The sequence below is a fragment of the Molothrus aeneus genome, chromosome 11 (assembly GCF_037042795.1).
Source record: "Molothrus aeneus isolate 106 chromosome 11, BPBGC_Maene_1.0, whole genome shotgun sequence".
Taxonomy (NCBI): Eukaryota; Metazoa; Chordata; class Aves; order Passeriformes; family Icteridae; genus Molothrus; species Molothrus aeneus.
Window position 1 is genome coordinate 3,371,037 of NC_089656.1, and position 118,662 is coordinate 3,489,698.

Sequence of the window (118,662 nt, forward strand, 5' to 3'; positions counted from 1 at the left end):
GCATAGTTTCTATTTTAACTTTATGTTATAACCTAAAACTATATTTAACACACTACTTAAGAAAATTAATACAGCATTACTTTCGAACACAACACATATAATATTCATTTGAATATTTGCAAAAAGCCAATCATAAAATACACATTTTCCACACCAGCTACTCTCCAGAGCTGGGAGCTGCAGATGGTGAGTGTGGCCAAAGTGTACGACCAGGCACTTGGTCCTGTTTAACCTCCTGCCAGTGCTCTCAGCCCATGGATGCAGCCTCTTTAACCTCACACCAGTGCTCTCAGCCCATGGATGCAGTCTCTTTAACCTCACACCAGTGCTCTCAGCCCATGGATGCAGTCTCTTTAACCTCACACCAGTGCTCTCAGCCCATGGATGCAGTCTCTTTAACCTCACACCAGTGCTCTCAGCCCATGGATGCAGCCTCTTTAACCTCACACCAATGCTCTCAGCCCATGGATGCAGCCTCTTTAACCTCACACCAGTGTTCTCAGCCCATGGATCCAGCCTGTCCAGGGCCCTCTGCAGCCTTCCTGCCCTCCAGCAGATCCATCCTCTGACCAGCTTGGCATCAACCATGGGTGCACTCAATTCCCTCATCCACATCATCAATAAAGACATTAAAGAGCACTGCCCCCATCCTGAGCCCTGGGGGACTCCAGTATGGAGCAGCTGCCACCTGGATTTGACTCCATCCACCAGCACTCCATCAGCCAGGTTTAACCTGGTGAAGATGCCCAAGCCATGAGCTGCCAGCTTCTCCAGGAGAATGCAGTGAGACAGTACCAAAGGCTTTGCTGAAGTCTGTACAGCCTCTCTCTCCTCTATTAGCAGGTGCCCTGGTCACAAAAGAAGATCAGGTTGGTCAGGAGGGACCTTTGCCCTCCCTAAACCTGTGCCAGCTGTTCCTGATCCCCTGTGGGTTCTGTGTGATGGCACTCAGGACGAGCTGTTCCATAACCTTGCCAGGCACTGAGGCCAGGCTGGCAGACCTGGAGTTTCCCAGAGCCTCCTTTCAGCCCTTCTTGTTGGATTGGCATCACACTGGCACCTCTGGGACCTCCCTGCTGAGCCAGGGCTGATAGATAATGGAGAGCATTCTAAGCTTCCATTTGAGGGAGGCAATCATAATGGGAACATAAATTGGGTATTCACCTACCTTCTTACAGACTGTGGCCATCTGGTTTACATTTGGCATCAATAAATGTTGCAACTGGAAAGATTCTAAAGTGTTTCTTAAATACTCATCATAACCTACATATTACACTTAACCCTTCTCAGGTAATATCAATCATGTACTGATATCATAATCACACACTTTCATGTAAAATGTTGCAATATTTTGAGAGATTAAGGTAGAAGTAGCTTGTCAGAAAAATACTGGCCTGTAAAAACTTGTATAATAATAATAATAGTAATACAAATAATAGTAATACCAATAATAATAATACCAATAATAATAGTAATATCAATCATATACTGATATCACAATCACATACCTTCATGTAAAATGTTGCAATATTTTGAGAGATTAAGGTAGAAGTATCTTGTCAGAAAAATATGGCCTGTAAAAACATGTATTACATATATTTCTGTGGATAAACATAAAATAATCTTAACAGTTAATAAGCACCTTCAACAAGAAGGCTAAAACAGTCCTACATGCTAAATTTTAAATGAACTCCCCAATTTAATAGTTTCAAAAGTTTTATTTGCAAGTTGTTTTTCTGTCTCATCAATGGATGAAGTCAGTCAGGCCTCTTTTCTCAGAAACAATCTAAATGCATCTGTGAATGCTGCCAGCATTATTGAAAAGGCTTGGTCCCAGCATGACCTGAACTCAGGGAGGAAGAAAAACAAAAACATGATTTTAATAACATTGATCTTATCTGAGAGCTCAGAGTGCTTCATACTACATTCATTAACTCTGTGGGAGCAGAAGGTATTGTGGTCATTCTGCAGATGGCAGAAGAGATGAAAAGTTCAGAGCAGTGTGTGCAGAGCCAAAGAGCAGCTGAGGGACAAGGACAGGTCTTGATGCACTGGGCTACTCTGACCAGGTGCTCCTGCTCACTGGAGATTAAATAGATCACATATGAGCAATATATGGGCTATATATATATATATATATATGTATATATATATATATAGAGAGAGAGAGAGAGAGCATATATGGATATATGGATATATATATATATATATATATAATATATATAGAGCATATATGGATTTTCACATACAGCCTTGCAAATACCAGCAGCATAAGGGCCAGGGGGCCTATATAAGCACAACATGCTGTATTTTAGAGCAGTTGATAATATAATTATACACAGAGTTCAACTGCTTTACCTCTCTGGATAATGATGTGATGACAAAGCATTTGGGTGAAGAGTGGGAGAAGGAAGCTTATTCAGCTCACATTACAAATAAAAAAGCAAATATTTATGCAAAGACAGCTGTTACTGCCTGCTACCTGGCACACCACGAATAAGCTTTAATGCAATTTTAACAACATTTACAAATTTGTTACGACAATTCTACTCTACAGTTAAGCAGCCTTCTTCTGGTCTATTTCCACAAATAAATGCAAAAGAAAAAAAATCCCCATACACACCCAACATATGCATTTAGCTTAGGAGTTAGTGATTAGTTTAGCAGTTTTAAACTACCTTAAAGAACTTTGGAGAAAGTCCAATGATAAACAGCACTGAATCTTTTTGGCATGATTAGTATTTAGATGTTTTAACAGAGGCTTTTTTAATCAAATGCATTAAAGCTCTTTACACAATCCCCATTGGTGAGTGTTTTCCTTAGGTTGTTCCCCCTACTCTCATCTTAGGAACTAAATATTACTGTAACAGAGGGAGGACACTTGAAGCCTTAATCCTGAGGAAAAAGAAAAACAATTGTCAAGGAATAGTTTCACTGAGGTTGGCTGGATTGACTGAATAGTCCAGTTGCCCACTTTGGCAAGGAAAACAAGTGAGTGATGTAGTGCTCAGCCAAAATCAAGACCAAGTTCAACAAGCATAGACACCCTTTCCATTTGCAAATTGAAATCTGCCCATATTCCCCATTTCAGGATACTCAAAAAAACCTTTTTGGAGAAAATGGAATTTTGCCATTCGTTGGACAGCACCTACCCTTCCTCCTTGCAATATGCACAGAGGTAGTGTAAAACATTGGGGAAAATGAATGAAAAAAGCAGATGGACTTGCACCTTTTTAGATGGACTTACACCTTTTTAGGCTGAAATATTGCAGTTTAAAAGGATTGGTTACAAACTTGGAAATAACTGCACACTGAGATGTTGTTACAGCAGAACAGGCACAGTGAAGTGAGTGTCACGTTGCTTATTAGTGTTGATTGCTAAATAAGAAATGTAGCACATTGCTCAGCCCAGCAGGCCCTTCAACCACACACTCTGGGCACTCAGAAAAAGCTCAGTGCTCAGATGAAGGCATTTCATAAATACATATTTAAAATGTCCAAGGTTGTGACAAAACAAGCAACTGTATGATGTTTTTATATATCCTTCAATCTAGGCAAAAAAATATGCCTTGGTTCACTCAATTTACTTCAATATTGTCTTATAGGATTAATTCCAATGCAGGTATATAGATCATCCTTGAAATCTGGGGATTGCAGAAGGTGGGGCTTTACAGAAGCTTGGGCTATATATTTCTGACTAGTGTATAAAAGCAGAGTCTTGCAAAATCCAGAAAAACCAGGTCTGTTCTCATGAACCAATTCAGATTCTGATTTTGCCCTTCTTCTTCAAACATTATCATAGAATCATAGAATATGCTGAACTAGAAGGCACCCATCAGGATCATTGACTCCAACTTTTGTCCCTGCACAGACACCCAACAATCCCAGCTTGTGCCTGAGAGGATTGTTGAAACACTCCTTGAGCTATAACAGCCTTGGAGCTGTGACCACTTTCCTGGGGAGGCTCCTCCAGTGCCTGACCACCTTCTGGGGGGAAAAAATCTTTTCCTGATAGCCCTCCTAAACCACTCCTGTTTCAGCTTCATGTGCTTCCTCAGGTCCTGTCCCTGGGCACAGAGCAGAGGTTGGTACCCAAGTACCTGCCCCTGGGCTGCCCCTTGGGAGGATGTTGAAGACCCCAGTGGGGTCTGGCCTCAGTCTCCTCCAGGCTGAACACACCAAGTGCCCTCAGCTGCTCCTCACTGAGGCTTCCCCTGCAGACCCTTCCCCACCCTCATGGCCTCCTTTGGGCACTCTCCAATGCCTTCATGTCTTTCTCATGCTCTGGTGCCCCAATCCCAGCACTGAAGCTGAGGCTGCCCCAGCCCAGAGCAGAGCAGAACAATCCCCCCTGGCCTGGCAGTGCTGGGGCTGATGCCCCAGGACAGGGATGTCCCTGCTGTCCCCAGGGCACTGCTGGCTCAGCTCCAGTGGCCACTGGCCAGGAGCCCCAGGGCCCTTCCTGCAGCTGCTCTGCAGCTCCCAGTGCCCCCACACAGCCAGGGCAGAGCCCAGCACTGCCTGAGCTGAACTTCACAGGGCTGGGATTGCCCTTCTGTGCCACTGAGCCAAACTTCACAGGGCTGGGATTGCCCTTCTGTGCCACTGAGCCAAACTTCACAGGGCTGGGATTGCCCTTCTGTGCCATTGAGCCAAACTTCACAGGGCTGGGATTGCCCTTCTGTGCCATTGAGCCAAACTCCACAGGGCTGGGATTGCCCTTCTGTGCCACTGAGCCAAACTTCACAGGGCTGGGATTGCCCTTCTGTGCCACTGCCTGAGAACTTCACAGGGCTGGGATTGCCCTTCTGTGCCACTGAGCCAAACTTCACATGGCTGGGATTGCCCTTCTGTGCCACTGAGCCAAACTTCACAGGGCTGGGATTGCCCTTCTGTGCCATGGCCTGGAAACTTCACAGGGCTGGGATTGCCCTTCTGTGCCACTGAGCCAAACTTCACAGGGCTGGGATTGCCCTTCTGTGCCACTGAGCCAAACTTCACAGGGCTGGGATTGCCCTTCTGTGCCATTGAGCCAAACTTCACAGGGCTGGGATTGCCCTTCTGTGCCATTGAGCCAAACTCCACAGGGCTGGGATTGCCCTTCTGTGCCACTGAGCCAAACTTCACATGGCTGGGATTGCCCTTCTGTGCCACTGCCTGAGAACTTCACAGGGCTGGGATTGCCCTTCTGTGCCACTGAGCCAAACTTCACAGGGCTGGGATTGCCCTTCTGTGCCATGGCCTGAGCTGAACTTCACAGGGCTGGGATTGCCCTTCTGTGCCATGGCCTGGAAACTTCACAGGGCTGGGATTGCCCTTCTGTGCCATGGCCTGAGAACTTCACAGGGCTGGGATTGCCCTTCTGTGCCATGGCCTGAGAACTTCACAGGGCTGGGATTGCCCTTCTGTGCCATTGAGCCAAACTTCACAGGGCTGGGATTGCCCTTCTGTGCCATTGAGCCAAACTTCACAGGGCTGGGATTGCCCTTCTGTGCCACTGAGCCAAACTTCACAGGGCTGGGATTGCCCTTCTGTGCCACTGAGCCAAACTTCACAGGGCTGGGATTGCCCTTCTGTGCCATGGCCTGAGAACTTCACAGGGCTGGGATTGCCCTTCTGTGCCACTGCCTGAGCTGAACTTCTCATGGCTGTGAAGTCTGATTTCTCTAATTTGTTGAGGTTTCCCTCAAAGCAGTCAAGTTTGAGTTTTCAGGCTGTTTTTAGGGTGCCCATGTTAAAGCAGGAAATGACAAGCCCCTTCCAGTGCCATCTTGGCTGGCTCATCATCCCTTTCCTGCTGATGCATTAACAATTTTTATACAAGTGCCTAGAACTCTTTATATTGGTGGTTCTCATCTACAAGCCAAAGAACAGAACCTAGCAGGAAACTAGCAGAGTAACAGCAGGCACAAATATTCAAAGCAAAGGATGCCCAAGTAATCTCCTGTGCAAGAGCTGAGAACAAGTCTGTTTCACTGGCTGCATTCCCTGCAGCTTCTTTTCCCAAATCTTCCTTAATTTGCACTATCCAGTTGCCTAGTTCTTCTGTTTTCTTTTGGATAATATCAATCTATGGGAGGTTAGTCCAAAGCTTCTTCTAATTTTTTAAAAATATATCACAGTTTGCAATTATGGTTTACTTATTTTTATGACATATCAAGTACTATCTAGCCTGCATTTTTACATTAAGTGCTACTCTAAGAAATCTTTCTTTCCTTTATTTTCTTTTTGTCCTGCAGGTAAACATTATAAGGAAAATGTTCATCCTAGACATTATGCCTCATACATTACATTTGAGGCTACTGACAACTGTGATTTGGGTGCTGATCTGAGTCCTAAAATGTGGTTTTGGTGTCCTCTGACCCCCCAAATGTGGCTGTGAATCCATTTACTCCCATCACTGCTGTGTGAGTGCAAAAAAACCACCTGAAGGACATGATTGCTAGGCTGGAACTTGTAGTAATGGATTTTAAGCCTTTTACCTTTAGATTTAGGGATGGATTCTGCCTTTCTTTAGAGTAACACAAATTTGGAATGTTTTTGCTGAACCTTATTTCCATGCCTAACAGAGCAAGCTTTGGCTTTTAATTTTTCAAGATTCCTAGAAAACCCCTTTGTCCCTCTGATAAAAACGGGAGCAGGCTCCCGGCACTAAAGTGATTTCAGATTTATCATAACAAAAAGAAAGGCCTGAAGCGAGGGGGCCCGGGCCGGGCAGCAGCGTTCCCTCAGGGATGGAGCAGCGCTGGCGCTGGGGCTGCGGTGTCCCAGATGGAGTGGCACAGCTTCCCTGGGTCAGATGCCCCCTTTTTAAGCTGTTTTTTGTCCCTCTGGATTGTTTTTTGTTGGGATCCTTCATTTGCAGGAAGGCTTAAGGCGCTTGATTGGCCCATGACATTTCTGTCCAGGCTGGCTCGTGGGGCACTTTACTGAGGTGTGTTATGGTACCCTGAGTACCGTATTTCCTATAACTGCCCTTTAACCCCTTTTACAATATAACAACCAAACTAACAGTGCGTGCTTAACGATTATCAACTATTTTACAACACTTTCTAACCTATTTTTAACACTCTGCTGTGTCACTAATGGCGTGGTAGCACAGAGTGCTTATTGCAAGTGTCACTTAGAAAAGCCTCACTCAGTGTGACAGTAGCAGGTAAGGGGTGACAGGCAGGACTCAGTGCTGATGGACACCAAAACCCTCGGCAGCAACCATGGAGTCAGCGGCGCTCCGGCTGAAGGGCAGGAGAACAGGCAACCATGGCTTTGTTTGCCCCAGGGGCTGCTGAGGATGTGGCGATTAGAAGAAAAAATGGTGAGAGGCATTTTCCCAACTCTGTGTGTATAAACACTCCTGGAAAACACTTCCCCATAAAGCCAACAGGAGACAGCCGGGATGTGCAACTGCAGCTGTTCCTGTTTGTCTGTATGTACACACACACACACCGGGCTGTTGTATTTACACACACACTGGGGTGTTGTATTTACACACACACCGGGCTGTTGTATTTACACACACCGACTGCACACCCACCACATGTTTGTTATATTTACACACACACGCACACCCACGGGCTGATTGTTGTATTTACACACACACCGCACTGTTTGTTGTATTTACTCACACCCATTGGGGTGTTTGTTGTAGTTACTCACACCCACTGCATAGTTTGCTGTATTTACTCACACCCACTGCATAGTTTGCTGTATTTACTCACATCCACCGCACTGTTTGTTATATTTACACACACCCACCGCACACTTTGTTGTGTTTACTCACACGCCCCGCGCTGTTTGTTGTAGTTACTCGCACGTCCCGCGCAGTTTGTTGTAGTTACTTGCACGTCCCGCGCAGTTTCCCCCTCTCCCCGGCTGATCCCGGCCGGTAAAACAGCGCGGGGGACAAAAAGCCGGCCTTCCGGCGCAGGCACCGCTGGGATTCGAACCCAGGATCTCCTGTTTACTAGACAGGCGCTTTAACCAACTAAGCCACGGCGCCACGCGTTGAGCGGCCTCTCAGTGCGCATTAAAGCACTGAGCAGGGCCGGACCTGCTCCGGGCCTGCCCTGCCCCGTGCGGGACCGCGAACCGCGCCCGCCCGCCCTGGCTGTGGCACAGCACTCGCAGAGAGCGGAGGAAAATGCACAAATGTCGGATTTTCAGACATTTATAGGCGAGACTGCCTCCAGAGCTCCAGCCCTGCCTCATCCTGCAGTGCCTCAGCTGGCCGTGGTTTGTGGTGTTATAGATACATATTATAATATTGGCTTTTAGCAAATATTAAAATGGATTTTATAGGTGTGGTGTTAAAGTTACTTTGTTGTAAAGATATCGCTTTTATTTTTGTTGTTAATTAAGCTTAATGAAATAGCTGATATAAGTATGTTTGTGTTAAATGCCTGCTGGGATGAGATAACACCCAACGCACACAGGATGAGCACACCTGGACACATCTGCCAACCATCAGCACTCACCCTCACCCTTTGGCCAGGGTCCACCAAGGCCCAAAACTGGAGGGGATAAAAAAGGAATAAAACCACAACCAAGGAATCTGCATGCTCTAAAAACGCAGACCCAAGGAGGAGCCAAGCTAAACAATTCTTGGAACGTGTAAACTACTTTGGGGAAAAGTTTACTATGCATAAGGGATTATGAATATACAACAGGCTGATGTAAGGGAAAAGGTATTAAGGGGTATCCCCGAAGCGAGTGCCAAGATGCACCCATCTGTAATAACCTTTGCTCTGTGGTCCTTGTCTCCCACTGTCCTTCATTAGACTTGTTTAATTCCCCAGGCGAGGGCCGGTGTTTCTCACACCGAAAACCCGGGCCGGGCCGAACCCGCGGCGCTCCGAACCGGGCCGCGCACCGGCTGCAGTTCCAGCAGCGCCGCCAGGGGCGCTGTGGCTGCGGCCGGGCCGTGGCTCCCCCGCGCCTGCAGGGGGCGCTGTGGCTGCGGCAGGGAGGAAGGGACGGGGTTTCCCGTGCCCGGCCGGAGGGGCGGGCGGCGCGTCAGCGGCGGAATGGCGGCGGCACGGCCCCGGCCGGGACAGCGCGGGCAGCGGCCAAGGCTCCGGAGGCGTGCCAGAACATGCCGGGTGTCGCGTTAAAATGGAGCCAAAAACCCCAAGCAGCAGAGGCAGACAAACAGCAGGGCTGGGCTGCTGCAGACCGGGAGACGATGCCGCCGGGAAGGGATTGGGGTCGGGGTCCCCTTCCCAGCGAGGTCGGGGATGGAAAAGGTTCCGATCCAAGAGCTGCTCTTGCGACAGTAAGAGTAAATAAAGTGAGTAGAATCAGAGCAGGATGAAAACTCCGCGGTGGCAGCGAATCCTCTGGGCAGCAGGACTGGCACCAAAAGCACCCCTGTGCACTCTGATCACAGAGCGAGGAGCTGAGCCCGGCCCCTGAATCCCAGCCTAAATCTCGAGGTGTAGCTGCACTTCCAAAGGAAAGAGCTCAGCCAAGAAAGACACTGCAGTCAGCTGCACTCCTCCTCCTCCCAGCCACATCTTCTGTCTCCCAGGAACCATCATCGCCATCTCTTAGGCAACAAATGGGAGAAAATTCTCTGAGATTAAAAAAAAAAGAAAGAAAGATAAAAGAAAGAATATTTAAAATAAAGTAAAAATCCTCATCTTCAACACACAAAGAAATGGGGGAAAAATTTTATTGATTTAGAAAATTAAGGAGGTCTCTTGTTCAAAAATTAAAATACAGGCGCTTTCAGAATTGTTAGCTCAACTGTGAATAAAACCAAATGAGAGTTCAGTGTGCAAAGCATGATTTCAGGTTCAGTACTCACAAACCTGTCTGTATTTGTATGTCCCCAAGCCACAGGTACCTTTTCCCCATAGAACTGCTATTTAGTTATTTGAGTTGCCCAACTCAGCTGGCACCATCGGGGTGTGAGCCCAGATTCATCTGGTGGCAGCAGTACAGGAGTCATCTTCACTACAGCATTAAGGTCTGCAGGTGCAAAAGAAAACAGCCACCTACATCACAGTGTAAAAATTCACATGAGACCCTGGGTGAAGAGAAGAGGAGCTGTCCAGAGCAGCAGTGTGAGAGGAATAGCAGATTTGTCTTTCCAAAAAAGCTGTGGTAGACAGCTGTGGTCTGCTGGGAGATAAAACCAGCACTGGGAGATAAAAGAAACAATGGGAAGGATTCCACTGATTGATGAATGGAAAATGATATTTGCTTTTACAAATAAACTTTAGGTTTGCTGATAAATGAAAAATTAGACATTGAAAGATGAAAGAAACAATAGGGAAGAAAAACCCCTAAATTCCATAAGAATTAAAAATTAAAAGGGAAGGTTATACCTTAGAGGGAAATCTTTGGTATCAGGTGTATCAGGAAGTCTGAACTTCTCAAGTACCTCAGCCAAGGGGGAAAGAGAGAAGGGAAATGTGGCTGGAAATTGGGATAAAAAGGATGCTGAGTTCTCCAAAAATTTGAGAGATGCCCCATGGCCTCTCCCTTTATTCAAATAAAGAAAAAGGACTCCTCTGACTCCTTTTTGGCCATAAACCTCTGGTGTTTGTGGATTAATTTTCCTAACAAATGGTTTGCAGTAGCACTTATTTCATGTTGTGGAGGGACCAAGAGTTGTCTCGGATCCAGGAATGAAACCAGGGCAGTAAGAAACAGCTCCCCACCACCTCCACTCACACAGGCAAACTGGGCAATCTGATTATTTCTCTTTATTTATCCAAGTTACAGATGCTGCCTTGTCCTGCTATTGAATCATAAGTATCACCTGCTTCACACATGGTAGTTCCTGTGCTCCTTCAAAGCAGCTGAGAGTATCCATGGAATTTTCCAGGTGTGTTACTGCCGTGTGTGCTCTGGGCTGAGGTCCCTTCAGACAGCTCGGTGTTGATAAAGTCCCGTTCAAAGGTCGCTCTCAGGAGCAAAACACAGCAGGAGAAAGCAGGAACGGGCTGGACTCCCAGCAGATTCCCCCGCTGGAGCAGCGGCTCCACGGCTCCTGTGCCCTCCAGTCCCGAGCGGGAGAGGAGCCCAGGCCAGCCCCTGCAAAACCTCGCGGTGTCCCTGCCCTTCCCAGGGAAAATCGCGGAGCTACAGGAGTGCAGCTGCATCCATACCCCACCGCAGCCACTTCTTTTGTCTCACAATAACCGGTCATTATCGTTTCTTAGCGACAAATGGGACAAAATTCCCTGAGAGAAGGAAAAAGAAAGGAAAAATCCTAATCTCCAACACACAAATTCCCCTTCAACGTCTGTTTTATGTCCTTCCCTCTGGTTTTTCATCAATTCCTCATTCTCAGTCACAAATACAAGCTCTTGTCTTCAAATGCAAAGCTCTGTGATTTATTCTCAGATACTCTTCTCCCTTCTGCCTTACCTCTGATGCCAGCCTTTGTCACTGTTACATTTTCAAAATTGATGGGGTTCCCTTTGCTGTCCTTCATGTTCTGAAGCATTCATCTATAAATAACTGGAAATCTCTCTCATAATAGAAAATCCCACTGATGCCTTGGGGTGGCTACCTAGAGCAGAGGCTAGACAGAGTTAAAAGAATAAAGTACGTATTTATTGAAGGCCTTTGTCAGGAAAATTAATCCACAAACACCAGAGGTTTGTGTTCAAAAAGGAGACAGAGGAGTCCTTTTTACTTTATTCAAATAAAGGGAGAGGCCATGGGGCATTCTCCTGGGATCTCTCAGATTTTAGGAGGATGCAGCCTCCTTTTTATCCAAATTTTCTGGCCGCATTTTCCTCTTTCCCCATTGGCTGAGGTACTTGACAAAGGAGCACCTTTGTCTTTTCCTTGTGTCAATTGGTGGATTTCCTTATGGAATTTATGTAAATTATATATATATATATATATATAATTATGTAAATTATTGTTGGTAAAGACAAATCTCCCTCATTCCATCTCTCATTCCATTTATCAATCAGAGGAATCCTTCCCATTGTTTATCTGGCAGTATCCAGTTCTATTTACCAGCAGACCCAGGGTTTGTTTGTCAAGACAAGTCCCTCATTCCTTCCACCTTCAGCAGATACACCTTGGGCAGTGCAAAAGCCTTGGAGACCACACCCAAAATGGGCCATGGTCATGAGCTTCTCACACAGAGAGAAGTTTGGTCTATTTGCATCTCAGAGGTTTATTGTCCAATTATAGTTTCAGGTAATGAAGTCACATTCCCCTGTTTCTTCCCCCCACTTCACTTATATTTATACCTTTCAGGCCTGAGGCTGTGTTGGTGACCTTGGTTCTCAGTCCTGGAAGGATTGTTTAGTCTGACTAAATGTGAAGAGAGCTTAATGACACTTGCATGGAGCTCAGAGTTATGCACTAATGCAGTGCAGGATCTGAAAAAACAGAAAAGCTGAAACTAAAGGCATCACCACTTAAACATCATTTTGTTTTGATACAGCAGCAATGCACAGACTGCTGAAGTGCTGAGATGATGGCCCATAATGAATTCCTGGCTCATTTATCATGGAATCATTTTGGCTGGAAAAGACCTCTAAGGTGATGAAGTTCAAGCTGCTGCCAGGTCCACCACTAAACCTCATCCCTGAGTGCCACATTTACAGTCCCTCCCTTTAGACCCCTCTGGGGATGATGAAACCAGCACTGCCCTGGCTGGCCTGTTACAATGCTTGACAAGCATGAAGAACTTTTTTCAAATATCCAAATCAAGCCTCCAATGGGGAAACCTGAGGCCGTGGTTCTTCTCCATCACCTTCTATCTACTCACCCTGTTACCCACAAGTGATTAATTGAAATGATTTCAGGAAAAGGGTTTATTTTCTTTTTCACAATCTTCCTGTTGTGTCTGTGGGACACTCAAAACATAATCAGTCCTAACCCATAAAGAAAGCTTTGAAGTACAGCATCAAAAGAAGCATGGACAGCAGGTCAAGGAAGGTGCTCCTGGCCCTCTCCTCTGCTCTGGTGAGATCCCAGCTGCAGCACTGCCTCCAGCTCTGGGCTCCTCAGCACAGGAAAGGCAGGAAGCTGCTGGATCAGGGCCACAGGAGGCCACCAGGATGATCAGAGGGCTGGGGCAGCTCTGTTTTGTGGAAAGACTGAGATGATTGGGATTGTTCAGCCTGGAGAAGAGAAACTTTAGGGTGACCCAAAGCCTGGAGAAGAGAAGCTTTGGGGTGACCCAATTGTGCCTTTCCAGTAGCTGAAGGGAGCTTGCAAGAAAGATGGAGACTATTGACAAGGAGAAGGGAAAATGGCTTCAGGCTAAAAGAGAGTAGGTTTAGGTTGGTATTAGGAGGAGCTTCTCTGCTCTGAGTGTGGTGAGGAGGCCCAGAGAAGCTGTGGGTGCTGCATCCCTGAAAGTGTCCAAGGCCAGGCTGGACAGGATTTGGAGCAGCCTGGGATAGTGGAAGGTGTCCCTGCCCATGGCAGATGTTGGAACTGGACGATCTTTAAGGCTCTTTGCAACCCAAACAATTCTGTTTCTATGAAGTTCTTTAGTAAAACAAATAAAAATACGAATCAAAGTTTGCAGATGGATTATGGTGCCCCCCTGACTGTAAGCATCCACCACAAAAAGCCATGAGGACTGCTGACATGCAGAGTGACTCCCATTTCAGAGTATCGCAGGATCAGTCATACCTTCACCTAGGTAAACCATCTTCCATTTCCATGATTAACCTAATTTCTGCAATCAGAGTTTTGTTTGTGTAAGTACAAAGACATTTTAGAATCAGTCAGAAAGTAGGCAACATAAACTCCCTTCATGATGTGTTCTTTCATTTGTCTTCAATATGAGAATAAAATCTTGTATCTCTGACTGTAACTGCCCTTTTTGACACCAAGATCCAGAGCTGCTCCCTCACAAGGGCTTTCACTGGAAGGAGCTATCCTGCTAACTTGGCAGCCCTTGATAACAGACAAAACTTGAAAGTAAATTTATTTTTCACTTTTTCACTTATTTTCTCAGTGTGTGTCAATGTACTGACACCAAAATGATTAGGAATGTCTCTAAGATCAAAGAAAAAAAAGATCAAAGCTGCTGTGTTCTTGTTCTATTGAATCAAAAGAGTCTTGCAGTCAAAACTGCCCTTCCAGACTTACCCAGTCTTTGTGTGCTGCATGCACTATTAATCTTTGTTTTCCCAAAGATATGTGCACTGTCAGTTCCCAGAGATACTGTTTGTTGTCAAGAACTTCAAATGCTTTCTCAGTACAGCCAATCATTTGGTATCTACTCTTTCAAAGGGAAAAAAAGAGAATGCCAGAGTGAAAATTGTCAGGGCTGGCCTAGTCCCCCATGATCCAAATCCACCATACTCTCCTGAATTCTGTTTGCTTCAGCTGTTGCTCTAGGGGAGGAAATCAGGCTTTTTTAACTATATTTTACATAATCTTGCATATACATTGCTGTCAGGAAGTTCCCACTACTCAGGGAAATACTTTTAGATAGATTCTGAAAAAGAAGTATTGCTCAACAAGTGTTAAAGAAAACTTCCTTAAAAATAAAAATTAGAGAGAGAAAAATTAGAGAGAGAAAATTTCTTAAACAGAAGTTAGACACTTCAGACAAGTGGCACATTATACTCTTTTCAGCAAAAAGAAGATTCAAGGATCTATCATACTTTTAAAAAATTAATGTATTATTTTCTTATTTTGTGGTCTTGATTTCAGTTTACTTATACATAAGAGAGCTGAATAGCATTTTGCTGAAGAAAGAAAAATAAAAGTTCCAGTTCTGAGTTCTGACAAAGCAGGAAAGTTTGGAACTGTCAATCTGACAGTTGTTCAACTGTACACATCATTACTAACACACTGAGACACTTATTTTTATATCTCCAATCTACAATATCTGCTTACAGTTTATTTACTCATCAGTTAAAGATGTGACTTTTGCCTTCTCCCTTTCCTGGTTTCTTGGAGCTAGCCATCCACAGCTCTTGGCCAACACAATGCTGCTAAGCTGAACCTTGTCTGGGCTTTTTGTGCTTCTTGGGCCTTTTCAGTATGCCTGGAAAAGCTTCTGGTTATGGTAGAAACCTGGCACTGCTCAGCAGGAAATCAACATTGTAGATACTTCATTAAATTATTTCATCTGAATTAATTGGACATTAATGCACTCATTAGCCATTCTTAGACTGAGTCATGGCTGTTTGATGTATGCAGATCTCAGTGCTGCAGTGTGCTCTGCACAGACTGAGTCCCTTGCACAGCACTCAGGGGTTCACAGAAGCTGAGTTTATTCCACGAGGGGGAGTGTGAAAGCAGGAACCACAGGAGAAAGGATCCTGAGTTCCACTTGACAGCAAAGTTCACACCCTGGATACCACCTCAGAGCAGATTTACTGCATCTGGTTGAGAGGAAAAAATGCTGATGGGCGGGGACTGTGGTTTTGTTTTTATGGATGTTTTCAAACTCTTCTTCCTCTCAAAAAACAAAATCTTGAAATCTCATGAAGTCTCTCAAGACTTTCAAACACTTGTTTCCTTGATTCTGGCCCATCAAAATGAGCACATCGAGCTCTTAGGCCACATGTTCAGGCCAAGACTTACAATTTCTGGCAAATATATTTTGAAAAGTTTTTTCTTCACTCATTTGGGAGTTTGCTCATGGCTGTCAAGTGTGTGTTTGTGTGAACAGAACCAAACACCAGCTGCCACAAGCATTAACCCCATACAAAGTGTCAGAGAGCTTTCCATCCCTGGGCTGCCAGCAGAGCCCTGAACCCACAGCTCCTGCCAGGGCTCCAGGCTGCCCCACAGCTGCTCCCCACCACCTCACTATTATTTCATGGCTCATATTTAATTTATTCTACATTATTCTAAATTATTTCTATTATGCCAACTGCAGAGAAAAAGTAGCATGAAGAGTTTTCTTTGTAACTACATAAAATGAGGCAGTTTATAATCACACATAATCTTTTAGCTCATTAGCTGTGATAATCTATGTGAAATGAACTGTGCAGGGTCAGGCTTGATGATCCTGATAGGTCCCTTCCAACTCAGCATATTCTGTCATTCTGTCAAAAGTTAATGATTTAGAGCTGCTGGAGTAAATGTTATACAATTTGAAGAGGCAAAAATAACAGCTGGATACTCAAAAACTGCAATGTGAAACTCTACATTAGATTCAATAAAAATACTTGCACCCAATAAAAATTTTACATTGCTTTAGTTTTAACTTCCTAACTTAACTCAGACTGAAATTTACTCTCAAGCATTTTAGAGGTCCTAGGCATAACAAATTATCACTATACAAAACTTATTTGTAATAATAAAGTTTATTAAAATGCTTTGTTTTATTAAATAAAACAGAGCCTGCAGTATGTCAGATGATTATGCCCAGAAAGGGCTCTTTTCAATGTTCTATAATCCATACATTTTGAACTCATGGAACATCATAAACATATGCACATTTACTTTCAAAGAAATTCAATATGAATACTGTATCTCTAGTGCTTCACATTATACACCACTGATCTGCCATCACAGAGGAGATCAAAATCGAGATCAAGTCACACAACACTGAAGAACACAAGAGAGCTCTTCAATACTGGAGTTGTTTTAATCTGAAAAAAAGGGAAAAATGGAAAAAGGTCACACTCAACAGTCACACACCACATTAGGAACATTTCATCACTTGAGCAGTTTCTTAAACCTTAGCTGCAGAGAGAGAGATCTGAGTTTTAACAGATAAAAATATTTTCTCAGTGATAAGAGACATGCAAATATGAAGATTCCAGAACAACTGCTTGTACAAAGGAATTTATTTTGTGCAAAATGCATAAAAACATATTTCAGCTCTTCAGAAAGCCCAACAGCAGTTTGTTTTTTGATAGAAAAGCACCAATACATAAGTGACACTCAGTTCCAAAGGAACCAAGTGTCCATTGCACTGCAAGTGTCCTGCCCATTCCACCCCAGAGCCTGACCCCAGTCACTGCCATGGAGCAGATGGGTGTGGTTGGAATTCAACAAACACCTCGAGACCTCTCAGCGAGCCAGGGACACTGAACTGAGGCCACTGCAGGGACTGTCCCACCTGGGACATGGCTGAAGCTGACTGTGATCTGCACTACAGACTGGTAGGCTGTTCTACTTTACTTCAAGTGTGTGCAAAATATTGTGAAATGTGCTTTTATGATTTTCACATTTATGTTAGCACTATCTTCAAGTCTCTAGTTTATAAAAATGTAATAGCACAGTCTAAATTGAGAAGACATGTACACGACTCAAGCATTGTTCTGCTTGTTTCACTCTCTCTTGATGAAGCACACACTAGCTAACTTGCAAAATTTGTAACTGAAGCATTGCTGCCACACAACAGATCTATCTGAATGGAACCTTAGCAGACAAGGTTTCTTCCAATGTTCCCAAGTCAAGAGAAGTAGATAAATGAAAATATGTATTTCCACCTGGACTAGTTCAATTTTTAATTCAAATTCAAAATACCTTCCAAAAATATCAGTTATCTTTAATTATTATATCCATTAGCTGTGCTAGGCCTGTGTGTTTAGTTGTCTTTACCTTAAGAGGCTTCTATCCTAAAATTAATTACCCTCTACATTAAAATGTCTCACCAAAGTGAGCAATATTTTATCTTCATAACCGGCTTATTAACATTTGCTGCAAATAGGTTCACTAGAGTGACAACTCATAAATTGATGATTTAGTTATTCACTGTTAAATTTGCAATTATTTAAGTAACCTTTCTGCTTACCTTCTAAGAAGTTCTTTAGGTGACAAGCCTGTGGTATCCATATCACTAAGGCTGTCACTGCTATCTGTAGTGTCTGAGCTGCTGTCTTTTTCTAATTTTTTATTCTTATGTTTTCCTTTGTTTTTCTGCTTCTTATGCTTCTTTTTCTGTAAAAAGAACAGAAATAATCCTTTATCTCCTTGTGAAAGACTTGGATTTTTCTGAATGTCAAGAAAAGAAAAAAGTTAATTTCAGTATGGACTCAAAGCTTAACTGAAACAGAACATCTATCAATGATTCTTTTCCACTACTCAGACTAAGCTTAAAGAAAAAAAATTATAAACCAAAATTCATTTCATCCAAGCACTCATCTCTCCCTAAAGCAGATGTTTCATTACAGTTATTTAATCCATGAATGCAATTCCCAGAATGTGTCTGACATCTTCCACACAGCACGTGAAACCACCCACAGTGTTGTACCTGTAGTCACCTGTGTGCATATGGCAAAAGCAGCATCATAGTGGGGTAATTTTCTGGTTTCAAAACATCAACAAAATTCTGTTGCTTAAATTCTAGTCCCAGTATTTATTTTTTCTACAACCAAGCATAAATAACAAAACATTTTGAAGGGCAGATCAAAGCATCAATAGATCAGAAATCAGTATTTAAATTTATTACCTTTTCCTTTTTGCGTTTGCGTTCTTTCTTAGTCTTGTGCCTCTCTCTGATTTTCCTATGCTTTTCTTTCCTACTAGGCCCAGGAAAAGTTGCTGGCACCTCTGTTTGTTGTTGCCAAGTAGTTCCTAAAATACAAAGCAAATGTATAAAGAATAAAAAAAACCCTGACCAAAATAGGGTAATTTGGTTATTACATTCTGTAATATGATATATTACCTAATATGGTAGTTAAACAAACAAAACCCCTTACTTTAAACAGGAAATCACATGTCTAAAACCCCCACCTGCAACACCCCTACTGTAATTAAATGCCTTTGCAATCTGTTAAAAATGAAATTGCAAGGCTGTCCCCTATTTTTTTATCATTACCTTTAGAGACTTAAAACAAACCTGGTACACAGGCAAAGAGGTACCTATTGTGGGTCATAGCATGGCAACAAAACATTTGGTGATGCCTGTTTACATAACACACATTTAAGAGATAGATGCCTATTCACAAATGCTTGTTTTAAAGAGAGATATCGTGTATTTTATATATAATTTCAATATTTACACTCTAGATGCTTACAGAACCTACCAGAAGAAAAAGCTGGTGGCAGCTTTGGTCCAAATTCCTCTGCTGCATCCAGCTCCTGCTTTGAAGTAGGCAATGAAGGAATGCCAGAATCAGTTGCAGCAGTCACACTCTCTGTGAAAAAAAACAAAACTTGTTATATTTGAAAGGAAAATAAGAAAATACTTTTTCCAAGAAGCGTTGAAGAAAGCTCAAGGAAGGTTTCCAAAAACCTTAAAGAAGCAAACTGATCAGCATCCTCCATCTCTATGGGCTGCTTGGGCCAACTGGGTAGCTGACACTCTGAAATGTGTCAACATACTGTAGGTTTTTTCTTTTAAATCAAAATTTACCTTTTAAACTATAAATTATTAATTCAATTGCTATTAGGGTATTTGTTTGCTTCCCTTTTGTAACAGTACTATTTTTCCATTACTCAGAACGAATTAAAAACTCCATGAGCTGTATAAGGTTAATAAACACTACAAGTTAAATGTTAATAGAACCAACTGGGACAGTAAGTGAACAAAGTCTTTTCATTTGAAGTATGTTCTTACACCAGATGTTTTGCTCCCCCTCACTGTGTAGCAGGCACATTCCATACAGCAGTTTGCTTGTAAACTCCACACAAAAGGTGCATGGCAGTGCTAAGGACACTGTAACATGCAAGGCCCCATTCAGTGCTGTATTGTTTGCATTTTCCACACAACCAGCTCTGCCAATCTCTGCACTGGTTAGCATTGTCCTAACAGTCCAAGAATGTGTGATTCAAAAATGGAACTTTTACAAGGTATTTATTTTATGTTGCATAAAAATGAACTTCCAGCAAGTACTACCTTGTAAATTAGAGGAAGAACTGTCTGCTACATCAACTTGCTCGGTGGTTTCTGACTGTCTTTCTGAAGTAGTTGGTTGCTGTTCTTCATCACTCTCTTCTTCTTCCTCAGAGGAAGATGATTTTTCATCTGAGGAGCTCACAAAGATGGCCTTAAATAAGTCCATGGGTGGTCGTCTGCTTTCTTCCTCCTGATCCTTATCTTCCTCAGCCACCTGCTCAACAGCATCACAACAAACTGTATTTAGGCTCTAAAGAAACTAACAATCTCTCTCTGATAAGGAATCACTTGAAGCATGCTGACAGGTATTTACAAAACATTTGGATGGCACAATAGCTGTAAAATAAACAATCTTAGTCCCAAATAGTAAAGCTCTGAAACTCTGAGGAACTCTGCCAGTGTCCTCTAAAGAGTAGTGCAAAGAGTAGTAGCAGTTTGTGAAAATAGATCCCCAGATATTAGAAATTCGAATTCATCCATTCAAATTTCAGTTATATAATACTACATTTAAGCAAAAGGAAAATATCTTTCTCTCCAAAATATGCACTCTGTTCTATGGAAAGGAGAAATAAATACATTCTGTGCCTGTGAGCAGAGTGGTGGTAAAGTTACTGAATTTAGTTCCCCAACTGGTGGGCTACATTTTTTCTTCTCTGAAGTCCTACTTCAAGAATAATCAGAAGTGAGGTGCAAACATCTTGAATCCCAGAGTTATAACCTCAAAGTTCTTCAAAGTGCCATCTCATGTCTCTGCTCATCCTGAACTGGTTCTTGTGCAAAGTGATCTGTGTTCATATGTTAACAGTTCATATTAACATATATAAACAATATTAACATATACAAACAATTAATATATTAGCCCATCTTATTTCTGGGTTTCCAAGGTCTACAGCTATTCCCTTTAAGTTCAAACCCTGTTGTCAACTCACCACAGAGGGAGGAGTTTCAGCTGTCCCAGTTCCACATTCTTCTTTGGCTGGCACTGGAGGCTGCTGCTGAGCATCAGCCTTTGATCTAGCAAGACTAATGAATTCACTGATGGAATCTTTCTTCTCCTTCTCTTTATCTGACACATCCCACCTTGAAGATTTCTTTGGTTCTAAAATATCCAAAATATTCAAATCACCTGCATGCCAAATTGTTCTGCATTTCATGGCCTACTTGATTTTAAATTACTCTGCTTCTTCAGTTTGACATTTTTAACATCTTTCTAATGAATACTTGACCTATAAATGTCTTTTAGGTAGAAGAAATTAGCTTTATATCACTAACTTCAGTTTTTATGTCACTGAATTTTTATTTCAATTCCTTTGTTTGGGTTTTTTAATGCAAAAAACATCATGTGGCTAGGTTCTCAATGAAAAAGATGCCTTTTCTGTACTATTATCTCATGTATAGCTAAATTAATAAAGTAACAACAAACTTACTGTTGAGACTGTTACTCTCTTGGATCTTTTCATTTGTTGCTTGAGTTACAGATGTGGTGGGCTCAGGCACAGTTAAGAAATTAAAAACAGAATACTTGTCTCGTTTCACTTTTGGCAAACCCACTACAGAAGAACTAGAGGGAAATAAAATTGTTTGCTGATTATTGCATTAAACACAGAAAAGCTTTCAAATTAGCTACAACAACCTGAACTCCTACAGTAGTCCTTCAAATGCATGCTATTTTATCAGAGGTCACCATATTTGATGACACAAATAAAAACTTTGGGCAGTTCTGTATTACCTTATGACACAAGAAAACATCAACCCAGATTTTCCACAAGCAAATTAAAAACTCAGAAATTATAAAAAGTTTTAAAAATATAAGTATCAATTATCTTACTCAGGATAGGGATCACGAACATTAAATCTTTTACACAGCAGCTTATCAGGATGCCATTCAAAGTTGTCTCTTGTGAGTTTGCCAAACATCTTCATCTTCACAGCTGTTTCCTTATCATCAATATCATTCTGAAAAAGTCAAACATTTATAGCTGACAAATAACTTTTTAAAGAGAGATGTAAAATGTATTTTATATTCAATTTCAATGTGCAGAACTTATACTCTTTAAGTTCTGGAATTAATTGCAGAAATTACACTCACAAAAATCTTACTGAACTGTTGTAAGATTTATGAACAGGACAAATCCATCAATATTTAAATGCTGTTTAACAAAGATTACTCTGTATGCACCAAGTGTTTTCAAAAGCTGCTAAACAGAAGGGCACCAGAACAGTGGCATATCTTCATGAGAGTTTAAAAGAAAAGGGGCTAAGGCAACACCTGCAGCTCCAATGTGTTAAAAGACAGCAAATACCTCTTGGTCTCGAGGAACTTCAACTTTGTCAACATCATCTTCATATTTGGCCCTGGTGAACCTGGATGAGAGTGTGGAATTTGAGGATCTGTAGAACATTGCTGCACGGTAGAACTCCTCCTGTTCTCTGCCCCGCTCCCACTCCGTCATATTCTGGTCAAAAAAACGCTCCAGTCTTTCTCCTGTGGGATGAGGAGAGAAATGCTTAGCAGAGATGGCAGCTTGTTCTGGGTCAACACTTCTCAAACAAAAAATAACATTCTTGCAAGTATTTAATGAATATTTATCATAAGGGTAGTACTAACCCCAACTGTGTTAATCCCTGATAAATGGAGGTCATTTTTCAAGACAGCAAGAATGAGAGCATTTGGCCAATGCTAAATTGATAATTTAAGTAATTTTACTTGTAAAACTGATTCCTTACTCATTGCCCTCTAAAGAATGTTCAAAATACTTAATGGATTTAACAGGTGATTAAAACAAAAAGTATAACCCAAAGCTTTATCAAGTAAGTAAAACATAGAACAGAATAATTTAAGCCTGGCTATGCTTTGGTAACTTGCTGTGTGATCTGTGAAGTGCCCACTGATAAATACAGAGTTTGCACACAGGTTTACAGCAACAGGTCCAGTTTGTCTCCCAGAAGGAAGAGGAAATAACACCAGCCAAGCAAATACACTTAGAGTAAAACAGACCTTTAAGCATTCCAGTTATTTACCCATTTCCATCATAATGACTAGGCAGGCACTCACAGTCATAATTGGGAATATTCTACTTTACCCAGGGAAAATCCCAGTCCTGAATAGAGGAACTATGGATTCAAAGCTCAAGTAGCCTGTCCCAATGCAGTAACCAGAAGAGGCTACTGACCAGAAAATATTTATTTTATATAATGAAAAGGACTTAAAAAGAGACAAAAACCCAAATCACAACTAAAACAACAAACCACATGCTTTCCTCTGTCAAATTTCCCTGGAGTCCATTTTCTTCCTCCCCAGTAGCCCCTGTGTACTTCAAAATTTGGAAAAAACCCAACCCTTTTTTTTGAAAGTTCATTTCAAGGCAATTTAAAGTCATGGGCTGATGATGAACTCCCTGGATCAACTTCAGCTTTTCATGCCTTACAGAAAAACCACAGAACTGAAGACCTCACCACAAGACCTTGTGAGTACCTAGTTTAATCTAATATAAACCACAGTGTCATTTAATATCAAAAACCTAAACAAAATGGAAGGAGACTGAAACAGCATGAAAAGAGATGATGAAGGAGGTTGGACGTTTTTTGTTTTGGAGTAAGAGCTCTGCATGGATGCTGTGTTTTTACAGTCCTAAATCTTTCTGAGAAGAACATAAATGACAGCAGAAGTCTGAGCATCTGCAGGACATACAATAGAAGCTTTGACAAGTGTGAAATACTTCATTCACTTTAGGGTTCTTATCTTCCCCTGGTGCAGAGGGAATGGGGTTTCTTCTGATTCTGCTGTTACCCAATCCTCTTCCTGCCTTTATAGGATCTGTCAGTTTGACTCCTCAAAGAGAAACAAACTAAATTAAAAGGCTTGGTCCCCTGACCAAAGCTGAAGTGTACCTTGGCAAATGAAACAAGGGAAATGAAGTAGAACTGAACTTCTGCTACATCACAGAAGTATGAAATGTAATGCCTAAAATCAAGACTTGCTGACAACTGAGTAAGTGAGCTGTTCTCTTGAACTCAACATGACTAAGTATCAGTAAAAATTTCTGTAAGCATTGGTCCTGAAAAGAAGTAAAAGGAGAAATGCTGTGAAATTCAGGAAGAGAACTCAGAGTCAATATAAAATGCATTGGGAAAAAAAAAGGGGGGGAGGGGAAGGAAAAAATAAATCAAGAAATATTTTACCTCTTTCTCCTTGTTTAAGACTTTTCACAAAATTTTCATATCTTTTTTGTTTTTCTGGATTTTTTGCAAATGGTTTGAAGTCACTAGAACCAGCATTTGCTAACTGCCCTCCCAGCAGCATCTGCCATTTGTGAGCAGCATCTTCTGTGGAGGCCACCTGGAATCTGCTACTGGGTGACTCCTGAGGCACTGGTTTTGCTTTCATTTGTTGTTCAGATGCTTGTTTCACTTGTTTAAGTCTTTCTCTATCTTTCTCAGATAGATATTCCAAAACAGAAGGAGCTGGACCTAAAGCAGAAAAAAAGCAGTGAAAGATAAAGAGAAATGAAAAATTACTAGAACTATTTCTTCCCCTTTAGTAGAAGAAAAATCCCTACCACATGTGTATAAATTCAGATTAAGTGCTCTTAAGCAGAAATTAACAATAAAATGGCATAAATGGCAAATAAAAATTTGGCCACTATTACATCTTTTATGCTATTTACATATAACTTGATAAAGTTTACTATTGTAAACTTTTTTGTGACTCACAAATGTGAGCCACAGTTACAAATTATCTTCTTAGTATATCTAAATGTATTTCAGTAAAACATTTTACAGAAAAAATTATCACAGCCTACTATATTCACAAAAGGCCACAACTCTGTCAAAAAACCACAATCCAGCACATACTTTTTGCCTTTAAAATATTTAAGTAAATTAATACACAGACAGTTATGTCAACAATTCAACTGCTGAGATGAAACTGAACAATGAAATGTGTGGGATCTCAGCACATCGTTCCCAATGTCCAGAGATGCCAGGAGAACCCTTGGGGGTCTCGGAAATCCTGGAATGTTGCCAGGAGTGTCTGGTGGCTTGATTTTGATCCATCCACAGAAGTGACAGCAGTTTGAGGACATGAGAATCACTTTAGAGTGAAGGGTGTAAAAGGGACACGTTTAGAGGGTGAAATATAAACTTTAAGGTTTTTGGTACAGGGGGGTTATGGAGACAAGATGGAGGGATCAGGGCGTGTCTCGTCCTTCTTCTTTCTTCTTCTTGTCCTCTATCTCCTGTGGTGATGTTGGCACTTGGGGATTGGTTTATGGTGAAGGTGCACTTGCCAACATGGGTGAAAAGTATTGGAAAATAAAGGTAAATATTATGTACATAGATTTTAGTATAAAAAGACATGACCGCCCCATGGGTGGGCAGAGTGCCCTTGGCTGCCTTGCAGGTCAGACCTCTGTTGGGCAGACAGAAAATTTTGTAGATAAGAAACAATAAACAATCTGAAGACCGAAAAGCTGAAGAGTCCAGACTCGTCCTTTGAAACGCGTGCCACCCAAGAGCCACCCTACCCGTGTGGGGGCAGAGACAGACAGCCGGACCCGACAGAAATGGTAACTAGATTGGATATATTTTTGTAAAAAAATAAGCACTCAAAGCCAGACCAAATTCTTACTGCTCTGTACCTAAACATACAAAGAGGCTCGAAACACAAGCACAGACATGGTCAGGTATGTTTATGTTCCTACCTTTCAGCTCAGCCTCCCCCAGCTGTTCCCTCCTCTGAGCTGCATTCAAGGCATGCCTGCTGTGGTGGGCTGGGTCCCTCTCCAGTTTCCCAGCTGACTCCTCCAGTGCCTTCTGCAGGTGGCAGCTTTCATTCCCAGCTGGCAGCACCGGGCGGAAGTGATGCACGGGTCTGTAATTCCGGGGCAGGCTGGGTGCTGGGTAAATCTGGGGGAAAAGGGGCAACAAAACAAAAACCCACTGAGAGAGAGAGAGAGAGAGAGAGAGAGAGAGAGAGAGAGAGAGAGAGAACTTTGTGTGCAACACTTACAGGTGTTCCAGATAAACAAAAACCCAAGAATTCCTCAGTTTACATCTTAGCAGTAGAAACAGATGATACAAGCTACCAATTCCTACAGACCAGTAAGTGGCACTGTAAAACAAACTCTGGGAACAAATATATTGACAGCTATGGAAAAATATGAAAATGTGCACATTAAGTGACAGAGAAATTAACAAGAGTCTTAGGATGCACTGCTTTTATTTGAGAAAATGCTCTTTAATATTGCTCACTATATTTTTAAACTGAAGTCAAATGATTTAATCAATTGGATTACTGAGTACTTCCATGCTTACTACATTTGAATGTCTTTCAAAGTGCTTTTCCCCATGTTCTTCATTCAAGCTGTTACTCAAGGGGTTATCTCTGTGCTTCCTATAGGATGGGATTTTATATACCACACAAATATTCTTCCTCAGAAAGAGGACTCTGTCATACAATTGTTTGTCATTCTAATTTATGCAAATATATAGGGCATGAATTATGTAGACCTGAAGATAGGACTAAGCAGTTAAATTGTCACCAAAATAGCAAAGTGAAAAAACATGAGGCCTGCTTTTTACAGAAAACTGAATGTTACATATGAAAGATCCAGAACCAAAATATGTAATTTTTTTAAAATATTTTTTTAAGTTAAATTAAACCATTCCTCCAGCTTTATGGAAAGTAGCAGTGAATAGTGTGGAAGGCATTTGTTCAAAGCCAGTACCCAGGCAAAGTTTAAATACCTTCAGGAGTCTGATAAATTTTAGGTTTCTATTGAACAGCCTCCAGTGCTATAATTTTGTTCCTTCAGCAATTTTTACTGCTGACCAAAACATTTATTTCTGAGAACAGAAAAACACCAAGAAGCAGTAGAGTCCACGCAGTTCACATGATGAAGGATTTTATTCTTAATACATAAAATATCACTATCTGCTTACCTTGACTGGAGCTGATGGTTTTGATGCCAAGGAAAAACCAGCCAGGACTTTGCCTATATATTTAAAATCTCTTTCAGGCCCTACAAAATTATCACAGAGTTGGTCAATATTTAAAACATGCATGGTTAGGCAATTTTTTTTCTCAATATTTTCCATATGTCACTGTCTATTATGAGTCATAATTGTAGTTTGTCTTCACCACCTTTCATTTAAAATTAAGGGTTCTGATTCTGGATTAATATTCTACAACTCTCAGAGTGACTGCTGAAGGCTGAACATGGCTTACAGTGAAGCAGCAGTACCCACACTGTGCACAGCCAACACCAGCAGTGCCATTAGTGTGTACAACCAACATGAACAGCTGCTCCAAAATTACAACAGCATTTCATGCATTTACACAGTGCAGTAAAAATAAAGAGGCACCAAGATACAATTCACAACAATTACCTGAAAATACAGAAGTTCATCTAAAACAAAAGGTCTCTTTTTAAGTGCTGGGCCATATTTTGTAACTGGGATTCACAATCACTTGTTTTCTTCAGTGAAAGTGAGCACTGTATCTCACAAAGCAGCACATATTGTCCTTTTGAAAATATGCTTTGAGGGTTTCATCTACACTGGGATTACTGGAAGACTTTGGAAATCATTTCTGTAATTGAACACTTCAATATAGAAGTAGGACTAGCTGAATTTTCAGAGATTAAGGCTGAAAATTACAATATATGGCAAATACAGACTACATTTCTTATTTTTCTCCCCCATATTACATTGACTCTTTAAAGAGAACCACAGTTCTTACTTTTTTTGGATTTATACTGTTTTGGTGCTGTCCAGCCATACAAGCCATCCCCAGGCTCCTCATCCTTTAGAACTGTATCATATTTGGACAGTGTGTCAGTTGCATAAATATCATCATCTTCTTCCTCTAGAGCTCCTACACCAAAAGCCTAAAATACATATTTAAAATGAGAACTCCAAAGTGGAAAAACTTTTAAGTCACATATCAGAACACATGTACATGGATATCTATTCATCTATATAAAGTCTACAGTAAAAATATAGATACACTGGGAAAAATGTAGTTACACCACAGAAACTGAGGTGGAAAAAAACCCCCCCACACCTCAGTGAGCACAAAAGTAACAAAAGCAAACACATTCCAGTCCCTTGGCAGGGAGAAACACCAAGTTTGGTAGTACAAGACAAGGACAGCAGACTAGTTCCACCAAAATAACACATATAATCTGACTAGGAGCAGGTTAAGTTCTCAAAAGGAAAAAAAATGTCAGTTAACAGGGAAATTAAAGAAGTAGAATTCCCAGAAAATATAAACTGACAATACTTGTAGATAAGAACTACAAATACCCTGGAGCAACACAAAACCTCTCTAGCTGACAGATACAGCATTACTGAAAGTACAATAGACAAAAACCATAAACTCAAAACATCAAAGTAACACAGAACATTTTTCCATCCAGCTACTCAGTCAGGGAGTTTTTATAGTTGTCTTTTACAGTTTCAGTAAGTGAAGGCATTTGAGAGTTTTAAGGATTTTTCCACATCTTCAAAATAAGTTTTTAAAAAATCCTATTTTCAAATCACACTTAACATTTCTTACAATATTACAATGACTAGGAGCTTTTAACTTAAACCAAAATTTATGTGGATTTTACTACACTAATGATAAAATTAATTAAAAAATGTCCTTACCTGACCTGTAATACCCAGTTTTCTTCCTTTACTGTGTCTCAAATCACCAAGTAAATTGCTTGTTTCTTCAGAACCACCTGTGAAAAGATTCAGGTGTTCTCTTCCAGATGCACCAAACAAGGCTTGAGAGGGGTCCAAACCCTTATAGCCAAGTCCATGGACATTCTCTTTTGGAGTCAAGTCTACAGGCATTACATCCTTCGGTGCAAAGGTCACATTCTCTGGCTGGTATTCATCCTCTTCATCCTTGTACAAATTAAAAGTTTATGAGAGTTTATGACTAAAAGTTCTGTATGTTGAGCTTTTACAACATTCACTTAACACGAGCCTGGGCAAGTTTTCATTTCCTGAATTGTGTATGAACTAAACATAGCAAAAGAAGAAATTTAGATATTAACACTTTTCTTCACATTAAGCTTCTTACATAGCAAAAGAAGAAATTTAGATATTAACATCTTTCTTCACATTAAGCATAGAAAGTATTTATAAACACTTTTAAGAAGATTTGAAAATGCATTTTAAAATACTGTTTGAGGACATTAAAGAAGTTGTTTTATTCTTCAATCTGTTGTCACATATTCTTCCAAAAGCCAACAGACCACTTTCCCTGTTCAATACCTCAGAACCCTCAGACAGTCCAGGTGGTAATGCACAACCATAAATCTTCACTGTAGGATCTGTAAGAGACAGCATAACATCATATTACATTAATAAAAATAAAAAGAGGGTTTAAAATCAACTTTTAATCAGTCTATGAATGCCAACTTTCTACTAGCAAGGAAGTGAATTAGCTAAGGAAGTTCCCTGCACTTACCAGGTTTCTGTCTGCGTGGCTTTCTTTTGACTCGTGGGCCAATTCCTTGTCCTTCTTTCCAGCCCATTTTTCGTAATAGTTCAACCCCAACTGTTATTCTAAAAAGAAAAAAAAAATGAAACAAAAGCCAAAATTACTTCAAGCCACACCTTTATTATCTGTTGATAAATAATGTACATATAGAATATTTGAACTTCTAGTTTTATATCCCACTTTAAAATCAAATCTGAAAGTGTTACTACTTGCATACACACTACCTGTCAGTTTATAAATGTTTACTTGGTGCAAGTCTGCACATTCAAAACAAAAATCCAGGTGGAGGCCCTTAGGGAATGTACCACTGCAGGATCTTCCAGTCTCACAATTGCAGTGGCCAAACATTACTGTTCTAACAACACTTCTAAGTGAAATGAATGGTTTGGCAAAGTTTCAGGTAAATTTACTTACTTAGATGGTCCAATTAAATCATCAAATGCAGTGGTTCCTGGAATGGGAGCAACTACTCCTGCAATCTGTCTAGCTTTCTCCTTTATTCTGTCTTTAGCTTTAGATGCAAAATCATCTGTAGTTGTAATATCTTTTGGTGCTATCCCAAATTCACTAAGATCCTGGAAATACAAAAATGAGAACATTTAGATTAAGCATCCTTTAAGTTCTTGCTTATTATAATAGTAAAGTAATGAAAATGGCATATGACCTTCCTATCTGCTAATTTTCTCAAACCACTTATGCAGTTTTCTTTGCAATAACTTTAGTGGAAATATCTTAAAACAGTTTCAAAAGCATTTGCATTTTCTGATAAGGTGAAAAGGTTGAGTTCAGGTTTTATTTTTTAATACTGACATCACAGGAGCTTCTTAAATGAACCCATGAAATAGTCTGTATAAGCTAGTAGGATAGCACTGTATACAAGAAGTAATTACTTCAATTTTTGCTGTTATGGTAACTATTTGCAGAGGTTTTAAATTCCTTTCTAAATTTACCTCTTCATCCATGAAGTCTTCTGGTCCAAGAACAGTTCTGTCTGCTCTCTTCTGCCGTGATGATACAAAAGCTGATGGTGTCCATCCTTTAAAGAAGGCAAATATTTAAGTAAGGTACTTAAGGCAACAAAGTATTCAAAAACAATTCAAGCATTTCAACCTTACATCTTAAGTACACACCAAAGAAATATTTGTAAAATTACAGTCCAAAAATTCAGGGAGAAATAACTTCAGCAATATTATTTCAACTATTCACAGTATAAGGAACAGCAGGAACAAAAATGCTTGGTGACAGTTAATTTGTTTTCACTAACATGACAATATGATTCTCAATATAACCATTCCCAGAAGACAGCAAAATATCTGACCTTCCTTTGTTCCAACAGTGTTAAAGTATCCAGCAGAAAAGCCCCCGGTGAATGCACCATGGAAACGCTGGTATCGTCCCTTTGCATCTTTAACAGTCTGCTCTTGGAGAGGAACTGGCTTTTTAATTCGTTCACCTACAATCAAACAGATCAGAATGTAAGACACAACTTTACATGAAGGAACAATTTCCCACTTCCTCCAGATGCTGTTTCTTCCTTGCAAGTAAGAACATGATCAAACACTGGCCATCCTGACATGGAAATCACCACATTTCATTTATTTCCACTCCATTGTAACTATTCATGAACACCATTGATAAATTCTTGGGATCTTTTGGGTCACTGTGACCCCAAGATTGTTCAAAGTCTCTTTTCCCAGTCCAGTGCTTGAAGAAGCAGTCAGGGCTCTTCATTTCTGGGTCTCAAGGTTGTTCATTGTTCCTTATCTATAAAATTCTTTCTCCTGCCCTGCCAGGCCCATCCAGCAGGACAGTTCCAGGCACTCTGCCTGCCCCCAGGGCAGGGTTATGTCTTTATACTAAAAACTACCTGTACAATGTTTACAATTCCTTCCCAATACCCATCACCTGTGTTAGACAGTGAGCTTCTACTCTAAGCCAATCTGTGAGTGCCACCATCACAGCAGAAGATGGAGGCCAAGAAGAAGAAGGAGAAAGGCTGGACACACCCAGATCCCTCCATCTTGCCTCCTGAACCCCCATACCAAAAACCCCAAAATCGACTTTTCCACCCCATGATAACTTCACTATTATTCTACCTAAACTGTTGTGGTTTGCTGATCTTCATCTAAGGCTGGTAATTTGCTCCATGGGTCATAATCAAACCCACAGGTGTTCTGGGCTCTGTGCCAGGGTCTCTGAGCCCCTGGCAGGGGTTCTGGCCATCCTGGACAGCCAGAGGGATGTGCTGGGTTCCCACAATAAATGAAAAGCATGAAGTGTTCACATCAAAATTCTTAATTGTACAGACTTCTGAGAACATTGCATTTTTTCTTGTGAAAGGAAACTTTTTAAAGTATGCAAGATCTCTGGCAGGATTTCTTCACTTCAGTAATTGCTTGAGACATTACATATCAAAAGTGTATAAACTGAAACCAAACACAAAAAACCATAGACTTTGACACAAACATTTACCTCTTTTTAACAACATTTCTTGAATAAAATGGCACAGACTTGGGAGTCACAACTGTACATTAGTCCTGGCCCTGTCCATTTCAACCATATAAGCATCAGACGATCAGATTAGCATAACTGCGTAATTTTGAAGTGTTTTATGTGAACTGTACTGGGGTTTTTGGGGGGATGGGGCGGACAGAAGCAAACACTGGCACCCGGAGCAGCCGGCACAAGCCGCGGGGTACCGCAGCCACAGCCACAGCCGGAGCCGCAGTGCTGCCGAGGCCTTTCTTTCCCCGCTCCGCTCGGCCTGTGCTGGGCCATCCTCCCGCAGGACAGCTCGGCTGCCGAGCAAGGCCCCCGCAGCAGGAGCTGTGGGAAGGAAGCAGGTCTGTGCTGGGCCCACACACCGCAGCCCCTCGCAGAAAGGGCTGGGCGGCGTTCAGCCGCGAACCGAGCAGAACCGGACCGGAGCGGGCAGGCCCTTCGGGATGCCCCAGCGCCTCACGCCGGGCCGCTCTGCAGCGCTCGCACAACGCATTGACAGAGGGAGGGAGGGAGGGAGGAGGAGCAGACGAACCTCCCGGGGGTCCCTTACCCTCCTGCAGGGGCTGCAGCGCGCTGCCATAGCTCACCAAATCCTCCTCCTCGCTGTCGCTGCTCTCCGCCATCTTGCACGACGGTGGCCGCGCGGGACCCGGCGGCGTCACAAGAGGAGGCGGAGCCGCGCAGCGCCCGGCATCCCCCGGCACCGGGACCGCTCTGCGAGGGAGCGGCGCCCTGCCCCGCCGGCGGGACGGGAGCGGCACCGGCACCCGCACCCTGCCCCGCCGGGACCCCGCCGGCGGGGCGGGAGCGGCGGCATCGCCCGGAGCCCCTCAGCGCCTCTCGGCCTCACGGCGGCGTTGGGGTTGCCCGCCGGGCACGGCGCGGTGCTGGGGCCCCTCTCGCTGCCCGCTCTGAGGGAGGGCAGGCGGCGGCCGCAGCCGGTCCGGGCGCACGGGTCCCTCCAGCCCAGCCGTGTTTGGCTGGAAAAGCCCCAGCGGAGCTGCCGTGTGCGGCTCCACATCATCGGTCCGAAACGCTGACTGTTGTCTTTAGAAATTACCCACGGCACATAATGTCAAACTGCCGGTGGTCAGCAGCCATGCGGTAACTGCCTCGAATCATCGAGTGCAGCCTCCCTCGGACTCAGGGCTAGGAAAAGGGCAGCAACGACTCTGACAAAGAGATTTCATCTAAATCAAGGTGTAAGCGGACTCCACCCTGAACCAAAATCAACGGAGTTGTGGATTTCATTGTACACTTAAGCAAATACCTGGCAAAATTTGCCTAACCACGTTGTCTTACGCACTGTTCAAGAAGAATTTGCACAGAAATCGGGGCAGAAGTCTGGGCGTTCAAACCTTCCCTCACAGAGCTTCATCCCCGAAGGCTTTTGGGAACCTCTGAAGCTCCTTGGGCAGTCCTGTATCGAGAGAGAAACGTTTCCCGAATGTATTTTGTACGAAGACCACTATTCACCAGTAGGACCCAAGTGTTCAAAATTTGGATTTGATTTCCACTGTTACCCCCTCTCCCCCCCAAAAAAAAACAAAAACCAAACGCTTCAATTTGCACTGAAGATTCTATCAGTCCACAACAGATAGAACAACAACAATTTCAGAGAAATCCTTGAAAATAAATCAAAACACAGTCTTCAGATATTCCTTCCCTTAACAGGTAAGGCTTCAGTGTATTCTCCATCCCAGCGTTTCTCTTCATTTGTTTACATGGAACTGGTTTCTTTCACAGTGAAACTGCCGGAGTTTCACGTGACTTCAGGTTTCCATGGGGAATATTGACACGGTTCCATGCAAATAGGGAGCTCTCTGTTTCATTCAGGTCTCTAATTCACTTAGAAACAATAAAGTAGAAGCCACAGACACTCTACGTGCATTGTCTTTTCTCATCATTACGGAGCACTTAGCTAGAATATACAGCGGCGAACGAGCTGTTAGCGTACTTGCTGTTTCTCTTTGTTTAGGAAAGAATTGTTCCTGAATAGTCGATACTGTGTGACTTTGACTTAACACACCGGCTTCAATAAACCTTTTTTGCACAATGCTAACAGAAAATCTTTTGAATGTTTTGTCTGATCAGTTCAAAGAGTTGAGGTAATCAAATACTGAAGCTTTTTTCCGTTAAGGCTTTTCTCAGATTAGAATTACTTTTGCATCCCGGTGGTATTTCCTTCTACATGGTAAACTTTCTCGTTTACAATTACTAAACCAGGTGACAATTGCTATTTGTAGCTCTTGTATAAGACAATCATTCCAGTGTCTTTTTTATTTTTTTTAATTGCAAAGAAACTAAAACATTAGTAGAACTGAATAGTTTACGTTTCAAATATTTTTTACAGAAATTTGTCTGGTAAAAAAAAAAAAAAACTGCATTTTTGTATGAAAATTCACATATTTGCTAGTGGCTGAAATTGAGCCCTAAAGGCAGAGGTGGACTTTAGACTTTTGTTTGCAAATACATAGTTTTCAACATCTGGTTCTGTATTGGTTCATCGAGAAGTGTCTTGTTATGTCATTTGTTGTATTATTTAAGACCACTTCGTCAAATATATTTGTTAATTAGTTTTAAGTCATGCAAGTCACAGGAACTTTAGACTAAAATTTGTATAATCGATATTAAAAAAAAAAGCAAAACCTCGATTCATTTAAAGGGTTTCTTAAATCATAAAAAAAAAACAAAAACAAAAACAAAAACCATAAGCACAGGAAGTATAAATTCCCATATTTCAACAAACAATAAGACAAACTCATCTCTGCCTTATCCCATTCAATGGGAATGTCTCCCTGAATATTCACCCTGCCAACTCAGAGCTGTTGTATCAGTTGACAAAACAGTCACCTGAAGGTCAGCCCCTGAGGCATTGCCTGAGCTTCTCCAAAGTGCTGATTTTCCTTTTCTAAAGGACTGGAAAATAAAGAGATAACACATATTGTTCTCAAATACCCAGGCTTTTATCTGTCGATCTCGGTTAAAGGCAAGGCATTAGCTGGGGAAAGTGGTGATGATTTTGCCCATGTTTGGTCTTAATTTCCACATAAACTGCAATGTCTTGTTTCCACTGTGATTTCACAGCAGAACAGGCAAAGCATATTAGTTATTTTATAGTAAATGGGATTTCAGTGAAGATAATGCTGCAATTAAGGCATGCAGTTAATACCTTTAAGGGGAAGAAGCAGCAGTGGAGCACTGCACCTGCAGCAATCATATCGTGCTTATCAAAGTCCTGACACTGAGTTTCTGTACCATTTTCAGATCATTTTATTGTTCCTCAGTAAATTTCTTGGTAAGGAAGTCTTCTACTCCATCTAGTAAATTTGTAACAGTCTCAAAGCAGAGTTACATCACTGCTGCTACTGTGCCTCTTGCCCTATTTTTGCAATTTGTAACCTTTTTTTTCCTCCCCACAAACAGTATTTGGAGAGAGAGTGGAAAAAATAATCGACCTATGATCATGTTTCCTCACTCCTCACCTAGTACTTGCTTACAGTAGGCAGATATTTGCTCATTAAGAACTGCAGTCTTCAGAAATAAAGGATGATACTAACTCAACTAAATCACTGCACTGGAATTTATTGACATAAGAGCTGTCAAGATTACTGACAAAATCTTCCTGATCAGAATCCAAGTTTAATATTCAAAGCCAACAACAATAGGAACAGAAATGTGTAGCCATCTGTCAGGTTCAGAATTCAAAAACCTACCTTGAGAAGCAGCAGGAGTTGATGCATACTTTTCCCTTCATACAGTAGAATTCTAATGTGCTTTTGCTGGTTAGCCTGGGCGTCTCTCTGGGACAAAAGATGTTTTGTGACCTGCTAGCACCCTATAGCCAAAAGGTCTGTAAAATCAGAGCTAAGAAACATTGTCTCTCCAGAGAGCAGCCAGATTCCTGTCTAGGCTATGGAATGATACATAACCCCAGGAGGAAATGGATTCCCAAACTGGGACTATTTCCTAGTGGCCAAAGACAGGACTATTGATGGGGTTTCTTATATTCACATATTTTTTCATATGATGGAGCAGGAGAAGAAGGAGAGGATTAAGAGAACGAGTGGAGTCATACAAACATATGAGAAATATATATACATATATATCCTATATACGTGTCTGCGGGAAGGGTGTTCTGATTCTGGTTCCAGTTCTCATCCCTCTTACCTTTACTATTGTGGCACAAAACACGGGACAGCAAGGTCTGCCATGACGTGCCTGTTTCAGCATGGTCATTGTCTACATCACCTGGCGGCTTTATCTGTGAAAATGCACAAAGCCACTTAGCACCTAGTTCTGCAAAGAACCAGGAGGTGATGAGTTCTTCTGGAAAGAACTAGGAGAGATGATGCAGAGATAAGAACCAATTCTTTCAGATTCAACACTTCATGCAGAACCCTTCTGCCAATTGTCAGGGCAATTTAGAGGACACAGAAACCAATGGAGAGAATGGTTTCATTTTACTATGAATAGTAAGGCAGCACAAAAGTAAAATGATACATTTAATAAAAGAATAAGCTTGCAAGTCAGCTTTAACAACAAGCAAAAATAAGCAAGTAATGCATCTAATCATTACTATACAAGAAAGAGAACAGTGATTGAGAAAGATACATCACCAAATGCCTAAACACCATCATCCAGAGTCTGCAATTGCAATTGCTGGAGAACTCTTCCTGTCAATTGGGAAAATCCTACATGGTGCATCCACCCTTAGGTGCGGCTTCCAAATTCGCCCTGAAAGGGAGTCCGGATTTATCACCCAAATCAGCCAGTCCTTTGACCTGTGTATATTTTTAGCACAGAAACACCTGGATCTGATGGCACACTGGGCCAGAGCCCAGGCCTCGGCTGGGTGGGTTTTCCCTGAAATATCATACAAACAAACCTCTATTAATATCAGTTGGGAAAGTTTCTTAAAATTTTATATTTCTTGCAGATAACTACACAAGATTATGGGCAAGTTTCCAAAGCAGCCCTTTTGGTGTTCAACAGCTTGCATAAGTGTGTCAGTCATCTATTTGTAGGTAAGTAATACTGATGGTGTTGGTCACACAGTGCCCAGGACTGTAAATCAGCCCTGGCTTAGGCCTGCTGCTCAGGCCTCAGCACATACTGATATTCTTTAGATGCAAATTCTTAAGCATTTGATGATTGCTTAAGAGATAGTGCATGTCCAGTGCACCAGGTCACAGAATTGACTCCCTTTAAATATTAAATGTCAAGCAAATGTCTGTATCTATACAACATAACGCATGTTCTGAATGCATTAATCTGCATTTCTAGCCTATATTTCTCAATCTTTACAATGCAGCAACCCAGCCTTCTGACTCAGGCAGTAATCATGAGGAAGTTTGTGGTATGAACCCAACTCTATTTAGGAATCCTAACAGCAATCAAAAAGCTGCTGGAGACAAGATGATGAGAAGAGCAGGGACATGGGGTTTTTTTGAGCATAAATCAGGTTTTGGAATGTTCTAAGCTGCAATTTACATTCCAGAGTCAGAGAGCACTCCTACTCAGTCATTACACAGCTGAGCACTTCTGAGACCATACAGTCAATATGTGCCTTTTGCAAAAAAACATGTTCACTATATGCACACAAAACCTACAGTGACTTAGTGAAGAAACACTCAGTCCCAAAGCAGTGCTGATGAAATACCCTTTATTCGAGCCAGGGGAAGGCACAGTCTGATCAGGCAGTTGTGAGGGTGCTGGGTGACATACCCCAGACACTAACAACAGGGAGGAATCCTGCTAGCTTGGACTCCTGCTTTTACTGTACAAACTTACTAGATGTGCTGGCTTTGCTTTATTCAAAGAATCCACCCGCGACAAAGAAAGGCTGCATTTTGTGACCAGCAAATATTAGAGTGTCTTTAGTGTGGTATCCTAGAAATCTCTGCAAATTTGTGTTTTACACATAACCATGATAATCATCATTGTTAACTGAGCCTTTGGCCTGACTACAGGCTCTTTATTGGAGTAATAGCTTTATTTGATTTATTAAATTAAAATTTATTATTTATTTAATTATTATTTATATATTTATTAAATTAAATTTATTGGAGTAATAGTAGCCTTTCAATGGGATCAGTTTTCAATAAAGCCAGTGACAGCAGCAAAGATGGTTACATTAATGTGATGCTCCTCGTTGCGGGCGGCACCCCTGGGGCTGGGAGCGCCCCTCTGCGAGGAACGAGCCGCTCTGAGGGGCATGGGGCTGGGAGCGCCCCTCCCGGGGGAACGAGCCGCTCTGAGGGGCAGCCACCCCCGGGGCTGGGAGCGCCCCTCTCGGGGGAACGAGCCGCTCTGAGGGGCAGCCACCCCCGGGGCTGGGAGCGCCCCTCCCGGGGGAACGAGCCGCTCTGAGGGGCAGCCACCCCTGGGGCTGGGAGCGCCCCTCTCGGGGGAACGAGCCGCTCTGAGGGGCAGCCACCCCTGGGGCTGGGAGCGCCCCTCTCGGGGGAACGAGCCGCTCTGAGGGGCAGCCACCCCCGGGGCTGGGAGCGCCCCTCCCGGGGGAACGAGCCGCTCTGAGGGGCAGCCACCCGCGGGGCTGGGAGCGCCCTTCTCCGAGGAAGGAGCCGCTCTGAGGGGCAGCCACCCGCGGGGACCCTCGCCTCCCTGAGGCGGTGCCCGGGGAAAGCTGGTGGCGGCCCCAGGGTGCCGGGAGCGGCCGCTCCGGGTGGCCACCCTCAGGGGCTGTGGCCAGGCTCGGCGACGCGGGAGGCCGCGGGAAGCTCCAGGAGGCGAGCCGTGCCTTCGAGGCGGGCAGCCGGACTCCGGCACGCTCCAGCGGAGAACGGCCGGAGGGCCGAGGAGTAGCGAGCCGAGCCGCCACCGCACAGCGGGGCTCCGCTCTCAGTCAGCCACAGCCACCCCCGTCTCCGCACGAGGGGCACCTCAGCCCCCCACCGGGAACCTCTTCTACGCGAAGAGACCCGGGGGGTCGCTGCAAGGAGCTCCACTGGAACACTGGGCGGCGGAGGAGCAGCGCCGTGGGGCGGGGCAGCTCCTCCCCGCCACCACCGGAGGTGGGGCCGGGCGGTGCCGTGGGGCAGCGCTGGCATTTCCGCAGAGTCGTGGTTTCGTGTAGGAGTGCTCGTCTCGTAGCAGCGGCTGGCGGACGGACGGACGGACAGACGGACGGACGGCTGGTCGGCCCGCCCGAAGATGACAGACGCCCTGCTGTCCCGTCAGGCGGCGGAGCCGGCGGGGGACGGCTACTTTCGGAAGGTGGGAGGCTCGCTGGCCAGTCCGGGGCGGGTGGGTTGCGTGCACAGCGGGCTGTGTGCCCGGGGCAGCGCCTCCCGAGGGCGGCTCGGCGCTCCTGGGGTCCCCTGTCCGTCGCTCAGGGTTTGCTTTCTCCCGGCGCAGCGCTGTGGGCTCCGTCCTGTGGCTGCCCGCGGGCGCGGGGAGCAGCCTGGGGGCAAGCGGGATGGGGACCTGGCCCTGAGGGAGCGCGGCCGCTCGGACCCCGGCGGCCCTCCCCTGCTTCTGAGCTGGGCGTCTCCCTGAAGGACAGAGCCCTCGTAGCTTCCCAAAATGAGTCAAATTGCACTTGTCCGCCGTCTTCTTGCTGTCTTTATTTATTTTTCCTCCCGGTCTCTTCCCCGGTCTCGCTGCGTCTCCTCGCGCGCTTTCTAGTAAATTGCCGTATGTACCTGTAAGAAAGTTTACTGGAGTAAGGTAACGAAGTTAACAGATTCATTAGGAAGTTCTTAATGAACATCTGCCCTAATTACTCTTCAGACTGACTGGGCGGCTTATGCCATAACCTGCACCTGAGTTCTTTCTGCACAACAGTAATTAGAGTTAAGTATTGCCTGTAATGCAGCCCTGTGGGGTTCTGTGAACTTCACTGGAGGTAAAGGGCAGGCAGTAAGTGCCGTTTTCAGAGAGGTTTGGTTCGCCCTTCCCTCGCTGTTTTTAAGTTCTCAGCACCTGTAAATCCCGTCCATAGGTACATGGGGGTTTTGGTGTAGATTCCGGATCCAGGACCATGAACTGTCCGTCTATGGAGGGGGTAAAAAAAAGCTGCAGATATCAGGTTGTTGCTGCTCGGCTTTGCGCAGGAATAGCCCCATTGCGCACTTAGCAACCACCTGCATTACCTGACAGGGAGGCACATAGGCTTGGCTTTGTTGCCGTCCTTACAGGCTGTTGGATTTTTTTGGCCACAGTATTTGTCAAATTCGTGAGCCTTCAGGAACGTAAACAGCACTGACCTTTAGCCGAGGAACTGTTTCTAGCTGAAAAGAGCCAAGCTTTATCTGTGCCAACCATGCTGCAAGGAATCACTACCACCTTGAAAATAACTAGAGAGACTGAAACAAAACTTGGACCAAACCATGTCTGGCTTCCTCATTTGAGTAATCCTACTGTAATATTTGGCGAATAAATCACTTTTTTCTTAGTAGTCTTTAGCAGTGTTTCTCAGTCATACTTCCCAAGTCTTGAGCAGTCTTTCCCAATGTGGCCAAGTTGTAATTACTTCGTTTTCGTAGCTGTGTTTTCTACACTGTAGGAATCTCATAGGCTGCCTTGAGGCATGCTAGTGAAAAAGTTGATTTCATGAACTAAGTTACTGATAAGGACTTACTGAAGTTTAGTAGCCAAGTTGTGCCTCAGGTCATAAGAGTAGTAGATCTTCTACACTCAGACTTGCTAAAAGAGTTTGTTTTCAATCAAGTTGTTTTATGTTGCAGTTATGGTCACTGAAACAGTATTAGATCAGTGTAAAGCCTATTGGACAGGAATGAAGTTTTTCTCATATATGAAAATAAGATCAATTTAATACCTAATCAGGAGCATCTTTCCTATTACTTACTGCTTTAAGACATAAGTAATGAAAAAGTGAGAATCTGATAAAATCTAAATGAGCCACATGCTGCAGTGAAATATTCTTGCCTCTGTTCCCTCAGATCTTGGAAAGGTTCAGCCAGCTCATAAGTGTCTTTAGTAAAGTTATGAACTTCAGATTAGGCTAGATGCTCAAAGCCTTTAGTCCCTAAAGGTAAGAAGGAAAATGGTATACCTTGTTATATGTTAGTTGAATGGTCTCAAAAGTCAGAGCTTTAATTCTGATTTAGCAGTTCTAGGTGCAGGGGGAGGAAAAACAAAACACCAAAGGAACGGACCAAAACAATCCCTCTCTGGGATCTTTAACAGGTACAAGCTGGGAACCCGAGGAGATTGTTTAGATGTGGCTTCTACATGTCCCTGTGAACGGCATACTTGGTGATTTCATGTGACTGAGATTAGGGACAGAGCTTTTGTTGGGTGTCCATGGGTCTTCCCCCTTCCCCTCTGAGTTATCTTGGTATTGTTTTCTCCTTCCTTCCTAAATCCCACTATTTGTTTTCCTGAAAAGATCTGAGGGTTGATTTACCACATTTGTTGGTGCAGAATGACATCACTTTCCAAGGACAGTCCTTGTGTTTTTAGGTCAAAAGGTACTTGCTTAATTGACTTCTGTTATTTTGTAAGCTGTGTATCAAGGTGAAGACGCTTGCTTTGCATCAGTCCTGCTCAGACGTGACTTCCAAGCACTACTTACACAGTGAGGTTGTCTCCCATACTTTCTAAGACTATTGTGCACAATGAAATTTTATAATTAAGAAAAATTGGGCAATTTACGCAGTATCCAGTTGTTTTAGACTCTTGATTTCTTTTGATGAATGGATTACTATGGGAAGTGTGCTCAAAGTCTCTCTTGTCTTTTATGTATTATGCTTTTTGAAATTTTAAATACAGCATACCAGAAAGCAGCCCTCACTATCCCCAAGATGCAGTATGTTAAATAACTTAAATAATTATTTTTTGTTTAGTGTCTTTTTTTTTTTTTTTTAGTGTAGGGAAGGGGCCCCCATAAAACTATGACTGGGGACAGAGATGCACAGTTGTGTTTTCTGCTTTGTCTTCTGTGGCCACACTAAAAAGTGACTCTGCCATGAGTCTGAGCTGTGATAGGTGCCAGGAACTGAAGTCCACTTGCACCCTTGCTCAGATTTACCCTCCCCATTCCCTTCCAGTGATGTCAGAGCTGCTCCATATGTCCCTTTTCCCTTACCCTGTCTTTTTCCACTGTCTCATATATTCCTGTAGCAAAGATTTATCATTTATATGTGCAAAATCAAATTTTTCCTTAAACCTGTAAGATGCTTTGAGCTGGTTCAATGCTGCTGTTTCTTGTTTTTTTAATTACCTAATTTTAAGGAAATGACCTGTGCAGCCACACAGGGTACATATAACTCTATCACTGTTGCTCTTATATTGCCCTTCCAAAACAACCCTCTTGAGCTCTTTGATGAGCTGCAACCAAACTCGTGAGAAGAATTTTACTTCTAAAACCAAAACAGACAACAACAAAAAAATATCCTTTGTGGTGTCCCGAAGAGGGTATGGCAAAAGGGAAGAAGCACCTTACTTTCCATCAAAAAGAAGATAGAGCTTCTGCCTGGAACTTTAATTTCTGGGATGATAATGTAGCAGGAACTGGTTTTGCTACTGTTGTGTTTATCTTGGCTCGTTTCAGTGTACATTGCCAGGGCACACTGTACCTGTTCTCCGAGGTGGTGTGAGAGCTCTTGGGCCATGAGCCTCAGCTCTTGACCTACTCTGTGTGGAGTTTCACATTCCTTCACTGTTACTGACAGCAATCTGGGAATCAGCCATGCATGTCCCACACATCCATCCAAATTCTGCCCCCAGTCTTCCTTGTCTATGAAAATAATGACAAAACTAATGAGAAGAGCAAAGAACCATTTGTTTCAGAAGCATTTAGACAGGAAGCATTTTTCAACAGACCAACAGTAATTAAAGAAGGTCATGTGTGCTTTGCTTACATTAGATGCTTCTCCCAACCATGGTTCTATTATACACCTGCCATGGTTCTGTGGCTTGTTTACCCTCTCAAATGTCTTCCTGGGTTTTTTTTAGTTATCTTTGAATTCTTATGAGATAATCAGCCTTCTTTTTCAAGCTGTTTCCCCTTTTATTTATTTTTTTTTTACAGTACTCCACATAACTTTTTACAGTACACCACTCCAGTAAGCTTTTGCAAAGTAAATATCCCCGAGACACATCAACATAGAGAGCTCAGGATATTTATGATAGAGTGCTCATCCAGTCATGGGATCCAGTGTGTGATGACCTGTTAGTAGGGCTATGCCTGCCTTATTTCTGTTTGTTTGTTTGGGGGTGGTTTTTGTTTATCCTGTTTGGTTTTGTGGTGGGTAGGAGTAGAGCAGGGAAGAGATACCTAGCAAGTTCTTTCTACTCTGTTTCTCCCACCTTGACTCACTGCTTTTTAACACCTTACACTGGCCATATTTTCAAAGTTCTCTGGGCAGTCAGAAAGTTGCAGTAAATGGTAAGAAGAAGCCACAGTTAATTTTCCAAGGTTAACATTTCTGCAGCTCTCTAGCTTTGGCTGGCTCAGCATGAACCATCCCAGCTGCAGTTTGGCTGCTGTGGATAGCAGTCCACTGTGCTACACAGAGAACAGCTAGCTTAATAAAGCTTTAGATTCTGATCACTTGAACAAAGGTGCATAATTTTTTTCTCTTTCTAAGCTTTGCTTTCATCTGTGAGGCTAGATACCTATCACATAGACCCAGCTGATTCAGAATGAATGACTGGATATTAGTCCCCTGTGTCAGGGAAGAAGGCTAAAAGCAGAAGCAGGCAGCTCCATAAGTGAAGCACCAGACTGAAAATGATGATAAGGTATGGTAACTAGCTCATGAATCAGCACTTCCCTCATTAACTCCGTGTCCTTCCCCTCTTTTTGAGCTTTTTTCTGCAGGGCTTCCCCCCACCTGTTGTTAATGTATCAGTTTACCAGCCTGCCACACCTGTCCTTCCACTGGGGTTTAGCTCACGGGGTTCTTTTAAAGTCATTAGTAGCCAGGCAACCATCAACGTTAGCATTGACACAGGAATATTTATTTGGTATTTGTTCTCTTTCCACTTGCCTGGCAGGACAGAAACAACTTAGCAATGATTCATAACCCTTGACATCCAAAGTCCACTCATTATATACAAATTCATAAAACCTAAAACAGAAAGTAGGCCTTCATATGAAACTTAAGAATCATCTGAAACTTGATTAGGCAAGAGACAGACATCTCTGATGAAACATTAATGTTAAATTTTGCTTAGTGAGGGCTGTGACAAGATGCAGTTCATGTAGGAAATACATATTTGGGGTCCAATACAATAATTACTTCTTTAGCTTTAGATTAATCTTTGGGCCAGGCACTTAGAACTATAAAATATTTCATTCATAGCACAAGTAGACCAGGCTCTGGAAGACCAGATCCTCCCAACCTCTTTAATAAAAGCAAAAAACAACAACAACACACTCAGATGAAACTTGTGCTTCTGAAAGATCTAGAGTGTACAACTAAACTTTCAAAACTGAACTAGTGGTAATATTCAAAAAGAACCATTCATTATAGTACTGCAAGAAGGTAAGGAAATGACAATTTAGCAGGACTTGTAGAAATACTGGTGTGAATATGCTGTTTGCTGTGATTGCTGCCAGAACCAGAGCAGTTGTGTGCACAAGTTCCACCCACATTTGTTATTTAGACATGCATGTTTAGGTACCTGGAGGATATGGCCATTGGTGTACACTGCTGGCCTGGACAAGCAGCACTGGCTGGAAAGGACTGTTTTCCTTTCAGCAAGGAGCCACACCCAGTTTCAACTCTGTGTCACCTTCAGACAGTGTGGCTCATCTTAAAAGTTCAAACCACTACTTTGTAAAGCATATTTATGTTAATTTCGAATACTTACTGCCATTACTCATTGTTTGGCAAACAGTCATGATTTTTGCATTCATCATGACTGGACTTCAGATGTGAAGCATGTAGAAATGCTGTTTGGGAAAGGGATCTTCTGCATGGAGCAAGACAAACCTAAGCACTTACTTGGACCTGTTTGCTAAATAACTTTTTAGTATACAGAATTTGTGCTTAACACAAGGGGGTATCTTTCCCAGACTGTATTTCTTGAGGGTTTTTTTCAGATATTGGTTATTTGCACTGTTCTCTATGCAGACTTCTACCTTTGTGAGATGAAGCTCTTTTTGGCTGAGAGATAGGGTAACTGAGAGGCATTTTAAAAACTTTTATTCTAGTTTTAGTCTCATGTGAAGGGTGAGACAGTACAGATGTTACAATTCACACCATCACAATCAGAAGTTAACTATTTCATAATTCCAATACATTATAAGCATTTCTTGGATTATTAATTACTTCTCATGAGTCTTACTATAATGCATTTTTCATAGTTCTATTTCTCTGAAGTATCTAGTCTTATTTGTAAGGTTTTCTTTTGACACTTGTTTCTAGCTCCATTTCTCTCTCAACCATGTCTGTCCTATTCTATGGCATTTCTAAGTCAGCATTTCTTAGCTCAAAGTCTGCATACAGATGCAGACTACGTGAGCTTTCTGTCTAGCTTGGAGAATTTTCTATAAATCCATTTCCCACACTACCCATCAGTTTTATGGCAGCTTGAATACAATTGAGAGTTTGAGCCTGCAAATGAGCACAAACCAGCTGAATGTCTTCATCCCCTGTGCAGGAGATAGAAAGAGCTACATTTTCCAAAAAGTGAAATGTTAATTCCTCCTTCTTGGAGCCATATGCTCAAACAGGTGAGCATATCCTGAAAACAGACTCCTGTATCCACAAGAAGCCTCTGATCAAACCTGTCACACTGGAGGTTATACAGATACCTTGGTCTGCCAGTGCCTTGTCCTCTTAGGCCTAGGGTTGGTTTTCCTTCCTGTAGAGAATTGTGCCTGAGGACCTGAAATGGAGGGAAACATCTCTTAGGCTTTTTCTCTTTGCAGAGAGTTTCAGATCACTGCAGTTTTGTACTCATTGTTCAGTGAGAGCTTGATCAAAAGTTCATTAAAATGGAGAGATCACATCTACAAGCTCCATGGGCTTGGGAATCAGACAGTTGATCTTCCTGAAAAAATTCTGAAGTGAAGCTGGAAAGTATTTGAATGATGTCATCAAACCTGTTTGGCACACAGAAAGGGCCAGGGAGTTCTGGGAGGAAGCTGCAGCTTTACAGAAAAAAAATGAAAGGCAAGGATACATTTTAAAAGGATGATTGACCAAAGTGGTCAAGAAACAAGTTGGAAGGAAATACCTGTGCACAAATATGAGGATAACAGGTCTGAGATGAGAATTAAATACTCAAAATGAATGCAAGAGCTAGAGGAAATAATTGGTGAGGTTCAAATGAAAAATGGCATGGATAGAATGGAAGGAGATAAAGCTTTGACTAGCAGTTGCAGAAAAGACCATAGAACACAAAATGAAGGAAAAGCAAAGTGGGGAAGAACAACTCCATCCCAGAAGAAGAACCAGACTAAGAGCAGACAGCAGCTTGTGGCTACAAGACCACGTTATACACCAAAGCGTGCATTGCTTGTGTCTTTGTGTATAATTGTGTGCAAAGGAGCAGAAAGTATTTGGTAGTTAAAGGGCTGCTTCTAATGTGAGGTGAATGAGTTTGCTGCATGTGTGCATTCTCTCCAGTAAAAAGTTCATCTTCTATCTGTGTTGTGGCTTGACACTGGCCAAACACCCAGCACCCATGGAAGTCCCAATTGCTCATCCTCTCTTGTTCTTAGCTGAGCAGAGGAGAGGGAGAAAACAAAAGATAACTAAGGGCTCATGAGTTGAGATGAGGACTGGGAGAAAACACTCTAAAGGCAAGACAGGTTCAAATTTAAAGGTACAAGGTAAATTTATTATTAACAGAGTCAGAGGAGGATAATGACAAGTAAGATAAGCCTTTAAAACACCTTTTTTCCTTGCAGCCCTTCCCTGATTCCCACCAACAGTGTAGGGAGACAGGGTGTGAGGTTTTTGGTCAGTTCAGCACCCAAGATCTCCTGCTGTTCACTCAGGGACAGGAGTCTTTTTTCTGCTGTGCTATGGGTCCATCCCACAGGCAAACAGGCTTCCCAAAACTGTTGTGCTGTGGGTTGCTCATCCACAGGGTGCAGCTCTCTAAAGACAGGCTGGCTGCTCTAGCTTGGGAGCAAGGGCTCTCTATCCCTGGCAGCAGGGCCCTCTCTGTTCCAGTCTCCCACTGGATCACAGCTGTCTGTGGCACCCACAGGCTCCAGTGGATCTCTACACCCCCTGTGCACTTCATGCATTGCAGGAGGACAGTTTGCTTCACCATGCTCCTCACCACAGCTGGCAAAGGAATCTCTGCTCTGACACCTCAAACACCTCCTCCCCTCTTTCTTTCCCACTGACCTTGGTGATCCTATGTTGTTTTCCCTCATTTCCTCCTCTTCTCTGACTAGAAGAAAAACTGCTGCTCGTAGGTGCCATTGGCAACAAATTCCACCAATTCAAAGGTTCCTGCAGGATCCCACTGTTGTCATCTTATTGCAGGGGTTCCATAATGTTGTCTCCTTATCACAGAAGTTCCATACCTTCTTGGTGTTTCTCATGGGCAGCTCCTCACAACACTGCCTCTTTCCTCTTCACAAAGCAGCTACTGACTCCAACTCCCTTCTCACTCCCCCACCCACCCCACTCTTTTATAGCATCTTCTGCTCATTGCTTACAGCTGGGGCCTGTTACAGTCAGGCCTGTTCCTAATCTCTGATAATTGGCCCAGCTGCAACTCCTTAGGGGTAAGATGACTTTCTACACTATCTTTATTTTCTCATATTCTATCCCCCTACATCCCACCGTGCTGAGAGGTTGATTTTGTTTGGGTTCCCTGTCAGAGAATTGCTCACCAGGTTTCCCCTGCCAGCCAGGCGGCCGCGCTGGCACTGCACAGGCAGTGGGGGATGCTCTGGCACTGGCATTATTTAACCCTCTCCTCAAACGGGGTGCTAGGAGGGAGAAGGCAGCACTGCCCCTGCCCTCCCTCCCAGCTGTGGCACAGCTGGCCAGGGTGGCCAGCAGGCAGGGCATGACTTGAGCTGTGCTGAGATGGTGGCCACAGCACCTCGCCATCCCTGGGAAAAATCACCTGTGCACTGTTTGGGTTTTCTCCTTAAATGTGGCATCCCAGAGGCATTGCCAGCCTCTCTAACCGAGCCAGCAGTGTGTCCATCTGTCAGACACTGTGAAAACTTCTAGCAGCTTCTCACAGAAGCCATTCCTGTGGCCCTCCCCACTGCTAAACACACCTGTCAAGCTGTCTGTGAGAGCTTCCTCAGTGAAGAGAGCTCATGCTGTGAGTGGTGTTTCAATGCAGAAACATTGCAGTGTAGTAATTCAGTGTGGTGTGGTTTTTGAAGTTATGTGGCAAATGGTGCTTCTGAAGATGTTTGCACACAAGTTTCCTGGCATTTTACCTGTTTATTACAAGCTTTTCAAACTAGGTATGTAGAATTAATATTATTGGGTCATGTGCCTTCTCAGTTGAAACTAGAGTAATCTGGTTTCGTCAGCTCATTTCTCTTTTGTCAAGTCCATTTGCTTTCACTTGACAACAAAAACAAGAACTGAACTTCACAATCAGAATTTCATGTTCTATTTAAATACTCGCTTTTGTTTTGTTGGTTGGTCATTGCTTGACCACTCATAATTAGAGCTTGTTAATAGATTTTTAAATGCTCTTATAAGAAAATAATTTTTTTCTAGTCAAAACTAAGAGGGAGAGGTCCAAAATAGTGCATAATTTAGTGGCTGGAGTAGTTGAAAGAAGACTCAGAGAAGTCTGAGCCTCCTTCTTGTGTAGCACACAATACAGCAGGACTTTGATAAGCTTTGTAATGATACCCAGTGAGGCCACTCAAAAGGGCATTCTTCGTTTAAGGGTAAGCCTAAAACAGGGACTTTATTTGCTTCAGAGTTATTAGTTAAGGCTGAAGGCATGTGCTGGCAGACTCTTGAGTATTAAGATTCAAAGGCATTTGATACTTTAAAAAAAAAGGGGTGGTAGAGGCAAAGAATAAATTGTGGAAGAGAAATTTCTAACATATTTTAAAAATGTGTTAAAATTGTGTTTCCCTTAAACAAAAAAGGACAAACATGCAGTCCTATTCATCTGTAGCAGTTTTAGCTCAGAATACAATGGCTCAGCCCTGCTCAAACACAGGGTTCAGCAGTTTGAGTCTGGTACTTGTGTAAGGCATGCACACACACAGGAACATTCTTGTGAATTCTGGATTTCACACTTTACTCTTTAAGAGCCTAATTTGATAAGAGTCTGACAGTATAATCGTTTTACCCTGTTAAGCTCTATTTTGGTACGTTTGAGATGTGAAGAGAGGAGCCTGGGGAAGGAGGGGGAGGAATTGTACTGAAGGTCTGAGCCACCAGAAGGAAAGATGAGAGAATCTAAAAGTGAGAGCAGATTTTTGAGCCCAAACTTTGAGCACCACAGTCTATTTTGGACAGAGCTGTATTTCAAGGCTGCTTATATCCCGGTACAGAACTCTGATATTTTACAAGGGTTAAGCAGAAGCTTTGATGGGGGTTGCTGTCTTGCCAGAAAGTGTTTTCATAAGATCCTAGAAACTTTAGAACATTCTGTCAAATTTGGTTGCATTTGCAAAATGTCTTGAAAATATTTTTAGTGGAGAAGAGAACTTGTGAACTCACATGTGAACTTAAGGTTTAAAACAGATATTTTCTGTTTGAATTTTGAAGTTAAAATGTACTGTGTTCATGGTCTCTTTTGGTTTTAATGACCAAGTTTGAGACAAGAAATACTGTTAATGTCAGGTCGTCATTGCTGTCAAGGTAGCTAATTTGTATTCATACAGAACCTATGCCTTTAACATTGAATTTAAATGAACCTTTAAAGCTCATTTAAATTCAGTGTTAGTTCCTCTGAAGTTTCTTCCAACAGCAACAATAAATTTGTTTTCTTAATTCTAGGGATGTAATCCTCTTGCTGAGACTGGACGAAGCAAACTGCAAAATCAAAGAGCTCTTCTAAACCAACAGATCTTAAGAGCAGTGAGAATGAGAGCTGGTGCTGAAAATCTTTTAAGGTGTGTCTCATGGTTTCCTAGTTTTCTTGCCCAAGCAACAATTGTTTAATTTTCTTTTCATTTTGTAGAAGTCTCTTAGCTCTTGTATTTTGTCCTGTTTCCCCCAAACATGCTGCATCTCTTACTGTAGAATGATTTGTGAATCTCCCTGAATTTCTTTCAAGCTATAGCTCTACAGAGTCATTATTTGCATTCAAGTGCTCTTTCATACTATGTTGGAGTAAATGTTGGAGTAAAATGTTAGATTTTCTTAGGTTGCTCTCTTTGTTCTGCTTTATTGCTAGTGATAATGGCCAGTGAACCTTGCTGAATATTGTAATGAGTCCCTTTTACAATCAAATAAAGGTATTGCCACTGTGCTGCTGGCTTTTCCCAAGATCCTTTAGTTCTGTGCTGCAAAGTAGGAAGGACCATCCATTGCCATTTTTTCCTCCCTGTAATGATGTACAGGAGTGGCAGGGTAGCATACATCTAATTTGAGCTGGGTTACCAGCAGCTGCCACCAAATTCTCCTGCAGTTTGAGGTAACTTCATCTACTGCATTTTGTTAGGATATGTTTCCATATGTGCTGTCCCCATAGGAGCAGCCTTATGTTGACCCTGTGATTATCTCTTTGATAAACAGCCTGTAGATTTCTAATCTCACACAGAAGAACTGAAAATTATCCCAATTGTCCTCTGCAGTGGTTTCCTGTAGTGTCTGTTTCTCTGCAGCTGGAGCAACAATGGGTCTTCAAAACCAAAATCTAGTAAATATACTTAAGTAAGAATGCTAGGATAAATGAAATCTTCAACTTGTCATTAATCAATGGCTTGCCTGTTGTCTGTTACCTGCTTTATCTCCACTCTTGCAAGAGATATGACAGGTTGAAAACTTAGGTAATTCTAGCCTCTGTGACTGACTTAAGTGTGCTTTTTTTCCTGGTAATTAACTTAAGGAGTGAGACTTAGAATTTTCCTGCTCTTTGTATGGTTAGCAAAATTATTGTACCTGCTTTTGAAACAGAATACTTCATTCAGTTAATGTTTCTGTTTGTGAATTCAGGAGTGTTTTGGAAGGGCTAAAGAGATGAGTAATATCTACTGTGGAAACTGGTAACATTTAACCTAGATATCCTAAAGTTCAGTTTCTGCTGCCACTATTAACTGCTGAAATACTGAAGTTGCTATTTACAGGAGTGGGAACTCAATCTATTTAAGAGTAGAGGAACAGATTTATTTTTAAGATTTTAGAAATCTAAAATGAATTGGCACCTGTTGAACTATTAAAACTTGCTGGTTCTTTGAAAGAAGCAATTTTATAAGTAACCTGACCACCAGACAGTTCACATGATTAGTTGTATCTACAGTCTAAGGAAAAAACATAAACAAGCTTTATGTTTGCAGATTCTATTTGAATTTCATCAAGTTCTAAAAGAAACAGCCCAATTGCTGTCCACAGGAAGCCTCCTGGAGTAGAATTTAGAAAAAACTGGAAATGCAGGTTTCTTTACTTTCAGCTGAAAGTAAGCACTAGGCTTGAGGCACATGATCCACATAGTGCCAAGACTTTTGTTCTTAGAGTTTCTAAAAGTTACCTTCTCCTTTTTATTGGCTTCTGCTCTGGAAATTAAAATTAGATTCAGTGTAGAGTTATGTGAATCTTGACAATACCACATTGCCCCTGTAGCTGTTTTTCACTGGTTTTTACTCCAAAGTATGTCTATACAGTGTAAAAAACATGAAAAGGCCATCAAATTAAATTGACATGGATGTTCACAGCCATAGAGCAAATAGAGAAATCAATTTGGATGGAATTTTGGGGTTTCTGAAAAAGATATTCGAATCCCTCCTGTGGAGGATGGTAAGCTAGACCAAGCATGGAGCCTTAATGCATCATAATTCAAGTTCTTGTGGCATCAAAACGTGCCCATTTATCTGTGGGTGCTGCCTTTATCAAGGAAGATCCACCCCACAATATGTTTGTCTCCAGTTTGGTTTATCAAGGCAACAGATGTGAACATTGCTTAATTTAAGCAATCCAAAATATTCTCTAAAGTACAGCATAGAAAAATCACATAACTCATTTTTAATATAAAAAACAAACTTAGAGTTTTAGTCTTGGAATAATTAGTTCTTCGTCAAGGTGCTCCATAAAACTGGAGGACTGCTCCAAGTGGAGCCTAGATTTATGAGATGGTTGTTCATAAAGATTTATGAAGGTGAATTTTGTCTTGAAATAAAGGTAAATGCAAAATGCTGCAAATTTAAGTTTGTTCTTGTCTTCAGATTCAGACTCTAACATAAGGGTACAGTATCTTAAACATGGGTACCTTTTAGCTTAACCTCATACCTGTGGATTTATAGATACAGGTGATTTAAGTATCTTGAAAAGAGTAATATTCTAATGAAATTGTCAGTGTGGAGACTTAGATTAGAGATTGTGATATAAATACACAAGTAAGTAATCACAGATCAATGCTCAGGGTGTGTTAAATGCTAACATCCATTGTGCTTGCAGTTCAAAGTGTTGCCATTTAAATACATAAATGGTAAAGGAAACAAGCAAACAAAATCATATTTGCATCCAACAAAATCAAATTATAGAGAAAATTTTCTTGTATTAAAAAGATCTGGTTGAAAGATATTTCTCTCTGTAATAACTTTTGGGGGAAAGTTATTTTCTTTTATTCTTAAGGTCAGAAGTCTCAACAGAGCTTTATTCAATTTATAAGGTGGGAAAGTGTGTTGAAGAATGTCTCCTGACTCCTCCCACCTCCACCCACCTAGCTTCTACATAGAAAAAAACAAAATCACATAATCTGAAAACAGGACAGTGATTCTGATTAAGATGCTTTAGTTTTGTTGATTAATGTATCTGAAAATAACTGAAAGAATCTGAAATTCTTAGTCATACATGGAAAATCTGGATTATAGGACATCTTCTGTGGCTGCATGCTATTATCTGAAACTATCCCAGGCACTCTCTTGACAGAAAAATCTAATAAATTCTGAAACATGAGATCTTGTATCATCTCTTAAGGAGATAAAAAGAAATCTTAAAAATGCTGAGAATGCTTGCATTGGAGGTTGAAGGGGGTCAAGCAAGCTTGTAGAAAACCTTTTCTGAGCAACAAAAAATTGCTGTGTCTCTGCAGAGCAACCACCAACAACAAAGTACGAGAGCAAGTCCTGCTGGAACTGAGTTTTGTCAATTCAGACCTGCAGATCTTAAAGGAGGAATTGGAAGGACTTAATATCTCAGTAGAAGTTTATCAAAATGCAGAGTAAGTATAAAGCTACGTTATTCAATTATTAACAGATCTTCTGTTTACCCTTGAAAACAAAATTGTTTCTAGGGGAGCGTGAATGTTGGACACTAATCATGTGAAAGAGCAGAGAGCTTGATAGGAGGAGAACATACTTGGTGGTGGATTTGTTGACTAAGGGTTAGTCTGCATATTTGTCCTTCTCTTGGGAAATGTGTGTGCCACTGCTCCTTGGATGTGAAGTTGCTTTGAGGAGAGGAGCATTGTGAGCATTAAAAGCTCTTGGGGCTCTACTGTGAGCAGTTGGCACTTAGCAGAATTCCCATTGGAATGGGAGTTTGGCTCAGTGCATTCTGGAGTAACAAACTTGGCCATACAGTAATACCTCTTCTCAAATGTGGTGCATTCAGCAGTGCCCTGGAGCTGGAGGACAGAAACACAGTGCTGATCTGATGTTTAAAGCAGCCTAGGTAGTCTTGGATGTGTGATCTTCAGTGACAGAAAAACATCAATTTCTTGGCTAAAGCAGAGGAATTTTTAGTAGATGAAGCTGGATTTTTTTCCAAGATACTTTTCTCCACTTTGAAGAGCACACTAAGTTTTAAATTGCAATGGATTCCTGAAAGCTAAAACTTCAAAGTTAAGGAGTATTCATTGCCTGCATACTGAAATGATTTCTGAATCAGTTATATGTCTTGTTCCTCCTGAAACCAAATATTTACTGTTTGATTAACAGCACCTCAAGGTACAAATACACATGCTTCATGTGATGGGGGTATAATTTTGGGTCCCTCTTAGCACTGTTCTCATTAGGTGTTAAACTTCCAGGTGGATTACAAGGAATTCTTAATGTAAAAGGATGAATAACTTCCAACTGAATGCTGACTTGATGCAAAATATCTATGTTGTAATTTTCTCAAGCAGCAACTTGTGCTAAACTTCTTACCCTCCAACCCCCATGGCAAACTTTGACAACTATTTGAGGTGAAAATATTTTGGGTTTTTTTGGTTGGTTTTGGGTTTTTTTTGTTTTTTTTTTTTTTTTGAGATTTGGGTTTCTTGTTCAAGATTTTCCTGGTCTTCATAGATGCATGTGAGCACAGAGAGCAGTTACAACTGTGGAAACAAGAGCAAAGCTCCACAAGAACGATTTCTTTTTCTAGCTAAAGAATATTAAAAAATATTTGGATTCTCACTGAAGGATGAGCAGTAGGCAGGCAGAAGCCTTGAGGCTGGACAGCAGTATGCTTGTTATTCTCTCCTGATCCTACTTTCCCAGTCTATTTTCAATGGTGTTTTGCCTTTCTTATTCTTAAGCTCCAAATGCTTTTCATGTTTCATCAGCTCAGATATTCCCTGTGACTGCTGTCCAGCCTTTAACAGTAAGGAGCTATTAATAGTTCTGCCTATTGTGCATGCAGTTGTTAACATAAGGCCACACCCATGGTTCACTGGGCTACCCTGCATTGTGTTATAACAATGCAAGGGTTGGCCCTCCCAGGGCTTGCAGGCATTTCAGCTTGATTGAGAAGGGTGATGCTATTTCTTCTCAGTTCTGGAAATCCAGGATCACCTCCCTAACTGTTCAGTCCTCTCATGATTGGCTCCATGGCTGTGGCACCTTAGCTGTGGAAAAAAGTTCAATTCACTTTCTTTGAATGACCAATGCTGATATCTACAGGGCATGTGGATGGCACTAGAATGGATTAAATCACTAAGTTAGGATTTCTTTACCATGTGTCTCACTTCCTTTTGAGGAAAAAGTCTTGATATAATCTGTGGGAAAAGTGTTGAGGTTTCTTCTAAAAGCCTCATCAGAAATCAGATCATTTGCACACTTGAAATGGTGTTTTGGCTCTGCATCCTGGAAGTCCTTTCCAAGCTAGCAGAGCCACTTTCTGCATCATGCAGGACTCTTGCTCTGCTTAGGAAGCTGCATTTCTACTGCCACTCTCTCGAGATGGAATTTTCACCAATAAGAAAGTTGGTTTTGCTGACAAGACCATAAATGAACGTGGGATTTTGTAGTCGGTAATGAAATGCTCTAAACAATGGTTAGACAGTCAAAAAGCTGTTTGAAAAGTGAAAATATTAGATGAACTTTTTAATTGCTTGATACTGATCTGTTCAATCTACGCAACCAACTGCGTATCTGGAAGCTATTCTGACCCTTTTTCAAGTCAGCTCTCATCCTTATTGCCCTGTGATATTCTAGAGGTTAACACCTAGCATTGTCTAGAAATGAAGTAGCTCTTGGACTTGCTGCTCCTAGCCCTTTCTCTGTGACAGCTGGTGCACTTTGGCCCTGCCACATAAATAACCACTACATACAAAACCATTGGTAACATATAAAATACAGATTAGAACTGCTGATGCTTACCATGGCTCTTATTGTGGCACATCTCCTTGCTGCTGTGGAGCTAAATTGCAGTAAGGCAGCCTTTGAGAGTCCCCTTTCCTTTGCCTGGAGGAAAAATAGGCTTAAATAATAGGAAAAAAACAAAGTGCAGGCAAGTAGCTTTCTTCAATCCCTTCTTGAGAAGTACAGGCCATTAGGCAGGTTTGCTTGTGCAGAGAGGAACTGTATACTTTTCTCTTTACTCCATCAATGTATGAACTTCCTGTCATCAAATAAAACAAAAGTACAGAAGCAGAAAAAAAACTTGTGACTCTTTTTGCCTTTTTTCCATAGAGAGACTTTCAGTATTCCCTTGGTACCTCTTGGCCTGAAGGAAACTAAAGAGGTAGACTTTACACTCCCCCTCAAGGTAAGTTTTACATACAATTTCAGAATGAATAGTTAACAGTAATAACTTCCATTTCAGATTTGTTTAAAGAAACAGAAGTAATTTAGGTACAAATTATTTTTTGTTTTGCCCTAAGATCAAGATCATGCTATGTTAAAAATTAGCTACCACTGATTTGCATCATTGCTCCTACCTAATTAGGACAAGAAGTCCAAAAATGTTATCAGAAATTCTATTTTGAAGACAGAGTTAAACCAAAGAATAGAAATTCCTTCCATGGTTTTGTTTCTAATAATAGTATTGATTACTGGTGTAAGTGTGAGAGGAAGTAGTAATGAAGGTTTTACTCAGCATAATGTAGTGATACACCAGCTTACACTAAGATAGCTCACTTGTGAAGCAGTGCTGCAGCATTATTTGTTGTCTGATGTACTTTGCTGACTGTTTGAACCATCCTCTGTATTTTCTGTACTTCTGTGTATTGTGCAATACAGACTTTAATCTCACAGTAAACCATCTTGTATCACTGTAGCATTTGTGTCTATTTTTACTTCTGTGGGTTAAATTCCATGGTCAGATCATGCTACTGCTTCATGTCATTGCAGCTTTGTTATTTTTTAAGTGGAATTGCCCTAGTGAAGCTCACAAAAAGTTGGCAGTCTCTTTCTGTTAACAAGTTTTTATGGTCACTTGATCCCCTTGTCATTTTAGATAGCAGAGTTTGTTTGTCCCTTTCAAAACCACTAAGTGTTGTTGTTTTAAAACCAATTGGAGCTAATGTAGCAGATGTTTGGGTCCTTTACACCACAGGGAAATTGGTCTGATACCAAATCCTAATCCTGCTGTTTTACTGAAGTCTCTTTGTTACATGTTTGCTGAAAGGGAGTAGACACTGTTCAAATCACAACTGAATCAATTTTATACTGTTTGGAAGTGCAGAAAAAATAGTTTAGGCTAATTTTAGATATTACAATTTTTTATCTTTTTTTTCTCTTTTTAGGACTTTATTCTGGAACATTATAGCCAAGACAGTTCAGAGTATGAAGATGAAATAGCAGATCTCATGGATCTGAGACAAGTAAGTTCAAGTATGGTATACTAGGAGGTCTTTTAACAGTGGTAAATAATATTTGTATAGAATCAAAATGCAGCATTTTACTTATAGCTTACTGTACTCCAATTCACTTCATTTCTGAGACAAGGTGCATGAATGTCCATTGTCCAAGAGCTTTACAGTCTGAGTAAGGAAAAAGTGAAGAAACAGATGCAGTTATGCAAAATGATTGAGCTATTGATGTAAGTTTGTAAATTTTGTTAATCTGAGATTATTTTTTTATTTTAAAGTATTTTAAATTTAGCAGGGAGAGTGTTAAAGTGGATTAACCTGGCAAAATAATGTAGTAGAATGGTGGGTATTTCTGACTATTGTTTATTTCCTGTGCTATGCTAGAAACATAAGCCTTCTCTAGCTTTCATAAAATACCTACAATCTTTATTTAATTAACTTTGAGACTTGCCAAACAGATTCTGTTTGCTTTTTTAAAGGTTGTGTGCTACTTGTGTGCAGCTGAAAAACTTTTGGCATGAATCCATATGGCTTTAAGCTTCCTGTTCTCAGATTCCACACATTTCTATGATATGCAGAGGTCCAAAGGAAGCAGAGCTTTATCCTTGGGGTTTCAGTATTCACCCTGTAGCTCAATTTTATTCTGTTGTCTTTCAAGGCCTGCCGCACTCCTAGCAGAGATGAAGCTGGCATTGAGATGTTGATAAGCTATTTTCTGCAACTTGGTTATCTAGAAAACAGATTTTTCCCACCCACCAGGCACATTGGAGTTTTATTTACATGGTAAGTGTGGAGTTCATGTTTCTCTTCAGTCCTTTTTTTCCCCCAGAACACTGATTAATCATTAACTGTCTTTAATCTGAAGTATGTCAGTTTGTATCACCTCTTGAATCCCTGCAGTGTGTGTTGTCAATTTTTTTCTTTTATTTTCTTTTTTTTTTAAGTTAAAACTAAACCTGCATACAGTACACTCTTTACATGTTTAGAGTGAAAGCATTGGCTAGATTATGATTTGGGCTACAGGTTAGCACAAGGGAGAAAGAGAGGAAATAATCTTCATTTTGGATAGCTACAGATGTTTCTGAATTCTGAACCTAGGTGTACAAAATGAGGACAAAGAATGGGGTTACACCTTAATTCCTCTCCTTCAATTTGTTAAGAAGACCACTAGGGCCAGAAAAGAGAAAAGAACAGCATATTTTTTTATAAGGGAGTATTTACTATATCAGTGAGCAAAATTTGACTCTGAATTCAAATTTTTTATGATGAAAAAAGATGACTACTGTGTGGCCAAGAGAAACTGTTAAATTTCTAGTGAGAACTGCAAATAGAAACTTTAAACACAAGCAGTAGAGGATCTGACCATGCCAGTTGATCTTTGGCAGCACCTGTAGGAGAGGGTAGCAGCACATATGGATACTGCTCAGTCTGCTCTCCACCTCTGTGATGTTTTTTGGGCATTTCTGAGTTAAATGCAATGAGCTTATGGAGGCACTGCTGTAAAACCTGCTGAAAACTGTCTCAAATAAAGCTGTTCCCTGCCTGGTTAATGGTGTGGATTGTCCTTGTAGAACATAATGGTGTTTCTGTTCCCCTTCATTTTCACTGTAGCAGAACAGTTAATAATTCCACTGCTCGTTCAGAAAAACAGAATTAAAGTGCTTGTTTTTTTCCAATAGACTCTGCTAATCTTAACACTTCTAATATTTGTTTCCCAAGGTATGATTCCTTCACAGGTGTCCCAGTGTGTCAGCAAAATCTGCTGCTTGAAAAAGCCAGTGTTTTATTCAACATTGGGGCTCTCTACACACAGATTGGAACAAGGTGCAATCGTCAGACCCAGGCTGGACTTGAAAATGCCGTTGATGCTTTTCAGAAAGCTGCAGGTACACATCTTAAAATAATGGAAAGGTCTTCATGCAAATGTCCCCAGTCTCATTCTGATGTCATAAAGATTTCTGTGTTTCCTGCTGGCCTGATTACACTGAAAAGGAGGAATAGGGACAATCAGGAAGCCCAGTGAAGAGCTCAGATGAAGCTTTAAAACCTGGAAGTGCAGTCTGAACATGCAGATAAGATAGTGAGTGCAGTGGTTAATGATTACTGAACTGCAGTTCAAAGGTCAGAGTTACTGCAGTGGCATTAACTGCTTCATTCCTTGTTTCACTGGCACACCTGCTCTTACCTCAGTGGTGTCAGATCTGTACAAGAGACAATTGACAGCTTTGATAAAAACCCTTAAGCCTCGTTATCCATATGAGGGTCTTAAAAATGAATCTTACTTTTTCCTCTGGTGAAAGTTGCAATTCATTGGAAGTTGATTACCTGTTTTCCATAGATTCCAAAGGCAATCAGGTTCAAAATAATCCATCTGTCCCAAGCAAGGAGAATAGAAATTCCAATAAAGGGAATCCTTTCCCTTGAACTAACATATTATAAAGTCTTTTGTTTTCTTTAGGGGCCTTTAAATAAATTTTCTGATTTGTTTTGTAAGTATCATCTGTGCTACACATAATATTTAAAGACATGTCCTTTGTAATTAATATATTCTGTAGGATTTATTTCTGCACTGACATCTGTGACTATTGGTTTGCACTGTATGCCTTAGTTTGCACTTAGCCTTATCAACTAAAAGCTGTGGAGCACAGAGTTGAATTTTCATAAATCCCCTCCTTTGAATACACAGCTATCAAAAAAAATATTATTTCTTCGTGCATATTTAAAATAAATAAATAAATTATTTTTCAACTTTTGTGTTTCATCTAAAAGAAATTTCAATACTTGGGAAATTTCTCCGTTTTACTGCTGCTCCTTCATTTTGTAAATAAAAAAAAAATCACTGCTTTTCACTTCAACATATTTGCAGAACAGAATTAATGCAAAACTGGAAAGGTGTTATTTGCTACCACAGTTACCTTTGCAGGGCCCCAAAGCAGCATGCTCAGAGGCATTTCATTGTACCTGTGCATGGTGCTGTGACACTTCATTTTGTTGGCAGAGCATGATACAGAGTCTGTATTAACTGTTTCCCAGTGCTGAATGGAAGATGTTGCACAGAATTTGTCCTCAGCACCAGCAGAATTATGTTGAGAATAAAAAATACCATATTTTTTTCCTCCTATACTTTCAGTTCCTTTCAGTAGGGCACTCCATCAGTACTTGGGATATGCCTGTAAATTTGGGATTAATTTTCTTAGTGCAAAAAGGTAGAGATGGCCATGTTTTAAATTTGTTTAATGGCATATTAAAAATTCAGATATGAGTGTAAGATGGAAAATCAAAAATCACAGACACTGTTTAGTGGGAAAATACAGCACAACATAGCCAGAACTGTGTGTGGTGGCAGGAACTAAGATTACAGAAAGTGGAATCTTTAAAAGGCAGAGGCCATACTGTTACACCTCTGCAGGTCTGTCAGCTTTAGCAAGCCAGGAGAACTCACTAAACCAGTTTGATGAGATGCCTGCTGAGGGTTCTGCTTCCATCCATGAAACTGTTACTCACTATTGCACTACAGTTAGTGTTTGTTTCAGATTTGATAAATGATAGAAATTACTGGTGTTTTGGTGGAACCAAATGTCTAGAGAATAATCTTATTTTTACCCTATTAAATATATTTATATATCTATAAATGAAAATTCTAAGTTACAGGCACGGATTGGAGCTTTCATTGGGACACACAAGTCCAATTAGCATCATCTGAAAAGAAGATTAATATTTAATTAATATGTTTATGTCATTTCCTTCTATCCTGAGGTTCTACTACTGTCATCTCCTTAGAGCTGTGCAGATTTTTCTCTTTTTTGTCCCCTGTATAAGCCACAGCCTGCCACTCCCATGTATAAATCACAGTCAGTTCAGCACAGTCTTATGGTCAATCACAAGAACTTTTCCAAGCAAATCTGAAGGCAGTGCCCTCAGAACTTGCAGTTTCTGTAGCTCCTCAGAAGTGTAATTTTGACAGCTGTACTTGGGAATGGTTGATGGCAATGCAAAGCAAAACCTGTAGGTCAGTCTTAACTTCTTATGTGCCAAGAATTCCTTCAGATTGCTGTAGTACAGTACTAGAAAATATCCTTTAAATCCTAAGTATTGTGGTACATAGTAGAATTCAGTTCACTTGTTTATCTTTGTTATGCTGACAAAACCATTTTGTAATTGCAGGAGTTCTAAGCTACTTAAAGGAGACCTTTACTCACACCCCAAGTTATGACATGAGCCCAGCTATGCTGAATGTTCTGGTAAAAATGATGCTTGCACAAGCTCAGGAGTGTGTTTTTGAGCAGATTGGCCTTTCTGGAATACGTAATGAGTTTTTCACACTAGTAAAAATGACACAGGAAGTTGCCAAGGTAAAATATGGGACTTGAAATCTAGTCTTTAAAAATCAGTGTTTACAGTGCTGTGTTATTGCCTACAGCTTTTAGTAATATTAACTATTATTATTTAATAGTACAAAATATATATACTGTTATTATTGTGTATATTATTATTATGTCTACTGTTATGTATAATAATATATATATTATATTATATATTATTATAATATTATATTTTATATAATATATATTATATATACTGTTCTATATTATATAATATATATAATATTATGATGTTATATATAATATTAATATTTATTAAATTTATATGTTAACAACCATTACTGGAAACCAAGAATAATATAGGGCAGCTCACAAACTACAGTTAAAAGCATAACCTTTCAGAAGTTTAAAATGTGAACAAAATTTAAATATTATTCTAGAGTTGTTACAATCTATTTAATTCATAATTCATGGAGATTTACAGAAATAAGCAGTGAACTTGCTGAAGGTTTTTAACAAGCTATTTATGTTGGTCTTTCAAACAGTACAGATTTTATCCACAGAACTACATACAAAAGGTCACAGGGTGTTTGTTTGTGTGGTTCCCTGTTAGGTATTGAACACAACCTGTCTTGTTTCCCAGCTGCTGAAGGGTATGCAAACCTAAAAATCTTTTGGATTTCTCCAAAAGAATAGCTGAATTGCTGAATTGTAAGTGAGGGAGGGACCTTGACAAACAAAGTCAGATTGGTACCTGCAGAGCTGTCTTGGGACTTGGCAGAAAATGGTGAGATAGGCTTGTCCCAGAAGGTGGTGTTAGTACTTACTGAGGTATGCACTAAAAATGTGTGCCATGAGGATATTCCTGTGCTTTTATTTCAGAGTAGCAGATACCAAAGGGGTTCCATCCAAGAAAAAAGGCAAAGCCTTTCATCCCAACCCTGCAAAGCCTCTGTGATTTATCTGTAGGATTGATCAGCTGCAAGGGAAAGATTTTGGATTCTTTTGATCCATTAAAGCAGCATTCACTGCTTGAAAAACTATTTTATTTCCTCTGTATAAAGGATTATATCCCAGTTTTAACTAGCCCACACAAACTTAAGGCTATGTTTGACTCCACAGTTTGAAAGTGTAGCACAAACCTACTGTTTGAATATGCTTCACTCTTTTTTTCAACTGAATTAATGAGATATATTTGTAAATTAGGACCTGTTCGTTATATGGTGTTTTTATTTAACTATGAAGCCATGTAGTATGACTGACCTAGTCCATCTGTTCTTGTACAAAATTGATTTACCTTTCTTGTGAGGAAAAAATCAGAGAAAACATTTCAAATTTTTCTCCGAACTTAATTCCAACCCATCCTAACCATATCTTCCCCTTCTTTGATGTGACTGTATATTAAATTATCTTAAGCCTGAATATGATACCTCTTACTTGAATTCCTAATACCTCATATTATTAAGTTCTATTAATTTAATTATTTGCTTTATTTTAGGTGGGAGAGGTTTACATGCTGGTTAACACTGCAATGAATCAGGAACCAGTGAAAGAGAATATTCCCTATTCCTGGTCTAAGCTGGCACAAATAAAGTCAGACCATTACAAAGCTCTGGCACATTACTTCACTGCCACCATTCTGTGTGACCATGAATGTAAGAATCATACTTCTTTATATCTTCATATAAATAAAAACAATAAACACACCAACAGTTATAATTTGGTCTGTGAATAAGTCTTGGAGCCAAGAACTTTGGTGCTTTAATATTAATTTATGTTAAATTGTGGTCATTTTCCCCACTCAAATATGAGGCCATGCTCTTTTTGTCTTTTGAGAAAAATGTGAACATTGAGTAAACTAACTTTGACAGAAACAAAGGAGAAGTTATATATCCATTATATGCTACTAAATAGTTCAGATTTTATCAATATGTTTTGGCATGTAAGTATTACTTGCATATAGTAGATTATAAAAACCTGAAATTCTTATTTATATATTTATATACTCGTATAGAAGTATTTTACTGCACTGGGAGAGAATGTAGTAATAATTCTCAATAATAATTCACAACAATACACCTAAAGGAAGAGGGGACCAAGAGAAGTGTGTGATTAATGTTTTTTATCCATGATTACAGTGCAGCCTGGTGATGATGAAGACCAGCAGGAGAAAGCCTTGTCCCAGCTGTATGACTACATGCCTGAAGGGCTGATGGTTCTTGCTGTTTTAAAGGACAAAGTCCAGAGAAAACAATTAGGTAAGTGCCACTTCCTCACAGCTCTTGGCTACAATTTGAGAATTCCCTGGTTTCCTTGGCTGTGGGTGACCAGCAGTGGTTTTTCACCTTTGCAGGGAAAGCGCATTTACGCAAAGCCATTGTTTACCACGAAGAAGCTCTCAGAGTCTGTGGGCTCTGCAAAAAGCTTCGCAACATTGAGGTTCTCCAGGAGGTTCTGACAGCTGCACATAAACGTTCCCTTCTCAAATATGCTCAGCAGGAGACAGAAGATGATTTCCTCAGTCTCATTCAGGCTCCAGATATAGTGCGTAAGTGTGCAGAGCCAGACATAAAGGATATCTAAGCATGGGCAAATATGCTTGCATGGGGAGAGGCCTCTCATTTAAATATATCAATATATATATAAATTAAAGGCCTATTCCCTTGAATAGTACAATATATTAATTTTATATATATATATATATATATGTATGTATGTATGTATGTATGAACAGAAATAATGTAGAATATGTACTGCACGTTTGTAAAGTTCCTGTCATAGTTGAGATGAACACAATCCAAAGCAACACTCCATTTTCAGAAGGCCTCAAACCTGTTTTTATTCTAGCATGCATGCTTTTTATACATTCTTACAAACTCATAACTTTACACTTGACTCATTGGTCAGGAGAGACCAACAAAGTGCCATTGGAATAGGCAGTTGCAGGTTTCTCTTATTTATCCTTCTTCCTTTCTTGATTTCTGTGTCAATGACCTTGGTAGGAAATTCTTTCAAGGGTAAACATGGATCCTCTTATCACACTTCTCTCTGGCTCACAGAAGTCCCTGTAATACCTCTTCCACAAGTTCTGATGCCTTACATGTTTCCTCAGTCACAGATCAATATATTTTGATCAGTATATGATTTTGTTAGAACTGTTTTACAGCATTTCTGTCTCTAGCAACATTGTTTTTTGGGGTAGATCACAATGGTGGTTAGTTGGAATCCAGCTTTTTTTGGTGACTCTCTTGTGAGCTAGAAAAAATGGGGAAACTTGAAAAGTCAAAATTACTTGGGGGAAAACTACAGTAACTGTTTCTTGAGCCCAACTCTTGTACTAGACTGGGTTGTTACCTCAATTTGACTATTTTTTTCTACCTTAGTCCAGCTCGTACAACTCTTTCTTCTTTGGATGCAGTAGGAAACTATGAGTGCTGGTTTTATAAACTTCTCAAAGAAAAATAAATTAAAGATGGGAATAGCCTAATTTTGTTCAGATGGATTTTTAAAAGTTTTTCACATTGATACTGTGAGCTCTGAAGATATTTTTAAGGCAGTTGTGATATCTAACAAACTTCCACAAAGATTAATTTTTCCACAGCCCAGTAAGAATTTAGGACAAATTCCTATTTAGCTTGCAATGCAATAAAAACAAATTTTGATGTTTTTTAACTAATACCTGAAAGAAAATTAATTTTATTTTCTTTTTATTTCAGCTAAAACAGAACATAAAATAGAAACAATTGCTCCTCAGTTTTCCAAGGTGAAAGTGAAAGACTTCTTTCACAAGCTGGTATGTAACTACTGATGCTGACCAACCTCTGCTATTGGATAGCAACTATAAATTCACTCTAACCTGAGGGAACAGACATAAGTATTTTAGCCTGAAAAAATGATCCTGTAGTAATTGAGGTTTTTTCAGAAGCTATTGGAGAAATCACTCCTAGCTTTAGGGGTGTAAGTCAACTTGAGAAGCAAAGAATAGAAGTGCCATTTCTGTGTGCCTTGCACATCATTGGGTCTTGAAAACCTTCCTAAAAGTCCCACGAAGCCCCAACAGATAATTGCACACAACTTAAGGGGAGGGAGAGATACCTAGCATGTGGGACAGGCATGCAGAATGTGTCACTTGCATGTGACACAGCCAGTCTTTCAGGTGCCTCTGTATGTGTCAGTGAGCAAAAGGAACTGGGAACATGGTTAGGATCAGAATATGCAATGTTTCATGAGTCAGTTTATCTCCTCTGAAATGCAGTAATACAGGACCTTACAGCCTATGCAGCCAGAAGATTCTGCACACCTTAACAGAGATCCTGAACAACTTGGCAGTTGCCTTTATCCCACTCTGTTTGAAGTACCAACTGAACAGTCAAGGAATCCCTTTGCATTTCCAGGGAATTAGCTGGGAGTTAACCTGAGTAAAACCTACAGTACACGAGCTTACAGCATTATGACTTACAAAGCCAGAAATGCTGACTTCCAAGTGAAGTGAAGCACAGTGTCCCTGCTGTTGTGCTCCCTGCAGGGCCCACTGACTGTGTTCTCAGCCAAGCAGAGATGGACAGCCCCACGGACCATTTGCCTTCACCATGAAGCAGGAGAGCTTGGATTCAGTCTGAAAGGAGGTTCACCTGTACAGGTTTATTGTCTTGATCCAGTCTGTCCTGCAGCAGTAAGTATATTGGTGTGAGATGAACAACTTCTCTGCAGATTAGCATGAAAATGTACCTTTAGCTAGTTCATCCTCATGGATTTATTGAGTCCTTTACATTAGGATAGGAAATTCTTATAATCTGAATGCATTTTAAGTGCTATATATGTTGCAGATTGTTAAAGTACCCATATCCCCAACATCACATGAAACTAGAGTTGATTTCTTTCTCTGTTCATTCTTAAAATTCAAAAATAATAAAAGCAAATGTTACTTCCTGTCTTATTCAGGAAGTTAGAAGGGATAAATACTTTAAAAGGTAGCAACAAGAATAAGGATCAGGAAGGGAATGCAGGATGTAGTGTTTGCCTAAGGAAAGAAGGACAAGAATATTTTATTGGCTTGTAATGTTGTTCTTTCAGGGAAAATCCAAAGGGATAAAGCAGCATGCAGTGAAAAGCAGTTTACTTATAGAAAAGGCAGAAGTAACCACAGAAATACAAATAAAAATAATGAGGAAAAAGAAGTACACACTGCAGAAAATGACAACAGTATAGCAAAACCCAGGGTTCATTTACTGAAGGAGAAAAGTGAAAAGAACATAAAACCAGCCAACATTTGAGTATAGCAGAATCACATCAATGGTAACTCCAGAGGTAGTTTCTGTACTTGAGAAAGTTGCACATGTGTGGCTAGAGAATGGGTTTGTAGCACCTGAGAGTGAAATGCCTTTGGGGCAGATACTCTCTGATTACAAAAACATTTTACATGTCTATAATTCTGGATAATAACCTGTGCCCAATTTTTTGACAGTCAGCAGGCCTAAAAGAAGGTGACTTTATTGTATCAGTTGGTGGTGTGGATTGCAAGTGGCTTGGTGTCAGTGAAGTGCTGGAAAAATTGCAAAGTGTGGGAAAGCAGCCCGTGGAGATGGAGGTTATCAGTTGCCAGGATACAGCAGCATCTTTGGTATGTAAAGAGGCAAATTTGGCAGATTTGATGTGCTGGAGTTGTGTCACTTGTCACTTCCTGGTTACTGTTTACTTTCCTGCAGTCAGATGTCCCACTCAGCCTGGCAATATATAAAGCCTTCAGATGTGTGCTCAGTTTTAAACCATCTGTTTCAAACATTGTGAGCTAGCAAGCTAAAGCAGCCTGTCTGCATAAGAATGGTTGGGTGGGGGGATTTTTTGTAGTGCATCTCCTTAGATTAATTGCATGAAAAATTTCAAGACCTAGTTTATTTCCCCTAACTTGTCCCAGACGATGAAGGCATTACCCTGATCAGCAGTGGAAAAATCACAATGGAACAATAATGGAACGAAATAGAACATCCAAGACCACATGTTTATTTTCTATGCACTGTTATTCTAAATGATCTGTGACTTTTGTTTTAGATCATGGATTATTGTAGGTATTTTTCTTATTTTGGTGAACTTTTAACTGTCCAGTCAGTTACAAAGCTACTATAGAAGCCTTAGACCAAGGGAAAGTCATCACAAGATTAAAAAGTATTAAGCTCTAAATAACTTATTAGTTGTGTAAAAGAAACTGTAGTTCAGCTAAATCCATTGCTTCATGTCTTTAACATTCCCTGGCAAGATTAGACACTCAAGTAATGTTGCCTGAGAAGCTATTAAGGTGCCCCTGCTGCTGTTAGGTTTTCTTGTTTTGTTAAAATTGGTTTTCCTTATTGAAAATAAGGAATTATGCATCTGCCATTCCAAGTTGCAACTCAAAGGCTAGAATATAATAAAATATTTTTATATAATCAATATAATTTGCTCCAGGGCAAAGCTAAGAGGAGACAGAGAAGGTTGTCCCTTTCAGGTATCCCAGGAGAATGTCACACAGGAGCTCCTGTAGTTGTGATCAGTATAGAACCTGTCCAAAGACAGCAAAATTCCTTCACATGTGTGCAAGAATTACACACTTGAGCTTTGTAGGGAGGCTAGTGTGTATATTAAGTAGTTATGCTAGAAGCCAGTAAATGTTAACAACCCAAGAAAAGATTCACAAGTTCCTTTATGTGTTGCAGAGTGTACCTTGGAGTCTACATGTGCAAAATGCCAGGGTGACAGCGCTCTGAAGGGCCTTGTGCTCAGTTAGCAATGGCATTAGCACAGAAAGCTTGCTGCAGGCTGCCCTGAGAACTGTTTGCACAGTACCCTTTTGTTATTCTCAAAATTCTGACCCATTTTGGATGACTGATTCTTACCATGCTTCTCTTTTTCCCACAGCATAGCAAGAGTGCAACTTACTCTATGGGAATGCAGAAGACATACTCCTTAATCTGTTTAGCCATGGACGAGGATAAAATTGATCAGACCAAGAAAGCCCCACTAAAACTCCCTTTTCTAAGCTGGGGAACTAAAAACAGACAGAAAGCTGCAAGTACACTCTGCCTTCCTTCAGCTGTGGCTGGAAGTTCTCAGATGAAAAAGAAACTTTCTCCCTTCACACTCTTCAATACAGAAAGTTCATTGTACTGAATCTTTCAGAAGCATCTGTTAACGTGACTTTTGTTTAAAATGTAAAAATATTGATCAATTTTATCTTCACATACGTATGTGTAAACTCAGACAAATCCTGGTGACTTCATGTGCTGTACATTGAGCCATTTGTGGTCAGAAGCTGGCAGAAACTGTAAAACTGAAGTATTTGAAGGTTAGAATGAAGTCCTTTGGGAGGTATGCAATAACAAGATGTAGATTCTAGAATTGCTGACACGAGGACTGGACTCCTTTGGGAGTTCCAAATACAGTTACGACTGATTTTTCATAAAAATAGTCATAACTATGCTAGATGGGAGTTATTTATTACAAACTTGATGCTGAATGCAAAATAATAGGGGACAAATTCAAGAATGATTTTGCTCTTAAAGTTTAGCATCAATAACAAACACTACTTTAACACTATTTTAACACTGCTTTGAAGAATTATCTTAAAAAAGCACAGGAGAGAAGGAATATGATTATTCAGAGAAACAAGTCTTGTGCCAAGGAGCAGTGTCATAGAGTTAGGTTTTTGTGCAGAGGTGCTTCCTCACAGTACTAGGTGTAGCCTACTGAACAGGTCATTTAGTTCTGGAAGAGAATTACAAAGCTGAAAATTTAAAAGGTCTTTTGAACTCCAAAAGGCTTTTACTCTCTTCTTTTTCTGATTTAGGTAACATTTTAAATGCCTGTTGATTCAGTTGTTAAAAACAGGCTTTATTCCAAATGTTATTTAACCTACTTACCTTAAGACTTGTATCTCATTTGTCTTGATAAAATGGATAGCTGTGAAACAAATCTCAAAATGGACATATTATAATATATTGATGCTTTAAAATATGATAAAAGAAGTACTTGTGCTAAGTGGCAGGATATTTATTTACTATCACATCAAGCAAAAAAAATCTTCTGCCTTTGGAAAAATTAATGAGCAAGCTGTATCTAGAGTAAGGAGGGGGACAAAAAATAACTGAGATTCTTCTATTATTTCCTTAAATTAATTGAAAATTGCTAACACTGTAGTGTTAGTTAACTTTGCCATCTACAGAGTAGATAGATATTTAAAATTTACACAAAAATCTGCATCTTGCTGTAAACTTTAAAGTTGTCATTTATTTTTAATTTCTTATGTAGTAGGTGTAAATATCTTGATGACCCTTATTTAAGAATAAAAATCAGATGCTGCCATTTACTAGTAGCTTTTCAATTCTGCTGCAGCTTGGATGATAAAACATAATTTACAAGTTTTTGCTATTTACTGTTGCCATACCTCTTGTGTGTTTCTCTAATGTTGCTTAGAGAGATCTAAGAAAGTTTTAAGAAAAGTTCCTGTCTTGTGCAATATCAACTAAGAGTTTAAAACCAACTTCCTTACCAAGAGTGTAACCATATTTCTAGGTTCCCTGTAAAGGTTACATAAAAAAATAAGTTGTGAATTCCTTGTTTTTTGCCTATCCTCAGCAATTACTCTTCAGGTGTGTTGGTAGTAGTGCTTGGTTTAGACACACAGGCAGCAGGCAGACCCTGATCTGCACAGCCCTGCCTCACACCTTCCATACAGATGAGATTGCTTTGCCTGGGTGCTGAAATTGCTGTCCAAGTACCCAAACCTTTAGCAAAGTCACAGCAATCATCCTTGCAGCTCTTCATTTCTCCTAAACCACTATCATAGTCTTGCTGGAAATACTTTCCCTCTTGAATAATTGTCTTTCCCATCCCATCATCACACTCACTTGTCCTTGAGGAAAGCTTGGCTTTGAAAATTTAAAACAAACCCCTCAATTCAAGTAAAAATGTGAACCTCTCAGGTGCCAGACAAATACTCTTGGTTTTCCATCAGCTATCTGAAAACTCATTCTACACTGAGTGGTAGCCAGCAGCTAACTCAGCTAGCAGTGAAAGGAGTCTGTGCCCCACTCAGGCCACAGGAATTGTCCCAAGTGTCTACCCACAAGGATGTATAAGGCTGCTGTAAAGCCTTAAAAAGAAGGGTTAGCAGTGGATTAGTAGCACAGCCTGTAACTCCATTAATATTAATTATTACTCCTTCAGCTGAACTGTATTTAATGCACTGAGCAGATGGCCATTTGCCATAGGGAAAAGGTGTTTGTCTTGGAACATAACAGCCACATGCCTTTAGATGTGAAATCCAGCCTTCACAGCAAAGTGACAAAACCTTAGAGGAATAACATCTGAGCAAACCCATGGATAAAGAAGCTTTAAGTACTCCCTAGTTGCCTGAAAAAAAAAGTAGTATTTTTTCCTGGACTTTAGGAAATTCTGATGTTTATTATTCACTAAATGAAATAATTATGTCTAAGTTACAGAATCCATATAAATAGCAGGTTCACCTGCTGTCCATGCTAACCATGTATGTATAAGAGAGGGCTTTCAGAGGTGCCAAGGCTCCCACAGCAGGGAGTGGAAAATCCTACTCAGCTGCCTTCCTGCTGTGGTCCAAACTCCCAAGTGCTATGAGGGATGCTTTTCTCACACCTCCTCGAGGGAAAAGGCAACTTTACCTTAGAAAAGAGGATAAGAATATAACTTAAACTAAAATGCAAGATGTAAACCAATATGCTTTACAAATAGATTTTCAAAATAGTAGTACTGGAAGAGTAGTATGAATTAGGAATTTTGTTCAAAGCTTCCCATATTATTTTCTTTGAAGTGTATATAATAGTATGATTGATAGTATAATTAACATATTAGAAGTTATAACTTATCAAAATATTTTGCAATTTATTATTAGTATGCCAACCTATATTCAGAAGGACAACATGAATTAACCAGTATTTTGGACATCAGACACATAGGAATAAATTTGTTAATGCCCCATGAACTGGAGGGATGACCAGAGAAATAAGTTAGTGTGAGGTCAAAACCTGTATTCAAGTAGGACTTTCCAAAGTAGCTCCAAAATGTTATGAATCAAAGATGTTACTATAAAGCAATATATGCTAACTTTTAAAACACATGCAACATATTTCCAGTTACTGAGAAGTTAATATGCCCATATTCATATGGTGGTTTTCTTCTGGAAGACCAAAGTAAGCAAACATAGTGCTCTTCCATTTCTTAACACTGATGCTGAAAAAGACAGCTTTCTTGGTTTTTATTTGTTCCAGATAGATACAAAATACAAATTTCTTTTCAAGGCAATTTGCACAGCTTAATCTATATGAACAGAGCAGATGTAAAAAAGAAGCATCAGAGTCCAGTTGCTGCTAGCTAGCCATGATTACAGAAATCCGCATAATATGTGATTATTAAAATGAAAATGTTGGGATTTTTCTTCTGAATTGCAAGTTTTTGTTTGCAAAACACCACTGCACGTGCACGTCAGGAGTGTAAAAAAGTATAAATCTGTTGTGCTACTGTTGGTCCAACCGCTGGCTCCAGCTGCGGGGTGCCGGCGTTGCAGAGGCGGTGGATGCTCCCGAAGCGCTGCAGCAGGAGCAGAGCTTTGGTTCTCCCGACGCCGGGGATGCGCTGCAGCGCCTGCAGCACCGCGGGCTCTGCCGGCCGGGCGCGCTGCCTGCCCGCGAACGGGTTGGAGCCACGATCGCGGCTCTGCTCCCGCACCTGCAGCCAGAGAGAGCTGTCAGCGACACGCAGCGCTCCTGCACCGCCCGCGGGCAGCGCTTGCTCGGCTTCATCGCAGCATTCCCTGCAATCGCCAGGAAATGGTAAAGACAGGCTCCCGCCTTAGGGGTGCTCCCTCGCGGGATGCGGTGCCACAAAACCTTACTAGGAAACCTGTCACGGACATGTTTCATGAAAAATCCTGTCCTTAGGGCTTTTTCTCCTGAGAAGCTGAGAGGCCTCAGAAATGAAAGGTAAACAATAATTATCTGCTGCTGTGGAATGCAACAGGTGCATCTGGGATTGGTCTCATGTGGTTGTTTTTATTTTAATTAATGGCCAGTCACAGCCCAGCTGTCTCAGAGTCTCTGGTCAGTCACAAGATTTTATTCTCATTCCATTCCTTTCCTTTCCTTGCTAGCCTTCTGATGAAATCCTTTCTTTTATTCTTTTAGTATAGTTTTAATATAACATTTTCTTTCAATATATCATAAAATAATAAATCAGCCTTATGAAACATGAAGTCAAGATTCTCATCTCTTCTTTCATCCTGGGACCCCTGTGAACACCACCACAGAAACCAACAAGTCCTTAATAGCAACAACAAATGAAAACAATTGTTTTTGTCACCTTTTGGATGCAGTCAGAGAAAGGGTAACAAGAAACAATTTTAAAACAGTTTCTCCAGCCTTAGAGAAAGCCAAGTCTCAAGTTGATTCTGACAGTGACATGTCCCTAATGCTACCTAGTGGCACCTCATACAAGATTACATTTAAAAAATCCAGGATCATATTCTTCAGCCTCTTTTCTTTGTTCCCAAATGAGCCTTCTTTCCACTGAACTCTACTAGTGTACCACTGGTGCAGAAGATTTATTCCTTACATTCAAATGGTGTTGTGCTCCTATGTATTCTCTATTCCTTACATTCAAATGATGTTGTGCTCCTTTAAGATCTTGTGTATTTTCTCTGAAATGATCATTGGGGAGATCTACCTGCTTTGCTATACATCTCATATTTTAATATAACACAGAAACTTACCTGCTTGCCATACATCTCATATTTTAATATAACTCAGAAACTTACTAGTTGAATAATAAGCTGAGAAGCTTCTCCTTGATTTGCCACAGGAAGCAACACCATGCCAAGTTCAAGTACCACAAGTTTTTGTACTCCTAGGTAGTACTGATCACTGATTGGGGTTTTCTCTACGATTACAATTCCCCTCAGACTGCTGGCCTGTATTGAAAGGAAAAAGATATTAGGAAAAACCTTGTTAATGACAAGTTAATACAATGTAGCAGAGAGAAATTCTTTCAAGTATGAGCTGCCTAATAGCAAATCAGAGGAAGAATCTAAGTTGCAGCAACAGGACAGAGATTTAATACAGCTGCAGAATTTTTCTGTTCCCATGTGAAAATTATCCCAAAAGGTCATCTCCAATGGAATTAAAAAAACCCAAAAACACAAGTACAATGTTTTCAGAAGCATGGAATAAACAAGTATCAAGTGAAAACTTTTCTCTTTATATAGCACTTACATTTCTAAACTTAACCAATCTTCGTTTGAATTCATCCCCTGCAACCATATCTGCTTCAGAAATAAGTAAAATGCAAGTTCTGTTTGGAAGATGAAAGTCCACCAGTCCCAAGGCATCTTCAAAGATGAGTCTAACTTTCCCTTAGGGTGAGATTGTTAGAAGAAAAAATAGAGTAGTTAAAAATATACTAACAATTATTTCACAGCACAGCCTTCCTAAAGTGTCAAATATTCTAGTGACTTGATAATGAACTTTATAGAAAACCTTTTTTCCCTTTAAGTAAATCTATTACAAGCAGTTCAAACTGTCTTTAGTAATGCAAATTAATAGCAGTTCCAATCTACAGATTTAAAAGTACTAAAGCTGCCCAGTAAACTCTGGACTTGAACAAAAATATCACATGCTTTTCTGGAGGGAGCATCATCATTTAGTTTGTTGTGCCAGCAAGACAGTAGCAGAGTATAGATGTAAACTCAAGGGAGCTCAGTGGAGATGCAAATCTGCAAAGCCCCACAAGAACAGATTCTGCTGCTCCCCTGCAGTGCTCTGAAAACTGAGCTGATCACACAGATACACGACAAACAACCGGGATCTTTCAGCCTGCTAACATAGCCTGTACCACAAATATGGGACCAGTCAGGCACAGAGTAAAGCACATTCCAGCTGTTCTCAGCTTTACTGGGCAATAGAGGGGAATGTTTTGCCTTTCCTCTTCCAGTTTGTGCTTACCTTGTAGCCTTTGGGCCAGCTCTGAGCCTCTCCACTTCTCATTTCCAATCACATGCCCTAAAGGGACAACTATAGATCCTGCTCTCACAGGAGAGTTTGCTTTTGCTGTCATCAGCCCTCCTTTAAAATCCTCCTTCGGTAGCAGTTACACCCTAGAAAGAAACGTGGAAAAACAGCAACACAATTTACAAACCTGTTACAAGCTTATAAATTTTAATCATAAACTTAGGACTCAATATTCTGGAAGAGACACTACCTCCTTCCTCAAGCTTCCTTACAGCTAAGGTGAAAATCGGCCAGCAGCTCTGTTCACTTAATACGTGCTGTTAACTTGCAAATTCCACTTCCAGCTTTACCGCTCAGCCTGAATTAAAACACACAGACGGTGAAAAAAAAACCACATTGCCTTTTCCGTACCTTCATCCAACTTGCTGGGAGGAAATCTTCCTGAATTACAAAGCCGACTCCAGAGGCCCCTCCATCCCTCAGGTGGTGGAAGTCTCCAGACCAATTATTAACATGTGGGAGAGATTATGTCCAGGTTTGCCAGTTCTACGCGGTGTTCTGACTTTAACGAGCCTTGGAGGCTAAGGCATGATCTAAAGGACAAGCACCACAGGCAAGCTGGTACCACACCGACACGCATCCCACGGCGGAGATCGCAGGGGCGCCGCCCGGCCCGGAGGAGCCGCCCGCAGCAGCCAAGGGCCCTTCGGGCAGCCGTACCGGGAAGCGGCAGCGGGAGCTCCACAGGCCGCGGGCGGAGGAGGAGCGGAGAGGCGGAGGGCGGGCCGCACCCAGAGCTGTTGCTACGGCCGAGCGAGGGTGAGTAAAGCCCGTGCTGACTGGAGGAGCTGGGGCCCGCAGCAAATCCGCCGTGGCTTTGTTTCCAGGCGGGTCGCGAAGGCGAAGCGTCCGACGCGGCGGGGAGGCGGCCGTGAGGCGGTGGTTGGAGCCGTCCTGTCCTGATGGCGTTCCTGTTCAGGAGAGGCCGCAGGGGCCCCTTCGTGAGTATCGCTGTGCCCGGCATGGGGCTCCTTTACCGTGAGCAGGGACAGCATCAGGACACGGGGTCTGTGCGCGGCTGGGGCGAGGGGTGGTTTCTGCTGCTGCCGGTGATCGCTGACCAGTTTAAAATGAAAATCGGGGAGAAAAATGAAGCCCAAACCAAGATAAAATGGTGTCTGGGGGCTGATGCGTTCCTTTCCCTCAGTCCCGGGCCTGCCTGGCTTTTCAGCAACGCCGAGCTTCCTTTCCCCTTTCCCCTTTCCCTTCCCCTCCCCTCTGGCCGGGCTGGCAGCGCAGCTCGCTCGCTCCCCGCCCTTGCCGGGGCGATCCTCGAAGCGCTGTTCGGTAAAGTGAGCTGATAAAACTTCCGATGGGCGGCCCAAAGCAGCCAAAGGCTGTGCGGGTGTCAGCAGTTGTGCGGGTGTTCTCTTCCAACATACTTGAACTAAATGAATTTTTGTTTATTGCTACAGTGAAAGTATTGATCTTCTGTTGTTGTCATCCTTTTACTGTGGGATGACTTTTACTTCACATGTGTTCCCTGGTAGTTTTAGTAGGGTCAGTCACAGTCGTTTACAGTCAACAGCCTGTAGTACATGAATGGTGCATGCCAGACAGACGTGCAGAATTAGTGTGTTTGCATGACCGAGTGAAAAGGCAGCCTTTTAATGCACCATTTAATTATTCGATGTGGCTTCATGTAAAACCAGAAATATTTCCCAGTCTGCATCTTCATTCTCCTGTTGGAGAAGTGAATTAAAGAATAACTGGGGAGGAAAAGATCTGTAGCAGAAATAGCAGGAACTTAGCCTGTTTCACTCCATAGAAAAGTAACATCTGCCCAAAGGTGATGGACTCTATTATGGCATACTATTCTCTGATGCCTAGAGACAGAACAAGATGTAATGAGCACAAACTCAAGCACAGACAATTCAACTTAAACATAATAATAAAATACTGTGAGGTGGCTCAGCACTGGTGCAGGCTGGAGATACACAAGACATGACTGGACAGGACACCAAGCAGCCCTCACCCAGCTTTGAGCAGGAGCTTGAGCTGGACAGTGGCCAGAGCTCCCTTCCAACCTCAGTCAGTCTCCTGGTTGAGGAATACAATGCAGTTTCCTTCACAGTACTTTTGTAGGAACTCTGGTCCCAGTTTTTTCTGAGCTGGGATTTTTTATTATACCATAAAAAAAAAAAAAGTGCTTGCTGATGAAAAAAAATATTGGTTTTTTTTGGTTTTTTTATGATTAAGGTTGAACCTTTGACTGCAAGACTTAGTGGTAGGGTTTTTTTTTCATCTCACACTGCTATGACTGAGGATTAACAAATTCTAGAAGAAAGGAACTAATATTGTGTTACACTGAAGCAGCATTCAGATATTTTGAAAAACTGGACTAGAAAATAACTTTTTTCTTGTATAGCCGTAGGAAAAAGATGAGTAAGTTAAAATTCTTGTTTTCCAAATTGTGATATAGTGGATAGAAAATGTACATTCATGGATCTCATGTAAATTACATTTCTGACCTTCAAGAGCAGCTGTTGATAAAAGTTAAATGAACTTGCCAGCTTTAGGTGGTGTTCTGACTTTAAGGGGAATGAAATGCCATTTCAAGTCTTCTGTTTACATTAATTGCATGTAATTGTTCTTCCTTTTTATATTATTTTGCATTGTTAATTTCTGTGCGCATTCAGTTCTGTGTTTTTTCTCATTGTAATCCTTAAAATCATTGTCAACTAATTTTATTTTACATCATTTAGAAGCACATAGCTCATGGCCTGGTCCCTGCTGCTACCATAGCTCCTAAACCTGCAGTTCCCCGCACCCCTCCCCCTCGTAGTCCAAACCCTTCTCCAGAAAGGCCCAGGTATGTGTTGCTTTTTGGGTTTTTTTTTAAATTATTTTTTCTCTTTTTTTAAAATATTTTTTGTTGTTTCATCAGGTATTGTAGCATACTAGAAAAATCTGATTAGAATTGCATGTCTTTACAATGTTTACAAAACTTTTCATAAAAATAATATATTTTTAAGGGGGGGGGAGTTTCTCACTCTGAAGTTTTTTTCCCCACTCCTAAGCATGGTAAATATTCAGTAACTGTTGTGAACTGCTGTGAGTCAATTAAAGACAAATGGACTATTTAAAGTTAGTGGAATTTTTAATTTGGCTGCTACAGTAGAGTGTAGGACTGCAGCAGCACGAGTGCTGTGAGTCAGGAGATGTTAGCTCATTAGAAAAACATAAATTAAACCTTGCTACCATACCAGGGACTTAAAAAACTGGCATTTAACACCACTCTGGATTGGAAAAATGCAAATTATTTTTCTTTAAGTTGTAGTTTCTTACAGTTTTTATTCTATGTTTTTTCTGCTTTCTGGTAGTTTTCCATGGCCTTTCTAGTGTCTGTAACATTCCTACTTAATTCTAATTGATTTCTTCTTCCTTTTTGGCCTCAAGTTCTTGTCATTCATTTTACAGTTCTCAGCTTTTCACTGCTTTAATCTTAGTTACTACTTATTTTTCCTTTTCATCATACCCTTCTCTGTACTCCACAGCATCACACAAATAGGCACTTCTGTTTGCTTGTCCTGGTTTGCAGTGTGCCAACATTTATTAACATCACAGTCATCAGTAAAAGGTTTAGAGTAGGGAATAATGGAGACAAAATAGCAGGACATGGAAGACCTTTTCAACACAACACAAGGTAGTATTGTTATGGCTGAGGTGAATGCTAAATACTGTAAATTATTGATGTGAATTTTGGGAAAGTAACTCGGTATATTCCATGATTTTCATGCATGGGATTTGGGAAAACCAGTAGATACTGTACCTTACTCTTGGATAGCTGCATTGTTTTGTGCTTTACTTTGGGAGGTATAGTTTATAACCAATCCCACAGCATTCAGTGGTATTTATGCTTGTTAACTGTGAACATTTTGCTTTGATTAAACAGAGAAGCATTACTGTTTTGTGCTTTACTTTGGGAGGTATAGTATATAGTTTATAACCAATCCCACAGCATTCACTGGTATTTATGCTTGTTAACTGTGGACATTTTGCTTTGATTAAATAGTGAAGACATTTTGCAAAGGAAAAGTTATAAAATGTGGAGCCCAGAGCAAGCAGCAGTGTTGCTTCATTGCTTTATTCTGTTTCCTCCCAGGTCTGCTCTAGCAGCAGCAATCCTTGCAACAACACTAACGGGGCGCACTGTTGCTATTCCTCAGCCTCGGCAGAGATCCCTTTCTGAAAGTGATTCCACCTACTTGGAACAAGAATGTTTGGAGCCATATGCAACAGTCACAGAGCTTGGAATAGGGTAGTGTATGCTTTCTGGTTTGATACCTGAAATTGTGATGATAAATGATACCTTGGATTCTTTGAGTGATCAATTTTACCAAAGAGTGACAGCAAACTCCTGCTGTTACAGCTACTTACATTTTTCTTACCATACCATAAATTCAGTCTGAAGTGTCTAACTATCCTTATTCCATTTCTTGTAAAGTGGTGTCACAAATACAATCTTTAGAGAGGCAAGTTTTGATTGTACAACAATCATAACTAAAATCACATACTGTTTCTGTCAAATGATGATCAATTTTACAGAATGTGGTAAACTGAGGAATCACTTGAATTACATGTAAGGTATTTCCCTTGTGCTAAAATGATTATTTCAGACTGTCTTTTTGGTAGAATTAGGAACCTTCTATCTCTAATCTGGCATTTTAAGATAGAGAGGAAAAGGTAGTACCACTGTTAATTATCTATTTTAGAGTATACACATTGACACTGTCTTGGAGATGGTTTATTATCCCATACCATTTGGGGTTGTTGATCTGTTTGGTTTGGTTTGTGCCCAGGGTGGCTGCTGTCCCTGCTTCAGCCCCCGCCCTCCCTGGCTCTGGGGCTGTTGAGAAGAATGGAGCTGAGCTGGGGTGTCCAGAGGGAGTTTGGGGCAGGGTGAGAGGAATGGGCTCGTTCCACTGGACACACTGTCCAGGGATCCTGCTGTTTCTGTGGGTCTTGCCTGATTATTTTTGTAGTTGGTTTTTTTTTTGGTTGGTTTTTTTTGTGTTTTTGGGGGTTTTTTGGGGGGGTTTATGGGTTTTTCTGGGTTTTTTTTGGTTTTGTTTTGTTTGTTGGTTGGTTGGTTTTTGGTTTTTTTTTTGGTTTGGGTTTTTCTGTTTTGTTTTTTTGGTTAGTTTCTTTGGTTTCTTTTTGTTTGTTTCATTGTTGTTTGGGTTTTTTTTTTTTTTGGTTGGTTGGTTGTTTTGTTGTTGTTTTTTTTTAATTATTGTTATTTTTGCTTTGGCACTGTGACTGAGCTTGCCAGCTTAGCCTCTTTTGCTGCTCTGCTCTTGGGAAGCCCAGAGCCAGTGTGTGCCCACCAGGAGCTCTGCACAGCCCAAGCCCAGGCACCAGCCAGTGCTGCCCAGCACCCTCCACAGTGCCCTGGCTGCTGCTCCGGGGTTTTCCCTACACTGGAGCTGTTTTGCCCCTCCTTTGCAGGAGGTAAAAAGTTCAGCTACAGCTGCAGAGTCTCTGCTGCCTCTCGCTTGCTGTCCTGGGGGAGCTCGCCCTGCTGTTCGGGCTTGCTGCTCTGAGGTGTCCTGCTGCAGCCCCTTTCGCTATCCAGAGGGGCACCAGGACCAGGTGCCACTCTGAGTTTGTAATGGAGGCGCCTTCTCCATCCCTGTGTGCCAGCTGTGCCTGCCATTGTGTGACACAGCCAATGCCTTCTCCATCCCTGTGTGCCAGCTGTGCCCGCCATTGTGTGAGAGAGAGACACAGCCAGCCCCTTCTCCATCCCTTTGTGCCATCTGTGCCCGCCATTGTCTGTGTGAGAGAGAGACCCAGCCAGTGCCTTCTCCATCCCTGTGTGCTGGCTGTGCCCGCCATTGTGTGACACAGCCAACGCCTTCTCCATCCCTGTGTGCCAGCTGTGCCTGCCATTGTCTGTGTGAGAGAGAGAGACACAGCCAGTGCCTTCTCCATCCCTGTGTGCCTGTGCCCGCCATTGTCTGTGTGAGAGTGAGACACAGCCAGTGCCTTCTCCATCCCTGTGTGCCAGCTGTGCCCACCATTGTCTGTGTGACATGGCCAGCTCCTTCTCCATCCCTGTGTGCTGGCTGTGCCTGCCATTGTCTGTGTGACATGGCCAGCTCCTTCTCCATCCCTGTGTGCTGGCTGTGCCTGCCATTGTCTGTGTGACATGGCCAGCTCCTTCTCCATCCCTGTGTGCTGGCTGTGCCTGCCATTGTCTGTGTGACATGGCCAGCTCCTTCTCCATCCCTGTGTGCTGGCTGTGCCTGCCATTGTCTGTGTGACATGGCCAGCTCCTTCTCCATCCCTGTGTGCTGGCTGTGCCTGCCATTGTCTGTGTGACACAGCCAGCCCCTTCTCCATCCCTGTGTGCCGGCTGTGCCCGCCATTGTGCCAGCTGTGCCCGCCATTGTCCGGGTCAGAGACACTAATGGCCAGACTCGTGCCACAGCGCCCCCTGCAGCCTCGGAGGAATCATTGCACCTGCGTGGCCGGCCGGGAGCCAGCAGCGCCCCTGCTGGCTGCAGTTGTAACTGCACCGAGGGGGCGCTGCTGGCAGCCAAGGCTGACGTGGTGTTTCTGGGGGGGCTAAGGCTCCACAATTTCAATATTTAGCATTTATTTAATTTTTTTTCTGGTTCTTTGCTTTGCAGGCACCCTTATTTTTTTTTGTTAGTAACCAGTTTTTTTTCACTTTCACCCTTTGTTATCTATTTCTCTCATTGGCAGAAGAAAAGGGAGCTCTTATTGAAGCTCTTTCTCTTTAGAGGAAATTATCATTCCAGGGTGTTTTCTCCTGAAATTTGTTTTGAAAGCAAGACAACTACATACCTTGTTTCAGCTTTTGTTCTTTGTTCAGCTAACAAGGAATGAAAGGAAGCTTAGATGTCTCTGTGTCTCTTTGGACTTGTGTACATTGTAAGACCGATGGTTCTACTTTACTAGAGCTGGGTTATTTTGAAGAGAAAGCAGTGCTGAAACAGGCATTAAATTGCTTTTTGCAGATCTAACTGGAACCTTGATGGTTGTGACAGATCTCCTCTACAGTCCCTGGAAATAACAGGCAATTATGGTGAAGATGAGGACATGGACACATATCTTTCAGATGCTGATAAAGAGGCAGAGTCCAGCTGCCAGAGTAATGAGAAAAGGGAAGGAAGCTTTAGCACCAATGCTATTTATGCTGTTCCCTGCAAAACTAAAAAGGTAAGATTTTAAAATGCATTAGTTCCTTTACCATGTTTTAATATATGAATGCATGTTAATATTTCAGATGCTTTGTATTCTCTTCTTACTCTTCAGACATATATTCAATATTTATTTCACATCCTAATTTTTGTGATTCATTTACTCTCACATGAATTAGGTAGGGTTGTTGGTTGTCACAGAGTCTCTCTCTGGTTATTAGGAGCACACTGGTATTGTATATAATTATCATGCATAATTATATTGTATATAATAATGATGCATAGTCTTGTAAAATGTCCAATAATTTATATTGAGCTTATACTTATATAGTAGATGATTTGTTAAAAGCACTAGTAAATTTACTATTAAATGGTGAAAGCTTAGTTAATGGTTCAGTATTGTGCTAATGAGGACAGACATATAGAAATGGGAGGATTCAGAATCAAACAAAATAAATAATCTTTTCTTGAAGACAAGGGAATTTTTGTATGTTATAATATTTGATTGTCTTAACCAGCAATGAACTTAATACTCCTAAGGCACATTTAAGGTTAAATCAAAAATGAGACAAAAATTTAACAAACAGGAAGAAGTACCTGAGTAAGAAAAAGGCAAATAAAGATCTCTTAAAAAATGCCTCTTCAAAAAAACCCAGCACCAGTAAAGTATGGCCATCAGTCTTAGAATATACACCACAAATCCGAAAACGTGGAAGAATCCATAAAATACCCCAAGGTGCAGAGACAGTTGCTGGTAAGAGGAGGGAAGGGTGTCACTGTCACATTTTCTGAAAAATCCCTTTGCCAGGATTTCTTCTCCTGGGAAGCTGAGAAGCCTCAGTGAAAAATGAAAACCATAATGATCTAATTTGCTTCTCCTGTGTTTTGCTGCTTTAGAATGCAGTTTAGACATTATTTACCAACTGGTCATTGTTTGATTAGTTTCATGTGAATTGTTTTGACTTAATGACCAATCACAGTCCAGCTGTGTCAGAGCTCTGGAGAGAATAATGAGCTTTTCATTGGTATCTTGTTAAGCCTTCTGTCTGTGTCCTTTCTCTATTCTTTAGTATAACTTTAGTATGGTATTCTTTAATACAATATAGTATAATAACATAATAAATTAGCCTTCTAAAAAACATAGAGTCAAATTCATCATTTACTCCCTATGACAAGAAAGTACCACAGAAGGGGAAGAAAAAAAAAAAGGGGAGGAGAGTGAGCAGAATATGTGGAACAGTGGTGTGTGATCAGGGGGCAAACCAGCAAAGATAATGTTAATTGTGGTTCATTGATGGTTCATTCATCCCTCACAGAGGGATACAGTAGATAAATGGTTGATAATCAAGATCACATACACCACAGCAAACAAGGATACAGAGAATAATTTCATGGACTCTTGTAACCAAGGAAGGTGACAGAGAGTACTTGAACTAATCACTTCATACTTGCTAACCTCCTGCTGATCATTGTAAGGTTTAGATTTTATTTGCATAGAGCCCTAAACTACAGCAACACAAAAAAAACCACAAAAACCCCCCAAGAAAAGAAGAAACAAATCTTGTAATTTACTATCTTAAAATATTAGTGAACAATTCTGAATGTGAGTGGGATGTTACTAATATATATACTACTAATACACTAAATGTGTCCTGCAGGTATCAAGGTGTTTTAACAGTGACCTCATGATTTAGAGAGGTTTGTCTTCTTTTTACATAGGAAGAGTTTCCACCATCTCCTGTTCCTAATGCTGACAAGAAGGAGGTTTCTTCCCATGAAACTCAGTGTCAGGTGGTGGTGGATAAGTCAAGTGTACAAATAGAAGGTAAGTAAACTTACTTCAAGTCAAAATGCCTTGCCTTTTACTACCATTGGGGAAAAAATTAATAAAATAATACTATATTGTAATATTATACTCCTTCTTTAAAAGGGCAGTTAAAGAAATGCTACTGAATACTTAGGAGTTTCTAATACAGGCAACTAAAAACCTGCATAAAGAGGAAAGATTGGTTTATACTCACTGTGGAACAAACTGTCAGGCACTGTAAAATGAGGAGGTGGGGAGGAAGGTTTTGTGAACTCTTGCCTTGTAAAGTGCAGTCATTCTCTACTATGTTTTTGTTGATTTTTTTGTGCCAGAAGCAGTCAGGTTTGTAATCTGGAACTTTTTGGAGTGTCACTGTGTTAAAAAAAAAAAAAAAAAAGAAAAAAGTAGAAGCTGTAGAAACTAGCAATGTTAAAAAAAAAGCTAGAGATAGAGGAAAACAGTTTTAATCAGTTATTTTACTTGTCTGAAAAACAGTAGTCAAAACTTCTTGAGTTTTTAAATAATCAAATGGCATGATAGTAGTGTTGTTTATACCTTTTACAAAGTTGTATCATTATTGGTGTCAGGATATTTCTTCAAAATAGAGAAATTAACATGATAATCAGTGTCAGAATATCAACCTAAGCACTGAATTGTTAAGATTCACAAATAGTTTTTTTCAGTATGTTAGGGACATTTGTGTTGTTACTGGATCTGTCCTTAGGCTATATTCTTATAACAATGGAATATTGTGGAGAAAAATCAAAAAATAGAGCAAGACCAATCTACTGGTATAGCAGTTTTCTTGTATAATTATCTGGTCTGTTATTTTTAAATCAGGAAAAGGGAAATAAGAATTAGTTTTGGAGCTGAAAAATGCAGTTTCTACAGAGGATAATTGTAGCAATGATGAATGAAAAACACAGATTCCCCATAGCAGCTGCAAAGGAAGATTATTTATTGCAAAAAACTTTTTTATGCTGTATTTAGAGAATAAACTCTTCTCTGTTTCCATTCCCATGGAATAGAAAAAACATGCAGTGGCTGCCTGCCCCTGCAGGTGCTGCTGTTCTCATGTTCCTTTTCCCCATCCCCTTTTTGATCTCAGTGTCCATGTGCCCTGACCAGTCAGAACCCCAGTCATGAGCTGAGCACACCCTGCTTGTTTGGCTTGTTTTCTGTTTACACAACTTGGGTTTTAGGTTCTCTGACTTGGTTTTTGCTATCCCTTTAGCTGAGGCTTTCCCATGAGCTGAAGTGACAGAAATGAACAGAAGTGTGTCCTGTCAGGCCCTTATTCCATAAGATTTTTTTGTATCTCCCACAGATGGTAGCACTCTGTAGCTAGTGGATAGGAAAGAGAAAACACAACTGTCTTTGAATTTTATTTGTGTTGGATCCAACATGAATAAAAGTCAAAGACACAATTTCATTATTTCAGTAGCATCTATTTATTTCTCTTTTATAGAGAACAATATTGAGAAAGAATGGTTGCTTTGATAAAACCATTTGGGAAGAGAAGGCATTTAATTGAAAATATAGGATATATAAACTGTTTCTAATCCCTCTTGTTCATAGTAACTGCTGCAGGCCTTGCAAGCTGTCAGAATTACACTTGTTTGGTTCAGAGATGCAGTAGGATTCCAGTCCAGTAAAACCAGTGACAATATTTCATTTGTTCTTCAGTTAAATTCTAAACTTATCACAGAAGCCAACTTCATTTCTTCCATACTTGCACCTATCCAGTGTGAGGTAAAGTGGGGTCTCACCTCAGTGTCCTGCTCTACCATGAAACAGTTAGTGGAAAATTAATTCTCTAATCTGTGGTTTGGGAAGGACTTTCTTTCATTTATTTGCATTAATTATATGTGTGCATACATATCCCTATGAACCCTTAGAGCTTATGGACTTAAAATAATTTTTGTTCTAATTGACTGAAAGATCTGTTTTTCTTTTAACAGAAGACCAAAATCTGGGCTTGAATTTAAAGGTAAGACTTTTATAAAGGTTGATTTATGATGCATTTTGGAAAATAGCCTGTCATAAAAAGCTGATAGGTTTGCAGTCACTTAAAAGAAAACTAATATATTGCCACTGTGGAATCTTTTTCTTTTGGAATACAAGAATGGCTAATCCTTCATTTTGAAAAAATGCTACTGTATAGGTAAATGGGCCATAGAAAAGTTGTTGTTTGCTTTTTTTTTAATAGTATATTGTCTGTTACTCCTCATGTGAAAGAAAGAAACTTGGAATGAGAGCCAACATGCTATACCAAGAGATAGCTCATACTGTTAATTTTCAAAATCTGAGCCTGACTTTACTGCATTTTTGTATAGTTTTCTATTTGAGCTGATCTGACTGCTTTCATAAGCTTGAAAAAGAATACCCAAAATTTAGTTTCTCAGATCAACTTGCCAGTAGATTATTTATGAAAATGGTCAGTTCTTCCATTGTTATCAGAACTTCTTTTACAAGTTCTTAACCACATATCTTTTCCTTTGAAATTGTTCATTAGTTTTGTCTCATTAGTCATTGGTGTCACTCAGTGTCATCAATGTTAAATTAATGACAGCATATCCTTACAAAACTTCACTGCTGTTCCATAGAAACATGGAGAAAGTCTCTACATCACCTTCACCTCAACTAAATACATTAGCATAAATGACACTGTCATTCTTTCCCTTCTGAAAACGTACAAATAATTTCAATTTTTTTTTCCAGCAAAGCAAGAACAAAGTTCTTCAACTATGAAAAACACTTTATATTTTAATTTATTTGCTGATACCCAGTTAGGGACTGACATAATTGACTACTCTAAAGTCTTACTCTGTACAAACTTACAAATGGGAAGAATACCCTTCCTGTTTCATCAGGAACCTTTGTGTTTGTGACTTTTATGTCAGCTGTAAAAAAAATTGCTTTGAGAACTGTACATTTCTGACTACCAAAGATAATAGTGAGTTGCAGGTGTCCACAAGTGACTGATGGCAGTGATAATTGATAAAATGATGTCTAGATGAGTAGATGATAAGTTGTGTATTATCAGCAGTGAATCCAACATTCAATTTTGTTGATATAAAAGAAACTCCTTCAAAAACTTTATTTAAGTTCTTCAGCAGTGGTGCTGTTAAAGCAGATTATCTCATTTTTTATTTCTTTGCTAGGAGGAAAAATTAGTAGCTGTAAATCTGATACATGACAAACCTCCACCATCCCCAGGTACTTTCGATTTTTCAATCACTTTGCTAGATATTTTCACTTTATTAATATGCATGTGTATGTGAAAATCAGTTTTACTGATGCAACAACATATCCAGAGTTTTGCAGATCATCTAAAAGTTTACTTTTATAAGAATTGGTCAGTAACTTTTATTCAGTAACACTGAAGCTGTTCAGTGGGAAGGGATGTAAAGCTTTCATTGTATGGGTGATTAAAATTTGCAGGAATCAAGAATACTGACCAGTCCCTCAGGGCACAAACACTTTGCTCATTGCAGTGGGCATTGCACTTTCACCTCTCCAGTCACTGATATTAGAAGAGAGAGATCTGCTGACACTTTTACATTAAAGGAAGGAATGTTTTTAGTGTCTGAGAGAAAAGATGGGAACTGGCAGCCACTTCACAGCTCTCTTTCCACGTCCACTGTTTTTTGTTCTTCCTGCTCTTCTCTTGAGCCATGAGCTGATTTAAATCTTATAAAGGATCACTCATGTATAATGTTAATACTGGAAAAAATAGATTTTAATTTGCTGAAACTCCTATTCCAGTCTGGATACTGATTTAGATCTTAAAGTATCACGCAATATAATGTTAATTTTAGAAAAAATGGATTGTAATTTGCTGAAACTCCTATTCCAGTCTGGCTAGTATTTAAATACCTTGCTCTGTGGCATTACAGATGTGTCTGTTCGGGCTAGGCAAGTATGGGAAAATATAAGCAAGGAAAAATTCAGAGAACTAAAACAAGAAAATTGGTCTCTGAACAAGGCATACCAAGCTGTGGTCCAGCAATTTGAGGGAACAAAACAGCTCATAAAAGAACAGGAATTAAGGCTGAAGATACTAGAAGAAGAAAACAAAAGACTAAAAGAAGCTGCAGAGAACTCACATAGAGAAGGTGGGAGAAACATATAAGCTATTCTGTACTTATCTTGTTTCACTATTTCTAATTTTTACAACCTTTTCCTCTAGCAGTAGGTTTCAAGTCATTGATTTAGGCAAGTATACATGCAGAAGTAGTTTCCAAACAGTATTTTCTACATTTGTAGAAATTTTGTCAAGGAATAAGTACACGATAAGAAAAAAAATTACTTGTTGTTTGAAATATAATGAATTTTTTGTTAGTTGTTTTTCATGGGATTTTTCCATTTTTCTTTCTCTTTGAGAGAAATTCTTGGTTATTATTCTAGCTTATTTAACTTTTTTTCATTACAATTAACAAATTGTTGTGAACATTTCTTGAATTTTAATGGAACTTTCTTGTTGGATATTTGTTTTAATAGGGGAGCTAACAGAATTACTTTCTCTCAGACAACAAGCACAAGAGCTGGTAGATGAAAATGATGCTTTGAAAAGAGTGGTCCATCGTTTAAATGTAGAATTAAGTCGCTATCAAACTAAATTCAGGTCATTGTCCCAAGAAGAGGTGAGAATCTTGGTTATCAAGGCAGTTTCTACTGAAATGTCCCATTGTCTGTTATTTAATCTTTTGAGTTTTTATGACTGTTTTCTAAACCAGATTTGTCATAAAGTCTATAAATTGCTCTTTTTCTGAAATATAAAATAATTCAAAATAAGCCTTTATCATTAAGTCTAATATTAAGAATTCAGTATTGTTTTGTATCAGTAAGATCCTGAACTTTCAGTTTTACTGGGTGTGTGTTAACATATGCAACACATCTAATGAAAACATAATCTTGTTTGGGGTGATAATTGTGACTGCAGTGGACAGGGACTGGTGCTTAAAAATCAGGAAGTAATGTCAGTATTTTTTTAAATATCTATTCTAGAAGGCAAAGCTGAAAAGCTTACCCATGGAAGGGCCACAACCACCATGGCTGGTAAGTCAAATAATATTTGCACTTAACTGTTCATTCCTCTCTAAGTAAAGAAGGAGAATTTCTTTACTGGAATCAAAGTATTCAGCTATTACTTTGCTGAATTATCACATACTAATAGAATATTATAAACATTTCTTTTGTGGCAGAAAAATATGTATGGCAGAACTTTGTAATGAATGTGTGCAGTTCCAGCTGTACAGTAAGTTACAAACTGCACATAGTCACCAACTTTGAGCTGTTGAAAAGTGTTGTTATACTGAGAATCATAAATGCCATCTTCACTTAGAATTGGCTAGCATGTAGTTTGCTTCAAGGTCTGTTTCTTAATTGGTAATCTTAATTGTTAGTCTTAATTGGTAATCTTTTGCTGTTACTTTTTTTGTGATTATACTAAAAGAAAACAGAATATTTCTGATTGTAGTAATGGTCATGGATCCAGTAGTAGCCTATGAATTTCTGACAAGGAGAAGGAAATAGTCTGTGAAAGGGAATGCATTTGTAATATGTAAAAACATTTCTCCTTGAAATACTCAACAGATCTTATATTTTCCTTCCTCACTGTTACTGAGAACTGTACAGAGTGGGAAAGTTCTCCTGCTTTCTCTTTTTAGCCAAAATAGCCAATAATCACATATGAATGTATTTAGTCTTAAAGATGCAGATTTGAGAGTGTAAAAGTTCCCTTCCCACTTACTAATGAATCTGGGATAATTTTTTTTAGCAGTAGCATTCACTATAGTGTTTGAGTCTTGTTTTGTATTCACTTGCATCCATATTCTGCTGTGTTATATATAGTGATAAGTTAAAGCTGCTTTTTAGAAGAAAGATGCAGTGTGAGGTGTTTCTGCAGCATCATTCTGCATGTGATGCTCTGTGTGCTTGTATAAGTTCTGCAAGTCATACATGAAACCCCTTTAACAGCTTTCAAAACTAATAATCTAGAGCCAAAGTAAAAAATACAGATGACATGATAGCTTGTAATTAATATACATGTATTTATTTTTTAATTTTCTTTTAAGTTGGATATGAAGTATTTGTCACCTCTTCTGTTGGCGTATGAAGATAGAATAAGAGAAAAGGAAGATTTTATTCTTGAACATGAGGCAAGTTGCCATTTAGAAAAAAATATCCACTAAAGCAGAAATAAATGACTGAATTTTTTAAAGGGATTTGCCTGTGATGTTCTCTGCCTAAAATTAAAAGCTAGTTTGTTTTACTTTTCCATGCATGGTATTGTGCTGTCTCATCCTACTTGGTTTGCTTGTTTTTGTCAGCCTATTCACTTTTAGGAGCATGCACTACACTGACATATATAAGATGTGCTCTAAAAATGGAGCAAACCATTAACTAGTCAGTGGTAGAAAGAATTTAGTCCTAAATTCATAGTGGGAACTCAGTGCTCTTGCAGCTGCTTCTGGGTTTTGTGGTAGAAGAATCCTTACTTCTAGGTATTAAAAGATTGGGTACTCTTTTTGCTTTTTAGAAATATTTTTTGTCACTGAATCTTTGAAAAAATAGCTATTTGTTTCAGAGTACAACTTTCCTAGGTTTTGAAAGTAAAGGTATTTCCTTCCAAAAATTGAGCCATGAAATAAGCAGAAAACAGCAGGGGGTTTTTATATTCCTGTAAATTCACTGTGTTGTCTTACCATGTTCAAATCCATGTCACTCCTACTGAAAATGGATAGTATCAGCCAGTAATTTCCAGAATTCAGCTTTTTAAACCTATCTTCTGAGGGTCTGCAACTTGCAAAAATGTGGCACAAGATCAGTATTACTGTTAATCAAATATTACTAGATTAATGAAACCATTTAGAAATCAATATGCCCACCTGAATTAGAGATGAGTGAGTAGTGAGATAATATTCTATTATGACAAGAACTAGAAGGCACCTAAGCATGTGTACTTAAAAATTTTTTCTTGATGTAAAAATTAAAGAAAATAATTTCTTTAAATTATTGCTAAAAAAAAAAAAAAAAGAACTTTATATGAAATCCTTTGTCTTCCAGGAGGATATGAAGAATTTTAAAGCACGAGTTGAAGAGTTGGTGAAGGAGAATGAAGATTTGCATGGGCAATTAAATAACTTCATTGCTCCTACAGAATGGCAAGTTATATTCCTAGAAATTATTTTCAAAATTTAAAATTATTTTGCTTATTTAATGCAATTTTTTAAAATTACAGATCTTAAGGAAATTTTTTTGTCTGTAAACACTGCTTTTCTGAAGAATTAATAGCATTATGAGTGTCATGCTGGAACAATGCTGATCTGTAGTGCCTAGAAGAATTTTGGAGTAAAGATTAAATATGAATGTGGAGTTTTGCACTGGAAGCCCATGTAATTCTGTCCTAGATATTGCAGGTTACATACCTTTACAGTGTGCCAATGACATCAGTTTTTCACTAATACAAAAGAGCATTGGAATGTGGCATTAGAAGAATTTGATGTTTTTGAGAAGTGAGACAATGCAAATGAAATTAAGTGAGACAGTGCATAATGAAGTTAAGTAGTTGTTGGAGATTGGGATTTTTCCTTTTTTATTAATTTTTTGTCTCCCATTTGTTGCCCAAGAGATGGGAATGACTGATACTTAAAAGATGTGGTTGGAAGGAGGAGGAGGAGGAGGAAGAGTGCAGCTGACTGCAGTCTCTTAGCTGTGGGGCTTTCCCTTGGGAAATGCAGAGATCCCTGGAGACTTTGGCTGGGATTCAGCTCCTCACTCTCTTGGGATTGGGATGGGAGTGCACAGGGGTGCTTTTGGTGCCAGACCTGCTGCCCAGAGGATTTGCTGCCGCTGCAGAGTTTTCATCCTGCTCCGAGTGTACTGTGGGTGAGCTTCTGCTCACAAGGAGGTTGGAACAGGTTTGGGAGCAGCATCCACGATGAGTAAACATAAAAATTCTTCCTGCACCCATGGCACAGGTAGTGGTTGCATGCAGGGGCTCAGATGACAGCATGAGGAGGACTTTGGAAGAGACAGCATGCAGCATAATCTTAAATCTTTCTGCAGACCCACCCAGTGGCAAAGACCTACTTTCAATGAGACAGAAATACAGGTGTTAGTATCTGCATAGGTTTGGTTACCTCAGGTCCTGCTATTGCTTTCAATAAAGAGGTTCAAATATGATTTTGTAAGTTTACACTGTTGACAATCAATTTGTGTTTGTTCTTTGGACATAGCATCTGAGTTATATTCTATTTATATTTATCATTGCAGGCAGCTGCTGCAAACTCAGGCCAAGCTGGTCTTGGAAGAAAATGCAGTGTTGATGGAGCAACTCAAAATTCAACAAGCTAAAGCAAAAGAGAGTCACAGACAGCATGTTCAGGAAGGTAAAAGTGCTTGAGTTGCTACTCATCTGAACTATACTAAAGATGATACTGCAGGTTTTGATTTTTGTAGGGTTTTTGTTTGTTTTCTGTTGTCATTATTTGTTTTGGCAAGCTTGGCAGTGTTTTGGTTTTGGTTGGCTGGGGGTTTTTTTGCAACTTTATATATGCCTAAAAAGCATCCTTGAATGTAGGTAATGTTAATAGGAGATCAAGCTCTGGATGTCAACTGATACTTTAAAAATGTCATTATCACCTATTGACACTATAAAAAATACTCCATTTTGACTTCTTCTGAAAAAGTGAGAACTGTTAAACAGCAACACAGTCATTTGTATAATTGAAGAGCACTTCAAACTGAATCAGAATTTTTCATAGTAAAATGACATTTCAGTGAGCTTATAGCCTTGAAAAGAAGTACTCTTGAAGTTTCTGCACTATTCCAAAACAAGTTGCTTGAGACAGCAAAAAGTCAAGTCCAAGCTGTTAAAACACAAACTGACAAATGGTCTGTTACATAATGTTGTAAACAGCTAGGAATGAATGTAGTAATGGTTTTGTTGAAGTTTCACCCAGTGCTTGAATTAGTTCTGCTCTACACAATTGACTTTTTTCCCCTCCTTCCAAAAGCTTCCAAGTTGACCAAACAAATAGTAATCTTAGAAGATAAGAACAAGAGTCAAGAGGAAGAAATAACAGAGTACCAGAAGCAGCTAGAAGCTTTGTGTTCTACATGTGAAGAGCTGAAAGCCAAAGTGGACAGCAGAATAACAGCAGAGGAGCACTTGGCTGTGGTGAATGATTTAAAAAGGTATGGGTTGATAGATGGTGCACATACGGAGAAACGTTGGTGCAAGGCATGCACATGACACACAGCACTCTGCAGGGAGGAAACTTGTGCTGGTAATCCAGGAAGGTAACTAGCAAAGCACAAAGAAAGGGAAAGAAGTGTTTAGAAAATACTTACGTTTTTAGAGACATTTAAAATTGCAAAATCCCAGTTCTAGAAACATGGGTAGAAGTGTTTTTACCATAGAGTACCTACTGCTAATTGCAACATTTTAAATAGTAGAAGAGGAGGCATTAAAAATACCATTTTTGTGAAATCTATTTGCTTCTATCACTACTATATAAAAAACATTTTCATGCTTGTGTTCCCATCTTTGGAACATGTCTAAAGAATCCTGAAATTCTGAGCCAAAAGTTCTAAGTTTCTTTAATTGTTACAATATGGAAATTACATGAAACATCACAACTCAAAAGTGCTGCTGTGCAGGATAATCTGCAGAGTAATGTTTCTGTGAAGACATTCCATAGATTTGAATGCTCTCAAGCCTTTGGATAGTGCTGGTTACTGTTTCATGGTACAGTGCCATCCTGAGAAGTCCTCACACCTTGTATTTTGGTGTTGATAGTAATTTATTTGAAAAAAAAAAAAAAAGAGAAAGACAAAGGGATTACATCTGGACAGCATATTTTTATAATTGAAATCAAGTGCAGTCAGAAGGAATTACTTGAATAATTTGATATGAGATTGTAATACCTCTCTGTTGTCACCAGGGAACACTGAGCATTCTCAGTGGATCTTACTTCATAACTTCAACATAGGTATCTTCCTAGGACTTAGCATTTTAGTGATGTAGATCTGTACATGATACCTGTTCTACACTGTTGGGTTTTGCAGCTGTTTACAGCAGGAGCAGGAGAAAAAACTCTCTGAGGTGGAAGCAGTAATGGGAAAGATAGCATCACTGCAAACTGAAAACAAGAAACTGCTCTTGGAGAAAAATAACTTCATGGCTGACAAGAAGATCCTGGAAACTGAGATGCAGTTGACTCAAAAGACAAACAGGTCTTATCACAGTCTCATTTTCTTGTACAGAAACACTTTTATTTCTAAAAACAGAAATATCTGTAAAAATACTGTCTGACTTCCCATAATGTGTATTTTCTACCTACTGCAAAAAAAAAACCTGTTACCTAAGCATGTTTGTCATGTCTAGAGGCCTGGTTGTCAAGTTTTACCAACCTTTCATGCTCACTTTTCTGTGTCTGTGTGTAAATTAAGAATATACCTTTAATTTAGTAATTAGTAGTTAGCTATAGCAATTAATCATTAGGTGTACTTATCTGACAATAAGATGAGTTGACATACCCTATTTGCAGTTAGACAAGGATAAGACTTACACTATTTGAAGATCTTCTTATGCACCTGGTAGCTTAGAGAGGAGTTCACAGTATTTTAAAAAGACAGTATTATTGTTCTCTATCTTAAGAAATATGAGCTTGTAGCCATTGCACAAACTGTTCTTTTGAACCACTGTTATTGTTGTAATTCAGATAACATATTGTAAAGAAAAAGCAGCAGAAATTTTAACATGATACTATTGGCACTGCAAATATTCTGAGCCAGTGCATTTTTAGCAGTGTGTATGATTGTTTGAGACTTGTACATGTTGATTTGCACATGTGTGATACAAGTTTTTTAAGGCCATTACTAATTCCCAAACCAAAGATTTTCCCTTTTCTTTTACAGACGATTGAAGAAGAAAATTGGTCTTTTGCAACTGCAGCTGGAGGAAGCAATGGAAAAAGAAGTCGCAGCCCATCACTATCTAGCAAACCTTATTGGGCTGGTGGAGAAGACAGCTAAGGAACGTGATCATCTTGTGTTTTTGGTAATTACCTTTAAATAATTCATGTGATTTAATTGATATTTCACACAGTTATCATGCTCCTGGCACAAGTTATTAATAATCTGAATTTTCAAAGAATACAGCTGTAATTCCAGTTCAAGGATTTAGCTCTATTTAAGTAGACTTTAGAAAATAGGATAGGAGCAGTGAAAGATTTTTTTTCTAGAGGAGCAATTAAAAGCATCTACCCTTATTTCTGGAGGTAATATAATTAAGCCTTAAATCACATGAGCATTAGGGTCTGAAATGGCACTTGCCAAGCTTAAAAGATTTTTTTAACCTAGTTTTAGAAATTGATGTTGAGCTACATGTATTTAAAAATAGCACACAATCATAAAACTTGAATATTTGTTTTGAGTCTTAAGGGTGGACTGTTACCCTTGAAGTGAGCTGTATGGACTGTCTGCTGTGGGTGCATATCCATAGTACTGCTCCTTGTTGGTTAGCAGTCATTTGGACAGGCTGATGGAGAGTTTTGGAACAACTTCTGCTTAGTGGAAGTGCCTGGCATGGAGGTTTCTGGGCTTTTTGTAAACCCATTTTGTTTCTTTTTCAGGATACTGGGCACAATTTCAATTTTTCATATTCATACTTTTGTCTTCAAATTGAATCTGAAATAATTTCACAAAACTTTGTAAAAGTAAAGCTTCTTTTACTTGTTCAGGTAGTAGACAAAGGTTGTCATCAGCATTGGATAAAAAGATAACTTTTGGATTATCAATTGGATAAATTGGATAAATTAACAGCAGTTAATTCCTAATTCTAGGAGAGGAACTATGGTGACACAGCTCTAATCTTTTTCCCCACTACAAACTGGACTTCAGGATTGTGAAACTGGGCACAATAAATATATCCTAGAAACTGGGGGAACTGAATTCTTAGATCTCAAGCTCTGGGATACCTGCTTTTAAATATTAATCATACCATATTAAAAATATCCTTGCCTAAACCCCTGCCAAATTCAAGGGCTTGTTTGAGAGCAGACTGCTAGATGTGACCTAAAGGATGAGTCTTATGCATAAAAATGGGATCCCTACTAATGCATACTTAGATTTGTAGAAAACCCACAGAATTGGTTGGGTTTACAGTTTGTTTCATTTCAGAATAATACTGCTTCATAATATTCACAGTCAGTTGACAGATTATTAATGAACTGTTCTGAGAATAATTTCCAGGACTCTTTTTCCATGTTGGTTCTTCAGACAGTTAGAGTTCAAAATGGAATTGCTGTGTCTCCCTCATGTATGCATTTTGTCTGCCCTGACAAACAAACAGAGTGGTTACATGTAGCTTTGTTTACTGCATGGTTGCAGGCCAGATGTTTGGAAAATGAGAATCAGGGTGTTCTCAAGAAAATTATAGAAGGCAGCCTGCGCTTAGGAAGACTGGAAGAAAAAGTTAAGGTAAGCAGTGTTTCCAAGCTAAATAGCTATTGTGAAATGTTTGGGGTTTTTTAATGAGAAAAGTAGTTACTCTCTGCCAATGTTTTATGAAAGACTTACGTATGGATTATCTTTAAAAGTTTTGAAAAAACAAAATAAATCAGCATTGTAATTTTCACTAGTGCCTTCTTCCACTGTATTTGTGTATTGCATGTCTGCCAGATATTGTTTGCAACATTACTTGGAGAATTATGACTAGTTGTAATAATATTTAGAGATTATTTCTATTTCATTTTTTGCTCCATATTGTAACCCAAGTGTTCTGTCTTCTACTTCTTTGAGGCTGTACCACTCCTTCAGCTTGAAATCCATTAACATTTTCATTCTTCCAAATCTAATTGTATCTCAGGTGTACACTTATCATCAAGTACTTTCTTGTGACCATGGGGTAGAAGGTTGAGAAACTCAGGATTTCAAACATCCAGCCTAGTGAGGGAATACATTATAAGTTATCTTTACTACCCTCTAAACAAAAAGCACAGTATGTAATTGCAGTGTAACAGTGAAATAAGTTTGAAACATTTGGTGCTACCATGATTATTTTTACTGTAATTTTAAGAAAGGAGAAAGAAACCTGGTATATTGGTTTCTGTATCTAGGAAGTAATGTATATATTACTTTCAAAAGCTGTTTTGTATTAAGTCAGGTTTGTTCAGTTTATCCTGAGGCAGAGTCTCCATATTCTACTTTGCCAGTCAAGACCTCCACTGCTATTCCTGCATCAAATGACACAAATGTGCACCACCACTGTGTCACTGGAGACCATCTCCACCTGCACTTTCATTGTAAGGATGGACACAGCTTAGAAATTAACCACAAAGAAAATAAATGAAATTGTAAGTGTAAAGAGAGAGCAATAAGCTGAAAAATAGCTTGAATTTGTAAGGAACCTTTCATAAAATACCTGAATGCATGAAACACTACTGTGAAAGATTTACCTAATTATATTAAGACAGCCATAAAATATTTTTAGCTTTTTTCACCATCATTTATGTCTAGCTCCCCTACTAAGATAGTGGCTTGTATTCTTGTTAAATGTGGATCTTCTGCAATGTAATAGATCTGTGACTACTGTAAGGGATAGAGAAGAGGTTGGCATAAAATTAAGAACATTTACATGTAGTGAATTTAAAGTGCAAAACCAATACTGGCAAAAGGACGGGCAAGGACATACTTCATTGGATGCAGGGGGAAATATATTGACTTAAGGAGAAGGTAGAGATACTTCATGCCATATTTTTCTCCGTATTCAACAGTAAGACAGATTGCTCTCAGGACAGCTGGCCTCCTGAGCTGGTAGAAGGGAGAAGGGAGCTGCCCTGGAGGACAGCCCCCTGTAATGCAGGAGGAAGCAGCCAGGGCTGTGCTAAACCATTTAGATACTTACAAGTCTATGGTCCCAGAGGGGATCCATCCCAGGGTGATGAGGGAGCTGGCATAAATGAGCTCCCCAGGCTGCTCTCCATCATTTATTATCACTCCTGGCTCAGCAGGGAGGTCCCAGGGCACTGGAGGTGCCAGTGTGAGCCCATCCCCAGGAAGGGCTGGAAGGAGGAGCTGGGGAGCTCCAGGCCTGTCAGCCTGACCTGGGTGCCCAGCAAGGTTATGGAACAGATCACCCTGAGTGCCATCACAGGGCACCCACAGGATGGCCCGGGATCAGAGCCAGCCTGCGTGGGCTTAGGAGGGGCAGCACCTGCCTGGCCAACTTGATCTCCTTCTATGACCAGGTGACCCACCTGTGGATGTGGGATGTGCTGTTCACAGGGGTCTCAGGACAAGGGAAGAGACAAGAGTGTTGACTCTATGTTTCAGAAGGCTGGTTTATTTTTTTATGATATATTATTTTAAAGAAAATGATATATTAAAACTATACTAAAAGAATAGAAGAAAGGATTTCATCAGAAGGCTTGCAAGGAATGGAAAAGAATGGAATGATAATAAAATCTTGTGACTGACCAGAGAGTCTGAGCCAGCTGGGCTGTGATTGGCCATTAATTAGAAACAACCACATGAGGCCAATCCCAGATGCACCTGTTGCATTCCACAGCAGCAGATAACCATTGTTTGCATTTTGTCCTTGAGGCCTCTCGGCTTCTCAGGAGAAAAAATCCTAAGAAAAGGATTTTCATAAAAGATGTCTGTGACAGTGGGGAAGGCTGTGGATGTGTCTGCCTGGACTTCAGCAAGGCCTTTGGCACTGTCTCCCACAGCTCACTCCTGGAAAAGCTGCAGCCCAGGGCTGGGACAGTGTCAGGACCCAGCACATCCCTCTGGCTGTCCTGAGCAGCCCAGACCCTGCCAGGGGGCTCAGAGACCCTGGCACAGAGCCCAAGATGCCTGTGGGTTTGATTATGACCCGTGGAGCAAATTACCAGCCTTAGATGAAGATCTGCAAGCCATGACAAATTAAGTAGAATGATTGTGAATTTATCACAAACTGAAAAAGTCGATTTTGGGGTTTTTAGAATGGGGATTCAGGGGGCAAGATGGAGGAATCTGGGTGTGTCCAGCCTTTCTCCTTCTTCTTCTTGGCCTCCATCTTCTGCTGTGCTGGTGGCACTTTTAGATTGGTTTAGAGTAGAAGCTCCCTGTCTAACACAGGTGATGGGTATTGGGAAGGAATTGTAAACATTGTACAGGTAGTTTTTAGTATAAAGACATAACCCTGCCCTGGGGGCAGGCAGAGTGCTTGGAACTGTCCTGCTGGATGGGCCTGGCAGGGCAGGAGAAAGAATTTTATAGATAAGCAACAATGAACAACCTTGAGACTGAGAAATGAAGAGCCCTGACTGCTTCTTCAAGCACTGGGCTGGGAAAAGAGACTTTCCAACCTTTCTTGGGGTCACTGTGAGCAGCCAGAGATCCCAACAGGACAGGAGCACTCTCAGAAGTGGCTGGGTGGCCCAGAGAGTGGTGGGGATGGTGCTGCATCCAGCTGGGGCCAGGCACCAGGGGTGTCCCTCAGGGCTCTGTGCTGGGGCACTGATCACTCCTGTTCAATATCTTCCATGATGATCTGAATGAGGGGATTGAGTCCACCATCAGTAAATTTGCAGATGACACCAAGCTGGGAGCATGTTTTGGTCTGCTGGAGGGTAGGAGGGCTCTGCAGAGGGACCTGGACAGGCTGGATAGATGGGCCAAGTCCAACAAGGTGAGGTTTAACAAGTCCAAGTGCCCAGTCCTGCATTTTGGCCACGAAACCCCCTACAGGCTGGGGACAGGGTGGCTGGGCAGTGCCCAGGCACAAAGGGACCGGGGGTTTTGGTCAACAGCGACTGACCATGAGCCAGCAGAGTGCCCTGGGGGCCAAGCAGGCCAATGGCTCCTGGCCTGGCTCAGGGATGGTGTGGCCAGCAGGGGCAGGGAGGTCACTCTGCCCCTGCACTGGCACAGCTGAGGCCACACCTGGAGTGCTGTGTCCAACCTGGCCCCAGTTTGGGAAGGATGTTGGGATGTTGGAGTGCCTCCAGAGGAGGCAACGGGGCTGGAGAGGGGCTGGGAACACAAACCCTGTGAGTGAGGAACCCCTGAGGGAGCTGGGGGTGCTCAGCCTGGAGAAAAGGAGACTCAGGGGTGCCCCCATCACTCTGCACAGCTCCTGAAAGGGGCCTGTGCTCAGGTAGGGGTGAGTCTTTCCTCCCAGGCATTTAGTGACAGGACAAGAGGACACAGCCTTAAGCTGTGCCAGGGGAGGTTTAGGGTGGACATTAGGAAATATTCTTCTCAGAAATGGTGATTGGGCGTTGGAATGGCTGCCCAGGGAGGTGGTGCAGTCACTGTCCCTGGAGCTGTTTAGGGTGGCTGGATGTGGTGCTCAGTGCCATGGTTTAGTTGATGAGGAGGTGTTAGGTCATGGGTTGGACTTGATGATCACAAAGGTCTTTTCCAACCTAATTCATTCTGTGATTCTGTGAACTGAGAGATACTGACTCAGTGCCATGGTCAGCATTACCTGAGGTAGTACTTTGCCTGGGGTCAGCATGATAACCTGAGCTAGTACTTTGGCTGGGGTTTCTCTTTGTAGTTCATAATTGTAATTACCAAGCAGTTTGATGATCCATGGCAAGAATTTGAGGAAACCAATTTTTCTGGTATTAAAACTATTTCTTTACAGTCAGAATTCTGCACTGTTTTCTCTTTTAATATGAGCTTGGACATAATGTTTGTCTCATCAGGGAGTCCTTCAACTTCATGCAAAAGGGACAGCTAACACAGCAAAATCTGTCTTTTTATGAAGTATTTTAGTCAAACATCTAGTACAAATTCTGTGAAAACAATCCAGGGTTTTGGACTTAAAACTGTGAATAGTAAATCTCTGATAACAGAATTTGCACTCCAGTTCATCATTACACACCTTTTCCTTTCCTTTACTGCAAATGTAATTAATCTTTAAATTATGCACACACTGTTGAAAAAAAGAATTTAGATTACAACAAGTTCATTCATTCTGAATCTCTATTTGATAATAATTTTGTTAGTCATGAGGTTTTAGTAAAAACAGAAACAACCTTTGTATTGAAGACATCTACCATCTCCTGCTGTAACTGCCCTCATTTTCATGCAAGTTTGCTAATTTGGCCTTAATTTTTTTCCTGTCCTCTTGCTCCCTATTGCATTTAGAGTACAAAATTGTGATTGATGAAGAGAAAGCAATAAAGATTTGTTCCTAGCACTTCCTGATCACTGAGGAGCTGTGTATTTGAGAACTGCATGTACTCATTGCAGAACTTGCTGTTTTGGATAAGCAGTTGCTCATGCCAGCACATTTGAAGGAGACAATGTTCCTGTCACCAGTGTTCCTTTGCCCTGTTCCTATCAACATTAATCTGGACTTAGGGAAAGGTGCTTGGTGTCTGAAATCAGGATACCATGGGCTGATGTAAGTCTTGCTGCATACATGGCTTTTCTATTCAGAGTATTCATTCTGCTTTGTTAGACCCTAGATTTTTCCAGTATGAGACCCTTGAAAATTCATGGAACATTGCTGGTTTTTTAAATGCAGCCACTTAAGGAACTGCTTCCATTGTTTTGTCAGACCTAAAGATGGATTATTTTTTCCCCAAATATTTTAATTATCAGGGCAGGAATTCACCCCTGTTTTTGTCCCAAGTTACCAGTCAGGAAACACAAGGGCCCAGGTAGTACAGCATATAATATTGCAACACCTGTTTTCCCTTCATTCATATGTTTAAAGTCTTTCACACTTTGTGATGTTAGCTGATGTATAGAAAGAATCTCTAAATTATTCTGGTATATGTCACTATTTTGTATAGTTGGCATAGAAAACAGAAAGTATAACCAAAATGGAAAGGAAATGCATTCATCCTATTGGTAAAGGAACCACTGGATTCTGTTTCACACTCATAAGTTGATCTGTATGCACAGGAGAGAGAAATGTACCCAAATTTGTGCTGGCTTTTGTCTGAAGCTGTTTCAGTTTTCTCACACTTCTCCACTCAGCTGTGCACTCAGGAGATGACCTGCACACACTGCCACTCACACAGAAGTGCTGCCAAAAATCAGGGGAGAGATTAACATCCCCAGGAAGGTTGGTTATGTGTCTCAGGCATTCTGAGCCTGCTGAATAGAACCTATCTTTCCATGACTGCAACAAAATCATCCATTTCCAAGATCTCTGTGACAAACCCAGGAGCCAAGGGCCTCCTAGGAGACCCAGAATGACAGCATAATGGATACCCTGACCCAAAAATATCATGTATGCAGAGTTCCTCTTCATCATCTGCAGTCTGTTTTACTGTCTCTTTACCACCTAGGAGTGAATTATATCCTCTTCAGTACCAGCACTTGCATCCATGATCATTCCTCATCCTCCTTGCTATGTACAGGGGGTGCCATGACATCTCTAGAGGAAAATACTATGACTTCCAGCTATGTGTTACCATCCTCTTCCTGAAAATTCATCTCCACCAGTCTGTTTGCTGCTACCTGCTTCACTTCAGAGAACAGTAATGGGTTATCTTGAACAATTCAAAGGTGTGAGGGATCTGTAAGAGCCAGCAGTGCCTGTGTCAGTATGCCCAGAACCATCCCAACCTGCCCAGGCTGCATTTTACAGACTTATCATCGATCAGAACAGAGTATCACTCACACCTATTTTCAGACTATAATCATAAGAAGAAGGTGCACTTTTCCTGCTGATTTTGCAACCATTCTGCACACAGGACTCAGCTGCAGTTGGCAAAGGCAGAGCAGGAGGAGCTGTGGGCTGGGGAGGAGCAGAGTGCAGCTTAAAACACAAACCTCAGCTTAAAGCACAGAACACCCAGTACTGGATGGTCAGTGAGCACATGATGGAAAGCAGGGTTTCACCAGTGCTACAATTCACCAGCCTTCCTTCCCCCTGATAAAGTAGACATTTGCTCTTGTTCTTTGACATTATTACATTAATCTAATCTATAGAGGGCATTTCAATCACACCTGGCTGGACCTGGCACATGCTGGGGCTTTTACTGACAGAGGGGAAGGTTCAGCTGTTTCCCTAAACTCTGCACATCCTCTAGGCTGGCTCTGAGCAAGCTTCTGTTCAGAAGGAACTTGTTTACTTGTAGCCTTCCATAACATTACTCTGCATTTTGAAGGCTTCTCTGGGAATCTAAAAAGTTGAGTGATGTTACTGGTTAGCTTGCAGGCTTCTTTTTCTTCTATTAGAAGTGTCAGGGAAAAGTTAGGATAAAAACCCTATGGAAGTCAGCCTTAAAGATTGAATTACTAACATTCCAGGTAAATATTACCTGTTGTTATACTATTACCTCTAGAAAATTAAACTTCACAATGACACATTTTGCAAGTGCTAAAAAGGAAACAGTTTGTGGGAAGGATTATATAGCCTTACATACAGCACGTCTAAAAATGCCTTTTTTTAATTCCTCCAAAAGGCAAACACAGATCTTTCTTCCCTAATTCAGATGAAGATAAAACATTAGTGATTAGCACCTGAAATAAAACTTTATATTAGCAAGACATAAATAGCAGTATTTTCAAAGCTTCACTAAATTAGTTTACAGTTTTATTAAAGGAGGTGTTTCCATCCCAAAACTCTGTTCTGTAGCCTGTAGGAAACATCACAGTCTGCAGAGAAAAAGAACAGTTTTAGCATTCTTTTTGTAATAATGAGAAAATAAGTTAATATTGGATTTTGGTATTGTCAAGAGCAGCAGCATCTAGAAATGTGTAACAATACACAAACCAGTTTTCTTGTGTGCTTATGCAATTCAATGGGGATGTTATTTCAGAAAGCAAAGTTACTAACTTACTTTTGAGATGAGACCAGTCATTAGTTATTTAGTTATTATAGCCATTGATCAAAAAATCCCTTGTGCTTCACTGAACAAGAGGACTGTTACATGAAGCAGCAAGCAAAGGTATCCTTTTCTTCCTCTTAGTATTAAGATTAAACAACTAACAAAACAGAAACACTTTTTCATGGTATGTACTGACAAGTATGACTGGTAAGCAACCTGTGCTGTAAAGTGTAGCTTTGTACCTTGGAAAACAAACCTTTTGTTGCAGGTAATAAAACAAACATACAGCATGGTATTCATTGTACACAGTAGTTTTTTATGCAAAACAAAATTAACAAATAGGTTAAAATATCCCATAATGCAACCTACCTGGCATAATTGAGCAAGGCAGCATTGATGTACAGATTCAACTGAAAATCAGTATCTCTAAGCCTTTCTTTTGTTGCTAATGACTTGTCCTTATTTCTCCTATAATCCCACTTTTTTCTATTAACTTTAACCATTACAGGTATATAAAAAGAAAGCAGCTGGGAAGCTTGGAGATATCAACCTCAAGATGAGTGAGCAGGAGAAGGAATTTGAAAGGAAAACTGCTCAGTATGAGCAAGAAAAGAAACACCTGCAGCGTCTGCTGCAAGACAAACAGGAAACCCTCAGGGAGGTGCTGGAGCAAAACAGGTGAGGGGGGCACAGACAGGTGAAGGGACAAGGGAAAGTGTGGTGGTGTTTGAGGGTCCCCAGGGAAGAGATGAGAATCTTGACTCCATGTTTCAGAAGGTTTATATTATATTACATTACATTATATTACATTATATTATATTTCATATATTATATTTTATACTATATATTATACTATACTATACTGTATTATACTACATTATACTATATTATATTTTATTATATTATATTTTATTATATTATACTATATTTTATTTTATTATATTTTATTATACTATATTATATTTTATTATATTATATTATATTTTATTATATTATATTATGAGAATGATATACTAAAACTATACTAAAGAATAGAGAAAGGATTTCATCAGAAGGCTAGAAAAGAATGAATAATAAAATCCTGTGACTGCTCACAGCCTTGACACAGCTGGCTGTCATTGGCCATTAATTAAAAACAATTCACATGCAACCAATCAAAGATGCATCTGTTGGTAAAGCATCTCCAGACCACATTCCACAGCCATTAGATAGTTACTGTTTCCATTTCATTTCTGAGGCTTCTCAGAGAAAAATCCTAGTGAAAGGATTTTCATAAAATATGTCAGTGACAGGAAAGCACCTGCACACAGCCCCCAGCACTTGCTTTCCAGCAGAGCTGGAAACAAACCATCTCCTGTGGTTTGAAAATGAGAATGCTGAAACCCTGCTCATGATTGCCAGCTCTCCAAAGAAAGGTCTTTGGAAGGAGGAATTGATTCTGTATGGCTGCTGCTGTTCTTGAAACTTCTTAAGAAGGATATCAGTCTGAGAAGGATATCAATCTGTGTGAATCTTTGATAATTTGAAAGGATTCTGTAAATGAAGATACATGTTGATTTATTTTGATAGCACCTTCTGCTAAAGGCTGAACACTTTCCCATTCATACCTCTCAGTTTTCAGAATAGTAGGAAATGAAAGGAAATTGAGTACACCAAAGATCTGTTTTCTTTTGATTCTGTCTTACTGATCTGTTAACAAGTGACCTGGATTGGCTATGTGCAAAATAAAGAGAAGAAAATGTAAGAGATTTGTAGAAGATTATGACTGCAGTGTTAAGATATCCTTTAAATAAAGAGTCCTGTAAAGGTATTTTTCCCTCTGATAGTGGAAAGCTTCATAGCCCATTTACATTATCAGCATAAAAGAAAAACAGTTTCAGTTTACAACTGAAGAAAAGTAATAAGCAGTCATTTCTCAAGTCATCACTGCCATTGGGAAATAATAGATTTAAATAGATTTTAACAGACAATAGAAAAACAGGGCTTGGTATCATCTACCTTATATCAGTGCAGTCCCTGTCAGTTACTTTATACAGTGCAATTAAACAGGTGTAAGTAGCAGAGTTGTACAATGAACATGCTATTAATCTCTGAAATTTGCATTAAAAACCAGATTGAACTGATTCACATTTCTCTGAAAATACTTGCTTAGGATTTTAAACTAATTAAATGGCTTTCATATCTCTGGGCTCATGTTACAATTTTTTACTGTAGAGAACACCAATTATATAAAGAGGGGCTTTTTCGAAGTAGGATAGAGCATAATTTGAAATCCCACAATATGGATAATTCAAAATTCACCCTTCTAGCCCCAAAGTAGGCAAATTAGATGATGCAACACAGATGTGTAAAATAATTAATTACACTTTCCATACAGTATTCTAAATCACTTTTACCTTTTCAGTCCAAATTAATTCCTTTTTTCTTCAGTAAACACACACAATTAATACTTGCAGCTTCCTTTTAAGAAACAAGATCTGCACCTGGAACTACATCACTGTAGTCCATTTAACTGGATGATGATGAAGAAAAGTGGTTTATGGAAACAAACCCAAGATGAACCCCATCAAGATATGTCTTTCATTTCTTCATAGTCTCCAACATTTCTGAATGGTGTAATGAGTGACTGATTTTTTTCTGGTGGTAGTTAAATCTTAACAGTAATTATTAGAATATAATATAATGAACACAAGTCTAAAAGTAAAAAAGAATTTTTACTGTCATCTTCCAAGTAGTATTTTAGTTAACCTCATGATTTGCTATTTTCCTTTGATTACTATATAAAAATGTAAATTTAAAAAAAATATTACTGAGAAGTCAGCTGAATTCTACAACTCTATAAGAAAGAATAAGTTTTTATGCTTATGAAACAAAATCAATAAAACCAACTAACACCATGGCTGCTAGAATCCATATCAACTAATTTCTTCATATTCCATTATTCTTCTCAAGTGCTGCAATATAAAGTAGTTTCCCAAGGTAATCCAAATGTGTATCTACTCTTTTATGCCTACCAGCCAGAAATTAAACATGTATGTTGGCCTGCTTTTTCTATTTCTGATTTTACAGGTTTATTATTTTCTTTCTCCCTTCACACAGTCACAGGAGTAAGGAAAGGAAAATTTTTGTAGTTCAGATGCTGCTCATCATCTGTAATTTAGCAACTAAAGTCCCTTAGTGCTAGGAGGGTACCAAACATTTTGATTTATTGTGACTAGCTGTGTTTACAGAGTAGATGTTTAGTCCAGAATATTGTCTAGCTGATAATGTTTCTGTGCAAAATGCCTACATAGACATTAAGATAAGTGCATACAATCAATATTTATTCTCTAATTTCACTGTTAGGTAATGAAAAACAGAGTAGCATGCCACATTTTAAGCAGAAAAGCCAGTTTACTTTAAAATCTAGCTGAAAGTATGATGAATCACTGTAAGCAGGTGAAGACAGAAAACTATTTAATATCATTTATTTAGCTCATGCATTTAGTTTAATAATATGCAGTCAGGAAACTGAGGCAAGTCTGACTTAGCTACCACCATGAAATTGTTTATCATAAAAGCATACTGTACCTGTTGTTGCTGGTAAGTTCTCTTGAAAAGCAAAGTGAAATCCCACTGCAGATCCCTGTGCTGTCAGTGAGAGCTGCACAGGGATGAGCAGAGCTGAGCAGGAGCACAGCACAGCTGGGGTGGCAGCTCACTGCCCAGCCCCTGTGTGCCCACAGGCAGAGCAGCTCCAGTGCTGGGCAGATGAAACAGGAAAGCCTCATAAATGTGATTGCCTGGCAAGAGATTTGGAGAATATGGAAAGTATAAATGAGATTGAAATGAAAGCAAGCTTTGAGATCCCTCAGTTACTGAACAACTGGAAAACAATGGTGTGGCCGGCTGAAGGTGATCCCCTTTTGATGGAACAACACCCTCTGCCTGCAGACAGGCCCAAGGCTCAGAGCAGACCCTACAGCTTGGCAGAAGGGGACCAAGAGGAGTTTATAGGGTTTAAAATGTAACACAGCATGGTAATGTAATGATTCTTATAGGCTGTATGGAAATGCTGTAGGATTTGTATCTTGTACTAGATTGGTTAGTGAGAATCAGAATATTCAACACATAAGATGATTTATTGTATTGTAATGGGAACCTTGCTCTCTTATCCTCTTTTACCCTTTACCTCTTTTACTCTCTCATCCTCTTTACCACACTCTTGCCTTCTCTCTCTTTCCCACCCTCTCTATTCTCTGTGTTTGGCAGCTCCCAGCAGGGCCCTGCACCCAGGCCTTTGCAATAAACCCCAAATTCCTGACCTGGCTCCAGAGATCTCTGCTCTCCTTCTGTCCCAACCATCCTCCCCCCATCGCTCCTACACTGCAGTCACAGCATGCTCACAAGCAGACAAAGAAATGTATCCATGTGCTGCTTCTCTCTGTTTTTAACAAGTGTACTCCAAACTAGCATGGGCTTTCATCAAATATAACAGAGATGACTTGCCTTGGAAATTTTCTCCCCTCCTGCATTCTTTAAGCTCATAACAAAAATCAGAAGTTCCACTACTTACCCATTGCATCCAAGGGATGAGAATTTTTCTACTTGGTTTTCAGAAGAAACACATATAGATATAGTTGTACTTTTGATAAATAAAAGCTTTTAAAGATAAGCAGATTTCCCTTCCTGGAAGCTGCTCTTTAGAACCTTGTCAGTAATTACAGCCTTTATTAGACAAGATTGCAAATTCCCAGCATCCTTTAATGAGAAAGCAATAGCATTTTGTTTTTCAGCCAGCTGATAATGAAATCTTTATTAGTCACTGAGTAACCTTAAGAGATATCAATATCACAACCTTTCCTTAAATAAGAGGCTTGAGATATAAACAAAGTTCATGATGTGATCCTAGGGTGAAAAACAAGTTCCTAGATGTTTCCTGTCTTATTTGACAGGTCATTGACCTTTATGAGTTTTCTAGGTCAGAGTTTATTTCGTAAAACAGACTTCTGCAGAGAAACAGTACCTCAAGGTGGTCCCAGCAGCTGTGCTTTGGCTGCAGAATGTAAGTTTGAAAAGTGCATTAAACTGTCCTTGGAAGAGGGTGAACAGCAGAAAAGCTTTGCAGTTGTGCATAGGCAAGGGGGAGGAGCTGTCTTATCTCTGAGGTGACATACGAAATTATAACCATAATAAAAACCTTGGTGATAAGGAATGTATAAATAAACTGTTACAGGATAGATGACAATGAATTCCTGAGCCAGCTCAAATAAGATTCTGAGATTTAAAGCTGGATGAATTTAGTTCAATGAGGGCATGTCTTTTTTAAAGAAGAATCTTTCAGAACCTACATCTAGTAATTTTTTCATCCTCATAAATATGAGTGGAGCACTGGAATTTTGCTTACTCTCAACAAGTTGTAAAATCCTACATTTTGGCTAGGTTAGGTGTTGAATTAAATTTTTATTTTTACTTATTTAATTAAGACTAGCCTACATTAATAAGAAATTAATTTAATGCCTTTTGTCTAAAGGCATCTGGAAACAGCACATGTATCTAAACTGAGCACATATCTAATTTTAAATGCCAAGTGGCAAAGACTTGTGTTTCAAAAGGCAAACCAGCTGTAGAGGCAAGGAAATTTTGGTGTTGAGAAAGATGTGCAGAGCATCAGCAGCTGTAGTAACCAAGCTGCTCTGTAATCCAAATTCCTTGAGGGAAGGGAGGTTGTGACTAGCAAGAAGACACCCTCTCCCCAACCAATTCTGCTGAATGCATTTTTAAATTTCAATCAGGTCAAAATTTTCAAACAAAATCCCCTTGTGTAACTACACTTGAGATGCTACTGCTTCTTCTCAGATGCTGACCTGGGAAGCAGCTGAGCTGTGAAGCTGTACCAGACTGCAAGCTGTGTAGGTGTGCTCTGTCTGCTCATTCCAAAGCCAGTTAGCACTCTCTGCCTCTGCATCTCTCAGCTCTGTTTAAAAATTAGTCCTCCAAGAGGAATTCAGATTCACAGAATCACTGGGTTGGAAGAGACCTTCAAGATCAGGAGTCCAGCCCAGCCCCAACAGCTCAACCCTGGCACCCAGTGCCACATCCAGGCTTTGTTAAACACACCCAGGATGGGGACTCCACCACCTCCCTGGGCAGCCATTCCAGAACTTTATCACCCTGTCTGGAAAAAACTTTTTCCTTATATCCAACCTGTATTGTCCTTGACACAGCTTGAGCCTGTGTCCTCTGGTTCTGTATTACAGTATGTGTGCTCATTTTCCATGCATCAGCTGTGCTTTTCACATCAACTGATGTTCATTTCCATATTATTTTGTATTTTGACATCCACCAGGAATCAAAGGAAACCCAAGCTCTTGGGCTTTGGCTGCTTTCTAAGTTGACAGCACTTTTGTTGGGCTCCCACAAAGATGCATGAGCTGAGCACACAGTCTGACACTGATCAGAGCCCTGGGGCTCAGAGGGGTGGCACAGTGCTCTGGGCAGTGACAAGGGGCACTGCTGTGTGGGGAGCAGAGCTGTGCTCACCAGGGAGCCTCAGTCAGTGCAGGAGGGATGGTCACAATATTTGGGTCTCACATGCACTGCTCTGCGTGCAGACTTCACTCAGCATGTTACACAATGGGTAGTTTTCTGGTCATATCCTATTTAGCATTACATTTAATGAGCTTTTTCAAAAGCAAAAATGGAATGAATTTCAATCAGGCAATTTCAAGCATCTAAATACAGGCTATTTCTAATTTGCTTATCCACATACTGTACTTCTGTACTGCTGAAACATTGTTAAACTTAGCGTTTCTCTTCATTTTTTTCCTAGGAAAACAGAAGGGGAACTTGAAATCATGTGGGAATCCACAGCCAAAGAAAACAAGAGAATGAGAGAAGTCTTACAGAAATCCCTGAGGAAGAACACGTGGAGTGCTGTCACAGCTCATGAACCACACTCTCAGAAGGACCTGGTTTATGGACATGATTTTAGCTATTGTGATGTGAAAACTTCATCCCCTACTGAAAATGAAATTCAGCAAGAATGTCAGTGATAAGAATCTTATCTCATCCAAGACAGAAAACTTAGTGCCTGAAATTGTCTTTTCAGCAGCACAAGGTGTAATGGAATGTTTGCTGTCTTCAATATTAGTGTATTTTTAAGGTGATGAAAATGACAACAGCATATTCTCTACTTGTATTGTGAATAATGTAAATCTAGCCTAAAATATTACTTTGCTATTTGAAGAAAAGGCTATTCATTTTTAAGACAAAATGTTTTGCAACTTCAAGTTAACATGTGAAGAAGACAAGTAACTGGTTATCAGCATAAGCAGCTGGTAAGCTTGGTGTTCAGCACAGACACACAATGCCACAAAACAAGTGAGCAGCAGGACAGTGCTGGTTAAAATTAAAATGACAAGTTTCAGTGAATTCTCCCTAAAATGCCAGATGGAGTATGATGCAAGCTGAAAAGAGTGTGGCTTGTACTTTCTCTCCTGAGGAAGCATCTTGGCTTTCTAAGATGCAAGGATGTCCTTATACTAGATGGTGTGCCAAAAATCTTCTTGTCTCAAGGACAGAGGGAAATTTGACTGTGGAGCAGACAAGACTGAACCATCCTCATGACAGCTGCTGGTGCCTGAATGCACAAGTGTCTAGTGTGTAGATTTACAGGATCTGGGATTTACAGGTGCTGGGAAGCTCCTGCCATGGGTTTGCCAAGGGGACAGGCTGCCAGCACAGGATGCAGCTCTCCTCCAGATTGTTTTGTTCATCCTACTTCAGACTCAGTGGCTTCAAAAGCCACCCAGAGTATTTTCTGAAGCAGTGCTTATTGTATATCCTTTGGATTATTGACCTGTATTTGTCTTAGCTTTCAGATTTGTTGATTTTTCACAATATTGCACATCAACTTTGTAGTAGTAATTATTACTGTCATATGACTTTATTTTGGATTTACATATAAATTGCTGGATCAGCTTTTTGGTTTTGCTTCATTTTCATTACAAAACACAAATGGTACCAGAAAACTGTAACAATACAAAAAACAGGTAACTATCATAGTTGTGTAGTATTAGAAGTAAGGAAGAATTTCATTATTTCTAATACTACATGAAATATTTCATTATTTCATTAATTCTAATTATTTCATTATTGGCTTTGATCAAAGTTAACAAAAAGAGCAGAAAACCAAGTTAAAATACTAAAAGAAATGCATAATGTTTGTGTCTAGAAAGGTTTCTGCAGCATTTTCCTTCAGGGTGGGGAGGAATGGCTTTATTCAGGACAGGGTGGGGACAGCACTTCTGTCACACCACGGTGCTCAGGGACAGGCAGATGTGCAGCTTTCAAAGGCAGGTCCTGCAGTACAGTGCAAAGCTAAAAAATCTACAGACTGTCAGAGCACTGGCACAACCTCAGTGCACTCAGATTACATTTCCCTGATTATGGGAAGCCACCAAAGCAGCTGAGTAATATATATGCAAGCAGGATTTTAGGATGTACTTTAATTCCTTCCCTTTAACAGGAACACCACAAATGCAACAGCCTTATCAGTTCATCAAGATACAACATGTCAGAGTCTTTAGGACAGTGATTAACAGAACTGTTCTCAACAGCACACTATCTTTTGGTCTCTGCCCAGAGACTTAACAAGAGCTACACCTTTGAATCCTTTCACTCTCCTCGCTTTTTCAACTTGATTATTCCAAGACTCCATGCCTCAGCATAACACCAGAAACTCTTCTTAAGCACAGTCTGAAATAACTTCATTAATATGTGAAATTGTCATGGGGGTGGTCTATCACTAAACCAGTCCTGTCCCCTATTTTCCTTGAATTTGAAAAAAAAACCTAATTTGAAATGTCAGGTCTGAAATCCCTCTTCAGGTAAGTCAGACAGGCATCCACACTCCTCTGGTTTCCACACAAGCTCCAATCTGCAGGTGTGCAGACTCTGGAGGAACAGGGAACATGGCCATACCCTCAGCTTTTCACCTTTTTAAAGGCAGGTTTGGAAAATGAAGCCTTTCATGCCACATTTTTTAATATAACCATGTCTTAATGTGCAAATATAATCTCAGAACTGATTTAATATTTACAATACTATCCTCATCTGGTTTTAATTGCCCTATTGAATATGTTTTAAGAGCCTGTAAAAATTGTATTGGTAATTCCTTAGAAACAGAAGCAAGATTTCCAAAACTCTCAATGTTAGCCTGTTTTCCACTGAAGTGACCTGGGAATGTCTTAGAACTGTGCTTTTGCCACAGCTGCTGCCCATTTTCACAGCTCTGGTTTTAGAGTAGGTTTAATGCATGGTTCAAAGGGCAGCACCCTGACATTGACACTCCTAAGGCCTTGTTCAGAATTGCTACACTTACTTTGCCATTTGCATATCATTAAAATATGACTTTTAAATGAACTAACATTGTTAAACTTTAAATGAACTAACATTTAATCACATCCCTGGGTGATTCTCCATACTGTTTTCACAGGAAGAAAACTGAGTAAAAGTTATGTCTCATGGATGAAAAAGTCCTGTGGCTCAGGAACACCTTTTTGGCATAACAAAAATCCTGTTATAGGCTATTTTAAATATGTATGAACATATTTTAAATACATATGAACCTACTTGACATACTTGCAAAGTAAGATACTGGTATTGTTTCAGATCAGCAAAAGTAAACCCATTTGCAAATGTGCCAAGTGTTGTACAAATAGAATTATGATTAGACAGGTGCTTCCCTCCAGTTCCTTCCAAGTTGATTCTCTCTTTTATTAACAGCTGAAAGAAATTATTTGACTGTTTTAGTCTGGTACAGTAACTCTACCCATGCCAGTTTATCCTTTTTCTGTTACCCACCTGACAACAGAAACTTGCTATTTTCCCTTGCAAATGCTGACAGAGCATCCTGACTGTTACATTGCTCCTGCCTCCCAGTACAGAACCTTCCAGATCTTCCAGTTGGTAAACTGAAACCATGAAGTACTTTCAGCTTCCTTTCACAAGACAACATAAAAACATTCTTCCATTCCTACCAAGAAAAGGAGAAAATTCAGGATGTGTGGAACTGTAGTCACAGTCAAGTTTCATTGGTGAATTTACAGAGCACATCCTGTCCATCATAACTGAACATAACTTTGCCATATTTTGGAATAAATAAAGTGATTATATATTCAAAAAGCAAACATTGCTATCACCTTTTAGAACCAAAACCAAAGGAGAATTCGGAGTGAAAGGAATGAGGAACTTTACAAACAAATTGTGGATCTGCTGGTAAACAGAGCTAGATACTGAGAGATAACAGAAACAATGGGAAGGATTCCACTGACTGATGAATGGAATGAGAGAGATTTGTCTTTACAAACTGTGGGTCTGCTGATAAATAAAACTGGATACTGAGAGATGAAAGAAACAACGGGAAGAACCGTAAATTCCATAAGGAATCTCACTAATTGACACAAGGAAAAGAGAAAGGTGGGGGGTGATACTTTAGAAGGGAGTCTTGGATGTCAGGTGTTTGGGGAAGTCTGTACCTCCCAAGTACCTCAGCCAATGGGGAAAGAGGGAAATGTGGCCAGGAAATTGGGATAAAAGAGAGGCTGTGTTCTCCTAAAATCTGAGAGACCCCAGGGGAATTCCCCATGGCCTCTCCCTTTATTGGAATAAAGTAAAAGGACTCCTCTGCCTCTCTTTTGGACATAAACCTCTGGTGTTTGTGGATTAATTTTCCTGCTGGGAGTAAATCTCAGTAGTTCCAATGCATTTGCCAGCTACAGCTGAAACAGTGGCGTTACTTTTTACTCCACAGTGAGAACAGAGCACTTCTCACTCTGTTTGGGGTGGGACACTCAGCAGTACATGCAGGTAAGTCTGTACCAGCCTTATGTGACCTGACAGAGCTTTGATGTGTACTTACCTTATCTTAATTCCCACTTTCTAGAAAAATTCTCCTGACCATTATAAGTCATTTAAACCCAGGTCCTTTTCCTTTTCCTTCTCTCCTTTTTCCTTTTTCCTTTTTCCTTTTTCCTTTTTCCTTTTTCCTTTTTCCTTTTTCCTTTTTCCTTTTTCCTTTTTCCTTTCCTTTCCTTTCCTTTCCTTTCCTTTCCTTTCCTTTCCTTTCCTTTCCTTTCCTTTCCTTTCCTTTCCTTTCCTTTCCTTTCCTTTCCTTTCCTTTCCTTTCCTTTCCTTTCCTCTTTCCCCTTTCCCCTTTCCCCTTTCCCCTTTCCCCTTTCCCCTTTCCCCTTCTCTTTTCCCCTTCTCTTTTCCTTTCCTTTTTTTCCCAGAAAGATGCTGTTTTTCAGGCCAGGAGATTGACTTTCACCAGTTCAGACAAAAGAACCTCCTAAGACATTTTCACCATGAAAAATTCCTGCCACTATCCTGGCACACGGCATCAGGAGTTCTGAGAGCTTTTCCCTTGGGACTACAAGTCCTTCCTTGGGCAGGCATGGAAGGAGAATTTAGGAGAATTCTGAGCACAGATCCTTCTCTGCAAATCTAGTGCAAATAAAAACTCCATGGTGCCAATCAGCTTGGATCTAGAAAAGCAGAAGCACTTTGAAAGCTTCTTTATGTTTAAAAATGTGGTTTCTCAAGGAGTGAGCTCTCTAGATTTTTTTAGTCCTGAGTTATTTTCTTCTGTACTAAACTTATTTCAACATACCTATATAAGCACATATTCAGATATGAAATACAGAAAAAAATATATTTTAGCTATTAGGATTGTTTTATACCTGAAATATTTGGTTTCAGTAAATACAAAATTAAAATGAGACTTCAAAAGTAGCACAGAACATCATAACCTCGGTGAGTGCTTCAGTACTCGGTGTTTCTTTCCTCAGCCAGAGATGGGCACAGGGCAGATTTGTCTTCCATAACCTGTGTTAATGGTAACCCTCCTCGGTGGAAGGCCAGTGGAATGCAACCTGAGTCTTGGACTCAAAAAGGAGATCAAAGTCAGGCTTTGTTTTTAAAATTAAAAAAACACAGTCTCCTTCAGAGCTGGATGTTTATCAGAAAAATCATTGATCCTGATCAGAGTTTGAAGCACTTTTAACAACCAGTGTCACTAGTGTGACATACTAAAGCTGATTTTCTCCAGAGGCCATCAAAATTCCTTTAGAACATCCTTAGGAAGAGACTTCCTGATTTTTTGGTGACTTTTTGGATAGAATTTACTCAGCATTTACAAGTTTATTGAGAGTCTCTAAATAACTCTGCTTAAAAAAATACAAAATAAATCTCTCATTGGACTAAAGACTGCACTATTCAGGCAGGTCTAGTACAAAACCTTTAGCAGACCTGAATGTCTTTTCAAAAGCCTTATTTGTCACAGAAGAAAAAACAATTCCACTGGACTCAAGAGCTAAGTAGGGAAAAATACAGATATTTAAACCCCAAATATTCTGCTAAGAGCTGTAGTCTATTAGGTAATTAAGAACTACAGTCACCTAATATTTCCTGCTGACCTCCACAAGATGCAAAGTTCTGGCAAACCAGTAGCATGACCCAGCATCACCACAGCTATTAAATCATATCATTTCTTTATATTCCACTTGCAGCATACCTGCAGTTATTTAGGAAAATAAAGTTATTTAGGAAAATAAAGTTATTTAAAGAATGACAGTACTGAGATCAAATCTTAGAACACATCTGACCTTTAATATGGTCAGATAAATGCAGGGAAACACAGTGCTCCTCTCATTAAAATTCAATAACCTGGAAGCAGGAAGGTTGGAATGGAAAGTATTCACCCTGAGATACTGCTAAGCTACAATTAAAAACTGCAACTTAGGATGATCCTTATCATTTCCTTTAGCATTGATCAAAGCAGAACATGCATTACTGCAAGCAATAAATTCCAACCCTAACAAACATTAACCTTCATTTTTAGTAAGTAAGGATAATAAAAGGTGTATTTATATACTGTACCCTTGCTATTTCCCGAATTAAAGTTGAAAATTTCTTTTTACGATTTAATTGGTAAATAGCACTTTGAAAAGGTTCAAACTACAGTGGTTAAATGGGATCAGCCCTCGAAGTGTTTGCCTCAAAATGCCTTGGAATTTGAACTCATTCATGTCTTCATCTATTTGTGTGCCTATGTGAGAGGGAAGGATTCTTTTCCCACGGCTGTAAAATGTCATTTCTCTTGTCTATGAAGAAAATAACATTAGAATCCTTGAAATCAATGTTTATTTTTTTCCTTTGGTAGCTGAGTAAAAGAAGGATTGCTGGTAAAATTAAAAAATCTTTTAATGGGTTTACAGCATCCCAGGGAGAGCAATCCCTAAAACAAAACCAGACAATAAATGAAGATACTTTTATGTTTTTACAAAGAAGCACAGACTAGTGGAGGTCAAATCACTGCAGACTTAAGACACCTTTTAAACAGGTGGGAGCTCTGCAGACAGACATTGCAGGTGGACTAAAGAAACCAGCTGCTCAGGCAAAACCTCAAACTACATCTTTTCAATGCAGCTTTTATGGGATCTGAAGAAACAAAATGGAAAACAGATCTGAAGGAGAAAGAAAAGGCGACTGACACATGCATCTACACAAATTAATCAAAGATTGCACTAAATCTAAGAAAAATTCCTCAGCAAAACTTGACTTAACATTAAAGATTACATACCCCATTATCTTTTCATCAAAATTATGGGGGTTTTGGGGTTTTTGTTGGTCTGTAAATTCCAGGGTAGAGGTGATGTGAAAGATGTGCCTGCTTCATTTCAAGGGACAATGTTAGCCCCATAATATGACCTCCCCTTCTTTTGTTTTCTTTTCACATCAGCTATTTCAATAGTCTCTGTGGCATTTCAGGAATAACACAGGTATGAAAAGATTATAAACCTTCATTTCAAAATTATCAGAATAGGGAACATGGAGGTGCATTACATAATATCTGATCCCAAATGAAACTGGGAAATGTGAAATTGAAGGATATGAAAACATTGGTTAATTTAATAATATATCACAATTACCATGAAAAATATTTAAAAAGTCCTTCTAAAACTTTCAGAAAAAGGAATAAATTGTTCATATTTGCCTTTCATATGGTTGTAGCATGACTATAATTTTAACATGTTTTATTCTCTTTATCTGTAGGCAAAGAAAAAAACTCCCAAGTTTTGTCTGGCCATTCTTACTGTGCTAATTTTTCAAGAAGTTATTTAAGATGGAAGAGCTTCTCTTGTGTCTTAAGCCCATTTCTGTGAGAATTAAACAACAAAAACAAAGAGAGGAAAAAGCCAATGATGAAGAAGGTATTGATTTTGTTTTCTGTACCAGCATTACTCTGAAACCTCAGCCTTGGAGAAAAACATTCCCAGTGCAGTCTGGCCCAGAAAAAATGGCAAATATAAACTAACAATAATATTAAAAACCAATAATACCAATATTAAAAACCAATAATACTAAAAACCATAAAAATAAAAACCAGAAAAAATGGCAAATATAAATTAACAAATGTTTCACATGCTCTGAAGAGTCCATTTTTAGTCACAGATTTACATCATCATTGCAGAGGGAATTCCTGGTGATCAGTCCTGCATGCTTAAGGAGTTTGCTAAAACAGGAGGAAGACAATTGTCAAAACGTGCTTAGGGTGGGTTTGTTGACACTCGGACCCAACAATTTGGTCCTAATTTCCAGCCCTGTAGTGCACGTTTATGAGCCATTATCTCAACAAGGCAACAAATGTTAAATGTTAACCTCAGGAGCCAGTACCCGAGCATGTTTTAGCTTTTCCCAGTGGGTATTTATTGACAAACTCATTTACAGGGGGTGCTCACTGATTGGAGTGTCACACAGCAAAGGAATTGTACAACTGCACTGCTAAAAACAATTAAGTGATTAAGATGATTAAAGGTCTTTTTGCAGGCGTTTTAGGCATGACTAGCTCAAATGAAAGCAGTTACCTTACTGCAGAATTCAGGACAATAATACTTTTTTTTTTTTTTTCCTGGATATACAACCGCATAGAAACAAAGAATGACATTTTTCACTGAAGCAAGATATTTAAATATTTACAAAAATGGAAAATATTTGTAGCTGCAAGCAAAGGGAACAGCAGCTGCCCACTCAGCTGCCGCAAGTTAATGAAAAACAAAGGAAATATTTTTGCTTGTGCTTCTGTACCTTCTCAAGATACAAACATCAATTATTTTAACAGGCTTCAAATAACATCTGAGCATATGGTTTTAATGCACCCATAATGTGACAATTACTTCAAGGTTATCTTGCCGAAGCATTTCTAAATTAGCAACTACTTGCTGTAAAGATCATCAGAATAGACTCTCCACATTATGGTTCACTCTCACTATGTGATACACTACTTAGCACTGGACAAACATTCTCACAAATGGAACAAAGCTGGATTTTCTTGGTTTTAAAGATAAACTAACTGGACTATCAGTTTACCTGTGGTTCCTAACTCAAAACTTCTTGGCAGAGAATGGGTTTAATGATTACCTTTTATAACCTCTGTACTTAGGCTGCTGCTCCTTCTTCATATTCTGGTTTCAGACATGGACACGCCTTGCTTCTAACAGGAGAAACACACTTGGCAAGGATTCCTGCACCTGATTAACTGCAAACAAATTGAAATAAATAAGGTAAGTGAAAGCAAGAATTGCTAAAGGTAATGATTGAAGCAGTCTAAATACAGGACTTTAAAAGAGAGATGTTGGGCACA

At 40.2% G+C, this 118,662-nt stretch overlaps 4 protein-coding genes and 1 non-coding gene across 8 annotated transcripts; 2 read left to right on the plus strand and 3 right to left on the minus strand.

The window, feature by feature from the left end:
• Positions 1–7,925: 7,925 nt before the first annotated feature.
• TRNAT-AGU (transfer RNA threonine (anticodon AGU)) lies at positions 7,926–7,999 on the minus strand. Its single transcript has one exon. It is a non-coding gene; the product is annotated as a tRNA-Thr (tRNA).
• An 8,238-nt stretch (positions 8,000–16,237) lies between these two features.
• On the minus strand, positions 16,238–32,385 carry GPATCH1 (G-patch domain containing 1). Its single transcript, XM_066557306.1, has 20 exons — positions 32,293–32,385; positions 30,559–30,693; positions 30,191–30,276; positions 29,655–29,815; positions 29,208–29,305; positions 29,012–29,070; positions 28,394–28,639; positions 27,483–27,630; positions 26,684–26,763; positions 25,444–25,648; positions 23,924–24,211; positions 22,045–22,226; positions 21,570–21,697; positions 21,169–21,302; positions 20,671–20,840; positions 19,742–19,955; positions 18,930–19,040; positions 18,353–18,477; positions 17,696–17,841; positions 16,238–16,544 (listed from the first exon to the last, which is right to left on the minus strand). The coding sequence occupies exons 1-20, from the start codon at positions 32,363–32,365 to the stop codon at positions 16,523–16,525; spliced, it is 2,811 nt and encodes a 936-aa protein (XP_066413403.1). The 5' UTR covers positions 32,366–32,385; the 3' UTR covers positions 16,238–16,522.
• Positions 32,386–32,684: 299 nt separating this feature from the next.
• On the plus strand, positions 32,685–69,469 carry RHPN2 (rhophilin Rho GTPase binding protein 2). 3 transcript variants are annotated; one of them, XM_066557552.1, is made up of 17 exons: positions 32,685–33,416; positions 36,682–36,769; positions 38,842–38,981; positions 49,637–49,752; positions 52,890–53,018; positions 55,693–55,768; positions 56,748–56,825; positions 57,472–57,596; positions 58,533–58,699; positions 60,978–61,165; positions 62,634–62,790; positions 63,274–63,393; positions 63,489–63,683; positions 64,852–64,928; positions 65,661–65,807; positions 66,600–66,755; positions 68,027–69,469. In XM_066557552.1, the coding sequence occupies exons 3-17, from the start codon at positions 38,919–38,921 to the stop codon at positions 68,276–68,278; spliced, it is 2,046 nt and encodes a 681-aa protein (XP_066413649.1). In that variant the 5' UTR covers positions 32,685–33,416; positions 36,682–36,769; positions 38,842–38,918; the 3' UTR covers positions 68,279–69,469. The 3 variants fall into 3 exon arrangements, with proteins under 3 accessions (XP_066413649.1, XP_066413651.1, XP_066413648.1); XM_066557554.1 differs by lacking the exons at positions 32,685–33,416; positions 38,842–38,981 and having other exon boundaries at positions 36,751–36,769; XM_066557551.1 differs by lacking the exons at positions 32,685–33,416; positions 36,682–36,769 and having other exon boundaries at positions 38,789–38,981.
• Positions 69,470–70,996: 1,527 nt separating this feature from the next.
• Positions 70,997–75,372, minus strand: FAAP24 (FA core complex associated protein 24). 2 transcript variants are annotated; one of them, XM_066557556.1, is made up of 6 exons: positions 74,860–75,372; positions 74,390–74,497; positions 74,134–74,285; positions 73,405–73,544; positions 72,951–73,103; positions 70,997–71,866 (listed from the first exon to the last, which is right to left on the minus strand). In XM_066557556.1, exons 3-6 carry the CDS (start codon positions 74,243–74,245, stop codon positions 71,624–71,626), a joined length of 648 nt encoding a protein of 215 aa, XP_066413653.1. In that variant the 5' UTR covers positions 74,246–74,285; positions 74,390–74,497; positions 74,860–75,372; the 3' UTR covers positions 70,997–71,623. The 2 variants fall into 2 exon arrangements, with proteins under 2 accessions (XP_066413653.1, XP_066413652.1); XM_066557555.1 differs by lacking the exon at positions 74,390–74,497 and having other exon boundaries at positions 74,551–75,371.
• CEP89 (centrosomal protein 89) lies at positions 75,162–110,939 on the plus strand. The gene is made up of 19 exons (XM_066557714.1): positions 75,162–75,491; positions 76,905–77,011; positions 78,305–78,460; positions 81,189–81,390; positions 83,091–83,196; positions 85,140–85,168; positions 86,343–86,397; positions 87,078–87,296; positions 87,682–87,824; positions 88,189–88,239; positions 89,259–89,342; positions 90,250–90,351; positions 91,463–91,574; positions 92,202–92,382; positions 93,256–93,423; positions 94,108–94,249; positions 95,581–95,670; positions 103,486–103,655; positions 109,789–110,939. Exons 1-19 carry the CDS (start codon positions 75,162–75,164, stop codon positions 110,009–110,011), a joined length of 2,670 nt encoding a protein of 889 aa, XP_066413811.1. The 3' UTR covers positions 110,012–110,939.
• Positions 110,940–118,662: the final 7,723 nt, after the last annotated feature.

Bases quoted from the DNA above. Each gene is read 5' to 3' on its own strand.
- CEP89 (XM_066557714.1), top strand. From the start codon at position 75,162: ATGGGGCTCCTTTACCGTGAGCAGGGACAGCATCAGGACACGGGGTCT. The intron at 77,012-78,304 runs GTATGTGTTGCT...GTTTCCTCCCAG, and splicing joins CCTTCTCCAGAAAGGCCCAG to GTCTGCTCTAGCAGCAGCAA. The intron at 90,352-91,462 runs GTTATATTCCTA...CATTGCAGGCAG, and splicing joins TTGCTCCTACAGAATGGCAA to CTGCTGCAAACTCAGGCCAA.
- FAAP24 (XM_066557556.1), bottom strand. From the start codon at position 74,245: ATGACAGCAAAAGCAAACTCTCCTGTGAGAGCAGGATCTATAGTTGTC. The intron at 73,545-74,133 runs GTAAGCACAAAC...TCTCACCCTAAG, and splicing joins GCTGGCCCAAAGGCTACAAG to GGAAAGTTAGACTCATCTTT. The intron at 73,104-73,404 runs GTAAGTGCTATA...CTTTCAATACAG, and splicing joins GATTGGTTAAGTTTAGAAAT to GCCAGCAGTCTGAGGGGAAT.
- RHPN2 (XM_066557552.1), top strand. From the start codon at position 38,919: ATGACAGACGCCCTGCTGTCCCGTCAGGCGGCGGAGCCGGCGGGGGAC. The intron at 55,769-56,747 runs GTAAGTTTTACA...TTCTCTTTTTAG, and splicing joins ACTTTACACTCCCCCTCAAG to GACTTTATTCTGGAACATTA. The intron at 61,166-62,633 runs GTAAAATATGGG...GCTTTATTTTAG, and splicing joins TGACACAGGAAGTTGCCAAG to GTGGGAGAGGTTTACATGCT.
- GPATCH1 (XM_066557306.1), bottom strand. From the start codon at position 32,365: ATGGCGGAGAGCAGCGACAGCGAGGAGGAGGATTTGGTGAGCTATGGC. The intron at 30,277-30,558 runs GTCAGATATTTT...CCTTCTTTAAAG, and splicing joins CACTGTTGGAACAAAGGAAG to GATGGACACCATCAGCTTTT. The intron at 29,071-29,207 runs GTAAGTGCAGGG...TGTCTCTTACAG, and splicing joins GCCACGCAGACAGAAACCTG to ATCCTACAGTGAAGATTTAT.